A 134,593-nucleotide genomic window follows, 5' to 3' on the forward strand; every position below is an offset into this window, starting at 1 on the left:
GATAAGGAACGGGAAGAAATATTGAGCAAGGATTTTGATGTTGTTGATTTTAAGGAAAGCTTAATTGAGCAAGGATTTTGATGTTGTTGATTTTAAGGAAAGCTTAATTGTGCTAGAGGAAAAGGATGTTACTATACAGGTTTTAGAGAAGGAGATCACTATTGATCAGTGTAGGTTACATAATATAAAAGGCACGCTCCTTCAGCATAATGTAGCCTTGCTTTTCTATTTACATGCACAAGCAGGCATTGAGGATGTTGGAAATATTAATCCTAACACTTTTGGGGTGCATTCTGTAGGGGATATTGAAAATCAAGAACTTATTAATGTAGAAATGGTTTTGGATAAGGAACAGGAAGAAATATTGAGCAAGGATTTTGATGTTGCTAATTTTAAGGAAAGCTTAATTGTGCTAGAGGAAAAGGATGTTACTATAGAGGTTTTAGAGAAGGAGATCACTCTCTCATGCCTACCACCCTTCCCACTCAAGGATAATAAAAATTTTATACTCATGATAGATATCCAAAAGCTCTTGAATTTAAGAGAAGACTATTACCCTGAATTAATAGCAGATGGTTGTCAAGTTGCTTAATACTTTATAGAACCAAATGAGGTTGATGAATTTTTAGTGCTTGATGCACCAAGGGCTTTAGAAATGTGCCTTAGAAATATTAAAGAATAAGAAAAAACTCTTTCCATAGAAAAAGAGTTTAAAGCTATTCAAGAAAGTATGAGAATTTCTAATATAGGAAGAGATCTACCAAAGACACCATGCTCAGAAGGAGAGATCTCTCCATAAGGTTCAATGACTTGTGGGACGATAGGTGACTTAATTTGAAGATGAAAACAGAAAGGTATTTATAAGAATAAATTGAGAATCTATTTTTTTCCAACTTTTATTTTTATAGAGTAAATTATCTTTCCTCTATTTGCACCTTGAGATAGCAGATGAAGATGGATTCCTTGGCCAACAAGGTGGAGGTAAACATACTTTCGTTGGTAGAGATTCAACCCTTGGACACTATATTTCAAAGATACCTCCAGATGTGTTGATCATTTACCATTCAAAGTATTCAGATGATCCACACATTCCATTAATGATCTTAAAGGTTTTGTCAACGTACTTAGGATATTCTCAGATACAACATAATGCAGAAAAGATCATGTTGATGTAGAAGAAAGAAGATATAAGTATATTTGGATATGGTCCAGGGTTATAAGCATCAAGGGCATGGTATTTTTTATATTATGCAGCTTATGCTAAGGCAGTTCCTGATTTGAATACTAGTTCTCTTGGAGGCTACCAACACCAAAAGTTACTGAGATATAGAAGGCAAACTACCTCAAGAGGATGAGGGCAAACAATTATCCGAAGAGGACTACCCTAAAAAGGAGGGTGAACAATTGCCCGAAGAAAACCCCAAAAAGGAGGGGACAAACTCTTTGAGGAAGAGAAACAGAGAAAGAAGTTCAAAAAGAAGAAGACTTTCCCTTTGAATTACAAAGTATTTATCTTAATGTAAAGTAATATTGCAAAGTAATATTCAGTACATATTGTGGACTGCTCATTTAAAAGCGAAGACTTTCTTCAAAATTTTATAAGATTTGCATCACCATGACTTTTCCATCCAATCTCCATCCCACATAAATATACGCTTTATTAAGCATGATTAATGTTTATAATATATTGATGTTAATAATAGTGGCTATATTTTTGTATGGTATAAACTAACTTGTATTTTAAGAATTACATTGTATCGTTGCATTTGCCTTCGATAGAATGTGTTGAAGAGCTCTCATAATGCATTTGTTTTTGTTTTTCCACCACCATGTCAAGTTGTACGAAAATAGTTAATACAAGCGGCATAGTGCGATTTTTCCATGCCTTGAGTATTCCATATAGCAAGAGGCCCTTGGTTCTTCACAAAGTATGGGCCATGTGCAAACAAAATATGCCTCACATAGAAAAAAGAACATAAAAATGTAATACAAATTAGACAATGTACGAATTACATAAATCAAAATATCTTACTAAGTAGAAGGTTATGTCCTTGTTCCCCCAGGCAGCTACAATGTTTTCACAAGCATCTTGATTGTTGTTTCAAACTGGCTTACGTAATCACCTTCAGTCATTTACTTACATAAGAGTTTAATAAAATTATCAAGCTTTATCTAGATTCTCATGCGAAGCTTTGTCATCATTGGACCACTAGCTTGGTTAGTTGTGTGCTTGCATAGATCTTTTCGACATTCCCATACTGTTGCAACTTGTTTGTTCTCATAGTTTGACAAGAACCTCTTAGCTTTGGCTCCTCCCCTTCAAACATCTGCAAGAAAATCACCAGTGGTACCTGATTTCTTGTCATCTTTTTTAAGTTACACATGTCCACCATGAAAGCCCATGTTAGAGAGTAATATTTAACATTTCTCTAAACATACATTCAATAGCTCTGATGGCAAAATGGAATGAGCATAGTCAAGATGAAGCTTTAATAGCGTATTGAGTATTCTAATTTCTACATGAAAAGTATAAATGTGAACTCTCTCTAGCTTTATAGGAAGTACATGATCCCAATTAGGAACCTCGGGCACAATACATGGTTCACCCTTGACTTCGGCTTATTTTGTTGACTTTCCCTTACTCTTGGTCTTTGATTTCCCTTTAGCCTTTGTTTGGTCTTCATCACAAGTTATTCCTTTATCTTGTCTCTGGGTTTGTACAATCCATTATAAGGTTACACCATTCCGGACTTTTCATGCATGATATGTAATAAAGGCATGGGTTTGCTGATCTAGGACCACCACACACCCCATACATGCACTTCAATGCTTTTAAGTTGGCACTTGTGTGCCACTCTCTTGTAAAGTTTCTAACCCCATCCACCATAGGCTTCTCACATTTATTCTAAGCCTCAATGACTCTTGGAATTTCTATGTGCCACAACAACCACTTGAGAGTATCATGACTCTCATCTGGCACTACTTCCCCTAGGTACCATAGCTCCATCTCTGATTGTGCACTATGTAATGGCTGGTCTCCCTTACCTTGGGCGTAATTTAAAGGTTTGTTCATCAGTCTTATAGTGATTATTTTCATTTTTTTATGTTTGAGGTTTGTGTCTCATCAAGCTTGATAACAAAAATAAGATTACCCTCATAGTCCTCTATTGTGCAGTGAAAGAACTTCCCCATGGCTGATTGGACTCTTCCCCATGGCTAATTGGACTCTTCTAACATTTGTAAATATATTATTATACATGTATGTTGATTTATTTTTTACTTTTTGTCTTCTCTACAGTCATTAAACCGTCAATGTGTTTGTATTCAGCACAATGAACCTTAGAATAGCTAAATTTTATGGTGTCGTGCCATTGCTACGGTATGTGGTCGGGGTAAGCTAGACGACGAGGCTTCATACCTTGGATGAGTAGCTTTGATATGGCTCTATATCTCTTCATGCCCTTGTCACAAGCCTCCATCACCTCATCAAGCTTGACCAAGTCACAAAAGTCATTGCAAACTTCCTTGACTACCCTCCTTCGAAGCCCTGCACACTCTAAATGCTTGAGCATTTTAATCAAGTCATTGTTTTTTATAAAACACTTCATTATAGCAATTCTATCGAGAGGTTTATCCAAGAAAAAACCTCCCAAAATATTCATATAGCTTAGAGTGAGCCTCATCAGTTTCTTCTTAGCACCCCCATATGTTGCTAGGAATGTAACACTCTTAAACTATCTAGATCTCACTCTTAACCCAAAAGGAGTGCTCTTTAATTGGGTTTTTTGGAGTGCATGTTCCTCTAATTTTTTGTTAGTTTGTCGAAGCTCTTCTTGAGATGATTGAATTATTCTTTCTAACTCATTTACACGCTGAGTTTGTGAGATCTCAATGTCTTCTAGCCCTTTAATATATTGCTTGTACACACTAAGCATAATTTCAACGATGTGTGTATGTTGATAATGGAAAATAGTAGCTTGATTATTCAATCTTAAGGAGTATTCAAATAAACCTTCTCTACCATCCCCAATGAAGCGAACAAGATCATGTAAAGTGCTAAATGATAGAGGCTTTACTAGTTAATGGGTCGAGGGTATAGACTTCCTTGAACCCACAAATCCACATGCTTCTTCCATTCTGCACGTAGTTTTTGAGCTTCAGCCTCATCATATAGAGGTTTATGATGAATACTTCTCTATGTGCAATAGTCTTTGTCAAGTACCAAGTTAATATGGTGTCTATTCTTTGAGTGTTGGTCAACCCCTTGAGTTGCCATAGCAAGAAGAGGAAACAAAGTAGTATTGAACACAAAATGATGAAGATTCAAAGAGAGCAAGAGATGGCGGGGAGGGAGAAAAAGACAATAAAAAGAAAAGAGAGGGAAAAACTCACGTCATGCCCTATGGAAGAAGTATATTATGGATTTAAATATTTGAAATAAGCTTATTTTAAAAAACGTTCAAGAGTGTACTAAAGTAGGTAAGAAGGCCGCCAAGTATAGGTGAATTAAAGACACTATAGATACATGATGGATGGCATATTCAAGGCACTATCCTCTAAATATAGGTTAAAGGGATGCATTTTATATAGCTATTAGTCTCTACTATTTTAGTTAAATCACTTTAATTAAGAAAGTTAATCCAATCCTTACATGACTCTTTTTTTTTGCCATAATGATTGTTTTTCTCTTGTTTCGGGATGTATTTCTTGGATCACAAATAAAACAACCCACAATTGCACTCTCATGATAGAGGTTGAGTACAAAGCTGCATTCTTTACATCATGTGAGGCATTGTGGTTGAGGATTCTACATGATATGAGAGTGGTGCAAAAACAGCCTACAATGTTGCAATGTGACAACTAGAGTTACATTGCCATTGCTTGGAATCTTGTGTTTCCTTCTTTTGAATGAAAAAAATCGACATTTACTATCGCTTTCGTGCATGAGCTCATTATATTTAAGGAGGTCGAGATGGTCCACTTCTTGAAGACAAAGAGAATTGTGTAGACATCTTCATAAAGGCTTTGATTAGGGATTAGATGGAGTAGCATCTTCATGTTGGATTTCAATGCTCCACCCTTATATTGTAATGTCGTCACTATCTAGCTCATATTTGTATAGTCCCTTGTTGCATGACGAATGAAGATCAATGCAAGGATGCAACAAAAAAGACACTTAGGGCTCTTGTAAAGAGTTCCAAGTTGTAGATGAATGTGGGAGTGGGCTTGACAATAATCCCACATGGGAACTTTTGGGAGTTCTAGAGTTTTTGTATAAAAAGTGGCCCATTTGAGAGCTAGGGAGGACTCTTTGGTCATTTGGTTGAGAGGCTCATAGAGAGAGCTTGCTCCATAGCTCCTTCTCATGTGCTCTCCCAAGGCTCTCCATCTCCATTCTTGCTTCAATCTTGTACTCTCTATTCTCTACATTTTCAATGATATGAGGTTATGGTCTACACACTTGCTAATCTAGATTTCTTAATGATGTTTTGATGCTAAAATCTGATTTGTGAATTGTAGAGTGCATGTGATGAAGCTTGTGCATGAAATGATGTGTAGTTGAGGCTTGTGTGATAGCTCTTTGCATGTTAGATTCTTTGCATAAGTTGCATTTTTATGCTTAAGTGTAGCCTAATCTTGATGCTTTGATTATGTTAGATTGATTGCTTGAGTGTTGAAGAAGGATTGAGTAGGACTAGAAGTCATTAGTGTGTGGTTAACTAATCTTCTCCCATTCGGGATAGCCTCTATGCGCTAACCGGGTTGCATTCACGGATTGACAAAGTGTGTGGGTTGGAGTGTAGCCTCCGCTATGCTATGATGTCCCAAACAATGGCGCCGCTGTGCCGGGGATTAGCCATGGTTGAGTAGACCGAGCACCTGACAACCCCGTATTCACACGGGAAGGTGAATGAGGCTAGATGGTTTAGATCTAGCTTGGATTAGATTTGGCGCACTGCCAAGCCCTTAGACAGTTATGGTGAGAGTATACTCATACCAATTGCAGCCATTTGGTCATGGAGATCTTTGATTCTAGTGAGAAAAACCTCCAAACCTTCATTCATCTTCTCTTGTTGAAGCTGATTTTTGAGAATCTAAATTCTTGAGGGATTTGTGGTCTTGTATTGGCTCTACAACAAGGTCCATGCTTCTACAATCTGTGGAGACAAGCTAAACCATGGTTAGCACACAATCATCCATGGTCATGATGATGGCATAGAGAGCATGTGAATCTCCTCGTCTCCAAGCTTAGACAAGTTTAGCAGTAGGTGGTATAGGGTTGCTTCTACAAGCTGAACTAGCACAAAATTGTCCATGCTCGTGTGATGATGGCATAGAGAGCATGTGAATCTCCTCGTCTCCAAGCTTAGACAAGTTTAGCAATAGAGGTGGTATAGGGTTGTTGTATGCATCCCTTGTTGGTGGTGGGAACATCAACACCAATGACAATGTCCCAAAGCTCATAGGAGGAAAGAATATCCTTAAGCTTTAACTTTTAGAGAGGATAATTGGTGCCATTAACTTTCCATTAGCACTAAATGGTGGTGGATGGGTTCTTGCAAAAGATGCCATTTCTCTAAGGCACTACTAGATCGCAATTAGAAAAGAAGTTTTGTATTGACCCAAAGATCTCGTACCATGTAAGAGAATATAATGATGCTATAAGGAAGAATGGTACATGGTCTTTGTGTGATTTGCCTATTGGTAAAAAGGTCATTGGATGTAAGTGGGTTTTTTAGTTGAACTGAAAACCAGATGGCAGTGTTGATCGCTATAAGACTAGACTTGTTGCAAAGGGTTATGCTCAAGAAAAGGGCATTGATTTTGATGAGACCTTTGCTCCCACTTGTCGTATGACTACCATTCGTAGCATTTGTGCATTGGCAGCTCACAATGGTTGGAATGTACATCAGTTGGACATAAAGACTGCGTTCTTGAATGGAGATTTGCATGAGGAGGTGTATGTATTGTTGCAGCCTCGTGGTTTTGTTCAAAGAGGGCAGGAAAACAAAGTGTGCAGGTTGAAAAAGGCTTTATATGGTTTAAAGCAAGCTCCACGAGCTTGGTATGAAAATATACATACATATTCGATTGCACATGGTTTTCAGAATAGTCCAACAGAAAGCACTTTGTATGTTAAATGTGTGGATGATATACATCTAATCATTGCTCTCTATGTCGATGACATGCTGCTCACAGGACCAAATGACAGTCATATTGCTGATTTTAAGGCTGATTTGAATGCCTCTTTTGAGATGTCAGATTTGGGGCATTTGCATCATTATTTGGGGATAGAATTTAAGCAGTGTGATGGAGGTATTGCTTTGTGTCAGACAAAGTATATTGAGACATTGTTGCGGAGATTTGGCCTTAAAGACTGCAAGCCTATTGCTACTCCAATGGAGACAGGTTTGAAGTTGAGTCTTCATGATGCTGGAGATCACTTTGATGTCACACTCTATCAGACAGCTGTTGGTTGCCTCATTTATGTATGCATTACGAGGCCGGACATTCAGTTTGCAGTCTCACAGGTGAGCAAGTTTATGCATAGCCCAGGGTCTCAGCATTGGAAGGTAGTTAAACGCATCTTTCGCTACTTGAGTGGCACCATACATCTTGGGTTGTTTTATCCCAAGGGGGGATCGTTGCCGCCAGATTTACATGCTTTTTTAGACTTAGATTGGGCTGGTTGCTATGACACAAGAGTGTCCACAAGTGGTTTTTGTTTCATGCTCGGTAGCTCATGCATATCTTGGTTGAGCAAGAAGCAACCTACTATGGCCACTTCTAGTTGTGAAGCTGAGTACAGGGCAGCTTTCACAGCTACGGTTGAGTGTGTGTGGTCAGACGGCTTATGGTTGGCTGACTTGGGTGTTGGACGGGAGTTTGCCACCTCTATCTACACTAACAGTCAGAGCGCATTAGCAGTTGCTAGAAACCCAGTTTTTCATGCTCGCACAAAGCACATTGAGGTGCACATATGTGCCAACACAGGATAACCTCGTCGATCTTTTCACAAAGGCGTTTCCTCGTGAGAAGTTCAAAGCTTTCCGCAAAGCTTTGGGCTTACTCCCCTTTGTGGACTGATCTACTTCGGGCATGGCACTTCCCTATACATGAGTGCCAGCTCTCGTTCACACCATCACTCCCAGGGGGGATTTGTTGCCATATATATAGGCAGTGATGTGTGTGAACACACTTAGGACCGCCGGGGCACTTTTTTCCTCTTTAGGAGGTTTTTTTCCTCGGCTTGTATATACGCCCATTATTCTAGGGCTAACTTATCTTTTGTATTGACACAATCTAATACATTGTGTGTTGTGTGCATTCTTGCTTCTTCTTCTCCAAGCTTTGTGTACTTTCTTGCAACCCTAATTCCAACAAGAATAAGGCAAGAGGTAAGACCTCCCGCATAGATTTGGGTTTGCATTGCATAATGATACAAGATAAACATCAAAAGCCCAAAAGAACTGTCAACAAAATGTTTAAACATGTTGCTCACATGGAGCAAGAAGACCTGACGGACAAGCTCATGGCCCTAGTAATGAAAGAAGAAGAACATCTCTTTCCAAGAGGAAGATCCACACCAAGAAGATCTAGAGGAGGCATTGAAGGAAGACATGGACACGAGAAGAGAAGCTGCCACAAGAAGACTGAAAGAAGAGACGAACGCATGGAGAGAAGCTGCCCACGACAAGAAGATTGAAGACAAGAGAAGATGTGAGGCTCCAAAGAGTGAGAAGCCATGTGAAAATCTCTGAGAGAGAGAGAGAGAGAGAGAGAGAGAGAAACCCCACAACCCAATGTAACCTGTCCCAACAAAGTAAAACCACCTCTGAGCCACCGATGATGTAGGCCACATGGTAGATATATGTGTGAGCACTTTAGTCAAGATCGCGGGCACTTGTAGTAGCCTTGGAGACATAGAGAGAGAGAGAGTGTCAACGACTATGAGTTTAGGGACTTGAGGCACTGGTCACGGACTATCAAGTAAGAGAGAAACTTGGTACAGGGTCCAGGTGTGCTAAGTTCACTTGAGGGGAGGTATGCTAGGCACTGGTCGCGCGAACTATCAAGTAAGAGGGAAACTTGATATAGGGTCCAGGTTTGCTAGGAGTATTCACTTGAGGGGAGGTGTTGAAATATACAAGTGAATAGGGTGTGTGTGGGAACAAGCCCTTGGTTAGAGGCTGTAAAAGAGAATGTGTAAATGTGAAAGAACCTGTGAAAAGGTGAGAAGAATCTACTGGGAGAGAATAAAGGGTAGCATGAGAAGATTTAGGAAATGTGGAGATATTTTGGGAGAGGTGGAGAGAATCAAGCAAAAGAGGTGGAGTGAATCAAGGAGAAATCAGTGGGATTAGATGCTTGGATGTAAACACTATAAATTGAGGCATTGGCCTAATGAGAATTTGCTGGTTTTTGATTATCCATGCCTGCATTAAGCTATTAGTTAATTACTCACTAATCACATCTTAATTATCATCTAATTACTTTGTTAATGATGTTGATTCTAGCATTTGATCCACCATAGCTCATCACATTGCTGTAATTTTAACAGTGGTGAGCTTTCCAATTTTCTCCTTGAGGTTGTGGGTAGAGCACCTCTACCCATGCCACTCTTGTGCCAACTTCTATAGCCCTGACCATTCCGAATGTCTTTCTGGACATGTAGTAAGGTTTGTGGGTGAGGTTTATCATCTCCACCACAAAACTCATTTATTTTTTCCTATCTTCGTCAGCTATTATAGTTATCTTTTATTCCTTCGCTCTCCCTCCCCTACAGAGGGCCAAATTCTTTAATCAGGTCATCATCCTCTACATGCTTAATCTCCACTTGGCCTTCTGCTCCCGGCAACTGGAACACCTCAGGCAGTCACATATAAGGGGTTGAATTCCCTCCTCTCTCTTGAGGGAAAAATGATGATGTTTGATCATTGGAGATGTTCCAGCTGTTCACGTGCTCTGAAAAGTTATGTTGGAGATCCTCTTAGGGCAGCTCTGCGAATTTCTTTAGGCCCATTTTCTTCAGCCACTTTGTATGTTTCTCTGCTTCCTTGTACAGAGTGGATGACAGGTATTTGAATTCCACCCACTCTTAGGCAAGAGATAGCTAGGGCTGAGTGAAAGAAGGTAAGGATCACAACAAAGCTTAGCAAAGATAAGGTAAGAAGTGTTCAAAAATCACAGGTTCAACCATGGAGCTATGGAGGAAGAAGGAGAGAGAAAAAGAGAGCAAGTTGGGCATAACATAAAGTGATTGTATTATGAGTGAGGATGAGAATGAGATGAACCACAAAGTACAATATCCTTTTATAGGCATAAAACCCTATTTTTTGACTCTAACTAAGAGGTTGTTCACACCAAGTTGACAATAAACTTAATGATGACCAGATGCCTGTATCCTAAATGTCACATGATATTTTGGTGTATTTCTAACACCCTCCCTCAACAAAATATTCATGGCTACTATGATGTCAATGCTAGCTCTAGTTAGTGCTTACAAAGCTGCATATGATGACCATCCAAGTGCTCATATGTCTTATGTTAGTTTACAATGCCAATCAATGATGACAGATGCTAGACATCTAGTTATGATTAAATTTTACTTAGGATAGAGGGGTGACCATATGTGGGCTAGCCTTGGCTAGTTTATGAAGCCATGTATGCCTTTTATAACTACAAGGCTATATAACAAACCCAAAAAGTCTAAAAGATTTAGATTTTGGGGGATGACCCAAAAAGGATCCTGACAGATGCAGGAATTGACCTCTATGCTAGAATGACAAACTCTCTTAGCCTAGGTAGATTGGTGGCACAACACATTAGCATTAGCTTATCTCATTGGGCACAGTTGAATTAGTCGTGTCTCCTCCAGGTGGTCCAAAATCATGCAAGTGTCGAGCCTTGATCGGACATCGACAACTTGCATTAGTGTTGTTAGCGTTTCCAAATAAGCTCCCCACACCTCCTTAAGGTCTTCTACTTGCATTAGTGTTGTTAGCGTTTCCAAATAAGCTCCCCACACCTCCTTAAGGTCTTCTACTGCATGACTCTCCCACTGCTTCATCTTTTCTATGTCTAGCTCATAGACTTTTGGATACTCCTCTACATCCAGTATTGCTAGTCTTGCCTCAGCCTTTACCTATTCTATTTTATCTTTATCAGCCATGTTCTCAATATCCCTTATGATCTTTAGGTGCTCTTTGTGGATTAGGGCCACATGTGCTTTCATTCTTGCTTTCTTTTTAATGGCCTGGTTCAATTCATCCTACGTTTGTAGTGTTTCCTGGTTCGTCGTCCTGGCCATGTTTTCCTTCATCTCCTCCACCTCCTTCTTCATTCCTTTGTTAGCCTACTAGAGCTCCTTAATTTTCCTTTGCATGTCATCCAGTTGGCTAGCTTCTGCCCTCCGTCTACGAAGATCCTCTTGTGTAAAGGTTTCTATTGGCTCATTAGCAAAGATTTTGTGCTCTCAGTGCATGCAACATCCTTCTCTTTGAAGATGGATTGCAGCTTTGTCATTTCTTTGAGCCCATAATTCATGCACCATTGTTGTAGGTAATTGTTTCTGGAAAGCAGGACTGGCCTGGCACCATCTAGGCCATTATTGGCACCAAGAGTTCTTGCTATAGAGGCTGCATCTCTAGTTGTAGGGTTGTAGTGGAGGTGGCCTCTTGCATACTGCTCCAACGTTTGGAACAACACCGATTTGCCCAACACAGCTAGGTTCTCATTCATTCATCGGTCGCTTGACACTTCCATTTCTCTACTCGCACCTTCCTTAGAAGTTTCTCCCTTGTTGCTGTGCTAACCTTCTTCTCACCAAATTCAAATAACCTCTTCTTACCTTGTCCGGAGGTGGCTAATTCCTCAGCTTTCTGGAGGGCTTTGAACTTTCAGATTTCCTTGGGGCATTTTCCTTTGAGCTCTCCTCCTTTTCCTTTTCTGCACCTCATTGAGCCTTTCCTTTGAGCATCACATCCAGATACGGCTCGAGTTTTGTCTTGTGTTGGGCATGGTGAGCTTTCCAATTTTCTCCTTGAGGTTGTGGTAGAGCACCTCTACCCATGCCACTCTTGTGCCAACTTCTACAGCCTTAATCATTCCGAATGTCTTTCTGGACATGTAAGGTTTGTGGGTGAGGTTTATCATCTCCACCACAAACCTCATCTATTTTTGCCTATCTTCATTAGCTATTCCAATTATATGTATTCCTTGGCTCTCCCCTCTAACGAGCCAAATTCTTTAATTAGGTCATCATCCCCTAAAGGCTTAATCTCCACTTGGCCTTCTACTCCTGGCAACTGGAACACCCTAGTCACATATAAGGGGCTGAATTCCCTCTTCTCTCTTGAGGTAAAAGTTATGATGTTAGATCATTGGAGATGTTCTAGCTGTTCACTTTCTCTGAAGTTGTGTTGAAGATCCTCTTAGGGTAGCTCTGCGAATTGCTTTAGGCCCATTTTCTCTAGCTACTCTGGATGTTTCTCTACTTCTTTGTATTGAGTGGATGACAGGTATTTGAATTCCACTATCCTCTTAGGCAAAAGATTGGTAGGGCTGAGTGAAAGAAAGAAGGCAAGGATCACAACAAAAGCTTAGCAAAGATAAGGTAATAAGTGCTAGAAAATCACAGGTTCAACCATGGAGCTATGGAGTATGAAATCTCTCCATGGTTGAGGAGGAAGAAGAAGAGAGAAGAGAGAGCAAGTTGGGCACAACACAAGGTGATTGTATTATGAGTGAGAATGAGAATGAGATGAACCACCAAGTACAATACCCTTTTATAGGCATAAGACCCTATCTTTTGACTCTAACTAAGAGGTTGTTCACACTCTAGTTAGTGTTTACAAAGCTACATATGATGACCATCCAAGTGCTCATAGGTCTTACTCATGGTGGTTTACAATGCCAGTCAATGATGATGACAGATGCTAGACATCTAGTTATGATTACATTTTACTTAGGAGAGAGGGGTGACTATAGGTGGGCTGGTCTTGGCTGGTTTAGGAAGCCACCTGCGCCTTTTATAACATCAAGGCTATATAACAAACCCAAAAAGTCTAAAAGATTCAGATTTAGGGGGACAACCCGGGTAGAGAACCCTTGACTCAACATAAAATAGGAATTAGAAATAAAGGGGAAGTCTCCACTTGATGACCAATATGCTAATGAAGATCTTCTTGATGTAGCTCGTAATGTCAATGTTTCGCTTGATATTTTTCATGTCGATGTATTTGATGCTTTACAGAGGTTTATCAACACTTGAATGTGGGATATGAACCATTGATGGCCCTAAAAACCTTAGATGATTAGCAGTAATCAAGGTATAGTGAATGTAATTTTTTGCTGATTGAGCAAAAAATACTCTGATTTGGAGAGCACTGTCAGAGGGGCAAATCAAGGGGATTTCTCAATATGAAGCTTTTGGAAGTAGCAGCAAGTCTCCAATGGTATGATTAAACCCTTGATGACACTAATTGATAAATATAATTGGCACTAATTACATGCTTAATGATAGAAGGTTGAAAATGATAATTTTCTTGAATATCCTTCTTCTTTGATCATTTTCTAGATTTGGTTTATAGAGAGCTTATATATTGCTATTGAAGATTCTAATTAGCACTAATTACGTGGTTAATGATACAAGGTTGAAAATGATAATTTTCTTGAATATCCTTCTTCTTTGATCATTTTCTAGATTTGGTTTATAGAGAGCTTATATATTGCTATTGAAGATTCTAAGAGCAATTAGATTGATTCAAAGTAGAGTTGCTGATTTGGTTTATAGAGAGCTTATATATTGCTATTGAAGATTCTAAGAGCAATTAGATTGAGCTGATTTTCATCAATGAAGTCTGCATTTTTTTTTGTGTGCGTTTTTTGATCTCCTCCTCCTGGCTACTCCTTTACACCAAATAAGCTCAAATTTCATAATCTTTTTGCTCTTACTATAGAGTAACCATAGCCAAGAGCAATTAGACGAATTCAAAGCGACGATGACAATTTTGTGATTTTACTCTAGTTTTGTTGTGTTGAGTTTGTCGGCTTCGTGCGCTTTCTCTCCTTCGAATTGGGCTGAACCCTTTGGGCTGTGGCTTAGTAATTGGGCTGAACCCTTTGGGCTGTGGCTTAGTAATTGAGTTGAGAAGGTGTGGCTAAGAGAGTTTTGCAAGATATTGTGGAAGGAGAACCAATCAAAAAACTAGCAAGGGGTAGGGCTGCGTTTTTGCAAGGAAGATGAAAAATGGTGAAAAAATAATTAGCTACTAATCATGATTAGCTCAAATGATAAGATGAAGCTAATCATACTGAAAGAGAGTAGAGTAGATATTAAACACTGAGAATCATGGCTTTGATACCATGTTGGCAAATCATAGGTTCAACCATGGAGCTATGGAGGATGAAATCTCTCCATGGTTGAGGAGGAGGAAGAAGAGAGAGCAAGTTGGGCACAACACAAGGTAATTGTATTATGAGTGAGAATGAGAATGAGATGAGCCACCAAGTATAATACCCTTTTATAGGCATCAAACCCTATCTTTTGACTCTAACTAAGAGGTTGTTCACACCAAGTTGGCTATAAACCTAATGACCGGATGCCCGTATCCCCAATGTCACATGATATTTTGGTGTATTTCTAACAGGAAGCGCAGCGAAGCAGATATCTTTTGCATAATAGAAACATGCAGATTAGGTGTTATATTGAGAAAGTAGAGTGCTTTCCAACTATTTTCGTGGTCCATGCCTCCCCTTCGTATGGCCATAATTGCATGATTACAGTCACTTTCGGAATAGTTGTCACAGTCCTGAGTGATTTCTACATTTCTACATTTTGCAGTCAGCTTCCCCCTTTTCTAACTTGGCGTAATTTGGCTTCTACTCATCCTTACTACTTTCTTATTGATATCTTTTTCCTTCTCTTGACCTTCCCCTATCAATTCTTTTACTCAGACTCGGTTTGAATCCTTTTTCACTTCCTTTTCTAAGATGCTTTTCTTGTTCTGGGTTGTTGTAGGCTCCATTTGGTCCTTTTGCATGCCTTCTTCAATCATCTTATCATTTCCTAGGAACCTCTTGCCTACTGTAATGTCTTCCTTTTTCCTAAGCAGGCTTGTCTTCTCCGAATTAGCACTAGCATGCTCATTCCAAAGTGGTATTTCCTGCCTCATCTGCCACGATTCCTTGTACACTTTGCACAAGTTTAGTGATCAATTTTTGATCCCCTTGCTGCCCTCCTCACTGTTTTGGCTTCTACTTTTCTTTCAAATCAACATCCTTGCCTATCACAGTCTTGATAGATCCCTACGACCTTACCGGTGGCTCTTCTTGATGCTCCACTGATCATACATCCACGATTTCAACATGATTACATAGATTTATTTTTTTGAAAGATAAGAGTGAAGCATTGGGCAAATTCAAATTTAAAGCACTGTATTTATTATTGTGTTGGCTCCTGCTATGTCTGTCTCCCTTTGTAGCCTTACTTCTTGCAATTCCTATTGATGACGTTGTAGTATGGGACATTCCATTTACCTATGCCTAGGAGTGCTACAATAGTTAGCACATCAGTCTAACTCCTCTTTGTCCACATCTTCCACCTCCTCCTCTTTCATAAGGTTGGTTGTTTTGAGGTCCAGTGGGGTGACTTTATTGACGGCCTGGAACTTGTTGTGCTATCACTTCTATTGCCTTTCCACCACTCTCAAATTCTTGTTGTGCAAGTGTCCTAAAAGCATGTGTCAGGGATGTGGTTGCTCTTATTTGCAGATAGCACATAGCTGTTGTGTGGGTTTCATATGACACTCTTGTTTCATGTGATAGTGGTTATTACACTTCGTGCACCAAACATACAATCGCAATCTGGATCTTGCACATCCTTTGACAAGCTTGGCTAATGTGGCCTTCAATTCTTTCTAAACATCGATTGCCTACTTCCTACCTCTTCTTCTGGGGCTTTTGCTCTTCGACATCTGAATCTTGACTGGACTCTGATTCTAAGGTGTACCGAAATCAAGCTTGGAAGTTTCTTCTTCTTTCTAATTTTCTTTTGTCATCTCCTTTCTTTTTCTTCTTGGAGTCTTTGCTTGTCTGCTTCAAGATCCCTTTGGCAGCAGGTGATTGCTCCTCCTACCACCTGCTCAAAGGTGAGGGTCTCTAAATCATAAGAGGCTACCACTATCTGGAGCTTCTCCCTCAATCCTCTCATGAACTAGTGACTTTGCATGGCTTCTACTACATGTTTGTTTAGCTGCTGGTCCCAAATGCATTAACAATTATCTAAACTTTGTTGCGTAGTCTTCTGTTGGTCTCTTCTTCAGAGTTAGCCTTTGCAACTTTTCTAATACCGTAGTGGTGGTCTTGTCTTTCTGGGATCTTTTTCAGGAAAGCTTTCTTCAGTTCTTCAAACTTCTGGAAGTGCTCTAGACCATAGTGAGCATACTAGCTTTGGTGGCCTTTCCACCTAGGGTTGTTGCAAAGTACTCTATTTTCTATGATAATGGGGCTCGGGTGGCCAAGAAGGTGGTCTCAAAGGCAAAGATGTGAGCATTTGGATACTACTCACTCTTGCCCTTAAACTTCAGGTATTTCAAAGACATCCTTCCGAAGGCCACTAGTTCTTTTTCTTCTTGATTTTGACACCATTGATCCAAGTCCAATCCTTGATCCAAACTGAGGTGTCAGTTACTATGGAACATAATTCCCTATGAAGAACCTCCAAAACTTGAACCATCAAATCTCTTTCTCTCCTAGCTAGTTGAAATTCCACAGGTAACAGGTTCACATCTTTCCACCCTACTAGCTCCCTATCCCAGTAGTCAGCCAGATACCTAATGCCTTTATTGTTGTTAAGATTCTTTGCCACAGATGTATCAAGTAGGGCTAGAGGGGGATTAAACTTATGAGTCAACCATAAACCCAAAGTAAGCATGGAATTGCCTCCTACCCTTCCACCTCCATCCTAGACCATGAAACCCAAGCTGTCCTTCAAACATTTGCATATCAGTTTTGCAAAGATCTGAGCATGTGATGTTAAGAGGGGCACATGAGAAAAGTTTATCCTTTCAATTTAGGTTCCCCCATCTGCCATTAGCCATAACATCAGCAAGCTCCACTGGTTCCCTCATCATTAGAGCCCAGGTGACATTTTGAGATAAAAACCTAAAAAGCATCAGAGTCCTTCTGGCAACACAATGAGTGGGCATGTGAATAATACTTAAAAGTGAGCATCCAAGATCAACTGTTCTACTACTCTTTTTACGTTGCGAATGAAAACCAAGCTTCGATTGAAAGTTTATCCCAAGCAAGCCAAGTAGAGACTCTTTTTTTTTTCCATTTCCATTTCTCCACAAAAAATCTCTAATAGGGCCAATGATTTTCTTCCAGTGGCACTTTCCAAAATTTAGCACAGAGGGCATAAAACATAACATAAGCATTCAGTACTGAATTGCAAATATCAACCCGGTTATGAAAGGGGACTCTAAAGCCTTCCACTTTTGATGATTTTGGTAGCGGTGCCAACAGTTGTCTAGATGCTTGCAAGGATTCAAACCTTGTTTCCTCAACTTTTAAGACTTGCATACAACTTTGCCTTGCAAAAATTTTCTACCTTGTTTGGAGAGGAGGATAATCTTCTTCTTTGTGAGTATTGGGAGCAGGAATCCAACCTGTATTAGGATGAGGTTTCCAATGGCTGTGAAAACAAGAGTGTGATCCTAACGAGATCCTGGTGCCCACGGTGAGGGTGTATCTCCTTAAAAGAGCGTGGTGATGTCTTGGGAGAGCATAGAAAGAAAGATGACCTGTGTCAACACTAATGCGAACCATGGCCTAGTGTGGATGAAGCCATTTGTTTATGCAAAGTACTTTTATACTTGAAGTGTTAGAAATAGAAATCGTAGGCCATGTTGTTTTCTAGAGATAACATTTTGCAACACAGAAGTGATTCTGAGGGCAATCACTTTAGCCAGAATTTTGTACAAAGAAGAAGATTATCCTCCTCTCCAAACAAGGTAGAAAATTTGCACAAGGAAAAGTTGTATGCAAGTCTTAAAAGTTGAGGAAACAAGGTCTGAATCATTGCAAGCATCTAGACAACTGCTGGCACCGCTACCAAAATCATCAGGCAAGACCTCTGTTGGATGCTTCTTTTGTCTCCAAGTAGATGTTCAATTATAATCAATTCTTATCAGAGTTTCTCTTCTTGGTTGCCATCTACCATTCGAGTTTGCAGGTCATTAGTTTTTTATGTTGCTTGGCATGGTCGCCACCCACCACAACTGGTAAGAAATCATGCCTCCATGCAACCACAATCTACCTGTGCCCTACTCACAACTACCTGCAGCAAATGCAAGCTCTAGTGCTTCATCCAAAGAACAAAACTCAAGCGCTCACCTCGTGCAACACTGTAGCAAACTACATTTGGTTTTTGTAGCCTCACAGGTAAGCTTGGCCTGTAACAATCTCAAGTTTGGCTTATGTTACACAAGAATGCCTTGATGTTGTAGGTGAAATCAACCCTTGAAATCTCTTATTTATTAAAAGGAAGTGGTATAAAGGTTTATTGCTACAAAGTAGTGTTCATGACAAATATTATGTGTGCAAAATGTTTTTTTAATTAATTAATCCATGGTCGATTAAGGTTGAAAATATGATGTTCGATTAAGGTTTTCAGTGTTAGGTGGAGGTTGGTGGAGTCGCCACATGCATGTTGGACACGTGTGCTCATCCTTGGGGGGGTGGTTGGTGTCCTTTTTCTCCAACATCAGTTTCTCCTGGGAGCTGGTGCTCCAGTTGTGGAGTCTCCTCCGTGTTGGTAGGCATGCTCGACCTTGTGCATGGGAGCTGATGCTCCTCCCATGGAGGCTCCTCCCTATTGGTCGGCATCGTTTCACTGTGTTTCTATTCCTTGCATGTTTGGATGTGTTTGTAGGTTTTCCATTGGTCGTCACCTGGAATGTTCAGGTACCTTGGGGCAGTGACTGCTTCTCCTTCTTCGTCGACATCATTTCCTTGGACGCTCATCGTTGCATGTTTGGATGTTTTTTGTTTCTTTCAGACATGCACTTGGTTATGTCCTGGAATCTTCTGCAAGTTCTCAAAAAAAAATTTTGGCCCATGCGTGTTGGCTTGCGATGGCCATGTTTGGTATTGCTATGCTTGGCCTCCTTACATGTTCTTGTTTGCGTCATTCGGTCCCTCTTTTGATGGCATGGGTGGCAGGTGTGTTTCTCAAAGTTGTTTATATGCGAGTCATATGTTTACTTTTCATATTCTTTCTGCCATGGTTGACCGTACTCGTAGAAAAAGGAAAGCTGTGTCTATATCCGCTTTGTTGTTCGCTTGCCTACCTCCCTTAGCTGCCTCACCTCATACATGTGCTATGAAAGCCTTGATTTTTATGCGAGTCATATGTTTACTTTTCATATTCTTTCTGCCATGGTTGACCGTACTCATAGAAAAAGGAAAGCTGTGACTATATCCGCTCCGGTGTTTGCTTGCCTACCTCCCTTAGCTGCCTCACCTCATACATGTGCTACACAAGCCTTGATTTGCACTAGCCGGCCGTCTGAATCCAATAAGGAGAATGTTCCTCCACCGCGAATCGTCGCTCCTCCTGAAGGGCCCGTCGATTTGGAGAATTTGATAGCCTCACTATCAAATTCTATCTAAAAGATTTGCATAAGCCTCACTTTTGGTTCCACGCCCACAACGTTTCTGCAAAGGAGATGTCAAGAGGTAGAACTTTGTATGCAGAGTTTGGTCAGGGTGATCTGAATATTGTGTGTGTCCGACTCTTGTGAATGTGTTTGAGAGGGCTTTTGTGTATATGGAGAATTATATATTAAACAAATGGACTGTAACACTTGGAGTCACTCTTCTAAAGATCATGAGGAGTGGCAAGTACTTTCCTAGTGCACAGTGGATAATTCCAAAAGCCGGTAACGTCATGGACTCCAACAAAGCCCGTGCCGTGTGGAAATGTCTCAAGACACCCGAGTTTGCTGATATCTCTAACATAAGGAAAGCCTTCTTTCGAGATCATTACATTGAGGGTGAATCTGCGAGGTACTTCCTTACCAGAGCTGAAGAAAATCCTAAAGGAGAACAAGCAGAATGATGAAATTTCAAGAGGTGACCGTGACAATCCAATCCTTGTATGAATTATTCAAATGAATTATGTCCTCCAAGTTTGTATACTCATCTTTTTTGATGTTGTTATTTGAAGCTTACATATGTTTGGTTTTTTGTGATGCAAGGAGTGTGAAATTATACACTTCAATGAAAGTTGTACACTATATGATTTTAGTGAGTTGAGAGGACTGATCCTACAATGATAAAGAACAACATGAGGCATTTCGGCATGTTTAAGACTGACTTATTTAAAGTTAGGCTTTGGATTTTTGTATTCTTTTTGAGGTTCCGTGAAAGGTTCCTTCTCCTATGGGTGAGTGTATGTGGAATTAGATATGTATGTAAGGCATATTTTCTCTTACAAGACATACTTTTACCTCTTCTTGCGATGTGTTAACGCCCCCCACCCCACCCCATCCCATTCCCTCCTTCGCTCGCCACCCCAAAACCCCTCTCTCTTTCTCTCCCCTTCGTTTTCCCTTGAGGTTTTTAACTTTTGAGAGTTGGTACCATTGAATCACTAAAAATAGGATGCATTATGGTTGTCTGGAAGTGTTTGTGAAGGGTTTCCACAACACTAGGTGTTCCTTTTGTGCTGTTGGTACATGACAAATCCACACCAAGCACACTAGCTAGTTGATGGAAAATAAACAAATGGCTGGCTATAGTTGAACATTAGTAATGAGAGATCATCATTCTTCCTAAGCTCTCTCTAGACGCTTTTAGTATGCTCTTCTAATTTAGAAACACGTGGGCGTGAGGATCTCTTCAGCCATTGGAACACCAAAGCTATTTGGCTTATTGCAAGATCTCTATTGGACGCTTCTTTTGTCTCCAGGTAGATGCTCCATTTTATTCAATTCCTATATCAAAGTTGCTCTTCTTGGTTGATTGGAGCTTGCAGGTAGGAGTTTCAACTTCTCCTCGTCATGACGTACGTTGCAATCATCACATGGTGGCCAGGAGTTAGGGCTTTGGAGAGTTGCGGAGCTCACAAGAAGGGCGGTCTGCTGTTCCAAAGAGGCGTGTCACCCATTAGTTTTTTATGTTTTTCTTTGGCATGGTTGCCGCCCACAACTAGCAGGAAATCATGCCTCTGTGCAACCACAATCTACCTGGTCCACCCTCAACCTTACCTTCTACTTTGGAGGCAGTTAGAAGATACATGCTTAGATTTGTTTTCCCATGTAATCATTCCTTCTTCTCTACACACTTGGAGTCTTCCTACCAAGCCCTTTGGCCATCTTCTGATGGGGATTATGAAGCATAGCGTCAACAGGTATTCATTAAATTGCATAAGGGGTTGATTGCTATATAACCTGCTGAAGTAGTGAAATTCATCAACCTTTGTCTGTTTGTGCCTCTTCATGCAGAGGTTTTTTAAAATTAGAGTTGTGATGGGCGCCCTTCCTTCTAGTCTCAAACTTGCATTTAGAGGATTTTCTTCCATCCCATGATTACTTCTTGTATTGTAGGCAAATCCATACGGCTTCAAGAAGCTTAGAGTATCCTCTTTGATTTAAAATAGTGTGTGTGTAGGTGGAAGGGCATAGTTCAAAGCTATTAGCTTATTGTAAAACCTTCCAATGCTTCTCTCAGCTTCATATGGATGCCCATTTCATCAACGTTGTTCTTCTTCACCATGTATCGACTGCCATTGAAGTTCTTGCTATTGCAAGTTCAAGCTTGTGACCTTAGGATTAAAACTCAGACTTTGCCCTTTGTTTTTACCAAAGCAAAGCATCGGTGTTGTAGGGTTTATTTCACCCTAGCTTCCTCCCCTCTTTGGACAAGTGTTTGTGAAGTTGATCTTGCATGGTGCTTGTAGAAATTTGGCCATAGGTATTCTATAAATTGGTTAAGAGAGCTTCATTTATGGTCAATATGGTGTAACTTGCTGAGCTTCAAAAAGTGCGACACACAAAGGATTCTTTGTCAATCTCATTAGCATGAACAAGGAGATCTTTAGCTTTCAATTTGTTAAAACATTCAAGTGTGTGCATGCACCAACTAATAAATCAGGGGTTTGAATTAACTGATGATTTGGATTGACATATGAAGCAATGTGGTTATATTTTTCGATTTAGCATGGTCTGTTTTGCGCAGTGCGAGCCATGGTCATACCTCTGTTGACTGAGCTCAAGACAGTCTTCAAAGATGGTTACAAAAGTTTTAAATTGTGAAAGACCCACTTGCAAGTTGGGAAGAGGCAGCATTGTTATCCGAAGAAGGGGGGATCTATTTAACTCCACCAGTAACCTTTTATCTGGTGGATATGTTTTTGCTCAAATCCAAGACCGTGATGGAGTTCCTGTAAATGCAGGCACTTTGATGCTGCTGCTGCTGGTGACAATGTAGCTTACCAAGGATGTTGTGGATGACTGTTCAGGGCTAAAGAATCTGTATGTCAGGTTTAACCCAGCTCTTGCTGTGGATCCTCTTGACAGATATAAATACATCGGTCCACTGGAAGACCATTCACATTATGGGAGATTTGTAGACCCCAATCTGAGCTGCTGTGAGCAACAACTCGAATTGGGATAAGCTAAATCGAAGAATCTAGGCAGGATGAGTGATCGCTATGGTGCTACTTAATGCCACCCTGCTGCTACCCCCAGTCATGGACAAGCTTGACCTTATATTTACCAAGGAGGCAGATCCAGCAAGCTCTCAAAGAGCCTCCAAGAGATGCTACGACTCATTGTAGTACTCCTTTAAAATGGTGGGTGATCATCCTCTTGCTTGGCTGGCGGAATTGGCTTCCAGTTCGGCTTTTCATCCCAATAGATATCATAATAAATATGTCCCCGCTGCAGATTTTGAGCACAGCACCAAATACCTGTATATCTCTTGACTCGGGCTCGAAATTTGGTTTCCCTCTCCTGTAAAATGTACCATAGATGTTTCTCCATGTTTAGTAAGCTTCTATGGAACAAAATTATTGTCATCAAGCCACCAACAAGGTAACCATGCAATACCTTGTTCTGAAAGCCTTTAAATGCGCCAGTCATTGACGAGAACTCCAAGATCTTTATATCCCTATATTTTGAAAAAGCTGTGAAAATCTGTAAAACCAAGCACCAATTCCACTCATGTTGACCGATATTATGAGCAACTGCAACAGAAGACACCTAAGCAAAGTTGGAACTTGATAAATATCACCACCTCATCTTCTGTACTGTTTTTGGGTAAATAAAAATTTCCTTCAACCTCTCCACCACATCCTTCAGAATCTTTCTCGCACAGCTTCACTTCAAGTTTTGAACTCTTGACCTGCAAAAACACGGCAACAGAAGGGTGAATAGGCCGTGATGAATCCTCACTGGAAATGGAAGTAGAAAACGATTCCATCCAGGCAAACATAAAGGTTAAAAATCTAAATTGGAAATGTGGTACATCTGGACTTGGGAACGTAATGAAAATATAGTTTGATATGGAGGATATAATTTAGAAAATAGGTGCTGTTTTGTGACATGCTTCCGACAGTTTGTAGGTGTTTTGAGGTATGAAATGCCCCAATCACTTCCAAGGGACAAGAGGCGTGCCTCAAAACAACTCATATATATATATATTTATACCTAGATGAATCCAAGAACATGCCCAAATTCACCTTTTAGGAACGTGCATGTTATATACTAATGTCCAAAAAGATCTAAAGATCTATTGTAGCATTGATTTTGGTGAAAAGTAGCAGTTGATGACCCAAAAAAATGTTGGAAATAAGTGCACACTAGGTGTACTATTTCTCTAGTCTAGTTTCAGTTGAGTCTTTGTGTCTTGAGTCTAGTGCCATGTGGTACCTCTACATTTATCCCATAAATGAGTCTACTCAATCTTGTACATCTCACCTATAAATTGTAGGTGTCACATCAATAATCCATCAATCTTGTGTCTTGTCTACACTCATCTCAAGGTAACTCTTTGTCTTTCATTTGTGTTCTTGTTTCATTTCTAGTCTGCTCTTGCTTTCATATCTCTCTACATGGTATCAGAGCCATGGTCTTAGGGTTTCCCTGTTTTTCCTGTGAGCTTTCGCCATTCTCTCCAAGCTGTCCCACTCAATTCAGCGCAGCCCGCTGGTGTTTGCTTGGTTCAATTCTCTCTCTCGTTTTGATCTGTTCGGTGCAAAGCCTCCATCGCCATGGACCTCAGGACACGGAAGGCACGCGCTCTAACACATGGGCCTCTCTCTCTGGCATGCACCAACCTCTCTCTCTCTATCAAGCGATGGCGAATCAAGAAACCCCTACTACTGTCGGGACAGTGGTAGGAGGAGCTCCGACATCAGCGTTAGCATCCTCATGGACAGCTGTTGGCGCCTTTCTGGGCCGCATCTCAAAGACTTGGCAGCACACCATCTCGCAGAGCCGGCCATGGCGAGAGCTCGTGGACCGCTCATCCTTCGCCAAGCCAAACTCTCTGGCCGAAGCAGGCAGCCGGATCCGCAAGAACGGCGCCCACTTCCGCCTCAATTACGCCCTTCTCTTTACTACGGTACTCGCCTTAACCCTAATCTCTAATCCTGTCTCTCTTTTCCTGCTCTGTGGCTTCCTTGCAGCTTGGGTCTTCGCCTACCTCATCAGAACCACTCCCCTCATCCTCTTCAACAGAACTTTCAGTGAAAGGGAAGTCAATGTCAGATCTGTTCTCATCTCTGCTGCCATGTTAGGGTTTGCAATCATCTGCATCCATGCCACTCTCTTCTTCATCAACATGTGGGTTAGCTGTCCATTGGACCAGCCAGACCTGCAGCAGCAAATCTAAAGCAAAAATCAAGTATCTCTCTATCTTGTACGGGATTAGACACTGCCAAATATGGTAAGACCTTCCCATCTCTCTCATATTTGTCTATGCTTTCATGCTATCTCTACCACCATTGATCACCAATGATGTAGATCATGGGGTAATGTCATGTTTATTTGTCTACATGGACTTATCTTGTCCCTATCCAAGAGGCACCCCTGCATTACCCACTCTGGCAGGAGGATTGCCCTTGAGGAGGGATTATCTATCTAGGCCCATTTCTCTATCTATCTACAATCAGTCAGTCTCTCTGTCTATGTGTCTATCCTGTGTGTCTATCCTGTCACATGTCTTTGACACTCTATCTATCAGTCTATATGCCTCTCTTTTGTGGATTAGCTACGCACATTCTCTTGGCATTTTCTGTCTATGTCCCCATTTATCTTCTATCTGTCAGACTCTCTCATGTCTATCTGACATTCTCTCTCTGTGGGACCACTCTACTGTCTGATTGTCTCTCTCTCTCTCTCTCTGTCTATGATCCACTCTTGTCCCTACCCTTGTGGACCCATATGAGGATATCACTTGAGGAGGGGTGTCTCAGGACCTTTTGTCTCTCAGTTTATCAGTCTTTATGTCTGTCTTCTAGTCTTGTCCATCTTGTCTTCTAGCTTGTCTCTCAATCCTTGTCTAGTCTCTCTGTCTTGGTCTTATCTTTTGTCATGTCATAGTCTTGTCTTTTTGTCTTCCTCCTAGTGTCCACTTAAGGAGGGTGTTGGAAATAAGTGCACACTAGGTGTACTATTTCTCTAATCTAGTTTCAGTTGAGTCTTTGTGTCTTGAGTCTAGTGCCATGTGGTACCTCTACATTTATCCCATAAATGAGTCTACTCAATCTTGTACTTCTCACCTATAAATTGTAGGTGTCACATCAATAATCCATCAATCTTGTGTCTTGTCTACACTCATCTCAAGGTAACTCTTTGTCTTTCATTTGTGTTCTTGTTTCATTTCTAGTCTGCTCTTGCTTTCATATCTCTCTACAAAAAAAAAGTCCAGGAATCAAAAACTGTGTGCAGCAGAATGTCATTATGAGGATGAGCAGCTTCACTAGAACAGAAGAAGGTATTAACTACACCAAAAAGGCAGCTCAGCTTTGAAAAAGAGCTGGACCTTCATTCTGTGTGCAAGGATGCAAAGAAGCCTGTTTAGCACATAGGCACTTGGGGATGAGCAGCGTCACGAGGCCAGAAGAAGGTATATAACTACAAGAAAAAGGCAGCTCAGCTTCAAAAAGAGCCGTACCCTGGATTTCATGTGCAGGGATGCAAAGAAGCCTGCTTAGCACATGGGCAATAATTGGACTGAGAAACATGATGTAGGCCGCTATCTAGGCCATATTACTGCCAAACCATGTAGGCAGCCTGCATAGTATAGGGCAACCTCTCCTCAGTTCTGAAAATCTCACACATGGAAGTCTTTTCTTGTGATTTTCGTGTGTGCAAAGAAACCTGCTTAGCACATGGGCACTAATCGGATTGAGAAACCCCATCTGGACCGATGTCTAGGCCATATTATAGTCACAAGAAACATTTCATCCATTTTGCCACTTGGTCGTTTTGACACGTTTTATTTGGTCTCTATGGACGAAACGGAGAGGTTTCGAAGTGACTTGTCAAATCGAATTGAGAAGAAGTGGGAATTCAAGGAAACCGTAAGAAATTTCAACAACTGGGTGTGAGGTTGAAAGTAAGAAATTGGGATAAATTGAAGAAATTGTAGAACATTTCAACAATTGGGTGTGAAATTAGGTGCAATTGAGGCTAAAGTATAAAACTGGGATTTAGGAAGTGATAAATTGAAGAGCTAGTGGAACACTTCTAGGAAATTTCAACAAGTGGATGTGAATCACGTGAAATTGACCAAGAAGTCGAATTTGGGCAAAACAATGTTTCAACCAAAGTATGAAATTGGGATTTGTAAATTGGGGGAAAGTGAGAAAGGGAAATGCTAGTGAAATACATGTCAGAAATTTTAACAATTGGTGTGAAAATGGTGAAATTGACCAAGAAGTCAAATTTGAGGCTTGTTACACAGTCACAATAAAAATTCTGTCTATTTTAAAGTTTCCTCTTTACGGGTTTTTTAAAGAGAAGAAAGTGAACGGGATGAGAAAGAAGAGGAGAAGACTAAGGTTTCTTTTTTAAATCAAGTTTGGGTGAAATGGCATGTAGGTTGGGGGAATTTCATTTCGAAACGTTTCGTCCCTTTCATGTTTTGTAGGAACAAAACGGGTTTTCATATAACTATGCATTGCAAACATCAAAATTTTGTACAAGATCTCATGGTGCTTGTTAACCATTCCGGCTAACATGGTTTTACCCGCCTACGACACTTTGTAGAGAGCAGATTGGCTGGCTTCCAAGATCAAGAGTGAAAGATTGGAGTCCCATCGCCCTCCTAGAGACAGCCTACAAAATTCTAGCCAAAGCCATCAGCCCCGGTGGCTGCAATCCATGGCACACAGACGGGTTTCGTCTAGGATCAAAGCATTTTGGTCAACATCTTCCCTTTCTGGGAGGCGACCACTTCGGCCAAGTTGTGGCCACAGGATCTTAATGTTCTCCTTCTTGCTTTTAAGAAAGCCTATGACAGAGTGAACTAGGGCTTTCTAGAGGGGACAATGTGTAGGATAGGATTTCCGGAGGAGTGGGTCCGAGGGGTTTTTGGACTTTACTCGGCTTCAAGAGCCGCATTCTCATTCATTAGCCTTAGTGAGGTTAGGGATGACATCCACCCTAAAATCATTGGGTAGAAGCTCCAATCTTGTGGATGGCAACCGCTCCGTCATCCCCAATTGAGGCCGCCGACCCTTGCCATTTTTTCGAAGGGGGCCTCTAGCCCTTGGCTTCTACTATTGCCTCCCTTGCAACCTCTTCATTGTTAGGATATTCAGAGCTTCATGTGTGTGCCCATTGTGTGCTTGTTACCGTGTTTGTGTATCTGTGTGTGTGGCCGTGTGTATAACCTCTAAAAGGGCTAAAAGTGTGTATGTCCACCTTGTTCATTTATGAGTGTGTGAACACCTACTTAGGTGTGAACGCTCTCTTATCTAAGTATGTGCTAGGTGTAATGTGCCCATTAGTACTCGTGATTTGTGTGTTGTCATAAGATAAGGTCCTGCACCTACAAAAGGGGCATGGACTTTCATTTTACAACAATGAAACATTATGTGAGTTTGTGCCCACCAACACTAGTGCATCACAGTCTCTCTCTAGCATATCGTCTCTCTCTCTCTCCACGCTATGGAGTTTTAGCCCCCATAGCTGTTGCAGCCATTGCCTACTCCGTGGGGCCTGATCCAACATTGTTATTAGAGAAGAGTTCCATTTGTGATTTTTTAAACTACCACATAGACTGGCCACTAGTGTCCTTCATGTGTCTCTGTCCACCTGAGCGCTTCCCCGTCAACAACTCCTCCTTTGGCCGCTTGATTTGCCATTCCACATTCTGTACTGCTGCCGTCCTCTCCTCCACGCTGGCCCACTAGCACTCTCCACGTCGTCGGCATTCAGCTCCTTTCATAGTTCGCCATTTTTTTGTTTTTCTATTCCAAGGCTTTAATTAGCTTTATAAACCTTAAATATTAAGGCTTTAAAAGCTTAAAGCTTTTGAAAAAGTCCCGGCAGCAGCTCCACAGTCAGCGTGCCCCATCGGCTTCATCATCAGTAACAGTCCGATAGCCCGACATTAATCATCATCTGTACCAGCACAAATCGACAACAGCAGCTCCTATAAATCTGCAATAAAAATCAATTTGGGGATTTTCAGAAATCAGGCAGAATCCACTTGCACTTTATAAAAATTGGGGGTTTCTCTAAAAATCAAAGAAATTGACCTGATTGAAGCTTGCAATAACCTAAAAATTAGGGCTTTTGTGAAAATCAGCCCTCTACAACCACATTGAATGCCCTACAACAATGTAAATTTGGGGATTTTACCCAAATCACAGCCAAAATCAGGAAAATCCAGTTTATCTGAGTTAGGAGCGAGGGGTGACTAAAGTATTGGCCTTGCTACCTCAGTTGCATTATGTGATTGGAGGACTTTCATGACCCATAAGGTGTCATGTGCACAGAGTGTATCTATCGTGTGCTACATGCACGCAAGAGTAGTTTCGAGGCTTGGGGAAGCTTGGAGCTAGGCAGGCTGATTGACGAGCTGAGTTAGGGATATACTAACGGGCGGGCACCCAAGTATGGACGGACAGGCGCTCGATGATCGACCAAGAGCCTATAAAAGGGTGGCCAAGGTTAGTTATTGGGATATAGAGAGTCTCGCGAGTTTGTGAGAGCTCTATGGTCTTGGAGCCTGGATCTAGTGCAGACGTGCACCTGCTTTATGCAGCCGAGGCCGGCAGCAATCTCAAGGCCCGCGAGGGCAGCTTCGTGGCGGTATGGGACGTCGCGGGGAGGAGATTGGTCGGTACGTCATTCTAGTTAGCTCAGCTCGTGGCTCGGTGGGGATAGCCAAGACTGTGGGCTTGTGTCATGGTTGGGAGGTGAGTCAGGCCTGCACCCCCTTGTTGTTTATTCGTTTGTTTGCAGGATTCGAGTTTCGTACCAAGAACGATCACGAGAAGATCCGTGGGGATTTGACAGTGGTATCAGAGCATACCTCGTGAACGAGCAAGTCGGTAGATAGAGAAGATGAGGTCGAAGAAAGGTATGTGTTAGAAAAGCTTGCTGTTTTTTCGGTGCATACTACTGTTTTCAGATTCCGTATGCGTTTTTCTTCATCAAAGAAACCCATGTTGATGGGGATGGTAGATGGTAGGGTCGTTTGCTTTGCAAGAAGTAGGGAAGTCGCTTGTGCAGTCGTACGCATGAGCAAGTCGGGTGAGAAGCAGAAAAAAAAAAGGCACGATGCTTTTTTTGGTTGAATGCGAATGAGAGAGAGAGAGAGAGCACGTTTGTGTGAGGTGTGGATTCGCTGGTGGGTGTTGCAGGCGATGGGCTACCAACGGCTACAGGCGCCTAAGGCTTGCGTAGCCAGGCGGCCAGGCTATTTTCCAGTATTTTCTACTCAGTATCATCTCAGAGTCTTACAGTTCTGTTCTTATAACTGTAGGACAATCAATTTATTTTACTTTTTAGTCTCATTTAGTTGTTCTCTTTGATGAGACACCAACTTCACATGTATTCTCAGTTTTGGTCTCATAGGTCATTATGGCCTCTTAGAGACGTTAATATATCATTTCATTTCTCCTTTCTTGCTTTCTTTCTTTAACACTTCTTCTCGACCTTGTGTGCTTTCGATCTCTTCGGCCATTACTTTTCCATCTGCTTGCTGTGCTTTCTTCCCCAGTCTTCTCCTTTCTTTCCCATCCCGTCTTTCCTCTACTTCTTCTTTTTCCTCATTTGCTTTTAGCTCTTTTATTATTCCTTTATATCTTCCCTCTTTTTTGCTTATTTTTTCTCCCTCTTTCCTTTTCTTCTTCTCCCTCCCTTTTCTCCAGTGCTTCTCTTTTCCCTCTTTTCCTTATTCTTTCCCTCCAATCCTCCTGTTCTTCTTTTTTCTTCTTCCTCTTCTTCTTTTTTCTTTCTTTCTTTCTTTATTTCTCCCCTCTTTTTTGCTTCTTTTTTTCTCCATCTTCTCCTTCTCTTCTTCTTCCTCCCTTTTCTCCACTTCTTCTCCCTTCCCTTTTTTCGTTCTTTTTTCCCTCCACTTCTCCTCTTCTTCTTTTATCTTCTTCTTCGTCTTTCCCTCGCTCTTTTTTTCTTCTTCCTCGTCCCTCTTTTTTTCTTTCTTCCTTCTTCCCACTCTTTCTGCACTTTCTTCATTTTTCTTTTGCATTGCCATGCCATCATTTAAACTACTTGGCATTTCCGTGTGAGGGAGACAGACACTCACATTTGTGTAAATAATTTTAGATTCTTTCCATGATTTCTTTGAGAAAATCACAAAAGTTAAACCAGCATTCCCTCATTATCAAACATGATATCTTTTCAAAGTCTTGCCTTGTCAGGGATTTTTATCCACTAGCTTGAAAAAATTGGAACACTGAAATGGGCTGTGTGAGAAGGTCCCACAGTGGACCACTCAGCCACCCATTTGGGAAGGTGGTCCCTGCTGCCTGTGGCAAAGGGCAGGCACGGAGATGGCCTCTCTCCCTTCAACACTTCTACCTTATATATCTTTCCTGATGGAGCCTTCAGCTTTGCAGATGGGATTATTACCGTGTCAATTTTGAGGAGGGTTTTAATTACTTTCAACAGCCCACCTTAATTGAAAAACAAACAATGGCCAGCCAACCAGGGCAGGCACGAAGATGGCCACGCTCCCTTCAACACTTCTACCTTATGTATCTTTCCTAATGGAGCCTTCACTTTGCAGATGGGATTATTACCCCACCTAGCCACGTGTCAATTTTGAGAAGGGTTTTAATTACTTTCAACAGCCCACCTTAACTGAAAAACCAACAATGGCCAGCCAACCAGGGCAGGCACGGAGATGCCCACTCTCCCTTCAACACTTCTACCTTATATATCTTTCCTAATGGAGCCTTCAGCTTTGCAGATGGGATTATTACCCCACCTAGCCACGTGTCAATTTTGAGAAGGGTTTTAATTACTTTCAACAGCCCACCTTAATTGAAAAACCAACAATGGCCAGCCAACCAGCATAAATTCCTTGGATGGCGAGATTCATTCCAACACCACCCGGTGCAGCTGTCATGCAATGCCTCCAGCACACAACCAGGGCTCCCAATTAGTCAAGCAACACACACCTGAGACCTCCAACCAGCCAGGCAACACAACCAGCCACAGCAGCAGCCAACGGTGAATCCTCCACAGCAGCAGATCGACTGCATGCCAGAGCATGCAACACCTACACCAGAATTTCCATGAGCTCCGAAACCCTGAAATGGGCCGTGTGAATCGTAACAGTGTCCCACAGCTGTTTGGGGGCGGTCCCTGCTGCCTGGGGCAAAGGGAGTGCACGGGAATGGCCTCGCCCTTCAGCAGTTCTACCATATATGCCCTCCTCATGGATATTAATCTTCTGGAGGGGTTCCATTACTTTCAACAGAAATTATCCAAAAACAAGGTTTTCTTCACTCATTTCCAACTCAAACTTAAGTGCTTAAGCTTAAGTGGTTCCTCAAGAGCCCTCACTGAAAGAATAGACAAATCCAGATGGCATACGCTGATGGCTCAACAGTCAGCTAAGGGCATATCACTGCCTTATAAAGACCCATTGGCCTATATTTAGTAAACCTGGTTAACCTACCTCATTCTTAGAGCCAGTTAACCCGGCTCTTCCTTTAATCAACTATTAGATCCAATAAATATTCTAGCCTGAATATGAGATGTTAACCCTATCCCATAGCCAATCCATACTAAGAATGTGACACAGTATATACATTTCAACACACTATTTGCATCCATGGCTGTCATTGAGAGGCTATTATTGCTGAATGGAGAAACTGAGCTTCTAGAACATAGACCTGTTTCGAATGTGCATAAATTGTCTACACAAAGCTTTCATTGTAAATGTAGCTCATCATAGTTTGTAAAGAATGCTTGACTTGTCTACAACTCTGCTCTGCTTCTTTGGAGAAAGAAACATTAAAAAGAGATCACTGTTGTGTAACAAACCTGTTTTGGCAGCCTTGGATTGTCAAGGAAGGAATATTCTCTGAAGTTTATGGCAGGTCCAAATGTTTGGTCATCAAGATTTTCTAACATTCTGTTGACCTGCTCGAACAGAAATGTAACTAGCTGAGAATTTAAATTTAATAAAGATGCGTAATTTGAGCCACGGAAATAAACATGCAATAGAAGACAAAACAGCATATTAGCTCACCCAAAATCTAGAAATAAACAACATGCAGCATTGCACGTTTTTGTTTTCTGCCAACAAACCTACCAGATCCTTAAATGTTCTAAAGCTAAAAAAGAGGCTTTAAACGTTGAGCATACTTGTCTCTACATGGCCCTGCTCCATATCAAATGACTACCACTATAAATTCCAGTGAGAGAAGGACATTACACTAGAACCATTATGCAACAAGATGCGTTTATATACACGAAAGCACTGCCTCCCAATCGTGCAAAGGCATAGAAAATAAAGCAGGGCATCCAACATCCATAAAAGAGACCTCTTTGGGTTATTTTGCACACATGCGCACACACAAGAAATGAAATGAAATCTGTATTAACATCTTCGAAAGGCCAAAATGACATATGAGACCAAAAGTTACAAATAATCTGGTCAGATGAAGTACAAATGTCAATGGTGTGTAGCAGAAAAAATCTAAAGATCTATAGATCTAGAGATCAAGAGTAACATGGGAAAATGGGAAACATGGGAAACTACTAAGAGGGGACGAAAGTGTCCACACAGAGACATCTCTGGGTGCGTGAGGCTCATGAACATGTGAGGGTATAGACGGGCCCTCGGTGGATGAAATCCCTCATAGGTCGCTAAGCATGAAGACAAGCTCCTTCGGGATAAACTACCTGGAGGGTATCTGCTGGTGATTTGCGATGATCTCTCTAATCCTCCCATGCCATCTGGATCTGCTACGGATACCCCAAGGTCTAGGGCGTCTGTCCCAACATAGCTGAGAGGCACGCTCAAGAGTGACCCCTCTGGATGTGGATGCGGCTGTGTCTTGACCCTGCCTCTGCTGTGCTGAACTGGTCTCTCGAGTCTCTATGCCGGCGTATCTCTAGTAGAAAAAGTCCTAGGCATCTCTGGTCACTGTAGTCCATCACTTTGGCAAGGGGGCCGAACCCCTCTCTCAAAAGGCAATGGAACCTCCCTCTAATCTCTTAGTACGCGGAGCATCGATAGATGTAGCGCTCCTCCGTCTCTGGCTCTACTTGACATAGCTAACATATACGCTACTCTGCCGATACTCTCTGTGGTCCATATCTACTTGTCTCAATCCTCAGCTGATGAGAGGAAGTGCGGATCTGACCAATGGTGCATCTGATGCCATGTGACAAATGTATGTCCATGTATCTCGGACGAGTGATGAAACCATCCTCTGTGAGGCGAATCAGGTGATCTCTGTAAAAACTCATCTTTGTCCCTAGAGGGCCCGTTGGTGATACCCATGTCCTCTTAGTGTCTAATTTGATAATATCCTGCTTGATGATTCTGTTCACCTCTGAGTGGTGCATAGGCAAAGAAGGGGCATCTAAAGAGTACTGAAAAGGTGGCAATCTATCCATTGATATCCCATGTAGATCGAACCATGTAGTCATCTGTGCATACCAGCATGTCTCATCTCCCTTTTCTGCAAGCTGTCGTGATGACTCCAAAGCGAGCCTAGCATATCTGTGTCGAGGGAGCTCCCATAAACTGTGGAGGAAAGATACTGACCTGGTAAGAGCCTCTACTACGAGTGGGCAGCAGCCATCCCTGCTCGAATGATCTCATGTGGGACTGATGGGTTACTGCGTATCATCCTAGCAATAAGAGGTCTCTCCATAGACCCCCATCCATCTTAGCCCCCCTCCCCCACCTAACCCCCCCCCCCCCCCCCCCCCCCCCCATGTGGTGGCGGCGATGATCTAGGCTTGGTCCCCAAATGGGGGCACCATATAGTAGAAAGAAAGAAAGAGAGAAAGAGAGTGATATTAACTTCTACAGAAGTCCAAAATGACCTATGAGACAAAACATAATTGCAAGACCATGTCGGTCTTGAGCCGATTCTATGGTCCATAAAAGAAGAACATACATGAAAAAAATCCTACTAATCTTCTAGTAAATCTGCAATGTCAAGTAACAATACAATCCCCTCCACTAAAAAATCACATGGTATAGCTTTTTTTGGGTTTTGGCTTGGATTTCTCTTTCCCAAAATCCTCAACGAGCGCTCTACCTTCACAATAGATTGAACACTTGCTTTCTTTCAGAGTTTCTCTAACCTTCGCTAATTACATGTCCCTTTTGCTTGAGTTGCATTGCAGTGAGTTCCCTAGCAATCCATAACTTGGTACCCTTAAGTTTGTTCGATTGTTTTAAGACCCCAATCTTATCATTCTTGTAATGATAACTGATTACTCCATGATTACCTTGTCTTGAAACTGATGCAAATACTAGCTCCCAATCAATTATCGACACTGTTCTGCGTAGTTGCTCACCTAAGTACTCCTCATCTCCATCCATGACTATACATTAGGCGAACCGCCCACATAGATCTGAAGCTCTCGCGCCTCCACCCAACACCTGCTGTCCGCCTCGCGTACGTCTGCCCCACCTGTGCCCAGCCCGCCCCACCATTCCTCCGTCTCTTTCTCGCGCCTCCGCCCAGCACCTGCTGCCCACCTCATGCACCCCTGCCCCGCCATTATTCTCTCTTCTCGTGCCTCCACCTAGAACTGTGGCGCCCGCCATTCTTTGTATTCAGGCTCCCACCTCACGCACCCCGGCACCGCCATTATTCTCTCTTCTTGCGCCTCTGCCCAGCACCTACGGCGCCTGCCAGTCTCTGTATTCTTCTGTACCCGCCCACCCTTCGATCAGGCCCCCAAGGCAGCAAGGCAGCCCACTTGGGCCCCGTCTCTCTTACCAATGTAAGTATTTTTTCTCTTACCTGCATACCAACATGGAGTGCTCCCCGGTACAAGAACTAGGGGTGAGAAGGAGAGGAAATACAGTACTGTATGGGTGAATACACAAAATCAGCGACCCCCATGCTAAAACATGCATGACAGCCATGAAAGAGAGATGCAAACTGCAAGATACAGATATAGAAAGCCTGCAAAAGAAGCTTGGAGAAGGTCAGGACGAACTCTTATAGGGGCTGCACAGTGCACACCTCTATGCAAGAGGAGATGGGCAGGTGGAAGGAAGACATGCAAGAGGAAACTCAACATGGTGAGCCAACTCAACAAGATGCGAGAAGAAATGGTTCAGATGCTGGAAGATAAAACCAGCCATCAAGCCTCCCTAATCTCGGATTTAGAGGCTTAAGTAGCCATACTTAAAGAGGAAAACAACCACTTGAGGGCATGCACCCAATATGAAGAAGGATGAGGAGCTGAATACACTTAGGGAGCAAGCGCAGACCCTTCAAGCCCAAGAGGAGAAGAAGACCAATGAAGCAGATACATGGGCTGAAATGATCAAGAAGACGCAGCAACAAGTCAACGCGGGCAATTGGCTTGGGGTTGCCAAGAGGCAACGAAACCCACCATCAATCCCGAATATCATCGACGACACACTTGAAGAAGAGAAGAGAAGGAAGATCCGAGCACTCAATGTGAGAGTGATGGGGTGGAAGGAAGGGGTCTCGCCGAAGGAAGACGCCATAGCTCTGTGCAGGAAGATGGAGATTCCCGACACTCCCTTTGTTGAGGCATGAAGGGTGGGGAAAGACACCACAAAGGAGCGCGCACTCATCCTCAAGTTTGAGGGGGTAGAGGCGAGGCAAGCATTCCTCGCCAAAAGATGGGGAAAAGACTTAGCTTGAGGATGACCTTACACCAGCCCAGGTGGTACACAGGACGGAATGCATGCCTCACATACTGGAAGCGCGTAGGGCAGGAAAGTGGGCAGTGTACCGAGAAGGGAGGGTGATTATCACCGAGCAGCGCTCTCCATGACGGTGCACGACCTATGGGACCACACGAGAGATTGCGGTCTGGAATTGCAATGGCGCTCTACGAATAGATGCAGGTCTGTTCGAAGCAACATTTAGAGGGCATGACATGGTCTTTTATACAGTGACACACTAGTGCTAGGGGAGCCGTTTACCTGAGGTGCGGGAATATAGATGGAAGTCCGTCCACCACCCACAGCCATGCACAGTAGGTGGCACTAGAGGTTCAGGAGGAGTGGCCATATTATACAGAGAGGGACTGCAGCATGTGATACAGGTGGTCAGACGAGATGAGGATGCACAGTTCATGTGGGTGAGGATTAGGACGGAGAGGGCCGAAGATATCTACCTTGCAGTGTGCTACTTTGCACCATCCACATCAAAAAATGCCACCCATGGGGAGTCTCCATACTTGCCACTCTGTGAGGACATTTTGAAGTTCTCCAATCTAGGGGATATTCTCCTTGCTAGAGACTTCAACGCCTGCACCGCCGGTGCACAGGTACCTTTCTTTGTGACAGAGGATCCCATGTGCCAGGAGATTGACACTATGGGCACAGATCTCGAGCAGACATCACAGGACATGAAAACCTGTACAGACTGTGGGAAGTACCTCCTAGCCCTTGGAGAAGCTCATGGATCAGCCATTTATAATGGCCCCGCCTAGTGGCCTGGCTCCAATGCTTTCACTTGCTACCCCTTCTGTGACATGCGGGGACTGATCGATGTTAAGCAACCTTGGATTAGTGCTAAACTTTACTTAAGAGATGATTAACTGAGATGGACACAAGACAGAAGAGTGTCAATGCAATGCAATGCAACTATATTAGATGAACTGAGTTACAATGAAGATCTATAAATAGATCTATGCTGTCCTAGATGAGATATCTAACTCGGGAAGAGTGAGATAAATGCGGGATGCTGATGTAGATGACTTATCTCTGCTCCAATGCTGAGGTCCACCCTTATGCTGCTGGTTTTCTTCTTTGTAGGAGTATGAGAGATGTCTTTATGCTGAAATCTGAAGATGAATGCTGAAGATGATGGATGCGTGGCTGAACTGCTGCTCCCAAGGCTTCCTGGAGGAGAAACGATGAAGAACACTTTGCTGAAAATGGACTTAAGGTGCTGAATGGAGAGGCGCCTGTTTATATATGAGTGAGGGCTGCTCGTCGGCCAGGTGCCTAAAAATTGCATAAAATAAACCATGTGATGCAGATGATGTGTACACTGTTGTAGGTGCCATTCCAGCCCCATACAATGATGTACAAGCTGAATTAAATGCTTTTAATTCAGCTGTAAAATGATGCAGATGATGTGTACACTGTTGTAGGTGCCATTCCAGCCCCATACAATGATGTACAAGCTGAATTAAATGCTTTTAATGCCTGTAAAATGCCTGATAAATCTTACCACACCACCACCACCCAAGATACCACTTCACCAGGGATACCTCTTCCGTCTACTCTGACCACATTTTCCGCACCCTCTCTGACCTCGACCCACACATACCACTTGATGAGCTTACCACACAGCTTGCAACCACCCTTTACACATCTACCGCAGCTGATTTCCCTCACACCAGAGCCACCCCCAAACCACCTGGACGGACTATTCTAAAGAACAGTTGGTATGATGAGGAGTGCCGTGAGACCCGTGCCCGCCTACAACGGGAGGTTGCTCTAGGATTCACCGCTCACCAACAGGCACGTCAGATCATCCGTTGTCTCTACCTAGCTCACCTCGAGCAGGAACTATACCAATTGTTTCTGGGACGAGACTGTAAGGAGGCCTTGAGGCTCTCTAGGATCGTCGCCCACCGGCCCCGATCACCTCACCCAACATATGGCATGCATACGCCACCTCCCTTTACCACGTCCCCGGACAGCCACCTCTCCCCCACCCTCCTAAGCCTCGCCCCCCCGACACCCCCCCCCCCCTTCCACTTGAGCATGGTGAGAGATGCTATTGATAGGATGCGAAATGGGAGAGCACAGGATCATGGTGGGCTGATTGCTGAGCACTTCACATGCGAGGGATGTATTGGCTCCACTTCTAGTCATATGTTCAATAGGGCCCTATGCGAGGGTTTCCCCGCCAATTGGTCTTCTAATATCATTGTGTCCATTCTGAAATCAGGTGACCCCATGGATCCCGGTAACTATAGGACTATTATGATTGGTCACACATTAGCCAAGATTTATGGATCCATCTTGGAGCATGAGCTCAGTAGATGGGCGGAGGAGCAAAGACTAGAGCACAGGGCAGGCAGGTTTCCGGAGAGGGCACTCCACACTGGACCACATCTTCACATTACGGGGTATGATTGAGGAGGGGAGAGCACATGGGCACCAGATATACTGCTACTTTGTGGATTTCCACAAAGGCTTTTGACACAGTCCCACGGGCCAAATTGATGAGGAGACTGCAGGACATGGGAGTATCAACAGAGATGCTTTGGGGGATCCTCACACTCTATGAGTCTGACATTGGCAGAGTGCGGGCCCCCAGGGGGGGGGGAATCAGAGGACATACATAGCACTATCGGGGTGAAACAGGACTGTCCCTTATCTCCCACTTTATTTGGGCTCTACATTGATGAGGTGTTTGACTACATAGAAAGACAAGTAGGTCCAAGAGAACTTTTGGCAGGAGTTTTGATACCCATTCTATTGTATGCAGATGACATTGTCCTCATTTTTGACTCACCAGAGGGGCTGCATAGACACTTGGATGCATTACAAGCCTTTTGCAAAAATCGGGACCTCACAGTAAACCTTGGGAAGACCAAGGTTATGATCTTCAACACCTCCTCGTAGTGGATACACAGATCTGTACAACAATTTACATATAGTGGGGAGCCAGTGGAGCATGTGACCTCTTATGTATACCTTGGGATCACTTTTACCGGACCGTGTTTCTCTATGCAGATGGCAGCCGAAACTAGATTGATGTGCGGCTATGCAATCTTGGGCTCACTTGAGAGGTAGTGCTCACAGATACAGTTTTAGGAGCCGAGGTCAAAGCCCTGGCTATTTGACACACTAGTCACACCCGCACTACTATATGGAGCTCCCATTTGGGGTCCTAGTTTATACCACAGGAAGAAACAGAGGGAGGAGCCAGCTGAGACAGACACACACGATGTATATGATGGGTGGAAGCGGATGGAGAGGCCACTAGTGATGATGATCTCACGCATGATTAGAAGTAAGCCATCAGCACCACACCAGATTGTGCGGGCGGAGATGGGGGTTGGAATGATTGTGACAGAGGCTATTTTCCAAACAGTGACATACTAGCACAGATTATGGGAGCTCCCACCAGATAGATACCCCAGGCTCGCCCTAGAGTCCTCAAGACAATTGGCACTAGATGGAGACATGTAGTGTTAGTATGCCCACCTGAGCACTTGGTTTGGTATGCATGGCATGCAGATGGAGGCACTCCCTCTGTTCCAGTATAGCATAGAGGTGCCCTCTTTTTCTCTCAAATGCACAGAGCTGAACATGGTCATTAGGAAGGACATCGTGAGACTGAATACTCAAAGGACTTGGCACCCACCCGTCCAGCCCCTTGGGAAGAAGATGGCCTTCTACAGGGACCATTTTCTTCGCCTGATAGAGGACGGCTTCATCACACGCCTGCACTACATGGACACACATCTTTCATTTGGGTGCGATGTGCGATTGGACAGATCCGCACCTCATCCCATCAGTTGAGAGTGGAGACAGCAAGATATGGGCCAAGGGCAGCTGCACCAAAGGATATGATATGTCAACTTTGCCAGACACAGGCTGAGACACGGAGGCCCACTATGTATGCAATCGCCGAGTACACTATGAGATTAGGGAGAGGTTCCATTGCCTCTTTCGAGATGGATTTGGACCACTTTCCACGATCATGGATTTCCCAAACCAGAGATGCTTGGGACTTTTCCTCCTGGAGCGTCAGAGGACCAATACAGGGAGCTCTCACCGACTTCTTCCAGACCAAAGTGACGAGGGCAGATTCACCCACTACACTTGACCTTTAGGCTGATGCAGGAGCTCGACTGAGAGGAGTGACACTCATTGAGCTATGCAGAGCCAGACGCCCTTGACCTCGTGGTCCCTGTCCATGTCCACATCACTACGAGAGGATAAGAGCCATCATCTCCCACCACCACAGGACTTTCTCCCGCCAGCCCAGCTTTACTACATTGGGCGCCATGTTGCAGCGTCCTATGCGGGATATTTTAGGGTGCATGCTTTTTGTTTTGGGATCAGATCGGACATTTTAGCTCTAATTACTTTCTTTGATTTTGATTTTGAGTAGCCATGATGATATATTTCATGGACACGATGTAACCTTTTGGTCTCATAAGCCATTTTGGCCTTTTGTAGACGTTAGTACAACTTTCTTTCTTTCTTTCTTTCTAGCTCTCTCTATCACTGTCGGCTTACACTCCATAGCCATGGCTGTCATCTTCAAGTCCCCATAGAATCTTTCCCTCTTTCACCCAAGGGGTTGTTGCCCAACAATGGTATTAGAGCCGCGTTCTGTGGGCTTGGGCTCGGCTTTCTATGTGAGGAAGAAAATTGTGCACGCTTCTGTTAGTGCTGCAACACAATTTTGTTTGCCATTGCCATCCGTCCGTCCGTCGCTATTTGAATTTTTGTTGCCTTCTGTCCAAGTTTCTTGCGGTTCCTACATATCATGGTTTTGTTCATTGGCTGTTGGCGTATGATTGTTGTGGTGGCCAGAGCTGTGTATGATGGCTGGTATTAGCTTCTTGATCTACAAGACATCTATATTGTCTAGGCATGTGGTGCACAACAAAATGATGCATAGCACCAATCGTACATTTCTGTGAAGGTCATGGGCATAAGCAATGCATGTTGTGTGCTAGTCTTTGTGTTCACTCTGTGTGCCGTTTTGTATGACGGTCATGGGCATAAGCAGTTCATGTCATGTGCTAGTCTTTGTGTTCCACTCTGTGCGCATGTGACACTTCATTGTTGTCATGCCAGTGTAGAGAGCTCAGCTCTATGTTTGCATCTAGCACCTAGAGCCGTCACCAACATCAGCCTCGACCTACAACAGGCTGCAGTCGCACTACCCATCATCAGCCATGAGCTCCAGTCAGCTACTCAGCTACTCAGTAGCTTCCATCATCAGCCATGAGCTCCAGTCAGCTACTCAGTAGCTCCATAGGCAGGCATGGTAGCATCGTTCGCAGCAACAAAGTGGCATCCATCTTCGTCAAAACGTCTACTCACGTCCACTCAACCCATTGGAGTGCTGCTACAGCCTCCTGTAGCATGGGTTCAAAAAAGCCCTAATTTTTTGAAGACACTAATTTTCTAGAAACCCTAATTTTCTTGGAGGGATGAGATGAAAAAGCTGCTTTATGTAATGATTCCACCTCCGAGCCACCAAATGAGTAGGCCAAGTGGAACCGGCCTTTAGTAGAAACTAAAGTGCGGTAAACTAACAGTTGCCCAAACACAACTGTAAGTCAACAAAGAAAATAGACAAAAGGGAGCTAGAGCGCTCCCACACAAAATCAACGACACCTGTTGGCCCCAAAGCTTGGAGCCCCTTTCGGTATTTCTTTTCTCACATTCAAAGAAAATTCCAATTGAATACATCATGGCCGTACATGGCTTATACATATGCATGTCCAAACTACCAGTCCTCTGGTCCTCTCGGCATAGAGGTTTCACACAGCCCTGTGCTCAAAACACCACATTGTTCTGAACCTCTAATCTGCCAAGAAAGTACATCGACGAGGCTCTGAATATGCAGCCAATTGGCCCATTCACATCGCCAAAAATACAGCCATACATCAGGCCATAGACTAACAACCCAAAAGCTTGCCCTGTTTCCACCCTCGGAACTGCCAAACCCTTCCTCTCACAAAGGGCCAGAGGAGCACCTCCAAGAAAGTCTCAAGCTAGTGAAAGGAGAGACTCGGTTGTGCACTTCCTACAGCCCCACCTACTCGCAAAGAGAGAAAGAAACCTGCTGTCCTTGTGCCACCCTCCCCCAGAGACAGAAACCTGTTGGCTGTGCACTTCTGTGGCCGCCTGCAAACTGCCCGCTTGCATCCAGGAGAGGGAGAAAGAAAGAAAGAAAGAAATATTAAGCGTCTACTAAAGACCCAATGGGCCTATGAGACCAAAGTGATACAATAATGTCCATGGCATATCTCACCATGGAATGGAAAATAAAACAGAAAGAAAACATAAACATAGCTATCTCACTGGGGTGGTACAAAACTGGCCATGGACAGCAGTCCAGTCCTTGCGCTTGCAGCCCACCAATAGTCAAAAAGGAAAGAGGCTTCTGTCCAGCCCACGCTTCTCTCCAGTCCAGCCCTGCACTTTTTTGCAGCTCGCTGTATCTGCTGTTCAGCCCCTGCCCGCCTGCCTGCTGACTGCCTGACTCCTCTGTTGCCGCCCGACCAGCCCGCCAATCGCCTAGAGAGAGCCCACGTGCAGCTACAGACCTGCGCTTCCCTGTTGCTGCCCGACCAGCCCGCCAGTCGCCTTCCAAAGGAAAGAGAGAAAAACACCACGCGTGCAGCTGCAACCCGATTCTCTCCAAAAGTGTCCCCTCCAAAAATAACGTAGCCCCCCAAAAGGGCCACGATGCTCCTAAAAGAGTGTTCATTGGTTTGAAAGGTTTTTAAAACCTTTGTCCCCTCCAAACATTTGTTCCCCCCACATGGGATTATGAAAGGAAAACTTAATACTAATACCTAGAGTCCTCTTGACCCTAATTATAAACACTTGACAAATGTCCTGCACACTAACCACCATACCCAATGTTGAGAGTGACTGTACAAATTCACAGGGTCGTGACATACCCCCCTCTTGAAAAATGGCAAGCGTCCTCGATTGCATCTTGGTGATACAACAAGACATCCAAGTGGAATCAAACTGATAACGAAGGCTGCCCAATACAACAAGATATCAGCCATGTGATCCAAAAGTAAAAATGAAATGAAATGATATATTAACGTCTCTAAGAGGCCATAATGGCCTATGAGACCAAAACTGAGAGTACATCTAAAGTTGGTGTCTCATCAAAGAGAACAACTAAATGAAACTAAAAAGTACAATAAACTAAATGAAATCAAAGAGTGAAAAGTACAATATGGCAAGATCAGTGTCCCAATCTCTCTCAGTCATACATATGTAGCAACATTCACTGCAAACCAATGGTGTAGTAATAGTCCAAGTTGTATACCACTGTTAACCATACATAACCACAACATCCAATGTGACTAGTACACATATATCATAGAAGTCCCATAAGTAGATGTACTGTCAGCTGTCTGTACCTTCGGGTGAGATAGAAGTTGCACCAAGCGACCTCTAGATGACATCTGAGCACGTCTGTATCAAGGGAGCGGAGGTGCTACCCCCCTCTTGAGCATCAGGCAATGCTCTAGACCTATGCTCTACTAAACCTGAATGAGCCATAGCAAGAGTCGGCTCCAACTTAAAGGCATCAATATAAAACTGCAATACCTGAGATGAATCTGCTAAGTCACCCTCCTCCATCCACTTCGCATCCATCGGTGAATAGTTCTTGAACTTCACAAGATAGTGACGAGAAACTTTAATATACCGCATACCTTTCTTTCCTTGTGTGCCAGTATCTGCTCGGGAATCAAGATCCTCCACTTCCGGCTGAGCCTCATCTGATACATCCTCAGGCACATCCCCTCGGAAAGGTCTAAGTAGACTCACATGAAATGCATTGTGAATCCTCCAGTGATTCAGTAGCTTCAAACGATAGGCTACCTCACCGATCTTTTCCATTACCTGAAAAGGTCCATAGTAGCGCATGCTCAACTTAGGGAGAATAAGCGCTCTTTATCCTTCATCTTTTTGAGCCTAGCTTTTTCAAATCGCAAAAGAACCCAGTCACCCAATGCAAACTCTAATGCACACCTGTGACGGTTTGGTGCTTTCTTTTGCTTTTGTTGAGTTCTTTGGAGTGCCAACTTAACTCTCCTGTAAGCTTCATCCATGTTCTCCACATAGTGGTCAGCCTGAATGAATTTATCCTTTGTGTGCAAAATGGGTGGTACCTTCTTCCCTCCTTGCACAATCTCAAAAGGCGCCTTGCCCAATCGAGGTATCGACGATGTTGTTATAAGCGAACTCCACCAAAGGAAGATACTTTTCCCATTGTTCCTTGTGCTCTGACACACAGCACTTGAGAAGATCTAAAACTGTGGAATTGGCCTCTTTTGATTGCTCATCTGTCTGTGGATGAAACAATGATGAAAACTTGAGAGTTGTACCCATGTTGTCAAACAACCCTCTCCAAAATAAACTCGTCATCCGTGAATCACGGTCACTAATGATAGACGAAGGCATTTCATGATACTTGAAGATGTTCGCCATGAACAACTTCACCATGTAATCTACTTTGATTTTCTTACGCACAGGAATGAAATGAGCCTGCTTTTACTGAACCTGCATATGATAGTCCAAATGCCATCATTCCCTGTTTGTGCCCTCGGAAGATCAAATATAAAATCCATGGCAATGCTCTCCCATGGTGTATCTGGAATAGGTAAAGGCTGAAGTAACCCTGGTGTCTTCTCACGGTCAAACTTCACCTTCTGGCATGTGATGCATGCCCTAAGAAAAGCATCAACATCTCTTCTCAAGGTCGGCCAGTAAAAGAAAGCCTCAATTGTCTTTACCGTGGCCTCAATGCCCCTATGACCTGCATACAGTGGAGCACGACTTTCAATCATAAACTTGAGCCATAACTGCTTGGTAACACAGTCTACCATGCATCAACAAAAAGCCATCCCTGAGAGTATAATGATCATGCCGCTAACCCTCAGACATCTGATCATAGATCCTCCCAAAATCGTCATCCTGCGTAAACTGCTCTTTCATCTCATCAAGCTCATGATGATAAGCAAATAAAACTGTTAAGACCTATGACTTCCGTGACAAAGCATCTGCCACAACATTCTTTTTGCCTTCCACGTGTACAATCTGGAAGTGGAACATAGACAAAAAGTTGGCCCATCTCATATGCTTCTCAAAAAGCTTAGTTTGCATGAGGAAATAACGCAAGGTCTGATGATTTGTCTGCACAATGAAATCAGCCCCAAGTAAATAGTGTTTCCATGTAGAAAGAGCATGAATAACAGCCAATATCTCTTTCTCATAGGCCTGTAAATGCTTCTCGGGACTCTAACCCCGTGATGAGCAGGGTTTGTTGGCTGTTTTTGGCTTCCACCATCTTAATCAATACTCCCCGCATCTCATTTAAATGGCGGAGAGAAGATAACATTGCTGCCTTGGAGGCCTGAGCAAGGGTGGGTGAGTGGGTGGGTGGGAAAAGGGGGACGGAGGGTCGTGGAGAGAGAGATAGAAAAGAAAGAAGAAAGAAAAGATATATTAACATCTACGGAAGGCCAGATTGGCCTATGAGACAAATCCTGAAATGAAAAGCTAATCCTAGTCATATGCAGCTCACGGTGATACATGTAAATGTGTAGTTCATTAAATGCACTAATGTAGTCACTAATGATAGGCACATGTAGATACACACGAGGTAGTGATGAAGGGATGATCATCATGAAGGCTAGGTTTAAAAAGGAAAAAAAAAAAGACTCATGTATTTCTTTTTTTCCAAAAAATGTGAATGGTTACGTATGGAGGAGTCGACATGCTTCTGGGGAAATGCTATTCATGCACGTGGCGGCTGAAGGGAGCTTCAGGAAGGTGGAGGTGGCAGCCTGGCCATGCACGTAGATGATCGAGAGTCTTCTGGTGGGGGAGGAGGCCGGAATCAAAAAAAGGGGGAAAAAGGCTTAAAAAAAGAAAAAACAAGAAATGGACGTTTTTCCTGGGCGGCGCAATACAGGTGTAAAGGGGGTTCTTGATACGGGGTGATTCCGTTCGTCGGGAAGGAAGAAGCAAGAGATGGGGAATGAACGATGTTTTTTTGGGACAGAAGTGTGAGATTATTCACTGAATTGGAACGACACTTGCTGTGCATGAGGAAGGTGTGTACGGGTGTTCTCATCGACGGATGTTCTCTACAATCAATGTTTCAGGAGGAAGTGGAGAAGAGGGGATACGTGCGAAACAGGAATCAGAACGTTGCTGGAGTTGGTTTTTTTGGAGAGGGTGCATCTATGAGTTACCAACGGACTTCAGGGAGGGGAAGAGTTGAAGAAGGTGCTTACGTGTGAGAGTTTGTGATGGGCAGCGGCCTAAGGGAATTGGCTGATTGTGCTCTTGAATGTGAATGAGGTGGAGGGTGTCATGATATGTCTCTTCCTATTGGAAGTCCTGTTCTGAAAAACTGTTGCATGAAGTCTTGACAGTACTTTATTCGTGGACCATCTATGGAGGGTTGACTAGTTCTATCAAAGCCAAACATGTTACTTGTCTAGGAAAAGGAATGGAACTGTGTATAGCAGGTTTAGAAGGAGTTTGGATTATGAGGGTTCTGACTGCATCTGTTTTTCTTGAGTATAGTTCTGGGTTTGTTTGACTGGAGTGCAGCATGCCATGTTCATTGAGGGTTTGTAAATCCAGTGAGCCTGCCTGTTGAGTCCCCATTCCACCATCTTTTCTAGTATCAACGGGAAAAGGGGGACGGAGGGTCGCGGAGAGAGAGAGAGAGAGAGAGAGAGAGAGAGAGAGAGAGAGAGAGAAAAGAAAGAAAGAAAGAAAGTATATATTAACATCTACAGAAGGCCATATTGGCCTATGAGACAAATCTGTATACAACAAGTCCATGTCCTGAGTATCATGGAAAGAAAAACTGAAACGAAAAGCTAATCCTAGTCATATGCAGCTCACTATGCAGTCACTGTCTAGCATGCTATAGATGTACGATCATGATAAGTGGTATACTACTAATTCCACCCAGTGGAGATGGTGGGGTGTAGTACATCATACATGGGGCATGGGGCAAGGAGGACTCTCGCAAGGGCCCATGAGACCAAAAGTAATAACTACCATGGATATAGAAAGTTACATTAAATGTCTTCAAAAGACCCAGTGGGTCTATGAGACCAAAAGTGACACAATAGTGACCATGTAATATCATCATGGTACAAAAGAAAACAAAGACTAGAGCTACGAGCGTGGAATGTCAAATCCGAGCCATATGATACAAAGTGGGACCATCATCATCGTACAACCTATGGAGCTAACCCCCTAGTAGGGGGAGGGGGCCGTCAAGGATATCAAGCATGGGGTTAGCCTGTAGAAGGCTCTATAGATCCACCGGGCGTGGGAAGGTGGCTCTGTGCCTCTCGAAGATCTCCTCAAGCTGGGGCTGATGTCTATGTTGCTGGCAAGGTCCAGGCAATCTGGGGCATCGGGCTTGTTGTAGTGTCGTGGCCCGGTCTAGAGTCACGCCAGAATGGGGTCTGGAGGGGGTTCGGGCACTCAAGAATGTGTGGCTCGATGAGGCCGTGGGTAAGTCATCCATGGCTGCTGGGGCGTTCACTCATGGTCGGAAGAACTGAGTGATGGTCGCCTGGGGCCAGGGTGGATGTCTCCGATGGGTCTCGACTCCCTAATCAATGAGTGTGGCGATGAAGCTCTAGTAGGAAGAGGCCCAGGCACCGCTGATCTGGGTAATCCATGATCCTGGATAAGTGTCCAAACCCCCCTCTGAAGAGACACTGGAACCTCCCTTGAATCTCATAATATACAGTGCATCTGCATATTAAGTGCTCCTCTGACTCGACCTCCTGTTGGCACGTAGTGCATATCCTCTCCTCACGAGGTATCTCCCTGTCTCTATCCTTAGACGGTGCGATGACCCACATAAATCACATCCACCTAAGGGGACATGACACATGGTACACTTATCTTATCTAGATATAAGGGTGTGTTCACACCTAGGCAGGTGTTCACACACACATACATATGAACAAGGTCACACACACAGACACAGGGTGGACACTCACATGTACATAGCCCTTTTGGGGGCAGTTCACACACGAACACAAGCGGGTACACAAATACCGGTACATACAAAAGATGGACACACATACGAGCTCCGAAAAACCCAACAGGTGGCTGAAATGTTGCCCCATACTTCGACACTGTAGAGTGACAAGGGCACGTCAGAGATATCAAATGCGCATACGCACGCACTCTCACACACACAGATCTAAAAGAGCACACGGGTCTATGAGATTGTCCAGTACAAAAGGCAACCTAAAAGAAAAAAAATAAACTGATTATGATCTGGAAGTGTGACCTCAAAGAGAGTGTAGCGCAGTCACCTCAAAAACATGGTCCAATGGACACAAAAAAGGTTGCCTAGTCTTTGTGCCTGGAAGTACACCAGGATGGCCAAACCACAGGCGATCGAGTCTGCACCACAATTCAGGCATCACCTGCACATTTTCAACACTAGTTCTTTAACGAAGACACTCATATACACCTGAGAATGTAAAATACAATGTCTTTTATGACACTGAAATAGAGATACTAGCACTCTGACAAACTCGATGAATCTTACTCAAAGAGACCCGAGGAATGTTAAGAGATATAAATAAAATCAGTGCAACCATGATACTTAATTTTATGTTGCCAATTAATCTCACCCCTAAGAAACTTTAGATGATGAAAAAAAACCAGTCACCATCCTTCCCTTGTGACTTGTGAAACAGTCTCAAGCTCGGGGCCAGAAATGCTGGTGCTTACCAATGTACGATTCAAGACCGAAGCAATAGCCAATGCATCCCTTATTTGTTTTATCTACATGTTCAAGAAAAAGTGTACTGTTAGCATGTTCATAAAACAACATACTGTGCGTATGAATTAAAAATATCCTTAAACCACACTTTGAGGGTTCCTGTACAGAAAAATTCACTTCATTTTTTAAAACACAACCAAGAAATGATTCAAGAAAAAAGTAATACTTGATAGTTCATGAGTTTGAAATGGTTCTCTATAGAGTGAGGTCCACTTGTCAACAGGTCCTCAGGGATTGAAAAGTGGTAAGATAAAACCCCGCCTATAAATTAGACAGCATCATATTCAGAACATTTCTTGATATAGGGACAAGCATAAATCTCAAAAGAGCTGGAAATCAGGCTGTCTCCATATTTTCTTATGCAAACAAAACTAAGGTTTCTTCCACATGGATTTCTAGATTTTACAAATTACAATTATCTTATAATATGTGAGTGTATACAACTCAAAATTCTTGTGGCAAGCATGTTCACACCTGGAGCATCATAATATTCAGGTTTGTCATAAAAAAGCTTAGCCTCTCGTAATCGATGTCGCTTGCCTGGTGTTCCAGCAAATTGGAATGTTGTATGCACTGCATAGGGCTTTAGCTCTAGTTTCTCATATAAAGCCTGCTCAACACAACACAACAAAACCACACAGCTACAAATGTTCACATTGTCCACTTGTCTGCTGTTCAAAACACAAGTCAAACTCCAAACATAAAACAAAGATGCTTAGCCTGCTTCACCTGCACAAAATAAGTGTGGCCACTGCAGAAAATGCTGACAGGAAGAACCCCTAGCTTTAACTTTCCATCATATGCATAGAAAAGTCCACTGTCACCTTCTACAGCAGGACCTCGCTGCTTTCTCATCAGGTCATTGAATCCATTCTGGTCCCATATCGTGCTGTCTCCTAGAAGTTGCCGTTTCCATTCACTAGCAAACTGTTTTGCTACTTCCGAAGGGCGCCATAGGAATATGCCAATGTTGTATGCACCATGGGCTGCATAGTACCTTTGAATCAGTGTGAAATCTTTTAAGATAAAAGGCAGCCAAAACTGAAGACATTGAGCAAGCAAGGAGATTACAATAGTAGGATACATTATTAACCTCAGCTAAAAAGAATTTGACCTGCCCAAAATAAAATGCCCCATCTCCTGTTAAATATTGGAGACATTGTTTACTGGTCAGAGTATGTTCTGTAGACACGATTTAGGGCCTCAAAATCTTTGTAAGCCTGTTTCTTTGTCACAGAATGAGCTTGTAGCCTTAGCAAAGAAGCATATGGCCGGGGAACACTAGTACTTCACATTTATTTTCCATTGCTTTGTTGCAATACCATTTAGGGGATGCTCTTCACAATCTTCTGCTACAATTTGTGTACACAAGCGTATTTTTTGCTCGCTCTCCCTCCCCCACTCCCTCCCTCCCCTGCAGAAAGCTGGTATCTGTGCTGAATGCTGACCCCTTGATGTAACCTCTGCTGGACAGCTTCTATGTGCTGAGTTTTTGCTCCTTTAAGCTGAATGACCTGTTTTTTTGCCCTAACACTGAAATAAGACTGATGTTGACATCTTGTGCCTTGTGTTTATGGATGAGGGCTGCCTTCTAGCAGTGATATCAACCATATGGTGTACAAGAATGCTGAGATGACATGACAGGGACTGCCAACACCCTTATATAAGGGGCCCCGGCTGCTGGCCAACTGGGGTAGCACAGGCCGACTAGCCTGTAGAGATGGTCATGGCCAAGAAAAAGGTAAATTTGTGCTTTTTCCCCAGGCACCTCCATACTAGGCCATTGCCCATGGCTGTGGGCACCCATTCCCCCATGGCTCCCATGTGTGGGTGGCCAATGGGCTGTCCTAGGCCCAAATGGGTGACTCCAACCCATTGCACCCCCTTGACTATGGTGTTGATAGTACCTTGTACAAGGATTTGCACACACAGGGCCAACACATTTGACTATGACATGACAACGCACATAGTAGCCTAATCAGTGCTCCGGACAACACGATGCATTAATTCGTACAATTCATACAAGAAAATCACAAATAATTGTGAGACAAGCACAACACTGGCATTCTAATTATCTGCATGAGCATTCCCAGTATGGTGTGAATCCCATGCTTATCTAATTATCCACGTGATGTATTCACCTTTATGGATTATTGTGCATGTAAATCTTACAAATAATGACTGCGAGTCATTTGGCCAGACTCCTAGGCATGGCTTCATACCCGAGGAGATGGACTAAAGGTGTATAATGCTTGAAGATAGGTAGATTATCCGAAGTACAATTGCATTGTGCATGAGCATATTGTTTGGCATATTTGCTTTGCAACTTGTTTTCTAGCATGAACATTGCTTGGATTTAATGCATGTGAATGTCCACGGGACCGAGGACGCCTAGAAACCAAGGGTTCATCTTTGTGAGGAGATTCAACGCCATGATCAGATAATAGTTAGCTAGAGGATTTCCATCCCAATTTGCAGGTCAAGCTCTTGTTTAGTAAGGTTGAGGTTTGAAGCATCAAGACTACAAGGGTGGTAGTCTATCAATGCAAATGCCTCTAGTGCAAGAGACCAGATCCTGTGACGGTATATGACCTTTTAAATTGTCCATCATATTCAGTTATTGGTGCATGTCTAAAAATTCTATATTGCAATGTCTCCAAGATCATAAGGGAATCATCAATGAGCCAAAAACTTATGCCAGGAAAAAAATCGAAAGTCAAGTCAGTTACCTCTTTCCCAAACTTCTAGCCGATCGTCATTCACAGAACTTGCCACTTCATCACTCGAGACCAATACATCAGCTGCAGGAATCTTTGCAAAATATGGAAGTGGATTCTGTAATGGACCAAGAAATTGTCATGGTGAGGTTGTCCTTGACAAGTCAACTCAAAATCTAAATAATGGTGTAAATCATTTTATGACAGAAAATTAAGAGGACATCCACCAATGCAGGGCATTTTTTAAACAGGTTTTAGTGACAACTTACATTGACTCATTGACAGGAACTGCCATATCCCACAATAAATGTTCTCACACACTCACCACTTAAGGTCATATTTTACTTCCGAAACAAGATTGATCCATTTTCAACCATGCTTTGACGTTGTTGGTATTGCTAATCGCTACATGATCTACCTTAAGCATGGACACCTCCCTGGTTCACAATCATCCTAGGACTCAACTAAGACTTAGATGTTGACGAATTTCCCAGCAGAAGCCCCTCCTGAAGGAACCTCCAATTCTAATAGCCACCCTTGCCTTTTTCAATCAGACGTGGATTGTGGTCCAAAATGACAGCATGCTCACCTTCCAACTTTCTCCTGCAACAAAGGACAAACTCCTTCAATGTGCTCTCAACCGAGGACTTCTTTGCAGAGAACTTTGTAGATGGCGAGCGATGAGGATAAGAAAGCATGTTTATTGCCAACCAATAGATAGTATGGTGATTCCATCGCACAACAGCCGCCTTCAAGCACCCCTATTCAGCAATTTGTATTGGAGTTCACATTCACTCACTCCACTCAACAGCCTCCCACTACCCCTATTGAATTATTACCCACAAGTTCTAGAGAGATTTGTCAATGCAACATTTCAGCAGCCCAACAGTTTAGGAAAAGCAATGAGAGATGGATTCTCAAAGACTTTGACATGAAGATATATGAAATGGTAGTAAGCACCCTCCACACAGGCCACACAAATGCACAGACATTCTTGTGAACTACTTGATAATGATTAAGTATCACGTGTGTTACCTGTATCCACACCATATCAGTGTCACACATGAGTAGTTCGTATCCCATTGACAAGAACTGATTGACCAAAATAACTTTCTCTCTCCCCATCTTGTGAAAGGTTGGACTACCCCATCCAACATCGATAGTGTTTACATTGCTTCCCATGTTAAAGACAGGAACACCCTCCCAAAACAAAGCTTCCAATATCTGTGTATCCATTGCACCTTTATCAACATCAACAACCAACAACCACCATCAGTTAAGATCTGTTTACAAATTTACATAACATGTACTACATGGCTTCAAAAGAGAAGCCTTCAAGAAGTGGAAACATCATCTAAGTTGGACAACCACATTCCCCATGAAAATAAAATTTGAACATGGAACCATGTGAATCCAGAATATCAAGAGATTATGCGTATCTACATGCTGGCAACTTACTGCACCCATCTATCTGCCATATAGAAGAAGCATAGCGATGTGTTTACTTTCTAAAAAAAAGAAAAACTTCAGTTTCCTTAAGGTAGTCAATAAAACAGTAAACAAAAAGTTGCATGGCTGAAAAACAAATGCTCTGAGGAGATTTATCACTCTTAAATGCACTGTGTTGCAGAAGCATTGATGATGATTAGGCATGCGTTAAATCGAGAGAGAGAAATGAAATGAAATGAAATGTTATATTAACGTCTTCAAAAGGCCAAAGTGACCTATGAGACCAAAGTTACAACCATGTGACATCTGATACACAGTCTGGAAAAGAAAAGAAAGAACTGAAGGTAAGTATCTAGCCCTACAATACATCAAAAGGGAGCATCCGGAAGCAGCAACTAGGGAGAGTGGGAAGCTAATGCTACTAGTCAAAATGGGGTACATGAGTACATGGATACATGAATACATGAATATGGGGGTCCAATAGGGTCCTAAGGACCACTACCAAAACAAGCTGTGTATATGCTTCTGAATTATGCAAAATACAAGATGTTACCACAGATTTACTGATTTCCCAAGTGCTTGAACCCTGTAAGGGCTGCATTTAGCTGTGCCCGGCTGTCTGTTAATGAGCTTGCACACCGGGCTGCTGAACCTTGCCTAGACAGATGCTTGTGGAGCCTTGGATATTGAAAACGCTGATTCTCTCCAGGTGCATGTTTTGGGACAATTCTTGCATGTGTGGATGCTTCTCCTTCAAGGTACTTGAGTTTTTCTTCAATCTCTGTAGATGCTCTAACAATTTCCCCAATCATCCTTTATATAGGGGGTAGGGCTGGTCAATTCGGCCTACAGCCTACAACTAGTGAAAAACGTGCATAAAAACTTTAATTGCTGCGTTTTTCCATGCTTGGCTGGTGGGCTAGACCACGCCTCCATATGGGTTCCATGTATGCCCACACGACTTGGCCATAACTAGTCCACACTGGCCCACAATCAGGTTCAGCCCGCTTGGTGCTTCAAACTCCTGCCCTTTGACCATATGGCTGCCCGGACATTGGGTATTCAGCCCAACACCTGTTTTGACTGTTCCAAACATAGACTTGACTATGTCCAGTGACAAGTTCCCACAGCTTTCAGATCCTCATGCAGACTCATGCAGGATTCGAAATCACCATCACTACATGCAACAAGAAGAAGATACACGAGTCATGACTGCCAAAAATGACCCTTGATGAAATTAGCATGGCATGATATATTTTATTTTTTTCCCCAGAAAGAAGACCCTTCATTAGTTAAAGATCAAACAGCCAAAGGCTACATGTACATGCTCGGAACCCTCAAAAGAGGTAAGGAAAAAAGCTAGGGGTGGTGTTTCATCCATGGCTAGCTGCTCTCATGAAGTCACTTCTAGGGGCCTCCTATAGAAGTGACTTCATGAGTTAGTTTGAGGGAGAGCTCCTCAGATTTGGACTTGAGGCCTTGAGACCACTCCGTGCTAACATCGGATGGGTGTGTACTAGTGGTATGGCATGTCAAGGACTTTGCACGTGGAGCCATATCTCTAATGCTACTATTCGGAATCCCCCCTCTGCTCGGGAGTGAGCCTGAATGGCTCAATGGTTGGGAAGTGAACTAGATGCCTGAGCCTTTGTGTTCTCCTTTTTGTTTAAACTTAATCGCAAGGTCTGTTAGCCTGGGGTCGAGCCATTCGGATCAGAGCCAGATCCAATCCCTAAGGAGAAGAGAAAAAAAAAATCGCGTGGATCTTCTGGGTTCTATTCTGTGGGCTGCTTTTTGTCTCTTAAGGCCCGGTGGTATAGGACACTTAGGGCGGAGGACAGAGCAGAGTCACAGGTGAACGGGGAAGATGTCATGGTTAGATGTCCGTGGATGATTCTCGGAATCATTGCATATCTATGGAAAAAGCAGGAGCTTTTGTCATGTTTGTGTGTACTGCTTATTGCTGGACAGTCCTTGTATCCACATGTTTAAGGGTGTAACCCTAGATCTTAGTCATTTTCTTGCTCAAGAGGTTTTGTGACTGGCTGTAGCAAACAGATAGCTGGTTGAGTTCTGTGGAAGGTTGTAACCTTGATTGTGCACAAGTGTTTATGCTTTTGGGACTCTTCTGCATGCTTTTCATATATATAGCTGCGAACAGCACTACCTTGCATGGACTGCTAACTGAGAGAAGAGGGAGGAAAACCCTAAGCGGGTTTACAGAAGGTACGGGGATGGCTGAGAACTGTAGCGTGCTTAGTCTGTGGTACAGCACTGTCTGCATGAGACACAAATACGGAGGCCTGAGACACATGCATGTACAGTCCAAGTCCACACGTGTGTGCTTACAAGGCGGACAGTAGGACTGAAACAGGCTGTAGACATGGGCGCACTATAGGGGACCGATGCCTCTCCCGATGCTACTTCTCCTCAAGCCAGAGGAGGTATCATCGTGAGAACTCTGCTCAAAAGGTAGCCTTGGAGAATCAGCTCTCCAACAACCTGAAGATTGCCGATACTGCTAACATCATGAATTCTGTTACGGAGTTCATAACCATTCAAAAGCAGTTGGTCTCTTTGGGGAGCAAAGCTACCGACGAGGACTTTGTCAATCGGTTCCTCGTCAAATTGCTCAAGAATTTCTTTGCTTTTTGTGATACTGTATCATTTCTTCCTTGTACTCTTGATGTACATACCATTGTTGGCATGCTTCAAGATAGGGCCATGAGAAAGAAGACTAGCCAAGGTACTTCCGAGACCCTTCTTCAGGCTAAGGGCAAAAGTAAATGGCAGTCCAAGGTTTCCACGAGCGAAAAAGGTGACCACAAATCTGCCAACAATCCCGCTCATAAGGAGCTTACTTGTCATTATTGTGGTCTCAAAGGTTACATTAAGCCTGATTGTCACAAGTAGAGAGAAGGTGGTTCTACTAAGAAACCCCCAATGAAACCTCTTTTTTTTTTCCCAGAAAAGATCCTTCAATTAGTTAAAGAAAAACATCTGCAAAGGGCTAAGCACAACCACGATAGGCTAGATACAACCTCAGCTCATATAAGGGCAGGAGACAAATGATCAAAGGGGAAGAGATGCTTCTCCTCCGACTGGCCGCTCTGTGAGAAGAAGGCTATCTCATACGGGGGGAGGGGGGGGGGGGGGGAGACAACCATATAGGTGGTCTGTAATGCCAACTGGGGTCACCGCCTCTATCTGTGAGAAAAGGGCCAAGCCGCCAAAGCCTTAAGGAGGCTTCCCGCCGCTTCCACATGCAGTCAGAACCTCCCTGCAGCTTCCCCCACTGACCACGGAAGGTGTGAATGATATCGTGCCATATGCTCCTGATGGTCTCAGTCGGCGGAGTGTGGGTACCCTCGATGGCCTCGCTGCATCTAACACGCCAGATGTGCCAAGCTGCAATGCTACTACAAATCTCCCATCGCTGGCATGATAAGCCGCTTGTGCGTGAATTAGAGTGAGGAAGTTGTGATTTTTTGTTCATCCATTTTTTGTTTTCCATTGCCTGCAGAGATGTCTTCTGATGCCATTGCTTTTGATGACTATGCTTTATAGTCTGTACTCCATGGTATGCATTGTCTGGCAGATGCATTTCAAGGGAGGATTCAACTTGCCCACATGCAGTTGGTGATGCCTCATGGTCACTTATGCTTGTTGACCCCTATGCTGGTCTATGCTAGACGCTTTCTCTTATGTGATGTCTACTGGAGGTGCCTTTTATGTTTTCCCTTGCAACGGGATTGTTTCTACAATGTTGACATTATCACTTTCTCACATGTGATGTTTACTGGGAGTGCCTTTTACACACTTGGCCAGTGTTGGCTTGCTCTCATGGTTTTGACATGTCACATGTATATTATTCACTGTGGGATTATGCATCTTTACATTTGCCATACATGCCACTGGTCATGGCATCGCTGAGAGTTTACCTATCCTCTCATAGCATTGGCTGATGCCCGCCTCGAGCCCCACTTTTTCTCCCCATTTTCAGCTTTTCCCATTGCTGATTTTTCCTCATCGGATCCTCCATTGATGAGTTTCACTTTTGCAGCTTACATTGCATGTCTCACAGGCATGACTTCTGGATCCTGTTGCCTTTACACATGCGTTATCTGCTACCTCTTCTTATGCTTATCACTGGTGCAGTTACAGAGCATTGATGTGGATTACAGGCAGTTCAGCTTGGCATTTGGTACTTGCCTTCAAGGGGGTATTATGAGATGCCTCTTGATTTGATGCAGTTGATGTCCACATAATCTTTGCCATGCATTTTAGGTGATGCGTTTATGTACTACTGTGCTCTAGCATTAGCACTATGACATTGGGGATTCTCCTTTTCCCCGTCATATAGTGCTTGCTTTTCCCATTGGCACTGCAGTTCACTCTTACTGTGGAGCATAGTGTAGGGCAGCATTCACAGCTTTATCACCCTGCTGCTACCCGTTCACACCATTCACTTGAGGAGGGTTTGTTGGTTATGTCCACTCCCAGCTAGTTCAGGTGTGAACCCAGCTTACTCACGGGCACTTTTTCCCTCAAACTGTGTTGGGCACTTTGCCCTAGGCCATTTAGTACTCACTTGTACTTTCATTTCATATCATTATTGAGTACATCTTTTCCAGCACTCTCACGTTTCTCTGTGCTTGAGGTTGTGTGTGTCTGTGTGTGCGCAGGCTAGCTTCCCTCCTACCCAACAAAACCACCAGGGGCGGACTCCTAGTTTGACGCCGAGGGCAAGCTCTGGCCAAATGACCCATTTGCCTGCAAATGAAACATTGGCCTGGAAGGCCGGAATACTCCATTCTCTATAAAATGGGGTCGCCCCCAAGACTGGAAATCGATATCGTGTGAGGCACAGTATCCAACGAGGCAACACATATGCAGAGAGATGGAATCCCGACTGCTCATGTGAAGGCTGAGGCAACAGTTTGGGGGGGGGGGGGGGGGGGGTTCCATCACTCTCCCAATGGCACCAGCTATCACCGGGAGAAGAGGATGGTATTCCTTCCTGAGGCCCGAAAAGCAAACAGTCACGGGAAAGCCTGACACTCCAGTGAGAAGGTCAGATGTCGTGTCGAAGCCGTGCTGCCACCGTGCAAACAAGGCCTGGGCTGTGCACAATGCAACGGGGCTCAGCTGCATGACAAGATCAGACGCCGTTGGCGAGTCGAACTCAACCTGGTAGTAGCCATGCCCCAAAGGATGAATGTCTGCGATCTTTGCAGGCGCACCTAGGAGGCTAGCCTGAAGAAGATCCCTAAGTTGGCCACGTGCGAGGCGGCTACCGACAATCTTGCAAACCAGGGTGGAGGCCTCTAGCGCTGCAACAATCGTGGGTGGCAAGGATCTAAAGGTCCACATTGGAGAAAGATAAGCAAGCAACGGCAGCCTCGGTCGAGGATGACGGAGCAGCTGCCATGAAGTCCTCCCGAGGGAAAGACCAAAAAAAGCCGAGACTTGCCGAATAAAACACCCCGAAGACTTGAAACAAACCTACAAGGAACGGGAGAAAAAGAGGGTGCCGAAAAAAGATAGAGAGAAAGAAGAGGGGCATGCTCAAGTGGGCAAACCCCGGCGCCGGGGGGGGGGGGGGGGGGGGGGAGCAGGCGGGCGAGAGCAAAAAAGAGGGGGGGGTGTAACTCGCGGCGGCGGGTGCCCCGGGGACTAGGCCCTTTGACACACTTATTGATACCATCAATGCATATTAGAACATTTAAACATGGCCACAGCCTTAACACATATCCATCATCACTTTGCATAAAACATAAAGCTGGACAAAACATCCACAAATGCTGAAAATGGAGCTTGCACATGTGACACCGCATAGAGGCCGGAATGGGCCAACCCCCCCCTTGGAGTATTTTATTACCCAAGGAGAATAATATCATGTACAAGCTTTGAGGGCCTTACTATCCACACGGGAGATGCCGGATTATCCATATACAAATGCCATAACACAGCCCAACACGAGGCAACCAAGCCAGAACATAGGCTGTAGAAATGCCGAGCCAATAATATAATCCATATACCTCCGCGTGGGTACTGATTCTTCCCCAAAAACCACGGGTCTTCATGCAATAGAGCTGGTACAGCAAGTACAATGCTCCATTCAGCTGGTACAACCGGTACAATGGCTAGTACAGTAGGTACACTGGCTGGTATAATCGGTACAGTGACTGGTACAACAGGTATAGCAAGTATAAATGCTGGTACACTAGGTACAATGATTGGTACAACAGTTACAATGGCTAGTAGGCTAGTATAGCAAGTACAAAAGCTGGTATAGCTGGTACAATGGCTGGTACAGTCGGTACAGTGGCTGGTACAGCGAGTACAAGGGCTGGTGCAGCCAGTACAATGGCTGGTACAACAAGTAGAGAAAGTACAAGGTTTGGTACAACAAGTACAATGGCTAGAAATCATAATAAAATGATTAAATACCTTTGCCTTAAGTATTTCTTCATGATGGAAGCCTCCAAAACAGCCCCCAACAGCCAGTATTCTTCATGGGCAACCTTCAAGAGAGAGAAAAAGAGAGTAGCTGTCACCAATTGGCCGACCATTTGGTCCATCTCCAGATTTTGAGTCTCGTTTACTTGAGGCCAGGCCAGTGTCTCATGTGAAGAGGCCAGTATTTTGCTGACATGGACGGGAGCCAGACTGGTGCCACCCGTGTGTTAGCAGGATGGTGTCCTATGGACGGGAGCCAGACTAGTGCCACCCGTGTATGACCTGGACTGTGTTCGACCCATGGGATTGTCACGCCATGGAAGAGCCAGTATTTGTGCCGTGTCTTGCCTATGGGACTGTCACTCCATAGGGAGGCTCGTGCCTGGAACTGTGTCTTACCTATGGGACTGTCACTCCATAGGAAGACCACGTTTTTATGTTTTACGTCGTGCCATTTTTGTGCCGACAGATATTTTGTACTTGTTCCATGAACGGGAGATATGTCCATGATACTATTTGCACATGCACTCATATTCTGCATGTTTGAAACTGTTTTCGCATGACTTGTATTTTTGTGTTTGCCTGCTTGACGTGTTACTTACTGAGCGGGGACACCTGCCAGTGAGTCGTGAAGTCTGCTCTGTCTTCTGACGAGTTTTGGTGCATGTGAACAGGTGGTAAGTATATTGCACATGTTGTTTTAATATTTCATATTTTAACCTTTGTTTTATAAGGTCATTTGTTCACACTCACTTAAAAGTGGGCACCCACTTACGGGCCAAGGTGGGGAGCCCCACTTAAGTGAGTGTGTGGGGGTGGGCATGGTCACCTACCCACACTCCCAAAGAGCTGGCCGCCCACATGCAAGCGTGGGGAGCCAGCCAGCACATTTTGTTTACTCCTCCTCCATCCTTAATAAAAAAAAGCTCCACGACCACCTTTGGAGGGACGATTGGTGCGCCTCCATCACCCTTGGTTGTGCTGCGCTTCATCTCTTGCTGACGCGGCTGAGCAAATTCAGGCGGCTGTTTACTCTGCACTTCAGGCGGCTGTTTACTCTGCACTTCATACTCTCCCAGGCGGCTGCACCTGTTTCTCAGCAGGCTACGTGATCCTCTGCAGGCGGCCAATACAGGCAGCAGCCAGTCGTCTTTTTCCCCTTGCAAGCAGGTGCTTCTCTCGCTACCCTCCGGCTGCGTGTACATCTCCAACAAGTGGTGCTTTGCATCCAAAGGCGGCTGCCACCACCTGAACTGCTGCGCATGCTCTTCTCCAGTTGGCCGCCACTCCTCAGGCTGAGCATACTCACCCAGACTGCAGCCAGGTGACTTAGCCAGGCGCCCCTTTCTTCCACACGAAGGCGGCTGCAAACCTTCAGGCTGCGATGCCTTGTTCTCTTGTAGGCAGGCGTGGGCCATCCTTGTGTTCCTACATCTAGGTGGCTGGCAGCTATACTCTGCAAACTGGCAGCTGTTTCTCCATTCCCAGTGGACTGTTCAATCTATCCAAAGGCAACTCCTCCTACGCTTCCTCCTCCACAAGAAGGTGGTTGTGTCCTGCACAACAGGTGGTTGCACTTCCTTTCCATAGGCAGTGTTTTCTTTCTTCAAGTGGCTACATCTTGGTATTCCACTCAAGTAGCTACACACACGAATACCTCGGGTATTGGTCTACAATCTGCAACCTTCAAGTAAGTGAATTTTCAGATTTAAATAAAGTATTTTGTGATAAATCTGCTAAGGGACTCTCTCCACGGCAACACCCGTTCGGTGCCGGGTAGTCCAAGCTATTGGAGAACCTCGGTCCAAAGGTGCTGAGATCGGGAGAGCAAGGCGTTAGTACGAGAGCGCCTGTTTGTGCGTGGTCTCGGAACACCAGTGAGGCGCGCTCCGCGGAGTCCAGTGAAAGCACAGGACCGTAGAGACTGAACCACGCTAGTGGTCGTTCTGCTTCGAACTTCTACTTCAAACGTGGACTTCGAGCCTATTTGTTTGGTACTGTATTCATATGTACATGGACATCATCTGGTTCTTGGAACCCATGGAGCATTGTATTTGTTAAATACTCCCAATAAATATATCATATATTGAGGGAGGGGGGGGGGGGGGGGGGGGGGTTGCCCGTTCCGACCCTAGTGCTGGTGTCCATCTTTCCATTTCATTTCATTTCAATTCAAGTTGTATTAAGTTGTCCATTTCAAATTGTGGTTTTAAAGTTGTGCTATTACGCGTGTGGGTGTCCAACGTAGTCTTCCCACTTGACGGGATCGGTTTCATTGGTATCAGAGCACGGTTGTTTCCCTCTTCCTAGTGGGGAAACGAACCTGTGTACTGGACACCCCGCTTTTAGCACACTTAAACACAATGGACAGCCAAGGTAACCCTTTGGAAGTGCCTAATTCGAGGGGTCCATCTAGTGCCTCTCGTGCCTCTGATGCTCTGCGAGGAAGGCACAAGCCCCTTGAAAGGGTTAATGATAGTGAATCAAAGGGTCAACTGTCTCCAGGAAAGACAGTTATGCTTGAACAAGAGCCTGATGGAATGAGGGCTGAAATGGAACATATGAGAAAACTTTTGCAGGCTCGAGAGCAAGAGTTAAAGTTTTTGCATGAAGATCCCCATGTGCAAAGTGCCATTGAAGCTAGGAAGGCTGATGCAATGGTAGATGTAACTTTTGAGTCCATGGCACGGGAAGTGGGCAAGAAGCCAAGGGAGTTGGCACTTGCCTACCTCCTCCGCAAAGGTGATATCAAAGAGGGGGACGATGGAGAGCTGAAATTCAGAAATCCACCTCGTCTGAAGCATGGAGATCCCGCATCTCAAAGGCTGAAATCTTTTATGCAAAAGGAAGAGGTGACAGTCACCTCTCGTCATGCATCTTCTCCACAAGGCACAAAGCCTGACAGATATATGTATGCCAGTGCTCATGGAGGGCATGAAAGTCACATGCATTCAAGACATGTATCTCTGGGTAAGGGTGACAGGTCTGCTGCTAGAAAAATTTTGCCTTCTGAGTTGTCTCATGGAGAGACACTGCCTTATGCAGGTAAGTCACATGCATCTAAGTTTCAAGTTCGTGGAGCACATGCTACCGTGCCTCATGAAACTTCTATGACGGCCCATGGAACCCATGCAGACAGGGCTGCCCCGTTGGATAAGGGGAAAAGAAAAAGAGAAGACCATGAGCCTCATGCCAGAAAGCTCAAGGAATTCAAAGCAGGTGACAAATCTGTTAAATTTGATGTCTTTCATGGAGAACATGATGCTTCTAAAGTGTTAGCATTTGTGGCACAGTTCGACATTGCTTTTAGCAATGAGGACTTTACTGAAAAGTCAAAAGTACGCCATGCTAGCATGTTTTTGAAAGGGACTGCTACTCATTGGTGGATCACCGCCGAAAAGGTCACCAAGGATCCCATTTGCACCTGGAAGGAATTTAAGGATAGATTCTATGCTCAGTTTTTGCCATCTAATGCGGAGTAAACTCTCACTCAAAAGTGGGACATGCTAGAGCAAAGAGATAATGAAAGCGTGCAACAGTATGTCAACAAGTTCTGGAAAGTGTTGCTGGAAGTAACTCCCTTTATGCAAATCACTGAGGATGAAAGAAAAAGGAAGTTTCGTTCTGGACTGCAAACCAGCATATCGTTCGGGCATTGAATTGCACCCGAAACATACTTTGCAACAGCTCACAGCTTCTACTCTTGCTACGGAGCAATTGGTGCTCAAGATTAAACAGGATCAAGGAGGTTCAAAGGGGAAAGACAAGGCTGTCCCAAATCTGCAAAAGGGTGGACAGCCACCTAAAAAGAACTTCCGGGAGACCTACAAGGGTGGTAAAGCTGAAAATAACACATCTAAAGATCAGGGCCCAAGGAAGAACAAATTCAGCTTAACCCCGGAACAAAGAGAGCAATATGCTAAGGATGGAAAATGCTTTTCTTGTGGTAGTAAAGACCACATGTTTCTACAATGCCCTGACCGCAAACCAAAGCACGAGAATAAGCACACCAAGGCTAATGTTCATGCAGTTCCTGATGTGCAAGAAAATACAAGTCATGATGCAAAAGAGCGAATGGTATGCAAGGCTTGGGGGCAAATCAAGGATCAGCCCGTCTTATTCATGTTTGATGACTGTGCAACCGATAACTTCATCTCTATGCAAATGGCTGCATTGGGTATTGAGGTTGAGAATATGGGACCTCAGATTGAAGCCGAAGCTACATTTATTGGTAAAGAGGTGCAGGTTACCCCATTGATAGGGAAGTTGCGCATCCATATCCAGGGCTACCTTGATAATGAACATTTCCTAGTTGCTCCACTAAATGGATGTGATGTATTGTTGGGCAAGCCATGGCACCATAGGCTTGAGCCCCGCAAAGACTACAAGTCCAATCTGATTTTTTTTATGCATAAAGGCCGCATGCATTTTATTGATGCTGGCAAAGAAGGGGATTCCATCCCACTTGTATCACACATCCAAATTAATAAAGCAATGAAAAAGAGTCTTTCTGCGTACTTGGTTTTTGTTCGTGATAGCCTTGTGCCAAATCATCAAAATGTGGATGCTATGTCTAATGATAGGCTGAATTTTCTTTATGCATTCAATGACTGTTTTGCTGATACTTTGCCAGGAGAATTACCTCCCCAAAACACAAAGAAGAAAATCACTTTCAAATGGACTTCAAAGGAACAGGATGCTTTCTTGCTCAAGCATGCTATCATATGTGGTCCAGTTTTGATTGTTCCTGACTTGCACGACTATTTCGGAAATATGTGGAGACAGATCCTGATGAGCCTGTCACAGAAGATCCGCCAGAGATTGAACAGCTTGAGGAGATCCTCCAGCCAGAACAGATTGTTTTTCACAAGGAGAGAAAGCTACCTGCAGGAAAGCTTTCAAGGAGATACCTTGTGAAGTTTAAAAATTATTTGCCTTTTGATGCCAAGTGGGTAAATGAGGACTATTTTGTTGATTACCCACAGTTGTTGCAGGCATATCTTGAGGCTTTTCACTTGAGGACAACTCTTTAGAAGCCCGGGGGGATGCACCAATTGGCCGACCATTTGGTCCATCTCCAGATTTTGAGTCTCGTTCACTTGAGGCCAGGCCGGTGTCTCATGTGAAGAGGCCAGTATTTTGCTGACATGGACGGGAGCCAGACTGGTGCCACCCATGTGTTAGCAGGATGGTGTCGTATGGACGGGTGCCAGATTGGTGCCACCCGTGTACGGACTGTGTTCGACCCATGGGATTGTCACGCCATGGAAGAGCCAGTATTTGTGCCGTGTCTTGCCTATGGGACTGTCACTCCATAGGGAGGCTCGTGCCTGGAACTGTGTCTTACCTATGGGACTGTCACTCCATAGGAAGACCAGATTTTTATGTTTTACGTCGTGCCATTTTTGTGCCGACAGATATTTTGTACTTGTTCCATGAACGGGAGATATGTCCATGATACTATTTGCACATGCACTCATATTTTGCATGTTTGAAACTGTTTTCGCATGACTTGTATTTTTGTGTTTGCTTGCTTGACGTGTTACTTACTGAGCGGGGACGCCTGCCAGTGAGTCGTGAAGTCTGCTCTGTCTTCTGACGAGTTTTGGTGCATGTGAACAGGTGGTAAGTATATTGCACATGTTGTTTTAATATTTCATATTTTAACCTTTGTTTTATAAGGTCATTTGTTCACTCACTTAAAAGTGGGCACCCACTTAGGAGCCAAGGTGGGGAGCCCCACTTAAGTGAGTGTGTGGGGGTGGGTGCATGGTCACCTACCCACACTCCCAAAGAGCTGGCCGCCCACATGCAAGCGTGGGGAGCCAGCCAGCACATTTTGTTTACTCCTCCTCCATCCTTAATAAAAAAAAGCTCCACGACCACCTTTGGAGGGACGATTGGTGCGCCTCCATCACCCTTGGTTGTGCTGCGCTTCATCTCTTGCTGACGGCTGAGCAAATTCAGGCGGCTGTTTACTCTGCACTTCTATACTCTCCCAGGCGGCTGCACCTGTTTCCCAGCAGGCGGCCAATACAGGCAACAGCCAGTCGTCTTTTTCCCCTTGCAAGCAGGTGCTTCTCTCTCTACCCTCGGGCTGCGTGTACATCTCCAACAAGTGGTGCTTTGCATCCAAAGGCGGCTGCCACCACCTGAACTGCTGCGCATGCTCTTCTCCGGTTGGCCGCCACTCCTTAGGCTGAGCATACTCACCCAAACTGCAGCCAGGTGACTCAGCCAGGCGCCCCTTTCTTCCACACGAAGGTGGCTGCATACCTTCAGGCTGCGATGCCTTTTCTCTTGTAGGCAGGCGTGGGCCATCCTTGTGTTCCTACATCTAGGCGGCTGGCGGCTATACTCTGCAAACAACTGGCAGCTGTTTCTCCATTTCCAGTGGACTGTTCAATCTATCCAAAGGCAACTCCTCCTACGCTTCCTCCTCCACAAGAAGGTGGTTGTGTTGCACAAAAGGTGGTTGCACTTCCTTTCCATAGGCGGTGTTTTCTTTCTTCAAGTGGCTACATCTTGGTATTCCACTCAAGTAGCTACACACACGAATACCTCAGGTATTGGTCTACAATCTGCAACCTTCAAGTAAGTAAATTTTCAGATTTAAATAAAGTATTTTGTGATAAATCTGCTAAGGGACTCTCTCCACGGCAACACCCATTCGGTGCCGGGTAGTCCAAGCTATTGGAGAACCTCGGTCCAAAGGTGCTGAGATCGGGAAAGCCAGGCATTAGTACAAGAGCGCCAGTTTGTGCGTGGTCTCGAAACACTAGTGAGGCGCTCTCCACGGAGTCCAGTGAAAGCACAGGACCGTAGAGACTGGACCACGCTAGTGGTCGTTCTACTTCGAACTTCTACTTCAAACGTCGACTTTGAGCCTATTTGTTTGGTACTGTATTCTTATGTACATGGACATCATCTGGTTCTTGGAACCCATGGAGCATTGTCTTTGTTAAATACTCCCAATAAATATATCATATATTGAGGGGGGGGTCGGCCCGTTCCGGCCCCAGTGCTGGTGTCCATCTTTCCATTTCATTTCATTTCAATTCAAGTTGTATTAAGTTGTCCATTTCAAATTGTGGTTTTAAAGTTGTGCTATTACGCGTGTGGGTGTCCAACGGAGTCTTCCCACTTGACGGGATCGGTTTCAGTAGCCATCATTAGGGCAGCCTGTAACGTTGGTAAAGGCTAGTGTGCAACAAGAGAGCCTCAATTAATGAAGAGAGAGGGCTCCAATTTATAGATTTGGGCCTCCCATGAGCTAAAATGCCAAGAGAAGGCTACAATGACAAGTGTTTGCCTTGAGATGATTTCAAGGAAACATTGTTTATGGCTCCCTTTATTGGGATGGATTATATCTATGGAGATTTCTTTCTTTGACGAGATTTATATAGATATTGGGCTTCACAAGCAATTTCTATGGACAAATCTGTCCAAGTTTATAGAGAAGAAATCTTTGGATATCTCATGGATATGAGGCTTTTATGGATAAAGTCCACCTCTACTCCAAGGTGTGTGGTTAGCACGGAGTATGTGGTAAGAGTTACGGTATACAGGTCTATGGATTCCTAGACTTCTTTTCTAGGGATTTGGATCTATCCTCAGGTTTATGAATTATTCTTTTTGGCTCCCTTTATTTGGGATGCATTGGACTTATGAAACTCATGGTTCACATACCCTGTGTAGTGTTCTCTTGAAGATTGTTTCTACCATGTGTGGGTGGAAGGGAACATGGACACTTCAGAGGGTGGTGTCAAGCACAACATACCGTGTGTAGTGTTCTCTTGTCCTACGTGCTCTCTTGAAGATTGTTTCTACCATATCTGGGTGGAACAATAGAGAGCAGATGGAAGGGAACATGGGCACTTGAGAGGGTAGTGTAAGTTGGTGGCCGAAATGCCTACAAACTATTGGTGGCCAAAATGCCTATAAACTATGTGTATCAGAACGCTTATGAAATACCAGGCTATCTATGTCTGTGAGTGATTGTTTTATCTTATCTTGTTACTTGAGCCCACCTCTCATCCAAGGTGTGTGGTCAGAGTACCAACACGGAGTGCAAGTGGTAAAGTGGACATGACGCTCGGTTGGCACGGGACTTATGTCTATGCCAAGGGTCATGTGGACCGATGTCTTGTTGGCAGGAGACTTATTTTGTCTCGCCCATTTACTTGGAACATGGATTATGATATCTGGACTTATGGGACTGATTTGTCTCGCCCATTTACTTGAGACATGGATTATGATATTGTCACATGCACTCTGCACTCAGTGCATAGTGACAAACTGGCTCATCATCAGCAGTGCAACAGTTGTACAGTATTAGAACCCAGTACGATGATATTTGTCGTACGTCGTGACCCCATTGTACATCCTCAGTCGAGGATAAGTCAGGCACGAGCTACGTAGGTCATTCCTCAGCCTTAGCGGGTCGGTCAGTCAGTCAAGTCCTTTAACCCACTTGGAGAGAATCATTCATGCATATAGAGTCAATAGAAGCCTTAGGGTTTGCATCAGAAAGTACTCTGCATCTTGCATAATATGCATTCATATGCCTTAGGGAATTTACTAGGATTTATCTAGTATTTTTTCCATATTTTTTGGTATTTATTTAGCATTTATTGTCATTTATAAATATAAACTTTATTAAATAAATGACCAGCCAACTTGACTAGCCTCTAGTTAGTATAAATAGGCTTGCATAGGGCTTAGTTTCCCATTCAGTCCTCAGTGAGCTAGGCACCTTCATCCTCAGCCTTAGAAGCATCCCCGCCTTCAGCCCTAGACTAATCCAGCCCTATTGGAGCTTCTACGTTTGCTTCTCCAACCAGGAGGTCTTGCGTTTTGCTTCCAATCAGCATCTACAGCAGTCCAAGCATACTACAGTCCTTGCAGAGCTAGGCACAGCCATTCAGGACATAGGCGCCTCTATTCAGCACCTTTTCAGGCCCCAATTCAGCAGGCATCTCTACGTTTCCTACATAGTACACAGCCGCCTGCAGTTCAGTCCTCTACAGCCCTGCGTTTGCAGTTCTACAGCAGCACAGCCCTGCGTTTAGAGTTCCACAGCAGTCCTACCTTGCGTTTTCAGTCCTACAGCAGTTCCTCCACCTATATGCATCATCCATACATGCTACAGCTCTCTGGTGAAGGTAACACAGCATTCATAAGCATTTACAGCATTCTAACATAGCTTAGAACAGTCCACCGCCTTCTTTTCTCAGCCTCAGGTGTGCAGCCCTTCCTCATGCCCTTGGGAAGAGTGCATAGGCTCGAGATCAGTTCATTGAGGTGTTTCTACAGCCGTGTACAGTTCAGCCAGGCTTCCGATCCTCCGAGATCTTGCGTTTGGCTTATCTACAAACCACAGTCATTCTCTCTAAAGTAATAAAGTAAATACTACCTCGTTATCGGGATAGGGGGCCCTTCAGTGGGTAATTCGGGACCCAATCTGGTGTACAGTTCTCATATATCTTTCTCTCATCTCTTTAAAGTTTGAAGTATTGAAGTGGATTGCTAAACTCACGAAACTCAAGATACAGAAGACGGTGTGAGCATTTGTGTGACAGGATCTTCCAATACAAAGACTTCCGTTGCATATCACAGATATTTGGACTTATGGGACTGATTTGTCTCGCCCATTTACTTGGGACATGATTATGATATCTGGACTTATGGGACTGTTTTATCTCGCCCATTTGTTTGGGACATGGATTTATTTATTTTTTAAACCATATTAGAGTCACTATCTCCCCATACAGAGGCCAAGAGGTTCATTGTTTATCTCACCATGCATGTGGATTTATGTTGGGATTGTGAGAGGACAATTCAATGAACATTCCACCATACACGTGTATGCGTGTTGCGATTGTGGAGTGAGTGTTTCATTGTTTCCACACCATGCTTGTTGATAAGAGTTGGGATTGTATGGGAGAACATGGGAACTGTTGGGATTGGGAGAAAGGATTGCCAGAACTATGGAGAACCAGCTTTTCAGTCACCATGGTTTTTACTCTTGAATGGCACCAGTTTGTGTGTATAGCACATGTTTCTGTGCAAGGCACTAGTTTCTTGTGCATGGCACTTATTTAAGTGTCTTAGCACCTGGTTGGTGATTTTCATTGGCATATGATCATCTCATTGATATTGGTGATTGAGACACAACTGGCTCTTGTGCCTGTGTCTAGCATATCTTCCATGGAATTCTCGCCCATTTATTTTGGGACATGATTTTGATATTGGTATTATGGAGACTTATTTAGTCTCACCCAATTCTTTGGGACATGGATTCTTCAGTTATATTACATTTTTGAGACTGTCTCGTCTCGCCCACTTGATGAGATATGATTATATCTTGAATATATGCTATTGTGTGCCTCTCCACTCAACACCTTTCTCCTTGCATGGCTATACAAGGGTTAGTGAACATCAAAAACACTTCATAGTAAACAGCAAAAGCACCAACTTTGCAAACTCAAAGTATACTTAGCTTTTCTTTGCCAGGTTGGTCATGAAGCCAAAAGAAATATCTCCTCACCATATCCTTAAGATATCCCGAGATATATTTCCATATAGCTTGCTTGTAAGCTTGATAATATAATCCACAATATCCATATGGAAAGAGTGCTAAACGTGTGTACATAAAGCCAACACAACACTTCCAAGATAAAATTTTGTGAATTCATAAATCCTTAGACCAAGCTGTCTATTGCTCATGCTCTTGCTTCATAAGCTTTGAAGTGGCTGGCCATGCTTAATAGCAATGATGGTAAGTGTGGCCCCCACTTGAGATCTTTTCTCTTCCTCAATGATAGAAGGAAGCCTCCGCTTCCAAGGAAGCCTATGCGCTGATACCAATGTAACTCGCGGATGCCCGGGGGACTAGGACCTTTGACACACTTGTTGATACCATCAATGCATATTAAAACATTTAAACATGGCCACAGCCTTAACACATATCCATCATCACTTTGCATAAAACATAAAGCTGGACATGTTGGGGTAAAGGCACTATGCCCACCCTTGTAGTGTGTACAAGCCCATACGTTATAGTACATAGTACACTTAGTACTTTTAATGTACTAAGTGCACTATGTGTACTAGTGCAAATATACATGTGTGATAGGGGAGTCACACACTCATTCCAATGAGTTGACTTATCCCCACATATGTCTCTCTCTCTCTCCCCTTCTTCTCTGTGTATGTCTCCCACATGAAAACCTAACTCTTAATTCTTCTCCCATCAACTGGTATCAGAGCCACGGTTGTGTCCGTGTGTGTGCGGGTGTGCGGAGTCGTCTTCATCGCGAAGAAGAAGCTCGGCTATGGAGCCTTGAGCTTGGCACGAGCAGAGGAGCTTTCTGGTGCTCAGTAAGGAGCACATGCGCTAGAAACCAGCTTAAGGGCAACGCTGTTGATAGGCGCTACAGGTGCTCGCGGGCTTCCCTCTTGGCTGCCAATTGCAACGCTACACAAGAGGTCACGCTGAGCAGAAGTGCAGAAGCAGGAGCGACTGCAGTGGGGTTCACCTTTGTGCGAATTCTGGTCGCCTGTGCGCCTACAAGCGAGCCGTCGAAGCCAGGCTGGGCGAGCACGTGCAAAGGTCAGGTGGAGCGCGTTGTGAAGCTCCCTTCAGTAGGAGTCGGGCGCCGTGCTGGAGTTTCGCGCACAGCTGGAGTAGTCGGCACCGTGCGTCGCCGACCTCGATAGCGAAACTCGTCACCCGAATCACTAGCGGTTGGCGCTCAGCCCATCGCGCGTAGCGCTGGCCAAGGTGTAACAAAGGGCCGCCGTCTACTGTGTTGCACACAACGAAAAGAGCTACGCACCAACAATCCCCGACACTGCCAGCCTGCGGTTTCATCCACGCCTGCATCCAGCCCAAGGCTAACACGTCCTGCTGTTGTAACGTGACGCTGCAACGTGGGCAGTTGAAGCCCTTGCTTACCTCAGCTTTGCAGTTTTCTGACAGCAGCTCTCCATCTCTGAGAAAATCGCTGAGGGAGTTCTTCCCTGCTGACTTCTTACTCCAACACCCCCTTTCCTGCAGCAATAATTTTCTGCAACAAAAAATCAAAAATTACGAGGTATTTGCTTCATTTTTTTTTGGGGGATTTGCAATTGAGCAGGTACAATCATCAATTGAGCAGGTACAGGTGCCAAATTGCTCAATTTTTTGAGCAAAATTGGCAAAATTGGGTGACATTGGTCACATTCAGGATCAATTTGCAAGAATTGGATGTCAAAATTTGGGGCTTTTGATGTAATTGTGCAATTAAGCATTCATACATGCTGTATGATGTGAGCAATCTCACATTCAAGCCAAAATTGCAGGAAATTGATGTGCAAATCAAAGGGCTTTTGTGCCGATTGGGTTGATTTGCATGCAGGCACTCGCATTTGATGCTTTGGGCAATGTGTTGATGCCTGTCAAGCACTCAATGTGCCTGTAAATCAAGGGGCTTTTATGTATTGGATGTATATGTGACCAGGGGGAAGCTTTGTGAAGACTCTGGATGCCTTCATGTACGTTAATGTACCATGTATGATCAGAAATTGATCTTGAATCAAGGGGCTTTTCAAGATTTTATGCTTGTTGAGCTTGGCAAAGCAGCAGGCAAGACTTTTATGCCTTGAATCCTCAGAAATCAGCTTGCAGTCAAGGGGCTTTTGCCCAATTTCTGTTCGGGACTGTTGTATGCAGTGGTCGGGACTGTAAAAGTCTGATTTTCACTCATTTGGACAGCCAGGAGAGCATTTATTGCTACTGTACCTGCTGGTACAGATTTGGTACAGCTTTGTACAAGTTTTGGCATGGCTGCACATTGATTGAGTGAGGAAAAGGCTCATTTTCAGCTGCTGCACTTGCCGGTACAGGTTTGGTACAATCATTGGTGAGCACTTAGTACTGCTGTACAGTACTTTGGAAGGGCAACAGAGCACATTTAAGGTGCTGTCCTAAATCTGCAGCAACCAGATTTTGGTGATTTCATCACATACAATGGGAGTAGAGTTGCATTTGTGCTTCCGCAGTGGGAGATAAACTTTGGGAGAACAACTGTGAGCACTTTGTGTGCTTTTTGGTGCAGTGTTTGCACATTTTGCAGGGAGTCAGGCATTGACAGGTTGCATATTGCTATGGCAACCACAGGTGAGAGCTCTATATTGCTTCACATCAAGAAGCTTGAAGGCTCACATAATTATGATATTTGGCAAACCCAGTGCTATAATGTGTTGCTCCAGAAGAAGCAGCACAAGCCTATCAAAGAAAGGGGTGTAATGCCCACTTCTCTTACTGCTGAAGAGTGGGAAGATATGGATGAGCTGGCAAGATCTACTATCATGTTGTCTGTGTCAGACTCTTTACTTTTCAGCATTCGTGAAGAGAAGACAGCTTGGGGAATGTGGCAAAGATTGCAGGACTTGTATGCCCAGCAAAGTGCCTCAAGCAAAATGTATTGGTTGAAGAAACTCATAGGTCTTCAAATGAAGGAAGGGGCGTCTATGGCAGCCCATCTAAATGAGTTTAACGGTATTGTCAGCCAAGTTATAAATCAAAAGTTGGCAATGAACGATGAGTTCAAAGCCACCTTTCTCTTATGCACTTTGCCAGAGAGTTGGGACACATTCAGGACAGCCACTAGCAATTCAAATGCTATGCTGTCATATGCAGATGTGGAGGGTGCTCTTCTTCAAGAAGAGATGAACAGGAAGAACAATTCCGTTGGAAAGTCCAATGCAATGAATGCACGTGGGAGATCCCAGCAAAGGGGTAAAAGCCAAGAACGGGAAAGGAGCAAGTCCCGCTCCAAAAAGGACTTGGAATGCCATTATTGTGGCAAGAAGGGACATATCAAAAAGCAATGCTACAAATGGAAAAATGATCAAAAGGAAAAGGGAAAAGGCAAAGACAAAGACAAAGATGAAGCCAAAGATGTAAAGCCAAAGGGCAAAAGTGGAGTCAAGATTGAAGAAGTCAATGTGTCACATGCAGGTGACAGTGAGGATGAGGTCCTATTCACGTCTTCACTTGATGCCCATTCACTTCTTGCAGGAGATGGTCATGGTATGCACTCATGGATCATTGATTCAGGTGCCTCCTTTCATGTCACAGGTTGCAGAGACTTGTTTGTCAGGTATACTGCTGGCAATGAAGGAGTAGTTTATTTGGGTGACAACCATGCATGCAACATTCTTGGCAGAGGTGATGTGAGGCTTGTGTTTTCAGATGGCTCACAGCTTATGCTCCATGATGTCAGGCATGTGCCTGAGATCAAGAAGAACCTGCTTTCTACTGGACAGCTTGATGATGCTGATTATGTTACCACATTTGGTCGTGGAAAGTGGAAGATTAGTAAGGGCTCACTGGTTGTTGCCAGAGGCTCTAAGGTGGACACTCTTTACTTCATGCATGCAGGTGTTTGTCACCATGCTAATGTAAATGCAACCGAGCTGCCGGAAATCTCTATGTGGCATAGCCGGTTGGGACACATGAGTGTCAAAGGAATGGAGCAATTGTCTCGTTTTGGTTACTTGCCTTCTCTAAAGTTCTCAAGTTTTCAGTTTTGTGAGCATTGTATATATGGCAGGCAACTCCAGTGCCCCCACAAGAAAGCTCTTGGACAGAAAGATGCTCAGTTAGAGCTTGTGCATACAGATGTATGTGAGATGCCTCAGCTTTCTTTGGGAGGGGCAAAACATTTTGTGTCTTTTATTGACGATGCCACACGCAAGGTGTAGATTTATCCTCTTCGTTTGAAGAGTTATACATTCTCAGTGTTTCAGAAGTTTGTTGCTCATGTTGAGAATCAAACTGGCAAAACATTGAAGGCTTTGCGTTCCGACAATGGTGGAGAGTATATGTCCAAACAGTTTCAGGACTTTTGTGATGCTAAAGGATTCAAGAGGGAGCTCTCTACTCCTTATGATCCTCCACAAAACGGGACAGCAGAGAGGATGAACAGGACCATTCAGGAGAAGGTCCGTTCTATGTTGTCACATGCTGCGTTACCTCATGGTTTTTGGGCTGAAGCTGTTATGACAGCCGTTCATCTAATAAACAGGTCACCTAACACGAGGCTTGGTGGGAAAGTGCCAGAGGAAGTATGGACAGGGAAGCCTCCGTCCTACAAGCACTTGAGAGTGTTTGGTTGCGTTGCGTACGTGCACATACGCAGGGAAATGCGCACCAAACTTGATCCTAAGTCTCACAAATGCATATTCCTAGGATATGGTGACAGAGGTGAAATGGGGTATAGACTTTGGGATCCAGTGAATAGAAAGATTATACGCAGCAATGATGTCATTTTTGATGAAACATGCATGTATAAGGAGCCTGCAAGGCAACAAGAGCCTGGCAGAGTCATCTTTGATGATGATGGACATCATGGACAACAACCAAGGGCTGTAAATCAGCCATTACAATAGCAAAACCAGCCCTTAAATGGTGCTGAAAATGGTCCAAATGGACAGCCAGAGATGGCAGAAGATATCCCTATGGATATACCACAGTTAGAGGAGATATCGGGCATGATATTTCAGCCTTATGGCATGGAACAGGAGCCACCAATAGGTGATATGCCGGCTGGACAGCAACCTGCAAATGATGGTCATTGGGTACGGAGGTCCACAAGACCCTCCAGAGCCCCTGACAGGTTTGTTCCAGGGGTTGACTACTTGATGCTCACTGACTGTGGGGAGCCCTCATGTAATAAGGAGGCTTTACAGAGGGCAGACAAGGCTCTTTGGGAGCGTGCTATGAAGTCAGAGATGGATTCTCTGCACAAAAATGGAACATGGAAGTTGCATTTGCCTGCAGGCAAAAAGGTTTTGCCACGCAAGTGGGTTTACAGGCTCAAAGTTGCACCTGATGCAAAGCCAAGATACAAAGCCAGGTTAGTGGCTAAGGGCTTCAAGCAGGAATATGGTGTGGACTTTGATGAGATCTTCTCTCCAGTGGTCAAAATGACCACACTTAGAGCTGTGTTGGCTTTGGTTGCTCATGATGATCTGGATTTGATTCAGATGGATGTGAAGACTGCTTTTCTTCACGGTGATCTCCATGAGGAGATATATATGCAACAGCCAGAGGGTTATGCAGTGAATGGAAAGGAGAAGCTTGTATGCAAGCTGAAAAAGAGTCTTTATGGGCTCAAACAGGCACCAAGGGAATGGTATCATAAATTTGATACATTCATGAAATCCCAGGATTTCAGGAGAAGTGACATAGATCACTGCTTATACACCAAGAAAGCTTTGGATGGCAGTCTATTGATCCTCATCTTGTATGTTGATGATATGTTGATTGCCGGGAAATCTCGTAAGGAGATGGATGCCTTGAAGAAGAGGCTGCATCAAACCTTTGATATGAAGGATTTGGTGATGCAAATCACATTTTGGGTATGCAGATACTTCGGGACAGAAATCAGCATGTGTTGTATTTGTCTCAGAAGGAATACATTGGCAAAGTTTTGCAGAGGTTCAATATGGACAGGGGGAAGAAGGCTAGTACTCCTTTGCCTCCATATGTGAAACTCAGTGCTATGGACAGTCCACAGTCGGATAGTGACAGGGCTGATATGGCCAAGATTCCGTATGCTTCAGCTTGTGGCAGTCTCATGTATGCCATGGTTGTTACTAGGCCGGACATTGCATTTGCAGTGGGAGTAGTTTCTAGATACATGGCTAAACTTGGCAAGAAGCATTGGGAAGCAGTGAAAGGTGTCATGAGATACCGGAAGGGCACACAGGATATGTGCATTTGCTTTGGCAAACAGGATGCATTAGTGCATGGTTACACGGATTCGGATTATGCCGGTCATCCAAATAACCGGAAGTCTACTACCGGTTATGTGTTTACATTCACAGGAGGTGCTATGTCATGGATATCCAGGATGCAGAAGTGCACTGCCTTATCTACTACAGAGGCCGAGTATATTGCAGCCACAGAGGCTTGCAAGGAGGCATTATGGCTATCTCGGTTAGTGGTTGATTTGGGTTATACAGGGGATATTCCATTGTTGCATTGTGACAGTCAGAGTGCCATGCAGTTGGCAAAGAACCCTGTCTTTCATGCAAAGACGAAGCATGTAGATGTGAAGTATCACTTCATCAGAGAGGTGATAGAGAACAAGCAAATTCGGCTTGTTAAGATTCATACGGATGACAACCCGGCTGATCTGTTGACAAAGAGTTTGCCTCCGGAGCGGTTTGCTCATTGCAGACACTTGATGGGCATTGGATGAGGCCAGTTTCAGCCTTGATATGGCCTTGTATATTATCATGTACATGCTGATTTTTTCTTTTCCTTCATTTAAGGGCACTTTGCCTTTAAGTGGGAGGTTGTTGGGGTAAAGGCACTATGCCCACCCTTGTAGTGTGTACAAGCCCATAAGTTATAGTACATAGTACACTTAGTACTTTTAATGTACGAAGTGCACTATGTGTACTAGTGCAAATATACATGTGTGATAGGGGAGTCACACACTCATTCCAATGAGTTGACTTATCCCCACATATGTCTCTCTCTCTCTCTCCTTCTTCTGTATGTTTGTCTCTCACATGAAACCCTAATCCTAATTCCCTTCTCCCATTCAGGACAAAACATCCACAAATGCTGAAAATGGAGCTTGCACATGTGACACCACATAGAGGCCGGAATGGGCCGACCCCCCCCTTGGAGAATTTTATTACCCAAGGAGAATAATATCATGTACAAGCTTTGAGGGCCTTCCTCTCCTCCCTGTGGCTGTGGTATGGGCGGCTGCTAAGGGATATGGTAGAGGCTCTTTGCATGTGTGCGCCATGTGTGTGGATCCTCAATCGGGGTACGAGGGCAAGGCTCTCGTCCTACGCCATGCAATGGCTGCATCTCTGCTCATGAGTAGGTCATATATATCCCAGTACTGTGCCTCCTCATATGCACGCCTCTTACGGCGTGTGAGGGTCCTCATCTGTCGGCTCACCTGTCTCTGTGTAATGGTCCCCAGTGCTCTCTGGGCATGGAGGTGTCTATATAGCTCTCTCCACTCATCATCATACCACCGATTTTGGGACATGCTCCCAGATCTATCTGTGTGTGCAATGTGTGTATGATGGGGGAAGCTGCGGGTGGCGGCCGTATGTAGTAGAGATGACAGCTGGGTGGTGAGTGTGTCTAGAGGTGACAAGGGATCCATATGGAATAGCCCGTCATATACATGATGCTCATATATGTCTGCCAAGTCATAGGTGAAGTAGAAAGTTGTATGCGATGCCTGTGTGGGCTGTGTGGGTGCCAGTGTGGAGCTCGCCAGTGACAGTAAGAGGTACGTGTGATCTGCACCAATAGGACAGGGGGGGGATGCTGAAAGATGTAACTGCCTGTGTGGTCTCCATGGACCCCATGATGTAGTCCACTGTGCTACCCCCCCTGATCGTGGAAAGCATGTCAGTGCTCCTGAATCCTACCACTGTCTCATCCCGTTATAAATAACAAGATGGTGTCGCGCTCCCAGCTCAAGTAAGTGATGACCATATCTGGCGTTATCCGGCCCCATGTCCTCTGACACCCTGCAAGCTCCCGTGTCCTCCACCTCTAGTGTGTGCATCACCTCGGGGTGCTCGAAATCATAAATGTCGCAGTCGGCTCTGTGTCCGTGCATTGAAGGCCCCCATAAGGAGTACTTCCCCCAAGTTGGAGTAGTGTATGATCTCATCTGAAAGGGCTGCATATGGTGACTCTCCCAATGGCCTTGTGTCCTCCTCCCCTCTACTCTCCTCCTCTGCTGTTATGGCATATCTCGATCCTCTAGGAGAGAAGTAGCATAGGGCAATGTATAACACCCTCTCTACTGAGAGCTACAGTCTAATCCACATGTATCTAGCCTTCTTGTCACGTGCTACCACCTGTAGGCGCTCCTGTAGCTCTAGCTTGAAGAGTACCGCTATACCTCCAAATCCTCTCGATGTGCTCTGCCGTGTGGTCCCCCTGTATGTAAACTCCCACTGATAGCCCTCTACTTTGGGTAGCCCCCTCTCTCGGCTCTAGTGCGTCTCTATAAGTAGTATGATGTCCCGTCCCTCCATGACCTCCTCCATCCTCCCAAGATGTGTCCAAAGTGCTCCATTGCAGTTCCAAACTGCTATGTGTATCTGTGAATCTGGATCCTCCATAGCCGATGTCCCATAGGCCGCCTGGCGCTAATCGGTGGCCTTGCCATCGATCATGACACGGCCATCGCGATAGAATGCTCTCTTGCCCTCTTTCCGGGCCTGTAGGACTCTCGGCATGCATGTTTTCCTGTGTTCTATCTGCATCCTTGTAAGGTCGTCATCCAAATAGATGGGATCTCCCTATAATCCTCGTAGAATCACCCTCTTCCTCATGAAGGTGACCCTCTCCGTCTCTCCTGCAAACTGTAGGATGCGGGCTCGCTTGCGTGTTGAGTCTTTCCCGGCTCTCCATGCTTTGGTGAAGGGGAGAGGGTCCTCTTCCCTGTAGCCGAGCTTCATGCATAGAAGCTGTCCATCTTTCTCGGGAGTGGAGTCGGATGTCTCGGCTATACCTGTGACTCCAATGTTGAGGCGGTGGGCATGCCTCATCTTCTCCTCCTCAATGGTGGTGTGAATGATTTGGTGTTCTTCCCTTTGAGTCTCCTCCCTCGCTTCTTTACGGATGTTCTTCTTCACCACTTCAACCCATCCTGACTGCTTGGCTTCGAGTTTTCCCTCCATGTCCTTTGTGATCTCCTTGGAGATCTCTTCTTTGATGGCCGTGAGAGTGTTGTCATTGATCTCCCCTTCTTCCTTCTTGGTGTTCTTGACGGCTACCAGTTCCACTTTCAATGCACTCACCTCCTCCTTGAGTGCCGTGTTCCCTTGTTCAAGGCCCGTGACCCATGCTTCGAGGGCCATGATGTGCCGGTGTAATTTGTTCTCCACCTCATTGAGGTTGGAATTGGATGTCTTCTTAATCTCCTTGATAAGTGCCTTCATTGCCGTCTCGAGGGCCTCAAGCTTCTCTTGGAGACTCGGAGCCATTCCTCCAGATTACTCTGCAGCGCTTCCCACAGGCAGGAAGTAGCGAGGGAGAGAGAGAGAGAGAGAGAGAGAGAGAGAAAGAAAGAAAGAAAGAAAGATTTTATTAACGTCTTCCAAAAGACCGAACTCGGCCTATGAGACAAATCGGAGTACATGTATGGGGTATCCTCTGTCATCCCAACAAAATGAAAAAGTACTGAATAAAAAAGCTGAATCTGGGTGTGCAGGGGATGGAGCTCTATTACTAGGAGAATGCAAAGCTATATGCATGGAGTATACAATCATGATATGAGAGAGAGAGAGAGAGAGAGAGAGAAAGAAAGAAAGATTTTATTAACGTCTTCCAAAAGACTGAACTCGGCCTATGAGACAAATCGGAGTACCTGTATGGGGTATCCTCTGTCATCCCAACAAAATGAGAAAGTACTGAACTAAAAAGCTGAATCTGGGTGTGCAATAAGTACAATGAGTGGTGAAGGGGGTGGAGCTCTACTACTAGGAGAATGCAAAGCTATATACATGGAGTATACAATCATGATATGCAACCTAGCTAGCTCCATCCTGTACCATACTGGGGGTATAAAATGGTATACATCAATGAAGGGGGTGTCCACAGCTCCCTGAAGAACATGCCTAGGTGTGCTCTGAAGCGAGCCAGTCGCTCCGCACCCTCTGTGTGAAACTGAGCTCTAATCTCTGTCATCTCTCTCTGGTATAGACGTGGTGTCCGAAAGCCAGGTGTCCTCTGTCTCCTGCGGGCTCCAAGTATCTCTGCTCTCTGGAGAGTAATTCCCTGCCGTGTAGGGGCTGGGAGGGGGGTGGATCTCTGAAAAAATGTAGTAATCTGTGTCTGTCGTCCCCCCTCTGGAGCTGTCTAAGCCTGTAATGATGTCTCTCTGTGGCGTTGTATGTCTAGCATGAATCTCCCCAGTATGCGCTGGTCTGCTGCCTCAAAGATCTAGCGTAGGGAATGTGGCTCTCTGAATAAAATGGAATATCTCTCTCTGATGGCTGTATATGCTCTGCATCTGCATACATAATGCTCCTCACTCTCCACCTCCTCTCTGCACAATCTGCATACCCTCTCCTCTCGGGGGATCTGCTCTGCCAGTCTCAATCTCCAATCGGTGTGATGAAACTCTAAGCTGACCAATAGCCACTCGGGAGCCGTGTGGTAAAAAGCCCTCCATGTATCTAGGCCTCTCTATAAATCCATCATCAGTGATACTCATGAAGTGATCTCTGTAGTATAGCATCTTCGGTGGAAGAGGCTGTGTAGGCGATATCCATGTCTCTCGTGTATAGAGCTGCCGTAGATCCTGTCTCAATACTCTGTTCCTCTCACTATGAGAGAGACGGATATGTGGTGCATCCCTATCATACTGGAATGGTGGTAGATGATCCATGTCTAGACCATGCTGTAAGAGCCAATGTGTGACCTATGCATACCATGATCCTCTGTCTCTTGCCTCAGCCAGCTGTCTAGATGCCTCAAAAGCTCTGTATGACAATCTATCCTGTGGAATCTCTCTGAATCTGTCTAGCAGGCATATAGTCTGAAATATGGCCTCTACCATCATAGGAGGCGCAGCAAACTCTGCCCGGATATTGTCACGAGGTACTGACGGTTTGCTACGTATCATGCGTGCCATCATGAGGGCCTGTGGTCTCTCTATCTGTGTCCACCAATGGGTAGCAGGGCCTAGCACCCATACCGCTGCTCCATACATCAATGCCGGTGTGACTAATGTGTCAAATAGCCAACCCTTCGTTCGGGGCTCCTGAAAATGCGCCTGGTGGTACTGTCTCTCTAGCATAGCCAATGCTGCATATCCCCGTGTCAATCTAGCTCTGGCTGCTGAACCCATGGTGAAGCGTGTGGCTGCTGCAGAGAAGGTAACCCCTAGGTACACGTATGATGTCACCACCTCCACCTAGCGTCCTGCAAGAGTGAATGTCAGCTGACTCCTGCCCTGTCTCGATGTATGAAAGACCATAACCTTGGTTTTCCCAAGGTTCACAGTAAGACCCCTTTGTGTGCAGAAATCATCGAGTGCATGTAGATGCTGCTGTAGACCACCTGGAGACTCAGACACTAATACAATATCATCAGCATAGAGCATAATATGTACTGAGGTACCTGCTAAATCAACTCCATCTCCGCCTCCCCGTGTAATGAAGTCAGCCACCTCATCAATGTATAACCCAAATAGCGTGGGGGAAAGTGGGCATCCTTGCTTCACACCAATGGTGCTAGCAATAGTCTCGGACATACCTCCTGGACATCTGACTCGCCCAAAAACCTGCTCATATAATGCATAGATGCCCCATGTCATGTCTGCTGGTATGCCAAGAGACTACAGGCGCTGAAAGAGCCTCTCTCGTGGTACTGTGTCAAATGCCTTGCGGAATCCACAAAGCAGCAATAGAGCTTTCTCTTCCTCACTCTGGCCTGATCAATCATACATCTCAAAGTGAATACATGGTCAGTGGTAGAGAAAGCTCTCCTGAAGCCTACCTGCCCTGATGAGCGTAAACCTGCTCGCTCAGCATATAAGCTAAGCTCTTGCTCTAGCACTGCACCATAGAGTTTGGCCAGCACATGGCCAACCATAACCGTCCTGTAGTTGCTTGGATCAAGCATATCCCCTGTTTTGTGAATCGGCACAATGGTGTGCATCGTCCACTCCGCAGGCAAACCCTCTGCGAGTGCCCTGTTAAACAGGTGTGCAAGAAAAGGAGCCAAAGAATCTACTGCATATATGAGATGCTCACCCTGCAGGCCCATATGGTCGGCCGCCCGTCCATGCTAAGGTATAGGTGGCTGCTGTGGGGCGTGGTATAGGCCCTCTGTATATGTGTGCCATGTCTGTGGGTCTGCAATAGGTGTCGGTGTCCGGGGCTCTCTGAAGTGCCGCCATGAGACAGGGCTATCTCTACTCATGAAGAAATGAAAGATCTCTAGCTCCTGTATCTCTGCGAAGGCTCGCATTTTGCGGCGAGTAAGTCTCCTTATCTCTCTCCTCGACTCCTGCTCTGTGATGGCTCCCAAGGCTCTCTGTATGCGAAGCCGTGAGTATAGGGCTCTGTACTCGTCATCATACCATCTGTTCTGGGGCATAGTCCCAGATCTCGCAGGCTCTCCTGACTGTACACGATGTGGGAAGCTCTGTAATGCAGCCGTGTGTAGGAGTGATGCCAGCTGGGCTGTAATGGTATCCATAGGTGCCAGGGGATCCATGAGTAGGAGCCCATCCTCTACTCTGCCAGTGTATATGTCTGCCATGTCATGTGTGAAGTAGATGGTAGTGTGTGGCGTCGGTATGTGGGGGGCTGGTGATACTGGTGATCCAGCTAGTGAAAATGCCAAGTATGTATGATCTGCCCCAATAGGACGAGGTGGAATGGAGAATGAGGTGACAAGCTGTGATGCCTCCAAAGACCCCATAATGTAATCTACCACCGTGCCTCCGGTCCGTGTATGACCCCCATGTGGGAAGCATGTCAGCCCTCCTGATCCCGGCCACTGTAGCATCCCGTTATAAATAACGAGACGATGCCTGGCTCCCAACTCTAGTAAGTGGTCCCCATAATGTCCTCTGTCTAGTCCAGTGTCCTCTAATGCCCGACTAGCCCCTATCTCCTCTGGATCCACAGGGTGGAGGATCTCCATGTCATCATAGTCATACACCTCACACTGTCTGCTCTGTGTGTGGGCATTGAAGTCGCCCATGAGAAATACTTCCCCTAGTGTAGAATAATGCATAATCTCCTCTGACAGACAAGTGTATGGCGAGGCTCCTGTCTCCTCCTCCTGTGGCATGTCCTCTGTACTGACATAGGAGGATCCTGATGGAGAAAAGTAACATAGAGCTATGTATATAACCCTGTCCTGTGAGAGCTGTAAGCTGATCCACATGTATCTGGCCTCTGGATCCTGTGCTACCACTCTCAGTCTCCCCTGTAGCTCCCGTCTGAATAGAACTGCTACTCCCCCCGACCCTCTCGAGGTACCCTGGCGTGTGGTCCTCCTGTATGCTGACTCCCACTGGAATCCCTCTACTCGAGGTAGCCCTCTCTCTGGGCTCTGATGTGTCTCTGTCAGAAGTATGATGTCTCTCCCCACCATAACATGCTCCAGTCGTCCAGGCTGCACCCATAGTGAACCATTACAGTTCCATACTGCCATGTGTATCTCTGTCAGTGGCCTGGTCTGTGTCCCATAGGCCCCAAACCGCTAATCCATAGGCCGGCCATCAATGATGACCCGACCATCTCGACTCGATAGAAGGCCTTCTTGCCTTCTCTCCTCGCGTGTAAGACTCGTGGCATGCAAGTTCTCCTATGCTCAAGCTACATCCTCGTGAGATCATCATCCAAGAAAATTGGAGCTCCCTCTAAACCCCGTAGGATGACCCTCTTCCTCATGAAGGCGACCCTCTCCGTCTCTCCTGCAAACTGTAGGATGAGGGCTCGCTTGCGTGTTGAGTCTTTCTCGGCTCTCCATGCTTTGGTGAAGGGGAGAGGGTGCTCTTCCTTGTAGCCGAGCTTCATGCATAGAAGCTGTCCATCTTTCTCCGGAGTGGAGTCGGGTGTCTCGGCTATACCTGTGACTCGAATGTTGAGGCGGCAGGCATGCCTCATCTTCTCCTCCTCAATGGTGGTGTGAATGATTTGGTGTTCTTCCCTTTGAGTCTCCTCCCTTACTTCTTTACGGATGTTCTTCTTCACCACCTCAACCCATCCTGATTGCTTGGCTTCGAGCTTTCCCTCCATGTCCTTTGTGATCTCCTTAGAGATCTCTTCTTTGATGGCCGTGAGAGTGTTGTCATTGATCTCCCCTTCTTCCTTCTCAGTATTCTTGATGGCTACCATTTCCCCTTTCAATGCACTCACCTCCTCCTTGAGTGCCGCGTTATCTTGTTCGAGGTTCGTGACCCGTGCTTCGAGAGCCATGATGTGCCGGTGTAGTTTGTTCTCCACCTCATTTTGGTTGGAATCGGATGTCTTCTTGCTCTCCTTGATTAGTGCCTTCATTGCCGTCTCGAGGGCCTCGAGTTTCTCTTGGAGACTCGGGGCCATTCCTCCGAATCACTTTGCAGTCCTTCCCACAGGCAGGGAGGAGAGAGAGAGAGAGAGAGAGAGAGAGAGAGAGAGAGAGAGTTATGTTGCTGCCTTGGGGGCCTGAGCAAGGGTGGGTGGGAAAAGGGGGCAGAAAACAGTGAGAGAGAGACGGCGCTGAAATGCCTGGGCAGAAGCGAGCGAACAGAGACGGACGGCAAGGGGAAAGGGGGCAAAGATTGAAGCGGGGGACGACGAAATGCGAAATGGGCAGGAGACGCAGAGAGAGACGGCGCTGAAATGCCTGGGCAGAAGCGAACAATAGCAAGTGGGCAGAAGCGAGCGAACAGAGACGGACGACAAGGGCAGAGACTGAAGCAGGGGACGGGGAAATGCGAAATGGGCAGGAGACGCGGGAGACTGACGCGGCGGACAGAGACGGACGGCAAGAGAGAAGAAGGCGCGCAGAGAGAGAGAGAGGGCGGGTGGGGATACGGGGGCGCAGAGAGAGTTATCTTGCTGCCTTGGGGGCCTCACGAAGGGTGGGTGGGATTAGGGAGGCGAAGGGACTAGCGGGCAAGGTGCACAGTGCGAGCACAGCAGAGCAGCGCCGCCAGGCGCAGCACAGCGTGGATAGGGCAGCGCGAGCAAAGCAGCACGGGCGGGTTGATACGAACAAGGAGAGGCCACCAGCGCGTAGCGCGAGCAGGTCAGCACAACGGGCAGGGTGCACAGTGCGAGCACAGGAGAGCAGCGAGCCAGGCGCGCAGCACAGTAGGGGGTGCGCAGCACAGCATGGACAGGGCATGATGAGCAGAGCAGCACGAGCGGGAGAGAAATGAAATGTTATATTAACGTCTTCAAAAGGCCATAATGACATATGAGACCAAAAAGTTACATCATGGTGGATCTGATACAATGTCTGGATAAAAAACCAAAAAAGAAAAATAAAGATGATACTACTGGCACCTAGAAAATGAAACTGGAACTGGAAGGTAAACAGAAACCCTTATAGGGAATATAGTGAAGGGGGGAGGGGGGGGGGGGGGTGTTACGCTATGGAGATGAGTGGAGTACAGTGAGGGGATACAATATCATGTGGGACGGGGGGGTACACTATGGAGGTGCCTCCATCTCATAATATGTGCCGCATCGGACGCTGGCGGATCTCCTCAATATCCTCTGTGGTCAGCACCCTAACTGGGTGTCCCGCATGTCTCGCAAGAATAATCCGAATCCGCTGCTGCAACCTCCGTCTATGCTGGGATGCCCTCCTCCGTAGTCGTGGGCGTCTGGACCACCCAAGCTCAATCGCACAATCAATCAGTGTACCGCTGGTGTGGGCAGTATCCATGTCCTGCTGCTGCTGCTGTGGTCCATCTGGCGCAATGATGGCTGGACTAAAGAAGTCTGTAATGTGCCTCTGAGTCTGGCTCTCTGTGTGCCTAAGCAGGCTATCTCTATATCTCCGCAGCTCAAGCAAGAACAATCCCAAACACCTCTGGTCCTGGTACCTCATGACTCTGGAAAGTGGTCCAAAACCCTCTCTGCATAAACAGTGGAAACGACCACGTATCTCATAGTATGTAGTACAATGGCATATATAATGCAGCTCTGTCTCTGGCTCCCCATGGCATACTCGACATATCCTGGCCTCAGCTGGTATACCTCTATATCGGCCAATCTCAATCTCAAGCCGGTGTGAGGATGTGCGAATCTGACCAATAGCACATCGTACTGCATGAGATAAGTGTACATCCATGTAACTGGGTTTGATCACAAAACCATCTGCTGTGAGCTGAAGATAGAAATGAAATGAAATGAAATGAAATGAAATGATATATTAACGTCTTCAGATGGCCAAAATGACCTATGAGACCAAACAATTGGTGGATCTGATACAATGTCTGTGTAAGAAAAGCTAAAAACAACTAAACAACTAACTGAAACTGAAACAACTATGAGGAAAAGTAAGGTACTAGGAGCTCCTAATGGATAACATCTGGGAGGAAAACTCCAGCAACAAAGGTAAGCATCATATACATCACTATCCAAAGATGTCTCTCATCAGTCGATGGCGGATATCCTCAATGTCCTCCATGGTGAGTACTCTGACTGGACGTCTCCCATGCCGTGCTAGTATGGTCCTAATCCTCTGTTGTAGTCTCCGCCGATGTCGAGATGGGCCTCTCATCTTGGGGCGCCTGGACCGCCCCAGCTCTATAGCCCAATCAATCAGTGTACCTCTGGTGCGGCTATACTCTGGGGCTAGCTGCAATGCCTGCTGGCCTGACTGCTCCATCTCTAGTCGAAAGAAGTCTGTAATCTGCCTCTGTAGGTGTCTCTCCCTCTCTGATCCCCTCCCTCTCAAGAGACCCTCTCTACGTCAACGCAGCTCCAGCAAGTATAATCCGAGGCATCTCTGATCCTGGTATCTCATGACTCTAGAAAGTGGTCCGAAACCCTCTCTGAACAGGTAGTGAATACGGCCTCGTATCTCATAATATACTGGACAGTGACATATGTAATGTAACTCTGTCTCTAGCTCCATCTCGCACAATATCATCAACATACAATAACAGCCGAATCCATGTCCCTGCTAACTGTGCTCCTCTGTCACCCTCCCGCTCTACATAGTCCGAAACCTCATCCACATACATCCCAAATAAGGTGGGAGAAAGGGGGCAGCCCTGTTTCACCCCAATAGTGGAGTGAACCATCTTAGATATACCCTGAGTAGTACGTACGTGCCCCACAACTGTCTTGTATAAAGCCATGATTCCCCAAATCAGCTCTGTGGGCACTCCCATCTCATGTAGTCTGCGCATCAGTCTGGCTCTCGGTACTGTGTCAAAAGCTTTGCGGAAATCCACAAAGCAACAATAAATCCTCCTGCCATATAATCTACCCTCCTCAATAAGAGCTCTGAGTGTCAAGATATGGTCAAGAGTGGAGAAACCTCTCCTGAACCCTGCCTGCCCTGATGCACGTATGCCCTCTCTCTCGAGTCTCTGCCCATCTACTCAACTCCTGCTCAAGAATAGATGCATATAATCTAGCCAATGTGTGACCAATCATGATGGTACGATAATTCCCAAGAAACATGGGATCCCCTGACTTGAAGATAGACACAATCGTGGACATATTCCAAGTCTCAGGAAAACCCTCACACATGGCTCGGTTAAACATCATAGCAATAAGCTCTCCAAGCATATCTCTGGCATGAATAAAGTGTTCTGCTACCAAACCATCATGATCATATGCTCTCCCATTCCTCATCCTGTCAATAGCTTTCCTTACCATCTCAGCAGTAAAGAAAGCACAGGTCTCTGGGCATGGCTCCGATGGGTCTGGCAGGGGCGACTGTCCTGGTGCTGTGTACAGGGATGCTGCATACTCACCCCAAATCTCTGTGGAGGTAATGGCTGGTGATGGTGAATGCTCATGGAATAGTCTCCATGCCTCGCCTGAGTCCTGACTCATAAATAACTCATACAAATCCCTCTCTAACTGAGCAAGATAAGCCCTCTTCTTCCGTCGCACTAGGTGCCGGAAGGTAATTCCAAGTAGCAACTTTGAGTGTAGTCCCATAGGTCTCGCACCATCATGAAGAGCGCCTCTCCATAATCACCACTCACTTTCCCTTTCTCTCGGGCTACCCTTATCTCGGGCATAACTTCTTTCATGTGGGCAAGTTGCGAGAGTGTGAGGTCATCTCCAAGAAATATTCCCGTCTTCTTGAGTGTAGGACGTCTCTTCAAGAAGTCCTTCGCTTCCATGGAGGGGAAACGAATGATAAGTGCTCTCTCCTTAGAACCTTCTCTCTTCTTTCCCACTCTCCATGCCTTTGTGTGCGTGGCTTCAATGCCCATCATAGAGAAGAGCTCCTTGGTTTCCCCTTCCGCATCATCACAGTCTTTTAGACCGGACACTCGTACATGTAAGGCCCGGGTCTTCCTCCTTTGCTCCTCTTCAAGGGTCATGTTGATGATGGTGGGAGTGGGGATGGGTGGCGATTCTTTACCTTTCCCTTTCTTGGCGACCTCGATCCATTTCTCCGCCTCGTCCATCTTCTTTTGTGTCTTTGTGATCACCTCCACCCATGAAGATGTCTTCTCTTTATGTTGCTCCTCCTCCTCTCGAATGATCCTCATTTGTTCCTTGATGGTATTCAGCTCTTCAATAAAGGAGGGCTGAAATTTTCCATCCTCAAGCTTGCCTTTTGAAGTGGCTTCCAACTCCTTTTTGAGGGCTGAGATTTCAGCCGCTTGACTTTTAGCATGCAATTTGGCCTCCACTAGTTCCTCCTTTAAGGCTGAAATCTCAGCCTCTTGCTTGGATGTTCTCTCAGAGAGAGAGAAAGAAAGAAAGAAAGAAAGAAAGATTTTATTAACGTCTTCCAAAAGACCGAACTCGGCCTATGAGACAAATCGGAGTACCTGTATGGGGTATCCTCTGTCATCCCAACAAAATGAAAAAGTACTGAACAAAAAAGCTGAATCTGGGTGTGCAGGGGATGGAGCTCTACTACTAGGAGAATGCAAAGCTATATGCATGGAGTATACAATCGTGATATGCAACCTAGCTAGCTCCATCGTGTACCATACTGGGGGTATAAAATGGTATACATCAGTGAAGGGGGTGTCCACAGCTCCCTGAAGAACATGCCTGGGTGTGCTCTGAAGCGAGCCACTCGCTCCGCACCCTCTCTGTGAAACTGAGCTCTGATCTCTATCATCTCTCTCTGGTATAGGCGTGGTGTCCGAAAGCCAGGTGTCCTCTGTCTCCTACGGGCTCTAAGTGTCTCCGCTCTCTGGAGAGTAATTCCCTGCCGTGTAGGGAGAGAGAGAGAGAGAGAGAGAGAGAGAGAGAGAGAGAGAAAGAAAGAAAGATATATTAACGTCTACAAGAGGCCAAAGTCGGCCTATGAGACAAAAAATAATACAACTGTGTTCTTCCGGTCATCGGAAGAAAAGAAACAAAAGAAAAAGTGTGCATGTGTCTGGATACAACTGTGAATCATCATGGATCGGTGGAGCCCATACACAAACAATATAAGGGGGGTGGGGATGTGGATGGAGTGCTAAGGCAAGATGCATCCCTATATGCTGAAGGGGTAGTACAAGCATGCTATGCTTGAGCCTTGAGAGAGAGGGAGAAGAGGACACAGTATTGGTCCCGAATACCCTCTGTAGGGCCCCCACCACGGATGGTGTATTTGCTTTTATTAGAATGATCAAAAATTGAAATAAAAGACTGAACCTGACCCTTTTTGGCTGAGATGGATCTCTGCCCTTGACCTTCAATCCTTCACCCTTGCGTTAGCTTCTCCCTTGGCTATCCTGGCCATTGAGTAGCTTCAGCACCTTGTGAATTATGAGATGGCTGGACTGAATTATGCCGTGGGTATTTATTACCCCTAAAGATGCTGGTCGGCTGGTTTATCCAGGTCGGTTTGCTGAAAAAAGACCCACGACCTACTAAAGTGGCATTAAATGCTGAATAATTCCCATGTGTTCACACCTACAGCCCTGGCCACTTTGCGCATGCTCCTGCTGGGCAGCCTTCTGGGCTGGCCGATTGGGTGCTCGGCAGCACCCAAGCTTGGCCGCCTGGCTGGGTTGGCTTATAGGTTAGTAGGTTGCCTGACCAAGCCCTCTAGGGCTGGCCCACAGCCTACCCAACCCCTCCGTGGGCTGGTGGGCAAGGGCCATGGACCCCTTGGGGTGGCCTAAGGCCTACCCCCTGCCCAAACATGGGATATAATACCCCTTTCAGGGGTAGCCCTAAGGGATGCCCCCTTCTACATGCAACCTACACAGCTGTCTGGCATCTGGTCACAGACCACCAAACACACAAAGCAACTAACCTCATTCTAGAGGGAGACTCACAACGCGGACTAGCACTATTTCATGTGCAAGACAATGCACACCTCACCTTGGACACATGTGCAGGACAATGCACACCTGACCTCGGACGAATGGAGTGGAACCCTGGCTGACTCGTCCCAGACGGGGCTCACATGGGACCAGTTTTCCACCCCAGGTCCTGCACCTTCTTGTTCAGATATGTCTACATGGCATTCAAGTGCGAGATGCATGTGACAATGCAACCAAGAATAAAGAGTTGTGGAGTCGAGTTTACCATTATACTTACTGAAGTTAATTTTCTCAAGAAAATCACTGGAGGAAGCTGCTGGTGTCATTCTTGCGTCTAAAGCCGGAAGGTATCTTTCATGTTCCACGCATCGCCTAGCGTCGTCTTGTGCAACAGCACGGGATGATGTCGCACGGTTTTCCATCAATCGAGTATCCATTGCTCGCATCTGCAGCTTGAGCGTCGAACTCGGCTACGGTCGCAACCCTTCAAAAGAGTCATTCGGTAGAGAATTTGCTATCAGGATCTAGGAAATAGAAGGAGACGAAGAAAAAGGGGCTGGAAAACAAGCGCACTCTTCCAGGGCCAAGATCTACACCTTCCGCTCTTCCAATTTGGTGCTCTGTTCGGCGATTGCTCGCATCATCTGCTGGAACATATCAAGCACACTAATGTCTGCAGCCCTCAAAGGACTGCCTGGTGCACTTTGTTCCGAAGTTCGTCATTCTCTCTCTTCATCGAAGCTCCCGATAGCAAGAAAATGCACTTCCTTTCCGGAGCGCAGTCGGACCATCCACTTTTGAAGGCTTCCAGAGGCTGAAAACCAACCGTCCTTCTAGGGACACGACTCACACTGAAAGGGGTGGTCCGCCAGAGTCTAGAAACCAACCACACAAGCGAGAAAAAAATTTCTTCCTTTTTTATCTGGTTTTCTGGCTGAATCTTCACACTTGAAGAAGGCTCTGATACCAATGTAACATGCAACAGGTTGGTGGAAGAATCGGTAACTTCAATGCTCAAAATTCAGCAATCATTCACGACAAATATAACACACAACATAGAAGACGATGTGAAGAAAATAGAGAGAGAGAGAGAGAGAGAGAGAGAGAGAGAGAGAGAGAGAATGAAACGATATATTAACGTCTTCAGAAGGCTAAAATGACCTATGAGACCAAAAAGGTTACAACAATTGGTGGATCTGATACAATGTCTGTGTAAGAAAAGCTAAAAACAACTAAACAACTAACTGAAACTGAAACAACTATGAGGAAAAGTAAGGTACTAGGAGCTCCTAATGGATAACATCTGGGATGAAAACTCCAGCAACAAAGGTAAGCATCATACACATCACTATCCAAAGATGTCTCTCATCGGTCGATGGCGGATATCCTCAATGTCCTCCATGGTGACTACTCTGACTGGACGTCTCCCATGCCGTGCTAGTATGGTCCTGATTCTCTGTTGTAGTCTCCGCCGGTGTCGAGAGAGAAAGAGAGAGGGAGAAGAGGATACAGTATTGGGTCCCGAATACCCTCTGTAGGGCCCCCACTATGGATGCTATATTTGCTTTATTAGAATGATGTAAATCTGAAAATAAAGACTGGCTCTTGACTTGCACTTTTCACCTTGGCTGGAGCACTTCCCCTTGGCTGTCCTAGCCCTTGGACCACAGCAATCTTTGTGAATTATGAGATGAATCTATTGATTTCTAGGCTGGGTATTTATACCCCTAATATGCTCTGGTCGGCCAGCTGTTAAGACCCTCACGACCTGGTCCAAAAGGTAAATAAATGCTTTTTAATGTAATCGTTTCACACTGGCCACTTTGCGCTGCTGTCCAGCCACCTTTTGGGGCTGCCCTAGCCTACGCAGACTGTGTAGGCTGCCCCCACACCTGGCCGACTGGCTGGGCAAGGCCCTAGAGCCTGTTGGCTACCTGGCTAGGCCCCCTTGGGCTGGCCAACAGCCTGCCCAGCCCCTAGGGCTGGTGGGAAAATCCCTGGGCCCTCCTGGCCCCTCTTGGGTGGCCTAAGCCTACCCAAAGCCCATGCAAGAGCACAATACCCTCATCTGAGGTAGCCCTATGGGCTAGACCCCTTCCTTCATGCAATCCTTCATGCTTCTACAGACGACTGGTGTCCGGTTGCAAACCCAACACACAGATCATCTGACATCATTCCAGACGAAGACTCACAGTATGGACTGGCATTGCTTCATGTGCAGGACAATGCACACCTGACCTCAGACGTGTAAAGTGGAACCCTGGCTGACTCCTCCCGGACTGGGCTCACATGGGACCAGTTTCCACTCTTGGTCCTGCACCTTCTTGTTTAGATGTCTACGTGGCATCCAAGTGCGGGATGCACATGACATATTGATGATTACTCACGCAAAGTTTGGGTTTATCTCTTGGCAAAAATTCTCAAGCTTTCTCCTGCTTCCAAGAGTGGGTGACTTTGGTTGATTACTGCGACCACACAGAAGGTTCGACAAGTCCGCTCCAGCAGTGGAGGAGAATTCATCTCCAAAGTCTTCCATAATTTTTGCTCACAAAAAGGTATAAGCCATCAATTTTCCACACCTCACACTCCTCAGCAAAGTGGTGTGGTTAAATACAAGAACAAGAATGTTTATGTAACACGCGCAAGCTCTGGGGGTCTTCTTTCAGCCCTAAACACCACTCAGAACATGCTGATGCAAAAATGTAGACAGAAGAGAGAGAAGAAATGAAATGAAATGAAATGTTATATTAACGTCTTCAAAAGGCCATAATGACCTATGAGACCAAAAGTTACATCATGGTGGATCTGATACAATGTCTGGATAAAAAAACCCAAAAAATGAAAAATAAAGATGATACTACTGGCACCTAGAAAATGAAACTGGAAATGGAAGGTAAACAGAAACCCTTATAGGGTGTGAATATAGTGAGGGGGGGGGGGGGGTACCCTATGGAGGTGAGTGGAATATAGTGAGGGGATACAATATCATGTGGGACGGAGGGGTACACTATGGAGGTGCCTCCATCTCATAATATGTGCCGCATCGGACCATGCGGATCTCCTCAATATCCTCTGTGGTCAGCACCCTGACTGGGTGTCTCACATGCCTCGCAAGAATAATCCGAATCCGCCGCTGCAACCTCCGTCTATGCTGGGATGCCCTCCTCCGTAGTCGTGGGCGTCTGGACCATCCAAGCTCAATCTCACGATCAATCAGTGTACCTCTGGTGTGGGCGGTATCCATGTCCTACTGCTGCTGTGGTCCATCTGGTGCAGTGATGGCTGGACTAAAGAAGTCTGTAATGTGCCTCTGAGTCTGGCTCTCTGTGCGCCTAAGCAGGCTATCTCTATGTCTCCGCAGCTCAAGCAAGAACAATCCCAAACACCTCTGGTCCTGGTACCCCATGACTCTGGAAAGTGGTCCAAAACCCTCTCTGAATAAACAGTGGAAACGACCACGTATCTCATAGTATGCAGTACAATGGCATATTGCAGCTCTGTATCTGGCTCCCCATGGCATACTCGGCATATCCTGGCCTCAGCTAGTATACCTCTATATCGGCCAATCTCAATCTCAAGCTGGTGTGAGGATGTGCGAATCTGACCAATAGCACATCGTACTGCATGAGACAAGTGTACATCCATGTAACTGGGTCTGATCACAAAACCATCTGCTGTGAGCTGAAGAAAATGCTCTCTGTAGAAAGCCATCTTCGTGCCCAGCTCCTCAGTCGGCTGTATCCATGTCCTCCTAATGTCCAGCTGAACTAAATCCTGACGGATGAGTCTGGTAATCTCTGTCCGTGTGAGAGTGAGAGAGGGTGCCTCCAAAGAATACTGGAAGGGAGGCAATTTGTCCATGCTAAAACCATGTGCCTGGAACCAAGATGTCATCTGTCCATACCAACAAGCCGTGTCTCCCTGTAAAGCTAACTGTCGGGAGGACTCCATGGCGAGGCGTGCATATCTGTCTCGGGGGAGATCCCACAAGCCATGTATGTAGGAGACTGATCTCGTAAGAGCCTCAATCACCAGAGGGGCAACCGCCAGCTCTGCTTGAATAATCTCATGAGGTACCACGGCCTTGGCTCTAATAATCCTAGCAATCATAGATACCAAAGGCCTCTCCATACCTCTCCACCCGCCTGCGCTGTGATGGCCCACTGAAGGTCCCCATATCTGCACTCCATAAAGCATAGCTATGTCACTAGAGTGTCAAAAAGCCAAAGTTTCGTTCGAGGTTCCTGAAACTGAACCTGCGAACACATCCTCTCCAAACCACCCAGGGCTGCATGTGCTCTAGTCAATCTAGTCTCTGCTGCTCTCCTCATCGAAAACACTGGCCCACTGAATACTACCCCAAGATATGTATATGCATCTGTATACTCCACAATCTCCTGCCCATATGTAAATGTGGAAGCTGATCGCCTAACCCACTGTGGCGTGGTGTTAAACACCATAACCTTGGTTTTGCCAAGGTTGACAGACAATCCACTATCATGTGCAAACTCATGTAAAGCATCCAGATGACGCTGCATACCCTCAGGGAAGTCAGAGATCAACACAATATCATCAGCATATAACAATAGTGGAATCCATGTACCTGCTAGCTGGGCTCCTCTGTCCCCCAATCTCTTAATGTAGTCAGAAGCCTCATCCACATACATACCAAACAATGAAGGAGATAACGAGCAACCTTGCTTCACTCCTATAGTGGAGTGAACCAAAGTAGAGACCCCCTCTGGGGTGCGTACCTGTCCTACAACTGATCTATATAAAGCCATAATCCCCCATATGAGCTCTGTGGGTACCCCCATCTCCTGTAATCGCCTCATCAATCTGGCTCTGGGTACTGTATCAAATGCTTTGCGGAAGTCCACAAAGCTACAATAAATCCGTCGCCCATGCGACCTGCCCTCCTCAATAATGGCCCGCAGAGTCAAGATGTGGTCAAGAGTAGAGAAACCTCTCCTGAACCCTGCCTGTCCCTCTGCTCGAATGCCCTCTCTCTCTGCCCATCTACTCAACTGCTGCTCAAGAATGGATGCATACAATCGTGCTAGTGTGTGACCAATCATAATAGTGCGATAATTCCCTGGCTCCATAGGGTCCCTTGACTTGAAGATAGGCACGATGGTGGACCTACTCCAAGTCTCGGGTAAGCCTTCGCACATACCACGATTGAACATCACTGCTAGAAGCTCTGCCAGCATGTCTCTCGCATGAATAAAGTGCTCAGCGACCAATCCATCATGATCATATGCTCTCCCAGTCTTCATCCTATCAATGGCCTTCCTTACCATCTCTGCGGTAAAGAAAGTACATGTCTGTGGGCATGGTGCTGGCGGGTCAGGAAAAGGTGTCTGTCCAGGAACTGTATATAGAGATGCTGCATAACTACCCCAGACCTCTGTAGAAGTGATGGCCAAAGCAGGGGAGGACTCATGAAACAGACACCAAGCCTCCATCGAATCCTGGCTCAAGAACAGCTGGTATAATTCCTGCTCTAGCTGAGCAAGGAAGGCCCGCTTCTTCCTTTGCACAAGGCGTCGGAAGGCAATACGTGACTGTCGGTGAGTAGTGACTCCCAAAGCAACCTCCCGCTGCAGTCGGCTCTCTGCACTCCTCATCATACCAGCTGTTCTGGGGCATACATCCAGAATGCTGTCTCTGTCCAGGCTGAGTATGTGGATATGCCTCTCTCGCTGCATCCTGTAAAGTCTCTGTCAGTATATGGGTCAACTCCTCCAAAGGTCTCCCTGGCTCCTCTGTGTACAGACGTCTATAAATCCCATCTGTGTAGACAGCATCAGTCTCTGAGGTAAAAGTATATCGAGTGTGATCTGCCACTCGTGTCCTCTGAGCTGTGGTAAAGTGAAAAGAGATAGTCAATGTCAACAATGCATGATCCACTACTACCCCAATGGGCCGAGATCCAACTGTGAAGTCCTCAATGCATGAAACAAAGCTCGGCATAGCCATAACATAATCCACTGTGCTAGCACCATGTCTATGTGGAAAGCAGCTACTGACGGAAACCTCTGCAAGCAATTAAGTATGGCCAACCCATGTGCAGTCCCCATATCTACCAAATATCTCCCATACTCTGTGCACTCCACATCCTGTGAGCGACTGTCTAATCCCATATCCAGAGTGTCCAGCTCTCTCAGCATCTCCTCCGAGGTATCATAAAGGGCTGTCTGGCGGTTGCCCGTCCGGGCATTAAAGTCCCCTAACAGGATGATGTCTCCATCCCTAGAGAACTCCCATATGTCATCATCTAGCACAGAGAAAGGAGATTGCCCTCTAGGTGCTGCATATGTCGATGTACTAGGAGCAAAATAGCATATGGCAATATACAAGAATCTGCCTGTGTCGGCCCTCAATCTCACCCACATATATCTGGCCTGATCATAGATGGCTGGAAATTCAGTATATTCCTATGGTACAAAAAGGTACTCAGTCCACAGCCCTAGGCTGCCTTGTAAAAAGGGTGAACATCACCAAAATCTGCCCTACTCTAAGGACCCAACTCATAAAGAGTTGAATGACTACAACAATGAGCATCTTATGCTATATATAGGCTCTTGACCAATGAATGAGCTGGCCGACTGCTGTCGGACCAGCCGACTGGTTTGTACTCCAATAAACGTTGGTCGGGCTATGCCTTCTTGTTTGGTCATGATGCGCCTGCAGCCCGCCTTCTTCTGGTACCGCCGACCCTTGCTGTCTTGCAGCCGACTGAGCCCTCCAAGTCCTCCAAGTCCTGCTCCAAGTCCAACCTACTGCCTAATCTGCACCTTGTGCTCCAAATCCTAGCTTTAATGGTCTTTTTCTTGGCTACCCCTTCTGGATTAGCCCACAGAATGTCCATGGCATTTTCATGCACATGACAGTTTAGGAGATGGCCCGTACCATGCTTTCTTCTTCTAATATTCCTCCCTCTTTCTGGGGAGAAGCTATGAGCACAATTGTTTACATCATCAACTGTTCTCCTACAAAGGCAGATTCTTATATGACTCCACAGGAAGCTTTTACTGGACATAAACCTTTCGTCTCTCATTTCAAGGTTTTCGGTTGTGATGCCCATGTTCATTCCCTGATTTTGACAGATCAAAATTTGACCCCAAGTCCAGGAAGTGCAAATTTCTTGGATATAGCTCTCATTCCAACGCTTACAGATTATGGGATCCGGAGTCATGATCCTTGTGTGGTCGGATGCGCACGAATGCTTATGGTCATTGGTTGGTTGATCCATCGGAAGTAGTACTTGGCAAATTTCAAGGTAAAATCCCTGGTTGTCCATTTTCTACTTCCTTGATTCAGGATTGGAAAAAAGTGCTCTCTCGCATCAAATGGTCTCCCCATCCTGCTTCTTTAGCTTCCTCGCTTCGAATGGAAAGCATACACTGGAGTGCTGTTTTTTACTCTCCCCTTGCTGTACAACAACCAATCAGAGCTTACAATCTTATGAAGTTGGGCATCCGGTTCATTGACGACGTAGTAGATACTAGAAGGCAAATTCTTTCTTTTCCGGCAGCATGCCAACAATACAATCTTGGGATGCATCATAGATCTATATGGAAAGCTATTGCAGATCTCATACACCCTTTCATTCCGATTCCAACATTGGATGCAAGAGACACGCTTCAAGATTGGCATCTTCAGTCTTCAAGTTCAAGATTATCCTCTCAACCTTTGCATCTATTGACTTCTATACAGGCTTATCGATTGATATTACCTCCTCCATGGATTGCTCAGCATGCTAATTCTCTTTGGCATGTGGATAAGTCTTTAGCTTGGTGGAAAGCAAAACTGACATTGATATGGAAGTTGAAAATGCCATTGAAACAGAGACTCTTTCTCTGGAGATGCATTGTCGGTATTTTTCCAGTGGGAGTGAAATTGCCTCAAAGAAGGATTGCCTCTCCTCTTTGTCCAAGATGTCATCATACTACTGAGAGTATTCCGCATTTATTGTGGTCTTGTTCATATTCCAGAGACCTTCTGGACAAGATCTCCTATTTTTTATCTCTCAGATTTCCTGCACACAGGTTCTACAAGTTTTTCTGGATGTTTGGCACGTTATCAGCTTCTTTGTCACAGTATTCTCTTTTCTTCCATTGGATCAGATACTGGGCCTTATGGACCCTCTGGCTACAGCGAAATCATGCATATCTGAATTCACCCCTTTAGCACCCTTATGAGTTCTTCCGAGCCTCGTTGCGGCAGTCCTTATATGATGCCGTGCATGAGGAAGATTTGGATGTTTCTTGTGTTCAGCTTTTCTTTTACTGTTTCTGATGGATAGGGCATTGGCTCTTTTCTTGAGCACTGCCCTGATCTTGCATAGAACTTTTTTACTGCTTTTTTAAGTTCTAGGGTTCAGACATCCTCTTGATGTCAAACCCTTTTGTACATTTATGATATAATGCAATTTCAACTGGTTTTACAAAAAAAAAAAAAAAGTGTGTGTGTGTGTGTGTCTGTGTGCAGGCTTCTTCCCTCATACCCAACATTGGTATCAGAGCTGGCTAGGGTTAGGGTTTTGTTGCATTAGGGTTTGCAAGTTAGGGTTAGGCTTTTGCTGAAAAAGGGCTTTACTGTCTAGGGTTAGGGTTCTGCTCTTAGCCGCCCTCAGCTCTGCGCCGCCGCCACCGCCCTGTCCTACACCTACAGAACCGCCACCCTTGTTCGCCGCCATCGCCGCCACCCTATCCAGCGCCTACAGATCCGCCACCCCTGTTCGCTGCCACCGCCCCTCAGATCCTACGCCTTCAGATTCGTCGCCGCCCCTGTGCACCGCTGCCCCTCTGATTTGAGCCGCCCTCTGCGTGCACCGCCGCCGGCTAGATCTACGCCTATGCGCAGCACCGCCGCCGTCGCCTCCAATGCCGACGCCAAATCCGTCGCCTACGCCGCCTGTACAGTCCTGCGCCACCTATACGGCTCTGCGCCGGTTGTACCTACACCGTACGCTGTCGAGATATAACGCCCTGCATCGTACGACGCCCAGATCTGATGCTGCCCTGACCTGTGCTATGCGCCTCCCCTCTCCTCGAACTCAGTGCCAACAGTAAACAGTAACTAGTTTGCTATTTTGTTAATTTCTTTTTAAATTTCAGAAATTCCTAATCTGGGAACACGAGCAAAAAACGCATGCAAAAAAACAGCACGAGAGAGAGAGAAGTAGGCGTGTAACTCTGCTCTGATATACACAAGAAGATCCCGAAATGATACAAGTGTGGTATGGGGGCTGGGGGCCTATTTATATGCCCCCACATCAGCAGTCGGCCTGCTGTAGGCAGCCGACTGGCCCTAAGAACTCCACGACCAGCACACCTCCAGTCGGCCAGATCACCAGCAGTCGGCCACCTCGCAGATGCAGTCGTGGACCAGTTCAGCAGTCGGCCAGCACATAGGCTGCCTCCCAAGCCACAGAAAAATGGAAAAAAATAGGAGAAAAATGCGAGGAGTGAGGAAAAATGATAAAACAGCTGATAAGGACGGGCACACCCACAACAAAGGCCCTGGTGTATAAATCTAGATAGGAGATGACTTCTAACACCCCCTCTCAGTCCTGGCTGTGTAACCAACCACTGGGAGCTGGGGTGCCGCCTGAGCAAATCCTAAGATAGCGACTTCGTGAAGAGGTCCACCGTACTGTCCTCCATCGAACAGAACTCCAGCAAGATGTCATCAGCAACGATCTGTTCACCAACAAAGTACCTCTAGATGACCATGGGTTCCTCAAGTGGAAGCCCAAACCTGCCATGCAACCTTTGCATCTTCACCACCTCACAAACAGCATCACAAACAGCCCGGTACTCTACCGCTGTTCTCGACAAGGCAAAAGATGACTCTCTCCAACTGCTCCGTAAAACTGCTCTTGGGCCTGAAGTAGATCCCCTCGTGTCCGGATCTCCTCCCCAAACTGAGTCACTCCAACCGTGGAGTCGGACTCCATCCAACAACCCCCCTCCTCCTGTGTACAAGAGTCCATGATCCTTCGCATGCCGCAGAAACCACAGGAAACGCAATCCTGCCTCCCAAAGAGACATCTGCAACCATGAGCTCAACTGCCTCATTAGGAAGCTCCCGTCCAATCTGGTGTCCATCAACCAGATCAATGAACCATACAGCTTCTGAGTCACAGAGACATCACACTGCTCACAAGGATCAACACCTGTTACGGTGCACAAACAAGTCCTGGAAACCTGATGAAACCTGTCAGCCACCCCCTCTGAATCCGGAACCACAAAGCCTGGAGAAACCACCTCCTTCTGCAAGTAAGCACCTGTCACCTGCATGGCTTTCCGAAAGGTCCCCGTGGAAAGAACATCCTCATCTACTAGAGGTTCTCTATCCCGAACACTACGAGACATCAGAGCATAAGTGACCTGTTCAGCTTCCTTTGACTGACGAACACAAGAACTACCAACATCAGTACTGGAAAGTTCCTGCCAACTGCTGCCATCTACTGGTAAGCTATCCACCATCTGGTCCCGGAAAGCCTGTACCTGCAGCGTATCCACACTTGAGTGGCCATTACCAGACTGCCACTCATCACAAACCTGAGGACCTGGGAGAGAGAGTGCTGAAAGCCTGTAAACTCCATTCTCCACTCCGCCTTCCCAAACCACTTGGCCTGTTGCTTTGTCCCAGAGAGCAACAAAATGCTCATCAAACTCCACCCGTACGCCAGTCTTGCAAACCTGATGCACTGACAACAGATGAAAACCAAGTGCCGGAACATACAACACCTGGGAGGAATGCTTCCCCCCTCTGCCATCAGGAACTATCTCCATCCTGCCCTCACTGTGAACTGGGATAGTGGACGTATCCCCAGTAAGAATATGACCAGAAAGCCTGCAGAGATCCTGTAAACCGGAACGGGAAGGAGTCATGTGCCTGGAAGCACCACTATCGAGAATCCACTCCCGAGTATCCGTTGCGGAGAGTCCTCCAATCTCCTCCCTGCCTGAAGAAAATGAAACATCGGTGTCCATCACCTCCAGGTGCACAAAAGCCGGAGTCTTCATGATTGCTGCTGAGGAATCTTCACCCTTCTCGGTCTTCCGCTTGGGACACTGCCTCCAATAGTGGCCTTTCTCGCCACAATCATTACAGGTCCTCTCTGCCTTCAGTTTCTCGCGGTCAGCGTCGGACTTCTTCTCAGAAGACTTCTCCGTTGAAGCCTTCCCTTTGCCCGAGTTACGGCCTTTCGACCGTTGGCCAGTTAAGGCCTCCGAACCTCCACCCTGAGGAGGGTTCGTGAATCGTTCCTCCTGGTCCAGGACCATGGGCACAAGCTCCTCCCACGTGATGGTGCTGAGCCTGCCACTGGTAATCAAAGAGGAGTAAAATGTTGAGTACGAAGAGGGCAAATGTGACAGCAACGTGATGGCCATGTCCTCTGACGATATCTCCGTCCCAGCTTGAAGAACTTCCTGCTGAAGAGCCTGCAGCTTGTTAATATGCTCCCGCATCGTCGACGACTTTGCAGGGCTCATAACCCGCATCTGTACTTCCAAGGAAATCCTCTTCATGGGCGATACCCTGTTGTAAAGTGAGGCCAAATGCTGCCATATACCTCTGGCCAGCGTCATATGCTTTACATGATTGATTACCTGTGGTGTGCAGTTGAGGAAAATAAACGAACGGACCCTGGCGTTGACACGATCCCACATCCGTGTCTGGGCCTCCCGGTCCTTTCGGATCGACGGTAACTCCCCTTCCTCTACTTCCAGCCGTGGAACACCAACGACGACGAAATCAACGAGGTCGTAAGACTCCAGAACAGATTCCATCATCACCTTCCATATACCGTAGTTACTCCCGTCCAACTGACGGTCCACCGGGAACGTGGGGAGTGTCGGGATCTTCACACGTCTCTCGGCCATCTCAAACAGATCTGCCATTGCGGGGATGTACTCTGAAAAGGGTGGGTGGGTGGGAACAAAGAAGAACTAAAACCTGCAAGTGGCTGTCCAGCAAATCAGCCCGCCTTCCTCTTGCTTCTCCTCTTCCTGAACAGTCCAAAACAGTCCACCAATCAGCCACAAAACAGTCCCCCTCTTGCTCACACAAATCCCAAGACCTATCTAGAGCCTAGGGCTCTGATACCATGTCAGAATACGCAGCGGAGATGATGACCAGATCTGGGAACACAAGAGCAAAAAACGCATGCAGAAAAACAGCACAAGAGAGAGAGAGAAGTAGGCGTGTAACTCTGCTCTGATATACACAAGAAGATCCCGAAATGATACAAGTGTGATATGGGGGCTGGGGGCCTATTTATATGCCCCCACATCAGCAGTCGGCCTACTGTAGGCAACCAACTGGCCCTGAGAACTCCACGACCAGCACACCTCCAGTCGGCCAGATCACCAGCAGTCGGCCACCTCGCAGATGCAGTCGTGGACCAGTTCAGCAGTCGGCCAGCACATAGGCTGCCTCCCAAGCCACAGAAAAATGGGAAAAAATAGGGGAAAAATGCGGGGAGTGAGGAAAAATGATAAAACACCTGATAAGGGCAGACACACCCACAACAAAGGCCTTGGTGTATAAATCTAGACAGGAGATGACTTCTAACAATGCATTAGTGGTTACATGCAGTTTGCCTGCTTCTTGTATGTCTATCTCAGCTGGAGATTGGTACTTCGACAGTGGTGCTTCTAAGCACATCACTTCTTGCAAAGATCTATTTGCCAACTTGCAGGATTCACCTCCAGGTGGCATAGTTGTGTGCCAATGATGCCTCTTACTCTATTAAAGACATTGGCAATGTGGAGCTAAGAGCATGTAATGGGAATAGCTTTACTCTTTGTGACACTTTATATGTACCAGGCATTAAGAAGAATCTCATTTCTGTTTCAGCCCTTGCATTATCTGGGTTTAAGGTTCAGTTTTATGATCATTGTTGCTCAGTGTATGACAGCAGAGATTCAGCTTCTCTTATGCTTTCTGGGACATTATGCAGTGGCTTGTATAAGCTTGATATGTATGACAGGAGTACTTATTCTCATGATGCTATGATTGCCTCCACCTCCCGTGTGTGTGTTGAGTGACACTGAGTTATGGCATGCTCAGTTTGGTCACTTGAACTTCCCATGTCTTGTACGCTTGCAGAAGCAAAGTATGGTGCATGAGCTTCCTCCTATTCACGTTCCCTTCAAGCATGTATGTGAGGGATGCATCCTTGGAAAGATGCACAGGAATTCCTTTCCTAAAGATGGGGCTATGCGGGCTATCCGACCATTATAGCTTGTTCATAGTGATCTTTGTGGCTCCACGAGGGCTCCATCTTTTGGAGGACACTTGTACTTCATCACGTTCATTGATGACTACACTCGGTTTTGTTGGGTGTATGGTTTAAAAATGAAGTCAGGTGCCTTTGCAACTTTCAGACTTCCGTCCCATGGCTGAAAATGCTTGTGGACACAAGCTTGTCACATTGCGTACAGATCGAGGGGGGGGGGATATTTGTCAAATGAGTTCACAGCTTACATGCAGTTACATGGTATTTCTCATCAATGTACTACGCCCTATACTCCTCAGCAAAATGGAGTTGCAGAGACACGTAATCGTACACTTATGGAGATGGCACGTTGCATGCTCAAAAGCAAGGATCTGCCCAGTAAGTTTTGGCTTGAGGCGGTTATGTGTGCCAATTATGTGCTTAACCGTTGCCCCATTAAAGCCTTGAAATCTATGACTGCCTATGAGGCATGGAATGGCAGGATTCCAGTGGTGACTCATATGAGAGTCTTTGGGTGTTTGGCATATATGCATGTGCCCACACAACAAAGACATAAGCTTGATGCAAAGGCAATCAAATGCATTTTCATTGGTTATAGTTCTGAGAGTAAAGGATACAGACTCTATGTGCCTAATACAGGCAATATCATTGTGTCAAGAGACGTTATCTTTGATGAATATGCATCTCAACCACTTGTCTCATGTACTAAACAACCGTCTATTGGGCCGGAAGATGTCTTTGATACTTTGTTGCCTTTATTCAATTCAAATGTGGACAATGTAGAGCTAATTTCAGCTAATTTACAGCCACCTATGCCTGCTGAAAACCAGCAAAATCAGCAGCTGAACTTGCCCCAAATTGATCGTGAAATGCCTCAGATTGATCAGGATACCTTGGGTGATGCATTGGCAGAGGGGAAGATGCAGATACTAGGAAGTCAAAAAGTGTTCCTAGATGGCTGGTTGACACTTTGCGTGATCTAAATTTATGCCAGGTCGTACACGTGCTGCCTCTCGCCATGCATCTTCACATTATGTGGATACAACTCTTGTTGCCACCGCTTGTAATGAGGAACCCATTTCTCATGTTGATGCATTGGAGGATGACCATTGGGTGGCAGCCATGCGTTTGGAGTTGGACTCCATTGACAAAAACGGTACTTGGGAGTTATGTGACTTGCCCCCGGGCAAGCGTGCTATTGGCACAAAATGGGTTTTCAAACTTGAGCGTAAGCCTGATGGTTCAGTTGATCACCATAAGGCTCGCTTGGTCGCCAATGGGTATGCCCAACGTGAGGGCATTGACTATGAGGAGACCTTTGCTCCCACTTCACGTATGACTACCATACGTACTGTTATTGCATTGGCTGCCCACAAGCAGTGGCATGCACATCAGTTGGATGTTAAAACTGCTTTTTTGAATGGCGATTTGCAGGAGGAAGTTTATGTGTCTCAGCCTCCTGGCTTTGTTCAAAAAGGTGCAGAAAATAAGTATGCCGTTTACATAAAGCACTGTATGGTCTTAAACAAGCCCCTCGTGCTTGGTACCACAAAATTCATACATACTTGACTGCCAAAGGGTTTCAGAATAGTTCAGCTCAGAGTACACTTTATGTACGCCACATTGGGAACAATGTTCTCATCCTTATTCTTTATGTGGATGACATGCTCATCACTGGCCCTGAAGAGGGTGATATTTCAACTTTTAAAGCTGATTTGCAACATGCATTTGATGTCACAGACATGGGGCATTTACATTACTATTTGGGCATACAGTTTATACCTTTTGAGGGTGGTATCATGTTATCTCAATGCAGATATGTTGAGTAGCTCCTTGAGCGTTTTCACATGACATATTGTAAACCTGTTTCTACTCCTATGGAACCAGGTCTAAAACTGTCACTTGAGCATGCTAGTGAGCCTTTTGATGTTGTCAAATCAGCAAGCTGTGGGATGCCTTATCTACTTATGCTCTACTCGTTTGGACATACAGTATGCTGTTTCCCAGTTTAGCAGACTCATGCATTGTCCGAGCACTATGCATTGGAAAGCGTGTAAGCGTGTCTTTCGCTATCTCAAAGGCACTGCAAACTTTGCCTTGTTTTATGGCAGTTCTTCTACACTATGCTTGCTTGCATTTACAGACAGTGATTGGGCAGGTTGCTATGACACGCGAGTGTCAACCAATGGTAACTGTTTTCTTCTTGGTGACTCATGCATCTCCAGCCTACAGTGACCACTTCTAGTTGTGAAGCTGAATATAGGGCAGCCTTTACAGCTACTGTGGAATGTGTTTGGCAAGGACGCCTTCTAGCCGATCTTGGTGTTGGACAGCAGTCCCCTACCACCATTTACACTAACAGTCAGAGTGCTTTGGCAGTTGCACGAAACCCAGTATTTCATGCCCGCACAAAGCATATTGAGGTTCACTATCATTATGTCAGGGAAAGGCTCCATGCAAGAGAGATTGACTTGGCTTATGTGTCTACACATACCAATATAGCAGATGGGTTTACAAAGCCTCTTTCGAGGGAAAAGTTTGAAGCTTTCCGCGAAGCTTTAAGCTTACAGCCTCTTCTAGGGTAGTCTGCTACACCCTGTCCCCGTTCACACCATTCACTTAAGGGGGGTTTGTTGGTCATGACCACTCTCGGCTAGTTCAGGTGTGAACACAGCTTACTCACAGGCACGTTTTCCCTGTGACTGGACACAGGTTTTTTCCCCGTGTGAACACACTTATGTGTGTTGGGCACCTTGCCCTAGGCTACTTTATGTACTCACATTGTACTTTCGTTTCATTATTAAGTACATCTTTTCCAGCACTCTTGAGCTTCATATATTCTGCTCTCTTGCATTTGGTGTGTGTGTGTGTGTGTGTGTGTGTGTCTGTGTGCAGGCTTCTTCCCTCATACCCAACAACAAATGCTCACACCATCTTCTGTATCCTGAGTTTCGCGAGTTTAGCAATCCACTTTAATACTTCAAACTTTAGAGAGATATGAGAGAGAGATAAGAACTGTACACCGTATGGGGTCCCAAATTACCCACTGAAGGGCCCCCTATCCCGTTACCGAGATAGTGTTTGCTTTATTATCTTTAAAGAGACTGACGGTGTGACTAACGATAAGCCAAACGTAAGACCTCTAAAGACCAAGTGTTGGGCTGAACTGTGCACTGCTGTAGAAGCACCAAAGATGTCCAATCTCGAGCCTATACACTCTTCCCAATGGAATGAGGGAGGGATGCAAAGCTAGGGCTGAGAGAGGGGCTGTTTGGGACTGTTCTAGACTATATATGAATGCTGTAAATGAATAGGAATGCTACGTTTTACCTTCACCAAGTGGCTGGAGCAAAACGATGATATGATGAATGCTGAAAACTGTATGGATGCAGAAAACGCAAGGCTAAATGCTGAAAACTGTATGGATGCAGAAAACGCGAGGCTGAATGCTGGCTGAATGCTGAACTGATGGGTTTTACTGATGTAGATGGCTGAATGCTCATGCGTTTGAGGCGCCTAGGGCTGTAGGAGACAAACGCTGAAGAGAGGTGGCTGAAACTGCAATCGCTTATGCTCCTGAGGCTGAGGATGACAAGCGCTTGATTGCTCTCTTGCTGAATATGAATGAATGACTAAATGATTATGCAAAGCCTCTATTCATATGGACAAGATGTGCCAGTCGGCTGGCTACAGTGCTAGCCGACTGCACATGTCCAAATAAAATGTCTAAATGATGTATAAAATGCTAAAAATGCTGGGAAAAATACCAGAAAAATCCTAGATAAATCCTGGATGCTATCTGAGGTTCCTGCAATGGTCTAGATGCTATCCATGAATGATGTGCAATATGTAGGATGCTTTCTGATGCAAACCCTAAGATTTCTACTACTGACTGTATATGCATGAATGCGTCTCTTTAAGTGGGTTAAGGGACTTAGACTGACTGACTATGGCTGAGAATGACCTACGTAGCTCGTGCCTGACTTACGGCATACGACAAATATCATCCGACTGGGTTCTAATAATGTACAGATGTTGCACTGCTGATGATGAGCCAGTTTGTCACCATGCACTACAGTGCAGAGTGCATGTGACAGCACAAGCCTAAGCATACATGCTTGAGTTCTAATGTTAATCTCTGAGTTCTAACTAATGATCTGGGACTGAACTGAACCTTTCCTTTTTATATGCCTCAGGGAAGCAGGTCGGCTGCCCCTACTGCCTGTCGGCTGGCAAAAATTGTCCACAACTGGTATTTAATGCCAATCAACTGCAACATTATGTGCACAACTAGCATTAATTGCTAGTCAGCTGCCTGAACTAAGTCGCGTGGCTGGTTAGCTGGTCGGCTAGCTACCTGACCTGGCTGACAGGAGCCCCAAGCTACATGGGTCCTGGCTGACAGCCTACACAGGCCATAAGGCCTCTTGCCTTGTCTTCAAAGGTGGCTAGGGAGTTGGCTTACCCCCTTGCAAGGCTAGCCCACCTTGGGGGCTGCCTTGGGGCTGGCCCCCTCTACATGAAGTGCATCTACTACTATGGCGAACATATGCATGCCCTATATGATGAACACTTGCCACAGTGGGTTAAGAGGACTGACTTGGCTGGGAGACTGACCTACGTAGCTCGTGTCTGTCCCAAACCGGGCTCACAAAGGAGTCACGGCATACAACAAATAAATCCTAAAAGGTACTACTTCTGTACATGATTCTTGCACTGTTGATGAGCCAGTTTGTCACCATGTACCACAGTGCATGGGTGCACGTGACAGGGATGGAGGTCTATCAATCTTCTGTTAGAAGTCATCTCCTGTCTATTTGTATACACCAGGGCCTCTGTTGTGGGTGTGCCCGCCCGTATATCATTTTTCCACACTCCCCGTATTTTTTCCCTATTTTTCCCATTTTTTCCTAGTGGCTGGAGGGCTGCCAGGTGATGCCAGGACCACTCTGAAGCTGGCCGACTGCATCTGTAGCAGTCGTGGGCTATCTGAGTGCTGGCCGACTTGTTCTGTGCAGACGTGGGGCACCAGATGCTGGCCGACTGCTGTTTTTCAGCAGTCGTGGACATTTAGTCAGTCGTGGGCCTCTTTTAGAGCTGGCCGACTGCCCTCATGGGCTTGTATATATTGCCCCCCATCCTCCTCCACTTTCTCATTCAGTATCTTCAGGATCTTGTGTATAGAGAAGAGTTTACACACATCTCTCTGTGTTTCTTGTGCTGATTATTTTCTGCAGTCTACTTGCTCTTGTCTACCCAAGTTTGGATATCATTTCCGCTGCATATTCTGACATGGTATTAGAGCCCTAGGCTCTAGCAGATCTTGGGCGTTTTTCTAAGCAAGAGGGGGAGCAACAGGTTGCTGATCGGTGGACTGTTTCGGGCTGAACGGGAAGTGAAGGTGCAAGAGGAAGGCGGGCAGAGGGGCTGGACAGCCACTTGCATATTCTCTGATTTTCAGATTTTTCCCACCCACCCACCCTTTCAGGTTACTCTCCGAGATGGCGGATTTACTCGAGATGGCTGAGAAGCACGTGAAGATTCCGACTCTCCCCACGTTCCCAGTGGATCGGCAGTTGGACGGGTCCAATTATGGCATCTGGAAGGTCATGATGGAGTCAGTTTTGGAGTCATATGATCTTGCTGTGCCAAGGCCGGAAGCTGAGGAAGGGGAGGTTTTATCAGCGAGGAAGGACCGAGAGGCACAGGCACAAATGTGGGACCGTGTCAACGCCAGGGTCCGGTCATTTATATTCCTCAATTGCACACCACAGGTGATCAACCATGTGAAGCACATGACGCTGGCGAGAGGCATATGGGAGCACTTGGCTTCTTTGTACAACAGGGTGTCACCCATGAAGCGGATATCCTTGGAAGTGCAGATGCGGGTTATGAACCCTGCAAAGTCTTCGACGATGCGGGAACACATTAACAAGCTGCAGACCCTTCAGCAGGAAGTCCTTCAAGCTGGGAAAGAGATATCGTCCGAAGATATGGCCATCACATTACTTTCCCACTTGCCTGGTCAGTATTCCGCTTTCTATTCCTCGTTGATCACTAGTGGCAGGCTCAGCACTATTACTTGGGAGGAGCTTGTGCCAATGGTCTTGGACCAGGAGGAACGTTTCACGAACCCTCCTCACGGCGGAGGTTCGGAGGCCTTAACTGGCCAACGGTCGAAAGGCCGTAACACCAACAAGGGCAAAGGGAAGGCTTCACCAGATAAGTCTTCCGAGAAGAGGCCTGATCCAGAACGAGAGAAGCTGAAGGCCGAAAGATCGTGTAATGATTGTGGCGAGAAAGGCCACTACTGGAGGAAGTGCCCTAAGCGGACAGGGAAGAGTGCTGAGTCCTCAGCCTCAACTGCGAAGACTCCGGCATTTGTGCACTTGGAGATGGTGGACTCCGATGATTCCTCGTCTTCGAGCGAGGAGGCAGTTGGCTTCACCGCGAAGGATACTCGGGAATGGATTCTCGACAGTGGTGCTTCCAGGCACATGACTCCATCCCGTGACTTCTTCCTGGATCTGAAGCGGCAGTCAGGTCGTATCTTTATTGGTGATAACTCCACTATTCCGATTCATAGTGAGGGCCGGATGGAGATCATTCCCGACGGCAAGGGGGGCAAGCATGCTTCCCGTGTTCTTTATGTCCCTGCTCTGGGCTTTCATCTTTTGTCAGTGCATGAGGTATGCAAGACTGGCTTTCGGGTGGAATTTGAGGAGCATTCAGTTGCTCTAAGGGACCGTGAGACAGGCAAAGTTGTTTGGGAAGGCGGTGTGGAGAACGGCATCTACAAGCTCTCTGCACTCTCCTCACTGACAGGCTCTCAGGTCGGAGATTTGTGGCACTTTCGTTTTGGCCACTTAAATGTGGATGCTTTGCGGCGCGCCTTCCGGGACCAGATGGTGGTTGCCTTGCCAGATGTTGGTAGTAGGCAAGGACGCTGCAGTTCTTGCATACGTGGTAAGCAGCACAGGGAATCCTTTCCGAAGCAGGCTTCCAGGCGGGCTTCGAAACCTTTGGAGTTGATTCACACTGACTTGTGTGGACCACAGCAGATACCATCCTTGGGAGGATCTCTCTACTTCATGCTGCTTGTTGATGATTGTACCAGATTCACGTGGGTCTACTTTCTTTCACAGAAGGACCAGGCTTTTGCTCGGTTCAAGGATTGGCACGTGATGGTGGAGAAAGAGTCTGGATTTCAGGTCAAGACTCTCAGGGCTGACAAAGGAGGGGAATTCTCCTCGACTGTATTCTTTCGGTTTTGTGCAGATCATGGCCTCAAGAGGGAATTGGCCAATACCGGATCGCCTTCGGAGAATGGAGTTGTTGAACGTAAGAACAGGACTGTGGTGGAGATGGCGAGGACCATGCTGGAGCATCGAGATCTTCCTCGTCCACTTTGGGGTGAGGCTGTGGCGACAGCTGTCCATACCATAAACCGCTCTCCGACGACTTCTGTACCCCATATGACTCCATTTGAGGCATATTTTGGCAGGAAACCCGATGTCTCGCACTTCCGTGTCTTTGGGAGTGACGCGTATGTACATATTCCGAAGAAGCAGAGGGGGAAGCTTGACTCCAAGTCCCGCAAGCTGGTATTTGTGGAGTATAACTCTCTTTCCAAGGGATACAGGTTGTATGATCCAGAGAGGAACGAGATTGTTGTCAGCCGGGATGTGGTCTTTGATGAGCATGTTCCAGCATCCACTGTCGAGGAGCCGCCACTTCTTGGAGATCCAGAGTCTGATGATGATTCCCAGTCTACCACTCCAGTTGATCCACCTCAGTCATCACAGGAGGTTGAGCCCGCAGCTGGAGTTGAGCCCCCGCGACCACAGGAGGCTCCACGATCTGTTCGAGTACCTAGGTGGTTGATGGACACCCTTCGGGAGTCAGGTGTCACGGAGCTACCCTCCGAGTGGACCACAGAGGACGGCCCTCGAAGATCACATCGAGTTCGAGATAAAAGCAACACGGCGGAGCTTCTTCAGGTGAACTATGCTCTTATGTCTCGTATCATGCGGGATAAAGAGCCCACTTCCGTAAAGGAAGCCCTTTCACAGGATACTTGGAGGGAAGCCATGCAAGTGGAACTTGACGCCATCGAGAAGAACAACACTTGGGAGTTGGTTCCGAGGCCGTCGAAGCGGTCAGTCATTGGTGTCAAATGGGTCTTTAAGACCAAGTACGCGGCTGATGGGTCGGTGGACAAACACAAAGCCAGGCTCGTGGCTAAGGGTTATGCTCAGCGGCCAGGCATCGACTACGAGGATACCTTTGCACCGACAGCGCGGATGACCACGATTCGGACCGTTCTTGCCCTTGCTTCTTCTCAGAGGTGGCCCGTGTACCAGATGGATGTAAAATCGGCGTTCCTTAATGGTGACCTGCAGGAGGAGGTGTACGTAGAGCAGCCTCCAGGCTTCATTGTTCCAGGATCGGAAGGGATGGTTTACAGGTTACGTAAGGCCTTGTATGGTCTTAAGCAGGCTCCGCGGGCTTGGAATCAGAAGATTGATTCCTTCTTCATTCGGACTGGATTCCAGAGATCGGTTGCAGATCCGAACCTGTATCTCTTTCGGGAACGCGGCATGGTCACACTCATCATCCTTTATGTGGATGATCTCATTCTCACCGGCGGTCATGTGGAGCACATCGGAGTGACGAAGGCTGCCTTGTTAAAGGAGTTTGAGATGACCGACTTAGGCTTACTCCACTTCTTCTTGGGATTGGAGATCTGGCAGACCCAGAGGGGGTTTTTCGTCTCTCAGCAGCGGTATGTTCATGAGTTGCTTGAGGCCTTTGGGATGGAGAACTGCAAGCCTATTACTTCGCCGATGGACCCGAACACAAAGTTAACCGTTACAGATCCTTGTGAGCCAGTTGATGCCTCGCAGTACCGGAAGCTGGTTGGTTCATTGATCTGGTTGCTAAACACCAGATTGGACTTGAGCTTCTCCGTGGGGCTGTTGAGCTCTTTTATGCAGACGCCATTGAAGACTCATTGGGACGCAGGATTGCGGATCTTGCGGTATCTGCAGAGTACGAAGGATCTGGGACTCTTTTACATAGGAGGGAATGGAGTCAAACTCCAAGGTTGGAGTGACTCAGATTGGGGAGGAGATCCAAACACGAGGAGATCTACTTCAGGATACACTTTTACCCTCGGCTCAGGAGCGGTTTCTTGGAGCAGCAAGAAGCAGCCGACTATTGCCCTTTCTTCGACAGAGGCAGAGTATCGGGCGGCTTGTGGTGCTGCTTGTGAGGTTGTATGGCTGCGGAGGCTGCTTGGCGAGATGGGGTTTCCACAGAGGGAGCCCACAGTCATCCAGTGTGATAACCAGAGTTGTATAGCTATTGCTCGGAACCCGGTTTTCCATGCCCGGACCAAGCATATAGAGATACAGTATCACTTTGTTCGTGAGAAGATCTTGGCGGGTGACATCTTGCTACTTTATTGTTCGACGGAGGACAATGCGGCGGACCTCTTCACGAAGTCTCTACCTCAGGCTACGCTCAGGCGGCACTCCAGCTCCCTGGGATTGGTTACACAGCCAGGAGCTGAGAGGGGGTGTTAGAAGTCATCTCCTGTCTATTTGTATACACCAGGGCCTCTGTTGTGGGTGTGCCCGCCCGTATATCATTTTTCCACACTCCCCGTATTTTTTCCCTATTTTTCCCATTTTTTCCTAGTGGCTGGAGGGCTGCCAGGTGATGCCAGGACCACTCTGAAGCTGGCCGACTGCATCTGTAGCAGTCTGGGGCTATCTGAGTGCTGGCCGACTTGTTCTGTGCAGACGTGGGGCACCAGATGCTGGCCGACTGCTGTTTTTCAGCAGTCGTGGACATTTAGTCAGTCGTGGGCCTCTTTTAGAGCTGGCCGACTGCCCTCATGGGCTTGTATATATTGCCCCCCATCCTCCTCCACTTTCTCATTCAGTATCTTCGGGATCTTGTGTATAGAGAAGAGTTTACACACATCTCTCTGTGTTTCTTGTGCTGATTATTTTCTGCAGTCTACTTGCTCTTGTCTACCCAAGTTTGGATATCATTTCCGCTGCATATTCTGACATCTTCTCGTGGAGTGTTTCTTAGCCAATACAGATATTTGCAGCAGCTCCTGGAGACATTTGGGATGACCGAGTGCTGTCCAATTTCTTGTCCAATGGATCCTAACTCCAAGCTCTCCCGTGATGATCCCTCTGTCAGAATACGCAGCGGAGATGATGACCAAATCTGGAAACACTTGAGCAAGAACAGTGCAAAAAAACAGCACAAGAGAAGGAGAGAGATAGAGGCGTGTAACTCTGCTCTATATACACAAAGAAGATCCCGAATACAAGATACAAAATGGCAAGGGGTGTGGAGCCATTTCCAATTAGCAGTCGGCCTGCTCCAAAGGCAGCCTACAGGTACAAAATCTCCACGACCTACCACATAGACCAGTCGGCCAGCAAACATGAGTCGGCCAGTTCTGTACTGCAGTCGGGTACAGTCCGCCAGAAGATGTATGTGCCTGCCAGCTCACGACTGCCCCCCCAAGCCACAGATAAATGGGAAAATATGGGAAAAATATGGAGAGTGAGGAAAAATGAGAACAACACCTACAAGGGCGGGCACACCCACAACAAAGGCCCTCGTGTCTAGATAAAGACAGAAGATGACTTCTAACACCCCCTCTCAGCTCCTGGCTATGAAACCAACCACAGGGAGCTGGGGTGCCGCCTGAGCAAATCCTGAGATAGCGACTTCGTGAAGAGGTCCACCGTACTGTCCTCCGTCGAACAGAACTCTAGCAAGATGTCATCAGCAACGATCTTTTCACGAACAAAGTGCCTCTGGATGACCGTGGGTTCCTCCAATGGAAGCCCAATCCTGCCATGCAACCTCTGCAACCTCACCACCTCACAAGCAGCACCACAAGCAGCCCGGTACTCTGCCTCTGTCGTCGACAAGGCAAAAGATGACTGCCTCTTACTGCTCCATAAAACTGCTCCTGGGCCTGAAGTAGAACTCGTCGTGTCTGAATCTCCTCCCCAAACTGAGTCACTCCATCTGTGGAGTTGGACTCCATCCATCAATCCCCCTCCTGTGGAAAAGAGACCAAGATCCTTTGCATGCTGTAGGAACCACAAGATATGCAATCCTGCCTCCCAAAGAGTCATCTGCAACCATGATTGGATGGGAGCTCAACAGCCTCATCAGAAAGCTCCCATCCAATCTGGTATATCCATCAACCAAATCAATGAACCATTATGCTTCCGAGTCAAAGAGGCATCATACTGCTCACAAGGATCAACACTTGTTACGGTGGGAAGCCAAGTCTTGGAAACCTGCTGAAGACCACGAAAGGCCTTCTGAAACCTGTCAACAACCCCCTCTGAATCCGGAACCACAAAGCCTGGAGGATCCACCTCCTTCTGCAAGTAATCAACTGCCACCTGCCTAGCTTTCCAAGAGGTCCCCATGGAAAGAACATCCTCATCTACATGAGTTTCTTTGTCCCGAATACTACAAGTCATCAGAGCATAGGTTACCTGTAAAGTTTCCTCTGACTGATGAACACAAGAACTACCAACATTAGTACTGGAAAGTTCCTGCCAGCTGCTGCCATCAACTGGCAAGCTATCCACCATCTGGTCCGAGAAAGCCTACACCTGCAGCGTATCCACACCTAAGTGGCCATTACCAGACTGCCACTCATCACAAAACTGAGGACCTGGGAGAAAGAGTGCTCAAAGTTTGTAAACTCCATTCTCCACTCCGCCTTCCCAAACTACTTGGCCTGTTGCCTTGTCCCAGAGAGCAACAAAATGCTCATCAAACTCCACCCGTACGCCAGTCTTGCAAACCTGATGCACTGACAACAGATGAAAACCAAGGGATGGAACATACAACACCTGGGAGGAATGCTTCCCCCCTCTGCCATCGGGAACTATCTCCAACCTGCCCTCACTGTGAACTGGGATAGTGGATGTATCCCCAGTAAGAATGTGACCAGAATACCTGCAGAGATCTTGTAAATCTGAACAGGAAGGAGTCATGTGCCTAGAAGCACCACTGTCTAGAATCCACTCTGAAGTATCCGTAGTGGCGAGTCCTCCAACCTCCTCCCTGCCTGAAGAAAATGAAACATCGGTGTCCATCACCTCCAAGTGCACAAAAGCTGGAGTCTTCATGATTGCTGCTGAGGAATCTTCACCCTTCTCGGTGTTCCGCTTGGGACACTGCCTCCAATAGTGGCCTTTCACGCCACAATCATTACAGGTCCTCTTTGCCTTCAGTTTCTTGCGGTCAGCATCGGACTTCTTCTCAGAAGACTTCTCCGGTGAAGCCTTCCCTTTGCCCTTGTTATTACAGCCTTTCGACCGTTGGCCAGTTAAGGCCTCCGAACCTCCGCCCTGTGGAGGGTTCGAGAATCTTTCCTCCTGGTCCAAGACCATGGGCACAAGCTCCTCCCACGTGATGGTGCTGAGCCTGCCACTAGTAATCAAAGACAAGTAAAATGCTGAGTACTGAGAGGGCAAATGCAACAACAACGTTATGGCCATATCCTCTGATGATATCTCCTTCCCAGCCTAAAGAACTTCCTGCTGAAGAGCCTGCAGCTTGTTAATATGCTCCCGCATCGTCGATGACTTTGCAGGGCTCATAACCCGCATCTATACTTCCAAGGAAATCCTCTTCATGGGCGATACCCTATCATAAAGAGAAGCCAAATGCTGCCATATACCTCTGGCCAGCGTCTCATGCTTTACACGATTGATTACCTGCGGTGTGCAGTTGAGGAAGATAAATGAGCGGACCCTAGTGTTGACACGATGCCACAACTGTGCCTGTGCCTCCCGGTCCTTATGAATCGACGGTAACTCCCCTCCCTCTACCTCCGGCCATGGAACCCCAACAACGATGAAATCAGCAAGGTCGTATGACTCCAAAACAGATTCCATCATAACCTTCCATATACCGTAGTTGTTCCCGTCCAACTGACGGTCCACCAGGAACGTGGAGAGTGTTGGGATCGTCACATGTCTCTCAGCCATCTCAAGAAGATCTGCCATTGCGGGGATGTAACTGAAAAAGGGTGGGTGGGTGGGAACAAAGAAGAACTTAACCTGCAAGTGGCTGTCCAGCAAATCAGCCCGTCGTCCTCTTGCTTCGCCTCTTCTCGAACAGTCCACCAATCAGCAATGCAACAGTCCCCCTCTTGCTCACACAACTCCCAAGATCTATCAAGAGCCTAGGGCTCTGATACGATGTCAGAATACAGAGCGGAGATGATGACCAAATTTGGAAACACTTGAGCAAGAACAGTGCAAAAAAACAGCACAAGAGAAGGAGAGAGATAGAGGCGTGTAACTCTGCTCTATATACACAAAGAAGATCCTGAATACAAGATACAAAATGGCAAGGGGTGTGGGGCCATTTTATATGGGCCCCAAGCAGCAGTCGGCTTGCTCCAAAGGCAGCCGACAGGTACAAAATCTCCACGACCTACCACATAGACCAATCGGCCAGCAAACATGAGCCGGCCAGCTCTGTACTGCAGTCGGGTACAGTCCGCCAGAAGATGTATGTGCCTGCCAGCTCAAGACTGCCCCCCCAAGCCACAAATAAATGGGAAAATATGGGAAGAATATGGGGAGTGAGGAAAAATGAGAACAACACCTACAAGGGCGGGCACACCCACAACAAAGGCCCTGGTGTCTAGATAAAGAGACAAGAGATGACTTCTAACACCCTCTCCCCTCTTCAAGGATAGTACACAGTACTGGAGGCTTGTTGGTTCTCTTATTTATTTGACTTACACTAGGCCCGACATTTCTTACAGTGTCAGTGTTCTCAGACAATTTTCTTCCGCTCCTCGACACGGCTGCTCTGAGGGTTCTCCGATACTTCTCCGGTATCTTGGACTATGGTCAGGAGTCGCTGAGCTCGTTGGATACTCTCATGCTGATTAGACAGGTGATCGAGATACTTGACGATCCACTTTTGGTCATTGCTTCACTCTTGGTTCCGGTCTTATTTCCAGGAGATCCAAGAAGCAGAATATAGTTTCATTATCTTCTACCGAGGCAGAGTACCGTGCTTATCCGGATACCTACTGTGAGCCGTTATGGTTGTTCCAAATGTCGAGCAATCTTGATGTCCTGTCAGATTATCCGATCCGTATTCTTACGGACAGTCAAAGTGCCTTGGCATTGGCTCAAACTTCATCCTTCTATGGCAAGACCAAACATATTGAAGTCCACTTTCACTTCGTTCATGAGCTAGTCGACAACGGATTGTTCTTCTCAAGACAACCTTGCTAATCTCTTCACCAAACCTCTTCCTCGAGATACTATTGTTCAACTCCTTAGTCGTATGGGAGTTGGACCCCCATGCTGGAGCTGAGAGGAGGTGTTGGACATGTCATCTCCAGCCCATTTTACTCCATTTTATGCCCCTTTTTATCCAGATATTTATCTAGGGATTTTTCCCATATTTTTCAGCTTTTTTATAGCTTAGTTTGAGGCTTTTTTAGGCATTTTATCATTTGTCCAAACTAGTAGCTTTTTTGCTACAGCCGATTGGCTCTACAAATATGTATATAAGCATGGACATTGTTCATTCATAATTCGATACATTTCAGTTCTTGGCCGTCTACTTTCTCTTGTTTGATCTCAACTTGCTTCCGCTTCATATTCACATATTCTCATGTTAGCAAAACGTACCTTTTCCATATATGTCCTAAATATGCTTCAAGTTGATGAATCCAAGAAGGAAAAATAGTGAGGTCAAGTTTATTGGCATACTTACTAAGGGTCATCCTCTCTAGAAGATGGTGCCGTGAACTTGAAGATGCCGGTGTCGTCTTGCAGTCGAGGACCCAAAGAGAAAATAAAATTTATGGTTGAATTCTTTGACAAAGTGTCAAAGCTTTGATACAAATGTAGCATGCGGAAGACTTGGAGATGAATCGTAAACTTAATTAGAGCAGAAATTCGGCACTTAAACTTGATGATTTGCAATGCACAAATGAAAGAGAGAGAATCCAGAGAAAGTACACTGTATCGGGTCCCGAATAGCCCTCTGAAGGGCCCCCACCATGAAAGTGTATTTGCTTATATTGTTGAATGAGTGATGGACTGACTGTTGATTGCAAATCAGCACCAAAACTACTGACGTGGTATCTTCGCACTCTACTACCTGTGTTTTCTATCCACAGCAGATCACCTTCAATTCAGCACCTTTCTCCTTGTGTTTTACCTTGTCTTGGGCTGCCCGGGGCATGTGCACAAGCAAGGACTATTGGCAAAGGACTCAAATGAGGAAACAAGGCCTGGAAGCACCTTTATATAGGAGATATGGGGCTGTCCCTACTGGCGACTGGGCATATGGGCTGGCTGACTCGCAAAAGAGGACAAATTAGATGTGTTTCACACGTGTGGCCTCTCTTGGGATAGCAATACATGTATATACCTAGATGAATCCAAGAACACGACCAAATTCACCTTTTAGGAACGTGCATGTTATATACTCATGGTAGTCAACCCACAAGACTATATAATTATCAACTCCATTATGCATAGTATGGACTAGATACTACGACATCCCCACTAACATCATCAGTGCCCAATAGTGGACATCATCAGTGCCCAATAGTGGGTGTAGAACTCTGTATCAAGATATACTCTCACACACACACTCCACACACACACACACATTCAAGAGGGTTACATCGTGTAACATGTCCTACACAAGCGCTCAACTTCGTGTTGGCAACTGATTGAGCTACCTTGGCCCACCCTGTCAAAGTCTGTCAAAGTCACGCAGCAGCAGCACGCACACCACCCTAGGGCACTAAACAACATCGGTGGCTGAGCTCCCATCTCCTAGTTGTTGCTCCCCTCCCCCAAAAACCCGTCCGGAGGAGATATCTATGACAAGGTGCCACCACACCCTATATATGGCTCTTCGACTTCCCATGCTCTTGCATATGGGATAATCCACCACAACTTCTAGTCATGTGATAACCCGAGAGTAGCTACGAGAATTGCCACCTCCAACACCCTCCTTCAATTCGAGCACCTCGATCAAACAAAGGTTAGGACTGCCCAAGACCACACAGGCCGAGCTCTAATACCATGTCAAAGTCACGCAGCAGCAGCACGCACACCACCCTAGGGCACTAAGCAACGTCAGTGGCTAGGCTCCCATCTCCTAGTCATTGCTCCCCCCAAAAAACCCGGCCGGCACACACTCCTTGCAGCTGACAACTTGTCCCTGGACTAGGGCTCAAGGAAATACTCAATGCACAACTCTAACCCAAAACTTGCACTTAAAACTACTGTTATGTCCATGTGCCACCCAAGTGCACTCAAAGCATGTGACACAAGACTCGCATGAGCATCTCTCATGCTCTCTTCTATTATCCCCCAACATCATTTGATGAGTCCAAGTGTGAGTTTCTAAAACTTTGCAGTGCAATCCTGTTAGCTGGAAGGGTGTGCCCACTGACGCATTGAGACCCAATATATATTGTTTGATGGTGTTACCCAATTCTCCTATTTACTCATATAGGGGATCTTTGCACACGCTTTTCAAGAGTTTATGATGGTGAAATTAATACCACGTGAAAATCAATAAAAACGATATGGAGCTCAATCACATTGATGATAACATACCTACAAGAATGTTGAAGACCTTCAAATCTGTCAAATGTCTGACCCAATTGAGGACAAAATCCAAAAATGCATGATTCGCAAAGGTAACAATAATCACATTATTCTCTGCTCTAGATGCCACCATATCCTTTGTCAACCTAAATACTTCCAATGGCGGCATTCTGCTGCCAGCAGGTGGTTGTTCCCATATGGGCTTTCGTAAGAAGGTCTCCTTATCTGAACGAGCATGGTCTGGTTTATAAGCCACAACCCCAACAAAGATTCATTATAAACTCACTAGCAACCTCAAAAGGAGTGTGTGTGTGTGTGTGGGAAGGGGAGAGGGGGGGAGTATATAATCAAGCCATTTCCTTAGAAGGATGACCCAGGATAAATCAGTGATCGTACTTGATCTGAACTGATAAATTTCTGCTTGAACAAGCATGGCCCAATAGAACGTAGAATACTAAACAGAAGCACAGTACATTTGGCAGCAACATCTTTGAACTTGAAATGTGCAGCCATTGGAGATCCTTCAAATCAGTGTTGATTTTTGCACTTAAGATTAATCTAGGACGTGTAAGCCAAATCCAAGACGATTAGAAGTTGAGATCACCTGTAGTGAGTCCAATGGTAGCGCCGCGGATACTGTAGTTATTAACGCGGGTAACGATTTCCGAGTAGATGGGGGCTCCAAGGAAGTAGGAGAAGATGAAGACGCCCAACAGGACGCCGAATTGGATGCCCACCAGCAATGGCTTCATGCCTGCGTCTGCCTAGAAGTCTTGGAGCTACTACGATCTGTGAGTACCCAACATGGAGGTGGTCACTCACTTTCGCACCTCCTCCTTCCGTTTCATACTAGTCGGGCCAGTCTGCCCCTGGGCGGGCCTAAGACCACTTTGTGTGAACATGATCACCCGACTTATTTATTTCATTTCTAAACCTTGAATAAAAATATGAGCTCCATAATTTCACTCTGAGTTGCAAGTCACCAAGCAAGGGCACACAATCCTCCTAGATCTTATTCCACCTTTGCAAGATTGTCACCTAGAACAATCCTACACTTCACCATTGTAAAGAGGCCATCAATAACTATGAAATTGTTTCGTTCCATGTTGCGAGAGGTTTGGTGCTTTCTCAAGCCAAATGCATGTTCAAATGCATGTTTTCCTTGCAAAAGTTGTGATAAATTCACATTTATTACGTGATGCTTGAAAGCCCATAAAGTGGATGAGCCGAAAGAAGGTCACTGCTCGGAATATACAACAACACACAATTAATTAAATTATGGGTGGTACGATGAAATAAATAGCCTAATCTATTAATTTGAAAGGATTGTTCTCTTCACTTCATACTTTTTAATAATAGAGCTTAATGGAGAAGTTTCTACTAGCTTTTAATATAATTATGTATAGCCTCTCTCTCTCTCTCTCTCTCTCTCTCTCTCTCTTCACTTCATACTTTTTAATAATAGAGCTTAATGGAGAAGTTTCTACTAGCTTTTAGTATAATTATGTATAGCCTCTCTCTCTCTCTCTCTCTCTCTCTCTCTCTCTCTCACACACACACACACCCACCTACCCACACACACACGTGTGCGTGCATAGCTCTCTCCCTCTCTTGCAGCCCTCTCTCTCTCCAACACTTGGTTTCACCATAGGCAAGGTAAGGTATGGACTTGAACATACATGGCACTGCCCTTGGGGACTATCCTAAGGGCTTATTAACTTCGATTTCCATCCATTCTAACTATTGGGTTTACCCAATAGCTATACCGTTGGTGTTGCCTATGAGGTTATACAAAAGCACACGACCTTGGAGTCTTGGGGATGAGTTAATTATTGTGTTGTGTTCAATCTTATTTTGATTTTTACAGTGCATTAGGTTAAGGCATTTTGTTGATGTGCACATTTTTGGAAGGAGAAACCCTAATGTTTTGGCTATTTGCATGAGGTTTAGGCCCACAAGAGGCTTGGATTTTGTTGTATTAAAGCCAAGGGATTGCTTAGCAATTGTGACATTAAGAGTGATATCCGTTCTAAAAACTTTGGTTACAAGCTCCAAATTGTGTGGAAGTAGATTTCCTTTCCTTGTTCATGCATTTGTTTGAAATGTAGCATTAGAGTAGATAAAATTAACAACAAAACACCCCATAAACATCCTATGCATGCGTAAACAAGTAAATTGTTACAAGCGAATGGAATGATCGTGTCTTGCGTAAACTATTACAAGTGAATGATTGTGCCTTGGTTATTGTCAAAAATGACTTATATATATAAATGAGTAGTTTTCACACTAGACTGGCCAAACTAAAAGATGGTTCAGCCTCTATTACTAGTCTTAAGCAACTATGTATATAGAGCCTGTAGAAAGCACAAGGTGAGGCTACTTTATATGTTCTAGTGCTGTCTTATAAAGGATAAGTGTCCATTTACATAGATAAAATGGCAAACCGTCCTAAGGTAGGTTGGTGATTGAAACTATGTTAACATACGAATGGTTAATATACCGCCCTTCCTAATGGTGAGCATGTCCTCGCATCACCCAAGGGTGGAAGGTGTTGATGGTTCAAGACAAACCATAAAGTTGGTGGCCAAGGTTAAGTGGTATAGTTCGGGACTAATCCACAACCGCATGGCAAAGTTGTGGGAAGCTTTGCCTTGATGCCTGGTTGCTTACCGAGGCAGCATAGAAAGTGGTATGTGATGTAGAGGTTCTTCATGCCTAGCCTCCATTGGCTGTAGACCCTTCAACATTAGGTAGTTGATGGAAGCGGTCCACAACCAGTGTGATAGGCAGAATGAGTGCCAAGACCACCATGGAATGATTGGTATGGACATGGCATGGGCCCTTTGACATTAGGTAGTTGTTAGAAGCAATCCATGCCCAGTGATAGGTGGAATGAAAGCCAAGACCACCATTGGGGAGATGGTGGTTTGAATCTTCATGGCACGACATGAGAGAATGGCTTGATTGCATAGTGTGATGTTGAGAGATGAGGCTTCTTTGTGTGGTGAAACTTTGGCCAAGGCGAGGTTGTATTTGTGATAAAGTGGAGTCAAAGCAGAGGTTACATGCATTGAAGCTCATTGGAAGTACCTTCAGGGGTGAGGGTTCTCCATGCAATGGGTCCTACCATGGGTCAGGCTACATGCATTAAAGCTCGTTTGCTGGAAGGGGATGAGAATTCTCTAGGCAATGGGTCATACCATGGGCCAGGCTTATGCATGTAGTCCCCCCATCTAAAGATTTACCTAGAGGGTTTGTGTTAATGAGGTTAGTTGCAGTGCATGTGTTTGTGTGTGACGTGAGGTGAGAAGTGAAAAATTGTGATGCCAATATTGAAATATATAGGTGACGTGCATGGGCGATTGGTGGAAGGTGTGCTCCTGTGTGTGCATTTCCCCAACACAAAGACTTATCCAACTTGTGACGTGCATGGGCAATGGGTGGAAGGTGTGCCTCTGTGTGTGCATTTCTCCAACACGAAGACATCTCCAACTTAATTGCTTTCTTTTACTCTCTTTGTTACTTTCTGCAACATTTACTTGACATCCCTTTTCTTGAGAAGTCAAAGGTTGGTTGAGGCATAACAATGGACTGTATGCATGGCTAGGCCCATAGCTGCAATGGAGTTGGGCAGCCTTTATGGCTTGAGGAATTTGTCGTTTATCGAGCACATAGGATAGAGGCAATGTGGATCAACAAATGGGTGGTGTAGCCAAAGATGAGGCCACAAAAGGTGCTTCCTGTTGATTTCAGAAAGGTCTAAGTGATGGGTCATACCATGGGCCAGGCTTGCGCTTGCCATGGTCCCCCCATCTAAAGATATACCTCGATGACTATCAGTAAAATGAGGCTCAATACACATTTAGTAAAGAACAAGTGCCTATTTATCTATTACATGCAGAGCTTGTGTATATAGTACAAGTGGCATGCATGGGCATTGTGTTAAGATATCAAGCTCAATCTATGATTGTGTATATACAAGATGCATAAATGCCTAAGGAGGCTTGGGATACCTTGGTGAAGATGTCAAGCTCAGAAGACATAGCTAAAGCAAGAGCTGCACAATGTGACCAGAGGAAAATTGAGTATAAATGATTACTCAGTGAAGGTTAAAAGGCTTGCAGATGCCCTTGCTTCTATTAGATCACTAGTAGATGATGATGATACGGTGTCCGTGACCTTGAATGGTCTTCAAAAAGAATACAATCAGTTTCAAACCTCCATTAGAGTTTTAGAGAACTTTCCTAATTTTCATGAATTGATTTCTCTCTTCATTCATGAAGAGATGAATATTGGGGGAGGTTCATCCTCTAGAAATGAACAGGCCTTCTACTCAGATACAAGTAGAGGTCGGGGCAGGTCATCATCTAGAAGACGAGGTGGTGGGTCAGTTTAGGAATCGAAACCAGCAAAGCAAAAATAAAAATCAATCTCATACAAGTGGAAGAGGCCACTCTAGAGGCAGGGGAAGAGGTCGAGGTGGTTTGGCAAAGAAATTAAAATACAAATAGCATAGAGTGCTATTACTTTGGCAAACTAGGGCACATGGAAAAGGGCTGCTATAAAAAGTAGAATGATATCAAAAGTGAAAAGTTGCAGCAAGGTAACTATGCGTCATCAAGTAAACATGGTCATGACAAAAGTGAGCAGGTGTTTGTGATGTAGCACATGCTCAGTTTCAAAACAAGAGTATGCTATGACAAGCTATAAGCCTATTTCAGTGCCATTGGAGCAAAATACAAAGCTTTGCACATATATAGGTAAGCTTTTGGAGGAACCCACTATGTACAGGCGCAGCGTGGGTAGCTTGATCTACATGACCACTGCTAGGTTAGCTTTTGGAGGTACCCACTATGTACAAGTGCATAGTGGGTAGCTTGATCTACATGACCATTACTAGGTCAGACTTGAGCTATGTTGTCAGACTTGTGAGTCAGTTTATGTAAGCTCTCAGGAGCTACACTTGGATGTGGCTAAATGGATTTTCGGGTACATAAAGTCCATAGTTGATTATGGACTTTTCTACGAGGCTGGCATTGAGATATAACTACATGGGTGCACAGATGCTGATTGGCGGTAGTGTCACAGATAAAGAGATCTACCAACTCTGCTTTATGTTTTCTTCTGTGAGTGCTGTTGTGAGCTGGAGAACCAAGAAATAGCCAACAATTGCCTTGTCATGTACAGAGGCAGAGTATAGGAGCACTGCTAAGGTAGCTTGGTTTTAGAAGCTACTTTTGGTGATATGGCTGAGCTTGTGGGTGGATATACCAATGTAATTTGCTGTGACAACATGAGTAGCATATAGTTGGCTAGTAACCTAGTATACTATGTTAGAACAAAGCACATTGAGGTGCATTGTCATTTTATGAGGGAGAAAATTCTAGTAGGTGATGTAGATCTGGTATATGTCAGCATAGAGGATCATGTGGTTGATATCTTCACAAAGGCACTTGGTACAGAGAAGCTCGACAAGTTTAGGAGCTTACTTGGAGTACAATGTGTGGAATTAAGCTCAAGGGGGAGTGTTGAGATATCGAGCTCAACTAGTGCTGCAGACATCAATGATCCGCCTAGGTGATAGCTTCCACACTTATGCTACTCTTGCATGGTTAGTGAGATTATGGTTGATATGCCACCAGCAGTGAGACGACACACTATGTGACAACAACCACATTTGGATTACTAGAGTATGACATCGTAATAGCACCAATTCATATAGTTGAGTTCACACTATGGACCGATCGTTGTATGTTATAGTACTTTCCTTTATAGTATGTACTCTTATCTCTTTAGTTTTATGGTTGTAGAGAAGAGAAGAAGCTAGGTAGTCTCCTTAGGATCAATGAAGTGTCATGGGTGGTGAATCTTCCACTGGGCAAATAAGGAATCCATGTGTTAGTTCACCAAACAGATTTTGGCCATGTCAAAGGGTGTATCAAGCTAGCTATGGAAGTCACCATGGAAAGTGAGATCTCGGATGATTGGTGGTGGGTATGTGAGTTGTTGTTTAGGGACATGCAAGGACACCCTTGGGTCCTTCCTATCGTCTTCACTAGCTTCTTCTTGAGTTTTGTGGTGGTTCCTCATGGATATCCAACCCCTCATAGAATGATTTAAGGAGTGGATAAGCTTGAGGATTTTGGAGTTGAGCAGTGGGGCTCCTACAAAAAATGTTGCATGGATAGCTTGATGTGAGGATTAGAGCTAGGCATGTTGGAGAGGTGGGTGGTTTTGGCTTTAAACTATGCTGCCCAAATTATCCGCCGCCGACAAGGGGGTTTGATTGGCTTATGGGGCTTCTCCTCCAGAAGATGGGTTCCTACCTGGGTTCCTTCTAGGAACTCATTGAGGTCGTCCTCCTTATCTTCAGGCTTATGGATTTGAAAAAGGCAAAGGCCTCATGTGTCTTGTCCAAGGTAAGCTACATGGATGGTCTAAATGGTGGTTTTGTCAGTCAAGGGCTTATTCGAGGTAACAGTAGAATATATGATATAGTCGGAGGATGCCCAATGGGTTGTATTGATTATTGGGCTTATTCAAGGTAACAGTAGACTGTATGATATAGTCAGAGGACGCCCAATGGGTTGTATTGACCACCGGACAAGTTATAAAGCTGGCAAAAAGTAGACTTCTCTGCTTGATAAATAAGGGTTTTTATGGCTACCATGGTTGAGTGAAGTTAGTCTACACGGATGGGGAAGCTGAGACTAGGTGGTGTCATAAGGTTGAGGAAATGATCTTTCTTGATAAAGAGGGTAGAATTCATAAATAGGTGAGTTGGACACAAGTGGATGAGATTCAATGTAGTATAGTAGCGTAGTTCCCATGAATGATATATCTTGGTCAAAGAAAAACAAGGTGGCGAGGGTGGGTTGCTGCGTGGTGTTGATGTGGGCTAAGATGGTGTGGAAGGTGGGGATGGAAATAGGGTTTGATAAAAAGATATTGAATTGAAACATATACAGGGCCAAGGTGTGGTTAATTAGGGCAAGGGTACCCAATGAGAGAGACTAACTCATAGTGGGCAGTGTCAAAGTCTACAGCCCATGAGAGAAGCATGTATAGCTTCTTTTAGGCTCACCCTTCCAATAGGGTATCATCCAAGATAAGAGTCTCCATTTTTGAATTTGAGCATGTGCCTCGGCTATCAAGGTTTCTTTGTGGAGGAGGAGATCTTGGTAGGCTACTTCCCTAGCAGCCACTTTGTTCACCCTGTGTGGTTGTACTCCTCTTGAAAATCTGTGAGAGGTTTGGTGGCCTCATGTGGTGTTGCAAGATGAGGGTAGCATCACAATCCTTAGGAAATTAGTTAGCCACATGGACCACTTGGGCCTCTTGGGCTTATCTAGGGGTTGGTCTCTTGGGGTTTCATATGCCTAGGTTATCATAACCTTGGTGGTTTTTCTAAGGGTGTAAGTGAGCTTCTCTTAGGTGACTTCGACTCATTTGTCTCATGAGTTCATTTTGAAGCCGATGGATTTCATCTGTAGCTTTCTTGAGCACGGCTTTGAGCTTGGCATTCTTCTCATAGGTGGCCTCCCTTGAAGTAGTTGTTGGTAATGGCTAAGCTTGCGGCCCTCTTCTTGGATGTATGCATCCTAGCTCTTAAGCTTTTGTTGTTGCCATAGGATGTGGTGCTTGGAGGTTTCGGTGACATGGCTGATAAGCTCGATCCACCAATGAGTGTCAACATTGGAAGCATTGGGGAAAGCTACAAAAGCATGGGTCAGTTTTGATGGAAATAGATGGTCCATGAGAGACTAATCTATAGCATCCTTGAGAGTGTCACAAAGGTGGGATGGGATGCTCCCAAGGGAAAAAGGCCAATCAAAGCAAATGTGGTGGGAGGTTAGGATAAAGTAGGAGTTGGTTATTGATTCAAGGAGGGTGGTGGGGGAGCCACCTCATGGGTCTCTCTTGATGGGCATCTTCAGCTTGGGCTCCATGCACCTCTCATGGATGTGGGTCAGGTGTGCATAGAAGTCCTGAGGCTTAAACATATCATTGGTGGAGCCAAGAGGATCTTCTCCTTGGGTGGACTAGGGAATGTGGATGGCAGCAGAGGTTGAGGTCGCAGTTTTGTTGGCTGGAGCCAACACTGAGTGGAGGTTTCTCCACTGCGAGCCTTGGGAAAGAAATGTATGGATTATAGGATGGGTCTTGTTTGTGTTTCTTCAAAAGAGCTTGGGGCTTGGGGGTGTGAGTGGAACGCGGCACTACAAGGTGCGAACAAGCTAGGCAAGGCACAAAGATAGGAAGTCTTTGTCAATGGCATGACTAAGGATATCTATGAACATATTATGTAATGTACCTTGCCGGGTTCTTGCAAAAGATTTGGAGCTCAGCAGATGAAGGCTTTACTCAAGACACTCCCCTCATGGGATTCCTCCCGTGAGATAAAGGCTCTAATAGTGTTGTAATGGGGGTTCTTATTTTGGGAACATTGATATTGGTCCCGTCGGCCCTTCTATTTTTAGTTGGGTCTGCTACACCAAAACCTATGTGTCATTCAGCCTCGAGATTTCCTCTCTCTCAGGTATGGGTATGCTTATAACTTCTTGGGAAGGGATTCTTCTAATCGTCAGAATTTGTACTTTCCTTCCATGGCTTAGAAGTAATTTCAAGAATCTCGTCATTTTGGTCCATTATGATTGATCTGTCTCCACTTTTCTCACCTTCTTCTTCATCAACAAGAATGACTTGAACTGGCCGTTCAAGATAATTTCTATTTTTACGTATCTTGGATCATCAATTGGGTTTGATCTCAGGGTTGTTCATTTCTCTCTATGGACTTGTGGATCTCTTTTAGCTTTCTCCAAGAGTTTTGGGGTTCTCTCTATCAGGATAGGTCCGTTGAGACCATTTAATCCCTTCTCTTCATCCAAGGTTATTTGGCATGCTGAATCTAGTAGAACATCCTCAATCTTAGCATAACCTGGATGGTCTTTTGGGTCCTTTTCCCTTGTCACATTACCACTTGGACTTTTTGAGGTCCTTGGTTGACTGGGTACTTTTTGAGGTCCTTGGTTGACTGGGTACTTTTGTTGGCTCTAAGGAGAGAAATGTAACTTTTCCTTTAGAGTCCTTGCCTCTCTTTTTGTTTTAATGCTCTTGGAAGTTTCTAATGCTTGGTTCATAGATTAGTCCTCCTTGGGCCTACGTCCTATTCATAATCCTTATTGGCACTTTTTGTTCTTCTTTTGAAGAAGTCTAGCATATGACACTGCCTATGTTAAAGCTTGTTGGTGGTGGATGGATTTTTGTAGTTTGATGGTGGATGGATTTGAAGTTGTAGGCTTATACAGGCAATCTCACTGATCAAGTGATCTATGTCGCACACTTGATGCATATCCAAAGGTGGAAGATTTGTTATTACCACTTTTGGATTTGCCTTCATGGGGCATTTAGTCACTCTATCTAAAACAAGCAAGAGGGGCTCTCCTCGGGCTAGTAATATCCCATGGTCTATAAGCTCTTGATGCTATTTGCATTAGGTAGTCAATTATTGTATTCACTTTTGGGTGGGATCCCAAGGATTAAATCCACAATGTAAAATTTTGACATGCTAGGGAGTTCATCTAAAATATATTCAATATCAACTAGCCTTGTTAGCATGGTTCTTGGTGGCATGGTTGTGGTGGAACATCTGACACTCTATATATGCTTCTGCAATGTAGGGTTCATTGTTATTAGCATCTAGTTTAGTTGTAGATGTGGTTGATAGAGCTAATGGCTAAGGAGCTACTGGTAAAGCATGCACTCCTATCATTCTTACCATTCGTTGTGCATGGTATTAGTAAGATGATTCATGATTTTCATATCTCCTATAATACCTATATCTTTGGTTCCCTCTTGCTCGCAAGGCTCATGTTCACCAATCAAGAACACTTGAGCCTTGCAAGATAGAGAGAAGGAGAGGAGAATGCAAGGGTCTTACCAGTTTGCACCTTAAGCCACTCTTGGTAGAGTAACTCTCTCTTGTGGAGAGAGCTAAGGATGGTTGGGGAGCACAAAGAGAGAGCTATGGAAAGCTTAACCTCTACTTCAATGCCATAGTGAGTGAGAGCATGAGAAATTAGACAAGAGAAGGAGAGAGGGAGAAGAGAACATACATCAATACCATTACTCACCCACACAATCCCTAAGCATGTATGTAACAAAGAAGAAGAAGAGAAAGCATAAAAGCTACTCTAATCACAAGAGTAAGAAGACTTAAACTCAATTGTGAGAATGGAATTATGTGTTTTCTTATTAGTCAAAATATCTTATATATAAGACTCATGTGTGTATAATGCCTAACTACCCAAACCATGTTCGAGGGCTTAATAAGTTAGTCTAGGCTGATTTCCTAGTGTAAGTGTACATTATCAACATATTACACAAATAGTATGCTCTTTGTTTGATTATCTTCCAGTATTACACAAGTTGTAAGCTCAAAGATTTCCCATAATCATTTTATAAAGCACATTGTGCGGTACAAAAATATGGCTTGAATATGTTGTGGTGCGTTATAGGGTAATGTCAACCAAATGTGGTTAATATAACCCCTCCCTTAATCATGGTTCCATCCTCACAATCGGCCGTGAAGCTTTGGGGAGGCTAGTGGGTGGTAGAATCCACTAGCCTCCCCTAATCACAGTTCTATCCTTGGAATCGGTAGTGAAGCTTTGGGGAGACTAGTGGTAGAAGCCACTGAAGTTTGAGTAGAAGTTGAAGCAGGAATTTGTGTACTAGGTGGTTTCATGAAAGTCTTTGTAGGATGTCCAAAGGCTGTTTCAAATAGCCTTTAGTTTCACTTATGATTCCTCCTCAATTTTGATGAAGATTTTCCTCCTTTGGTTGGGCTTTTGACTTGATGTACGATTTTATAGGATGTGGTGGGGGTTGATTAGATGAGGCTTTGAGTTTATTGATGATTGCACTTATACCGGCTCAATGGGACCTTATTGTGGTAATGTAAAATAACTTCTAGAACTCGGTAGAGATCTATCTTGGATCTTTTTTAGTGAGATGAATGCTCATTATCCATTGTGCTGGCCTAATTGTGGTTATTCTCACATGGTCCAATCTATGCTGTAGTCATGTTTGGCAATCCAACCCCTTCCAAGGATGATCTCTTTTGACATGATGTCTGTAGTCATAACGTAAAAACTACCTTCCATAGGATAAGAATTAAGGTGGAATTTAAGCTTTAATATCCCTTCACATTCGTTTATAAAAACCTAAGATTGTTTGTATCAGAGATCGGGTAAGATCAAGAGTAGGTTTTCTTAATGAGACCCAAGTCTCATGGGACATTATGCTTCTTCTCACTCCTATATCCAATAAAGCAAGTTTGGCTATAGTTTGTGTGTTTTATAGAGAAGTCTAGGTGAAGCCTTATGACCTCTTCCTTGTGATCGTTATGCATTTCAACCATGTGGATAGGTATAATACCTCTCCTTTGATTTTCTTTTTTTGCCTAGGCTATAACTTCCTATTGGGCTTGTCTCTTCATCTTAGCCTAATGTTTTCTCTTTTCTTTAGCCTTATGAATGGATTGAAGTTGTTCATAAGATAAAGGCTCATAGTGTTTTCTAAGTTCACTCCCATTGAGGAATCCTTTCATTTGGACTCCATCAAGGGTTTCTAGGCATGCTACCCCTCTAGTTGTGAGTTCATATATCCTGAATGGATCCATCCCTCTCAACTTCAATTTCCTTTTAATTTTCTTGAGGTTATAAAGTAGGACTATTTCCCCTTCCTTGAACCTCTTGGTTTTGATATTAGCATCGAACTGCCTTTTCTTCTCTTTTCCTCGGCATACATTCCCACCACCATTAATAAGTGTGGCCTCGCTTTGTCAAGTTTCTCAAGCTCTCTTTGAGTTATTCCAGATAACTCATTGCCTATTTATTCCATTTGCTTTGCTACCCTCAAGATCAGAATCATGAATTCAAAACTGGGAGTATAACATCAAGTCTGAATACTAGGTTATATGGAATAGTCCTAGTTGAGGTTTTGTAGGTGGTCACATAATTGGTAGCCCATGATGATGTATTGTGCTTATGTGCTTTTGGGGCAGGGGTAGTCCTACGAAGTCAATGCCCCATTTGTCAAAAGGTCTTTATGGACATGATAGGCTGTAAATAGCATTCTATCTTCATGTTATGGAATGGTGCTGGCACTTATCACAATGTTTGGCATATTTCATTGCATCATCAAAGAGTTTTTTTACCACAATAGTCCTGCATATAGGACTTTTCTGCTGTGATATCTTATTCGTATCCTCCAATGACTCCTATGTGAGCTTGTTCTAGAATATTAACGTACTCATCCTCATATATGATGCAAAGGATTAAGACATCATCTTTCCCTCTTCTACTATAGAGTTATCCTAAAATGAGGATGTACATGGCTTTCACTAACTTCTTAGGCACATGAGTCTCATTTAAGGGAATGCCATTGCCCAAATAATCAGTAATCTCATAACTCCACTTTGCACTAAACATATAGAGACACGTCTGCTGAAAGATCATTCTCAACCCATGTTAGTCCCTTTCTATTAGAAATTTTAGATAAGGGATCAACTCTGACATGCGACATTCCTTTGCAAACTGAAATCATGAAATCAAATGCAAGAAGAAGTAATAACCACCACATAATTCACATGTGGTGCATGGTTTCCCAAAGAATTAGATAAAGTAAGTGTGGGTAGTGATGAAGACAACAAGGAAGTCAACTTATGTGACTACCACCACCAAACAACCAAAGACCAAGAACAAAAAGCTTAAACAAGTGTGGATTCTAAAGGAGAGTATCTCCAAAATACTATCGAAAGTTGATGACAAGCTAGTGTGGATCCCTAAGCCAACAAGAAACCGAAAGTCACACAATGATCTAGCCATGGGGATGGGTGATGACACCAATAGCCCAAGGATACTACCAAGGAAGAAGCCCAATCTAGGTGCCAAGGTGCAATCCACATAAAGATGTAACCCAATCTAGGTGCCAAGGTGCAATCCAAGGATACTACCAATAGCCCAAGGATACTACCAAGGAAGAAGCCCAATCTAGGTGCCAAGGTGCAATCCACATAAAGATGTAACCCTCCTAGAGTGAGAAAAGAAAAGTTAACAAAATCATCATCATGCTTAAGGACCATGCATCGATAAGTCGGAGGAGTGGGAAGAGATACACAATCAACTATGGTGGATCAAAGAAATTCATGGTGTGTATGTAGAGAGAGAGAGAGAGAGAGAGAGAGAGAGAGAGAGAACAAAGCTTGAAAGAGATATGATTGCATAACTCAAAGAGATTGATTTTATTGAATGAATGAACCTCCACCAAGTACCTGCTTTTTGTAGGCATGAAAGCCTTATCTTATGACTAAGACACACACATACAAACAATGACACATGGCATAAGGCTATGACATCATTTCTTATATTTTGACTAAGACACACACATATAAATAATGACACGTGGTATAAGGCTATGACATCATTGCTTATAGAGAGAAAGAGATGGGGAGGGAACAAAGCTTGAAAGAGATATGATTTTATGACTTAAAGAGATTGATTTTATTGAATGAATGAACCTGCACCAGCACATGTTTTTTGTAAGCATAAGAGCCTTATCTTTTTATTAAGACACACACATACAAACAATGACACATGGAATAAGGCTATGACATTATTGCTTACACACACATACACACACACACACACACACACACAATATCTACCTTAGAGGCTAGTCACAAACAAACACACAAAGTACACTTATAAAGGGTGTTCACACACTAAGGCTATAAGATACCCTTT

At 45.3% G+C, this 134,593-nt stretch overlaps 1 protein-coding gene across 2 annotated transcripts; it reads right to left on the reverse strand.

Annotated features, from left to right (window-relative positions):
- Positions 1 to 22,164: 22,164 nt before the first annotated feature.
- On the reverse strand, positions 22,165 to 121,666 carry XEG113 (xyloglucanase 113). 2 transcript variants are annotated; one of them, XM_086792221.1, is made up of 13 exons: positions 121,390 to 121,666; positions 120,795 to 121,025; positions 53,011 to 53,216; positions 51,988 to 52,093; positions 49,988 to 50,244; positions 49,733 to 49,868; positions 49,425 to 49,519; positions 49,207 to 49,260; positions 48,783 to 48,896; positions 32,544 to 32,642; positions 23,305 to 23,412; positions 23,118 to 23,204; positions 22,165 to 23,021 (listed from the first exon to the last, which is right to left on the reverse strand). In XM_086792221.1, exons 1-13 carry the CDS (start codon positions 121,535 to 121,537, stop codon positions 22,854 to 22,856), a joined length of 1,809 nt encoding a protein of 602 aa, XP_086648347.1. In that variant the 5' UTR covers positions 121,538 to 121,666; the 3' UTR covers positions 22,165 to 22,853. The 2 variants fall into 2 exon arrangements, with proteins under 2 accessions (XP_086648347.1, XP_086648349.1); XM_086792223.1 differs by having other exon boundaries at positions 49,799 to 49,868; positions 121,390 to 121,648.
- Positions 121,667 to 134,593: the final 12,927 nt, after the last annotated feature.

Source organism: Cibotium barometz, chromosome 4, assembly GCF_041138505.1.
Source record: "Cibotium barometz isolate CiBa-2024 chromosome 4, ASM4113850v1, whole genome shotgun sequence".
NCBI classification, from domain to species: Eukaryota; Viridiplantae; Streptophyta; class Polypodiopsida; order Cyatheales; family Cibotiaceae; genus Cibotium; species Cibotium barometz.

Excerpts from the sequence above, each read along its gene's own strand:
- XEG113 (XM_086792221.1), bottom strand. The coding sequence starts at position 121,537 with ATGAAGCCATTGCTGGTGGGCATCCAATTCGGCGTCCTGTTGGGCGTC. Across the intron at positions 23,205-23,304 it reads AAAACAGTACAGAAGATGAG|ATTTTCACAGCTTTTTCAAA; the intron begins GTGGTGATATTT and ends TTGGTTTTACAG. Across the intron at positions 23,022-23,117 it reads TTAAAGGCTTTCAGAACAAG|GAGAGGGAAACCAAATTTCG; the intron begins GTATTGCATGGT and ends TACATTTTACAG.